The 144,179-nt window shown below is 42.0% G+C and overlaps 1 protein-coding gene across 2 annotated transcripts; it reads left to right on the top strand.

The window, feature by feature from the left end:
- The first annotated feature begins 28,613 nt into the window (after positions 1-28,613).
- On the top strand, positions 28,614-93,540 carry rerg (RAS-like, estrogen-regulated, growth inhibitor). 2 transcript variants are annotated; one of them, XM_059987591.1, is made up of 5 exons: positions 28,614-28,754; positions 29,282-29,446; positions 71,621-71,677; positions 82,775-82,848; positions 91,459-93,540. In XM_059987591.1, the coding sequence occupies exons 2-5, from the start codon at positions 29,386-29,388 to the stop codon at positions 91,864-91,866; spliced, it is 600 nt and encodes a 199-aa protein (XP_059843574.1). In that variant the 5' UTR covers positions 28,614-28,754; positions 29,282-29,385; the 3' UTR covers positions 91,867-93,540. The 2 variants fall into 2 exon arrangements, with proteins under 2 accessions (XP_059843574.1, XP_059843575.1); XM_059987592.1 differs by lacking the exon at positions 28,614-28,754 and adding an exon at positions 28,806-28,913.
- Positions 93,541-144,179: the final 50,639 nt, after the last annotated feature.

The raw sequence follows: 144,179 nt of genomic DNA, 5'->3' as shown, positions 1-144,179 counted from the left end.
CTTGCGTATCACAAACTCAGTGGCCACTTTATTAGGTATCTCCTATTCCTAATAAAGTGGCCAGTGAATACGTTCATGGTCTTCTGCTGCTGGAGCCCGTCCTCTTTAATGTTCTGTGTGTGTGTGTTTTCAGAGATGCTCTTCTGCACACCACTGGTGGTTGAGTTATTGTTGTCTTCCTGTCAGATTGAACCAGTCTGACCATTCTCTTCTGGCCTCTCTCGCTAGCAAGGTATTTTCCCCACAGAACTGTCACTTACTGGATGGTCTTTATTCTTTTTTTTGCAGCATTCTCTGTAAACTCTAGAGCCTGTTGTGTGTGAAAATCCCAGGAGATCTGCAGATTCTCAGATATTCAAACCATCCGATCTGCACCAACAATCATTCCATGGACAAAGTCACTTAAGGTCATATTTCTTCCCCATTCTGATGCTTGGTCTGAACAACAACTGAACCTCTTGACCATGCCTACATCTTTTGTGAATTCAGTTGCTGCCACATGGTTGGCTGATTATTTGCATGAATGAGCTGGTGTACAGATGAACTTAATAAAATGGCCACTGGTACTATATAGAACTATGACATCAATAAGGAGTTTGCATATTCTCCTGATGACCACTTGAGTTTTGATCTAAGTGCTCCTGTTTCCTCCCACAACTCAATGATGTGTGGGTCGGTTGGTTAATTGGCAGTTGTAAGTAGCCCTGATAGCAGAGGTGAGTGGCAGGAGAGTCAGGATAGTGCAGGGGCTGATGTGGATGCAAGAAGGAAAGTAAGATTAGTGCTGGTTGGGTTCTTGATGGTTGTAGTGATGTGCCAAGGGCTGAATGACTCATTGACTCTATGTTATTGCACAACTACGAAGGAATCTTTAAAGATGCACGTACTGGTTAATGTGAAGGCATATGCTTCAAAGCTAATGCCAGATCAATTAAATATAGGTGGAAAGGATCAACATGAGTTCACTGTAGATGTACATAAAGGTCTTTAATCTTATAACAAATTGCGCCATGACAGCGCTTCTCCCTATAGATGCTGCCTGGCCTGCTGTGTTCCACCAGCATTTTGTGTGTGTTGTTGCCCCATGATAAGTCATTCCCAGAGGTTTTCCTGTCAAATTCCTGCAAGAAATAAACCAATGACTATGTAAACAACATAATCTTCTGACTGTTACTGTTAATGATGAAGATTATTTTCACATTTTGGAGTAAGTTCCCAAATGACTACATCACTGTGATGTGAAGACCAAATGAAGTAAGTGAAGTCCAAATAAAATTATTTGTCTGGGGATAAAAGTGGATGCTATTTATTTGGAACCTCTGTATCAGTCAAGAGACCTGAAAACATGGCTGAGTTTAAGATCCTTCTTGGGTATAGTTCAATTTTATTCCATATTGCTGCCAGATTTAATATCAGTGCTTAGAATGTCTGCACCAGTTGCTTAAAAAGGATGAAAAATACAGCTGACATAAGGGTCAACAAAAAGTACCAATTAAGCAAGCTAAGCTTAAGCAATGAATTTTTATGGGTATACCAAGTCATAAGGAGGATATTGAACACAGTGGGAAATGCCACCAGTTACATCACGGATAATAAGCAAGAGAAGCTGACTGCATTTGCATCTTGCATTTCAAATAGAATGAATAGAATATGTGCCGATGGATAAAGAACTACTGGGCATAATTTTTGTGGTGATGGAGTTTCAATGGTTTTTATTGGGAGGATCTTCCACTTTAGACACAAATTCTAGGAGTACACTCAACGATTCCTCTGTAATGCAGACGTGCATGATTTTTTTATCCTAAAACAATTACATGATTGACTATTGGACCATAAGACATATGAGCAGAATTAAGCCATTCTGCTGATTGAGTCTGCTCTGCCATTCGGTCATGGCTGATTTATTATCCCTCTCAACTCCATTGACCTGCCTTCTCCCCATAACCTTTGAAGGCCTTACCAATCAAGAATTTATCAACCTGCACTTTAAATGTGACAAATGTCTTGGCTGCTACAACCATCTGCAGCAATAAATCCCACTGATTCACCACCCTCTGGCTAAAAAAATTCCTCCTCAATTCTGTTCTAAAAGGTCATTCTTGTATTCTGACTCTGTGCCCCGGTCCTAAATTACTCCATTATTGGAAACATCCTCTACACATTCACTTTACCTAAGCCTTTCAATATCGAATAGATTTCATTGAGATCTCCCTTCATTCTTCTAAACTGCAGTGAGTACAGGTCCAGACCCATCAAAAGCCCCTCATATGTTAACCCTTTCATTGCCATGATCATTCTTGTGAACTTCCTCTGGACCTTCTCCAATGCCAGATAAGGGGCCCAAAACTGCTCACAAATTGGTTGAGAGTCACAGACTGGTTGAAATTATTCTTCAAATCAGAAACACATTGTTCTGTCCTTTGCACAGGTTAACTCACAAAGATTCTAACATAGCTAGCAAGAAGACAATTTTAACCTTGCAGTTAGCAAATGGTGACTTTACAGTCACAGCCACCGAAATTGCTGAGACAACACTTAAAAAAAAATCAAGCATCTCTGAGGGTGAACTGATTCAGTGGGGTTTCCCAAATGTGGATTTGTAGCTATCTTTCAATAGAAAATTTAGATTGCCCACCAATGCACAGTGTCTGAAGTGTGGACATAGAGCAGTCATCCCCAATGACTCAAGAAGATAACTCTTAGATTAAGTATACTCAACAGGGATTCTAAATTTGAAGGCTATTGTTAGAAGCTACATATACTCAGCGACATTGACTAAGGTTTAGAAGTTAAAATGTGTATGTGCACTCAGTTTTTTTTACTATGCGTGGAGCTGAAGCAGATAGGCGTGGGGAGAGAACTTCTTTTTCCTCCTGGATTTACTCAGAACTCAGATGCAGAGTATCTAGATTAAAGAAGGGGAGATACTTACTGTCTTGAAACCTAGGCCTGATGAGGTGTCCCCTTGGACCCTATGGTCCAAGCTAGAGTAGAAATTGAGGGATTATGGCAGAGATATTTAAAAAATACTTAGCCGTGGATGAGGTGCCAGAGTACTGGAGCATAGTTAATGTTGTTCCATTGTTTAAGAAAGGCTCTAAGGATAAGCCTGAAAATGAAAGGCCAGTGAGCCTGACGTCAGTCGTGAGTAAATTATTGGAAGGTATTCTAAGATAGGATATTTAAGTATTTGAATAGACAGGGCCTTATTGGGGATGGCAAATGTGGCTTAGTGTGTGCGGGTCAAGTCAAATCAATCTTAGAGTTTTTTGAGTAGATTACCAATAAGATTGATGAAGGGAAGGCAGTGACTGTTGTCTACATGAATGTTAGCAAGGCCTTTGACAAAGTCCCATGTGGGAGGCTGGTCTAGAAAGTTCAGTTGCTTGGCATTCAGGATGATGTAATCAAATGGATTCATCTTTGGCTTAATGGGAGAAGCCAGTGTAAAGGGTTGTCTCTCTCACTAGTGGTGTGCTGCAGGGATCGATACTGGGTTCATTGATGATTATCTATATTAATGATTTAGATGATAATATGGTAAACTGGATCAGCAAATTTGTGGATGACACCAAGATTGGGAGCATAGCAGACAGTGAGGAAGGCTATCAAAGCTTCCAAAGTGATCTGGACCAGCTAGGAAAATAGGCTGAAAAATGGCAGATGGAATTTAATGCAGACAAGTGTAAGGAGTTGCATTTTGGGAGGAAGACTAATACAGTGATTGATAAGGCATTGAGGTATGAGGTAGAACAAAATGACTAGGAATACAGACCCATAGTTCCTTGAAAGTGACATCACAGGTAGATAGGGTCATAAAGAAAGTACACTACCTTCATCAATCAGAGCATTGAGTACCAGAGTTGGGATGTTATGTCGAAGTTGTATAAGACATTGAAGAAATCTAATTTACAGTATTGTGTCCAGTTCTGGTTACCTACATTCAGGAAAGCTTGAAAGAGTAAAGAGAAAATTTACAAGGATGTTGTCGGGACCTGAGTTACAGGGATAGGTTGAATAGGTTAGGACTTTATTTCCTGGAGCACAGGAACATGAGGGGAAATCTTATAGATACATACAAAATTACAAGGGATATAAATTGGGTAAATGTAAGCAGGCTTTTTTCCATTGAGGTTGAGTGAGACTAGAACTGGAGGTCATAGATATAAGCTGAAAGGAGAAATAGTTGAGAGGACACTGATGAGGAGCTTTTTCACTCAGGGGATGGTACAAGTGTGAAATGAGCTTCCAGTAGAACTTGTAGAATCAAGTTCATTGTACTATTTAAGAGAAGTTTGGACAGGTATTGGGTGGCACGGTGGAGATATGTCTGTTCCGAAGGAGGTGTAAGGCACTCCTTCCTTCTGAAAAGCTGCAAGTCACCCTTGGGAAATGTGTAGCATCTGATTAGCCCCTCCAATCAGGGTCACATGAAGCCATGGGAGCAGGAGCTGGATGGTCAAATGAACAGTTGGTTCATATCACAAGTCCTGCTTATGCAACCGCCGATGCCAGGCAGACAGTCTCCAAAGAGTATTGATAATGGCTGGGATCAACCATCTTGTTAAAACACTGCCAAGAAGAAGGCAACGGCAAACCACTTCTGTAGAAAAATTTGGCAAGAGCAATCATGGTCATTACCATGATCGCCCATGTCATACGACACAGTACATAGTGATGATGATGGTGGATAGGTACATGAATTAGAGATGCCTAACCAGCTATGGCCCAGGTGCAGATAGATGGAACAAGGCAGAAAACTAGGCTGGCATGGACTAAGTAGGCCAAAAGGCCTGATTCTGTGATATGGTGCTCCATGACTCTATGACTTAATCCAACATTTCTGATGTCTTCCGCTGCTTTTCTGATCAGATTCAGTTGCAATATCACCATATGTCACAAAATTTGTTAACTTTGTGGCAGCAGTGCAATGCATGATAATATAGAAGAAAAAATGTGAATTACAGTCAATATATGTATATATAATATTTAAATAAGTAGTGCAAAAACAGAAATAAAAGAAATGGTGAGGTAGTGTTCATGGGTTCAATGTCCATTCAGAAATTGGATGGCAAAGGGGAAGAAGCTGTTCCTGAATTGCTGAGTGTGTGCGTACAGGCTTCTGTACCTCCTTCCTGATGATGACAATGAGAAGAGGGCATGTCCTGGGTGATGGGAGTCTTTAATAATGGATGCTGCCTTTCTGAGGCACTACTCCTTGAAGTTATCTTGGATACCACGGAGGCTAGTGCCAATAATGGAGCTGACTAATTTTACATCTTTCTGTAGCTTCTTTTGGTCCTGTGCAGTAGCCCCCACCCCCCATACCGAACAGTGATACAGCCTGTCCCACAGTACATCTGCAGAAGATTTCAAGTGTTTTAGGTGACAAACCAAATCCCTTTAAACTTCTAATGAAATATAGCCACTGCCTTGCCTTTTTTAAACTGCATCCACGTTAGATCCTCAGAGATCTTGACATCCAGGAACTTGGAATTGCTCACTCTCTCCACTTTTGATCCATCTGTGAGGATTGGTTCATGTTTGCTCATCTTACCCTTTGTGAAGTCCAAAATGAGCTCTTTGGTCTTACTAACTAGAGAGCAAAGTTGTTGCTGTGACACCATGAATGCGGCCTTCATTAACTCCTCATCCCCGTGATAGGTCATCTGTTCCACTTGGTGTTGGCTAAAGAATAAATATTGGACAGAACAAGAAAATTTCCCTGTTCTTGTATTGTATGGAAAGTTTACATCAGTCTGAGAGGTTCATCTTACTGAGTCCTTTAAAAGATAGCATCATCAACCTGAAAACATTCTCTCAGTATTCCCTCATTATTGATGCCATGATCAAATCTCTGGAAATGTATTCATAGCTTGGTAACACAGAATTTTTAAAGCTATCCCTGAGCAAATACTGCTGAGGAAATACTGAGGTGAGCTGATGACAGTTATAATGAAAATATTAGGGCTGGAAAACCAGCAGAGCATTCTGTTATGAAGTTCTATTAAAGTCAGTGGTGAAAGATTTCTTTATTCAATTATGAATCAAAGGGGCCACTTAGTTGATTCCATGATATTTTTGACTATAGAGTTACAAGGATCAAGTTAGATAGTCCAGAAATATTTTTAAAAATTGGCAAAAACAATAGGAAGACAAAGTAGTTATGGAAATAAAGAGAAATAAAATGTGAGAAGGAAGGAAAACAATACTGGAGCCATATTTGTTTTGAGTGATACAGAATTGTTGTGTAATTTTCTTAAAATTTCCCCTTGTGTTCTTTGAGCTTAATGCAGAGTCGCTCACTGTTTCATCCCTATAGAGTGTCTATGAGTAATGCTGACATTGTAATGGAGGCATCCTGTCCTTTGTTTCTGACTGTGGCAGAGCCTCTTTATGCTTGAATAGTACTTTACTGTTGTCACTCATTTCAACGTTTAGCTTGTGAGAACATGTAGCCAGGCCCTCCGACACACAGAAAGTACAAGTGTTATTTATAGTTCTTTTCTTGACTGTTGAAAGGTATGCGATTACAGTTCAGGATATAGTTTCTGGCCAGCTTTGTTCTTGGATCTTTGATTGCAACGAGATTATTGTGCCTTTCTGCAATCTCGTCACTGTTTTCTGTTACTTTTTTCTCCTGCTTGGTTTATACGTTCTTTTCAAAGAGACTTTGTGAAACCTGACATCGCTACAGGAAGCAGAGTGTGAACTGAAATTAAATATATACTCAAGGATTAAGTGCCACAATGGCTTGCAAAGCTGTCCAGAAGTCCAACCAAATGTAGCTCTGACCGAACATGGAGAACCATAGCTCTCATCTTAGCATCAGTGCATAGAGGTTTCTGCTTGGGCCTGATGCTAAGCAAGTGGAATATGACTCATAAATGCAAGTGTTTTTACCCAGAGAGAGTTGAACAGCAGTTCTAGTTTTTAATAGCACTCCTACAATAACTGTTAACTCCTTCAAGAGGATCAAACTTGTCCTAGAGAAGATTGGGGTCAACCACTGACATTTTGAACATAATCTCGTAAAGGGTTTTTCAGGTGGGTGGGTGAAGTCATCTAATCCTGATCTGTTGTGCTTTCTTGTAAGGGGTTACTCTCTAAACCCATTCTGTAATAAACTCTTCATTGAAGGTGGACTATTTGGCACAGTCGCTCATAAAAGGAAGTAAACCATTCACTGATGTACTTGCTGGGACCCACTACGATGGGATGAACTATAGATAATTGAATCAAGCCTTCTGTTACACCCTCTCTATTGAAGCAAAGCTTTCATAGTCATTAGTAGGCAGATATTAGGTCTGGGAGTTGTGAATGGTTCAGCTTTGATGGCCCAGATCCCCACAAAATAATATTAGTAGTGAAAAGTTGCCACTGGTAGAGAACAAGCAAGCCTATTCCAATTCATAGACTGTTGCACTGTCTCAGTGCCTTGCCCAGAGACAAAATCAAATGGGATAAACAAAATGAGAGCAAGTAAACAGAAATTTACTTTATGAAAATTTCTCTGAACACCAATTAAACCCACTCTGCACATTCTCTCTAAATTAATAGGAGAGATGAAAAGAACAACTCTTCACACACTTGGCAGAGCCAGCACAGACTTCTTCCACTTTCACTTCAATGGATCCAATTACATAAAAGTGAGCAACAAGCAATCTGCTGAGGAACTCAAGGCTCGAGCAGCTTTGGTGGGAAAAAGGAACCGACAATGTTTCAGGTTCAAATCCTGCATTAGGAATGAGTAGAAGTGAGTTTAGCCTGCGGCCAATCGACTGCACACATTCGTCTCTGGAGGCAAGGCATACACTTAATATTATTTCATTTCACTTATTCAGTTATATATCACATATACATGGAAGCACACGTTGAAATGTATTGCTTGCGCCAATGACCAATACAACACTAGGGTGTGCTGGGGGCAGCCCGCAAATGTAGCCACCCATTCTGGCACCAACATAGCATGCCTGCAATGTTCAGCTGAACAAAACAAGCAACAACAATGTTAAAGGAAAACAACAACATTAAAGCAAGTCCCTTTCCTCCCTAACACCCACCTACCCGCTCGAAGTCTACCTCCAGAGCCCTTGACTCTGGACTTCCAGACTTGTAAATATTGGGCCCAGACTCGTAATTGCAACTCTCCCTCTAAGAAATTAGCTAAGAATATTGGGTCACACTGGAGATTTATAAGTGGATCTGGAACAATGATTTGAACTTCCAGGGAAAGAAAAATTCCCACCACATAGCAAATTATGGGATAGTGTAGCTGTTAGCTCAACACTATTATAGCTCAGGGCATCAGAGTTCAGTTCCGACGTCCTCTATGAGCAAGTTTGTACGATCCTTCTTGTGTGTGTGTGGGTTTCCTCTGGGTATTCCGGTTTCCTCCCGCATTCCGAAGACGTACAAATTAGTAATGTAGGTTAACTGGTCATTGTAAATTGTCCTGTGATGAAGCTAGGGTTAAAAATAGTGGATTGTTGGTGGTGCAGCTCGAGGGACCAGAAGCACCTATTCTGTTCTGTACCGCTAAATGAAAATAAAAACAAATTAAAATCAATTAAATGGAAGTCAGTTCACTCAGGTAAAAACACCTGGTACAAGTGGAAAAAATCCATTGTTATATATACAGAGTTGAAAAAAATTAAATCATAACTTCACATGCAGGTAAACTGTTCCTTAGTGTCATCCAGGATACTGCCTAGGTAGCTTTGCCCGGCCAAAGAAATTGTAAATTTTGAAGCTGCTGAGATTCCTATGCTGTCTTTCTCATTCTAATGACACAGGGCATGTTGAAAAGAAAGCCCTTCTCTGGGTGCTCTAGAGTAGATGATAGTGTGCAGTCTTCTGTAGTCAGTTTAGGACAAGTCTCATTCTGCTTAGATAATATGTTTCATGATTTTGACCTGGGATTCACAAAAGGATGGTGATACATGTTCCAATCGGTGTGACGTGCAAGATATTGGAAATGGTGGGACTTCCATGCATTCCTTTCTCTTTCTTTCTAAATCTTTTTATTAATATTAGTAATATGGACAGAATACAAATGATATATTGATAAAGAAATTACCAACATATAAATTCCATTACATATGAAAAAAACATACATAATAGTTACAATATAAATGAGTTTACCAAAACATAAGCCATAAAATATATGTATGAACATAGTAAGTCTAAATATTTCATAATATATGATATAAAGAAAACAGAAAAAAGAAAGAAAAAAAAACAAAAAAAATATAATGCCAAACTAGCTAATCTAATCTAATAACTAATATAGAAGAAAAAAGAAGCAAAAAAAAAGAGAGAAAAAAAAGGGGGCTGTTTATGATATCTCACAAAAATAAGTATTCATCAATGCCGTCACTTCCGGTCCTCTCAAAATACATAAGCTAAAAGCTGGGAAATCAAATGAACTTGGCACAGGGTCATATTACATCATATGAAAATGTTGAATAAATGGTCCTCATCCCAACTCATACCTTACTCAATTTCCCTGATAATGGTGCAGTTTCAATTAAATGCATTCCTTTCTCAATCCTTCTATGTAGTAGAGGTCTTGGATCTGGGAATCAGCAAACATCCATTCAGTAGTAGAGTAGATGAAATAATTGTCCAGATCAATAAGAAAAATAATACGTATATCAATTGTAACAGACCATTGTAAGCTGTGTGGATTTCCTCTAGGTGCCTTGGTTTCCTTTCACATTCCAAAGATGTTCCAAATTCATGCCTGCTGTAAAGCATCTCTGAAACACTTCTCATCAATTTTTCTGAACTAAGAATCTACTAAAGAAGACAATTGAGCTGTGCTTTTCCTCAGACTTTGAAACAATCATACAGAGATCGAACATCGAATATGTTGGGGTCAGTGCAGGTTGAAGAGCTGGCTGTGTCAATTGATTTGGCTCAGTATTGTACCAGCCACTCACTACCTTCAGCAGAACATTTCAGAAGATGATAGTGTGTAGTACAAAAATCCAGGAGTTACTCATACTTTGCCATGCAAATAACCCCATGTACAGACCCCAGGTTAGCTGAGTTTGAAAGTTGTTGGGAAATATATAGCATTCAGGTACAGCCAGACCAGAGTTATGGGCTATAGCTCCAACAGACTAGTTATGGAGAACAAGCAATTAATTGAAACTGCACCACTATCAGGGAAATTGAGTAAGGTATGAGTTGGGATGAGAATACAATGAAGGTAAGTGGGTTGCAAATTGTCCAATCAGTACATCCACTGTATCTCTATGGTTCAGTCCTGACCTGGACTCTATCCTGTCCTTGAATGTTTTACCTGCTACCCTGCCGATTTTTCCCAGTGCTCTGGTTTTCTCTGATATCCCAAATATGCTCAGCTAATTGCTCATGCTAAATTGCCCCTAGTGGATAGGTGAGTGGTGGAACTGGGGAGTGGGGAAGTAGATGAGAATAAAAAATGGGATTAACGTAGAGTTAGTGAAAATGGGCATTTGAATGGTGGTTCAGTAAGGACCTGTCTCACTGCTCTGTTACTCTACAGCTATCTTCAGGAAGGCTGATGTGGTGACCAGGGTCTGGATATCAATGCATCAGTAACACTGCTGATAAAATAGTGTAGTGGTTAGCCAAATGCTATTACATCTCCAGGTGTTCCAGAGTTCAGAGTTCAATTCCAGCGCCATTCTATAAGGACTCCCCATACATCTTTCCTGAGAATGTGTGGGTCTTTCCTGAGTGCTCTGGTTTTCTCCCACCACGTTCAAAGTGCATTTATTATCAAAGTATGTGTACTATGTAGAACTGTGAGATTTGTCTCCTTACAGGCAGCTGTAAAACAAAGAAACCCAATAGATCCTGTTAAAAAAGACCATCAAACACCCAACGTGCAGAAAAAAACAAATGCTGCAAACAATAAAAGGAAGTCCTCAGTCCCAGAGTCCAAAACCGTACTGGGTAGGTTAATTGGTCATTGCCAATTGTCTTGTGATCAGGTTAGGGTAAATTGGGGTTGTGAGGTTACCAGGGTGGCATAGCACGAAGGACCAGAAGGGCCTACTCTGTGCTGTATCACTAAATAAATAACGTTTTGTTTAAGTTAATAGTAAAAGAGAGGAAGCACATACGAGGGGTGATTGATAATTTTGTGGCCTAAGGTAGAAGGAGATGAGTTATACAGCTCTTGTTACATGTGCGTGCAGTTCAACTCTTTGAGTGATTATGCAGAAAGTTTGAAGTTAATAACTCATCTCCTTCTACCTTAGGCCATGAAATTACCAATCACCCCTTCTGTGGACCACTTTTTGGAGGTCCAAGATGCCGACTTCTACAAGAAGGGATATGTATGCTCCATGACCGCTGGACTGTGTGTAAATGTAGGAGGGGACAATGTTGAAAAATAAATGTGCTAGGTTTTCTAAAGTTGACTCCTTCTACCCTAGGCCACGAACTTATCAATCACCCCTCATAAACCAGCAATTGCATTAATAGATGCAAGAGTAGGAGGTGAGAATAATTTTGAGCAGAGGGGAACTTGGGACTGTGGTAAAACAACATGGTAGGAATGAGAACAAGATATCTTGATAAATGGGTCAATAATGTAAATTAATGAATTGTCAAGGAATACACCTTCCAAATGTAAAGAGAATACTAAAAACATTTTTCAGAAGCCAAGGATTTGTGCTCACACAGGAAGGGCAGTGGTTTGGTTCACTGCTTGATAACTAATGAAACAAATACAGCTTTATGATGACAATGGTGATTGTCTCTGAAAGGTCTGTGGAGACCCCACTGAAGTTGAGAAACAAAATAAGACGTGGGCCGTGCTTTAAACCAGTGAGAGGTGTCCCACAGTGAAGAACATTATGAACTGGTGAGTACAAAGTGTTACTCAGACAGTGAATTAGCATTTTCAGAGAAATAGGAATATTTGCAGTCCCTAAGAGCAAGCTGTTCAGATGAAGAGTCTGTAATGTATTTGGGCAGCACGGTTGACTGGAGCTTCAGGATAACAGTGGTGTCGGTGTACAAGTCCAGAGATTACTTAAAAGTGAATAGCTTGGCAAGCGCTGAGGTCAAGGAAAGTAATATGACTCATGTCTAGCATAGCTGAAGCTGCTGCAGGAGATGGGACTGCTGGAGTTTTGGCAAGAGCCCATTCACAGGCTTACTGAATGGACTGAATGAAGTGCAGATTGTGCTGGATGCTTTAAGAATGATATGTACTGCAATGAGGAGGCAATTTAAAAGCTGCAAGGATGTTGCAAAAGATGTTACGGTGGGCATGAACCATAACACCAGGAGACCATAAGATATAGGGGCAGAATTAGGCCATTTGGCCCATTGAGTCTGCTCTGCCATTCCGTCAAGGCTGGTTTATTATCCCACTCAGCACCATTCTCTTGCCTCTTTCTGTAACTTTTGACTCCCTGAATAATCAAGAACCCACCAACCTCCACTTTAAATATATTCAATTACTTGGATCCACAGCCATCTGTGGCAATGAGTTCCACAGATTCTCCACCCTCTGAGTAAAGAAATTCCTCCTCATCTTTGTTCTAGCTCCTTTGCACTTCTGACTTTGCACTTTCCTTTGCACTTCTCCCCATTCTGAAAAGAGTCTACGCTTCTACCAAAGTGCATGACCATACAACTCCCTATACTATATTCCATCTGACACTTCTTTGCCCATTTTCCCAATCTGTCTATTCTTTCTACAGACTCTCTGCTTCCTCAACACTACCTGCCTCTCCACCTATCTTTGCATTGCCTGCAAATCTAGCCACAAATCCTGTCGATTATATCATCCATATTGTTGACGTATAATATGAGAAGAAGCAGTCCCAATACCACTAATCGCTGGCAGCCAACTAGAACAGGCCTACTTTATTTCCACTCTTTGCCTCCTGCCAGTCATCCAATCTTCTATCCATGCTAGTATTTTTCTTGTAGTACCACAGACTCTTATTTTACCAAGCAGTCTCGTGCAGCATATTGACATCCTCCCCGCCCCCCATGATTATCGTAACATTGCCTTTACTACATTCCTTTTCTATCTCCGATTAAATTAAAATTTATATCCTACTGCTGTTTGGAGGCCGTACAGTATATAACTTCATTCATGGTCTTTTTACCCTGGTAGCTTCTTAACTCTACCCACAAGAAATCTACTTCTTCAGATTCTATGTCACCCCTTTCTAAGGGTGTGATTCCATTTTTTACCAATAGAGCCACCCCACCCTCTCTGCCTACCTGACTGTGCTTTTATACGATGTGTATCCTTGGATGTTAAACTCCAACTATGATCTTCGTTCAGCCACGACTCAGAGATGCCCACAACATCATACCTGCCAATCTCTAAATGCGCTACAAGATCATCTACTTTATGTTGTATACTGTGAGCATTGAAATATAGCACCTTCAAAACTTGTTTTCTTTACCTTTTTTGATTTGTCCCCATTTTACACTTCAATTCATCCCACTGGCTGCAACTTTGCCTGTCCATCCTCACAGTCTCATTATACAAATGCATCAATTTGTATATCACCTGTCCCATCCTTAGCCCTATCGTTGGACTTATTGGTGTCAGCTTAATGCAATGTAACAATGTAACCAGAATGCATCAAGAGACAGTGAAGACAGTGAAGTGCAAAATTTGCAAGCATTGAGGACAATCCAGGTAAAGAAAATAAGAGGAAATGATTTTGTGACTTCAAAACACTGCAGGACAGAAAAAAGGTCAGTAGTCCACAGAATATCAAAAGGTCGGGACCTGAGATATAGTGAGAACAGAGGTACATGGGTGGTCCTAAAATACAATTAAAATAGGTATCCAATCTGATTGTAGCTATCACAGTATTTGGTGTGCTGTGAGGCTGCATCAAGTTAAACATTAATTGTTGATATTTAGGAAATATGCAATATAATAAATATGGAGACAATTATGTTCACATTACAACTATGGTACAGGTTGTGATATCAGATTTAAATGTACCCTACTTGGAGAAGTGATCCATAATGGCTGGAGAGAATACCTTGAAGATCTTAAGTATGGGTCACAGTTTGTAATTGAGAGGACGAAAAGACAGAGTAAATGTACATTTGATTAGATTTCTATGTCTGTAAAAGTGTAGATGATTATATAATTGTCTGTATTAAACAATAATCGGTGGTATAATTTTACAATTATTAATAGTTGATCATTTGTATGATTATATTACCTTTTTAAGAGAAAGACAATAGCATACTGTATATGAGAGTTATTTATCTTTAAAAAACTGGGTGTATCCTGTGGTATGACTTTTACCAGACACTGCTATTGGAAACTGACTGTCTTCGATAAAGGATGTTTTGTTGATGACTCTCCCTCTGTTTTCATCCTTAGAAAGCAGAAAGACTGAATTATCTACAGACACCATACTGAGAAACCTTCTGCTGGAACTCACAATAATCTTCACTTTTGCTTGTACATAGGATTTTAAATCCTATCACATCCTATCACATGTACAGGTGCAACTTTAGCTGTTGGATACAAAATTGTGCCTGGGTAAAAGTTACACCATCAGAGTGAAATGTCCATCCCAAAAAAGAATTATTTTGTCAACAGAGCTACTTTAAAAAATATCTCTCGGTGTGTTAAAGATTACAGGTATATCAATGTTTCATTTTTTTCCCATATCTGATTAGTACTGAAATATATTAACCACATGAAATTCAATTCATTGTGTGAGCGCAGAAGAGATGGGCAGCTCACCAGAAACTTTGGGTACATGGAATTTGGAATAAATGGAAAAGTCTAATTTTATCTTTACAAGAATATTTATGGTTTTACTTGGCTGCTCAATTTTACAAATATAGAGTTGCAGAAGAAAAATTAGGGAGGAATTGAAAAAAAATCAGCACTTTAGACAAGCCAAAGAGCTAACTGAAATGGCAGTCGTTTTGAGATCTGGGTCAGGAGGCAAAACAACAAAACATCGTGCGGAGAGTACAGTCTGATAGTCCTCTAATGGGTGCAATTTTATGCCTGTTCTAGCTTGTTTTGGGCCAAAAATTTAGATACAGATTAAAATTAATTTAATATAGAGACGTGCTAACCTTTAGTGAAGAGGATTTAGTGTATGTAAAGTGCCAGATATGGATTTGTAGTGTGGGGCTTATTCTGATCTTTTTAAGCCTGTGCCCTGATAAAAGGTCAGCGTTCTAATTTTGGTTTATGGATTAGAAAATGTAAGCAATGGCATATTTAAATTATATTTTGGTAAATTCTAAGTTAAATTGAATTATCTTCCTATCCTACATAGTTATATTTTCTTTTTGATTGGGTCAGTAAGAATTGTGGAATTGCAAGGAGACTGTCCTCTGTGGGAGAATACCCTGTGAATTAATGTCCAAGTGACTACTTAATTTTCATTCTTTTCCTTCTGTGTCTCTCATACATACATTAGAAGTAGGAAGATTGGGAATTTATTGTATTGTTTGAGGTTTGTTTCTCTTGTACTTGGTAAGGCAGGTGCTGCCTTACTCCCATCTTTCAGTTACTGTTAGCTCCGCTTTTTCCATTTGCTCTTGAGAAGCACAGTCTCTTAGAAAGGAGTTACTTAAGGTCTTTCTGAACCAAGTGTGAAGGGCTTAGAATGTAAGGGAAATATGATTTTCATACAGGTAAGATAAAATAAACTTCAAGAGGACCAGAACCTTATCGTGGTGAAGGGCATGGAAAGTAAGTGAACTTCGATTTTCATATAGGTAAGATAAAATTAACCCCCGAAAGGACAACAGCCTTGTTGCAATTTGGAGGCTTGCATGCCTCAATGACCTGGAGCTGGCATCAGGGCTTTCCGTTTCCGCTCTTGGTAGGACTACCCATGCCAAGAAGTCAAAGTGCAGAGGTCATATTAAGAATGGATCATTGGTCCTCAAGGTTTGGGGGTACAGCTCAGGGCTAACGACCCTGACTGGTACCTCAAAATTATTATGGAAACAGTGATGAAGAACCCTTCTACATCTGTGTGCAATGGCATTCCTGAGTCACCACCCGGAGCTTGCATGACTGACAGAAGTGAAAACCGAGCTACTGACACGATGAAGGAAGCCCTGAATACCGCCAGAGAAGGAGGACCTACATTGCTGCCTGAAAAGTGAGCAGCGTGTTGGGCAGTAGAGTTAGAAAATAAAAGTAAACTCAAAATTGAATAAGACTGGGATTCAGACATTGATAGAGAAAAAAGGCTAGGAAAAAGTGGAAGTATGTGCAATGTAGCAGAAGTTAAGAGTGATAATCAAAAGAATCAAAGTATCATCCAGTATGGATATAGGACATTCAGCCCAACTTGTGCATGCCTTCCATAACCTCCCATATCAACATCCAGAACCAGGATAAATATTTTGACAGATATTTGTTCTGTCAGTAATGTTGAAATTTATTTTATAGACCTTGCAATTCAGAAACCACTCTGTGGTAAAGATATTTTTATGCTAACCAGTGGGATTTTAGGAATTAGTGATATTCTTTCCATTAAATCTTTTCAACCTCAGTGAACAAATTCCTATTTATGGTGAAATAAAGCAACTAGAATACAGAGCATGAAGTTTTCATATTTAATTACTATTAATGTGGATATTCAATTCCATATAATCATATTATAAATACCTTGTGGTTTTGTTGGTATTGTAGTTGCTGAGTAATTACATTGTCATATATTACACTGCTGAGGCTAGGCAACATGCAGCATACATGATGTAGTTAAATTTAGAGTGACTTTGAATTGTAGTTGCCACTCAAAATACAAATTTTGAGGTAAATTTATTACCAAAGTCTGTCTATGTCACCATATGTAACCCTGAGGTTCATTTCCTTGTTGAAATACACAATAGAACAAAGAAATGCAATATAATAGATGAAAAATTTCACACAGGTTGACAAAAAAAATCAATGTAAAAAAGAAGACAGACTGCAAAATAGCAAAAAGAAACAAATAATAATAATAAATAAATAATATTGAGAACATGAGTTGCAGAGTCCTTGAAAATGAGTCAATAGCTTGTGGGATCAGTCTGGTGTTGAGTGAAGTTATCCATGCTGATTCAGGAGCCTGATGGTTGAAGGGTAATAACTGTTCCTGAACCTGGTGGTGTGGGAATTAAGGCTCCTGAACGTCCTTCCTGAAGACAATGAGAAGAGGACATGGCCTGGATGGTGGGGTTCTTGTTGATGGATGCTCCATTCTTGCAACAGAGCTTCTTGCAGGTGTGCTCAATGGAGGGAAGGGCTTTATCTACTATGGACTGGGCTGCATCCACTACATTTTGTGGGCTTTTCTGTTTTTGGGCAATAGTGTTTTCCTGGTTGGCTGTGTTGCAACCATGATGTAACTCTGGATACTTACTTCGAAATTGTGCTGGATATATATCTTTGCCTATGCGCAAATGAGCGAGAACAGAAGACAAGATATGCTTTAGGAGTAAGTTTCAATGGAACAATGGTACATTCAAAAAAATATTCAACTTTTGTAGCTTTACAATGATTCTACAACAACAATCTTTTCTTAAAATTTTCACTCCACAATGACATTACAAAAAAATATCCATTTGAGGAAGTAGGAATGCTTATAAATGTATAAATTTAATCCATATTATAAATGTCTTTACTTGGATTTTTTCTGCTGCCCAGATTTAGACAGAACTAAATTAATTAATATATCTTAGATAGTTAAATTAAATAATTAGTGCAAAAATAAAAAATAAAAAAGTAATGATGTAGTGTTCATGGCTTCAAGGTCCATTCAGAAACCAGATGGCAGAGAAGAAGCTGTTCCTAAATTGTTGAGTTCATGCCAACAAGCTTCAGTACTTCCTTCCTGATGGCAGCAATGAGAACAAGGCATGACCTGGGTAATGGGGGTCCTTAATGATGGATGCCGCCTTTGGAGGCATCGTTCCTTGAAGATGTCCTGGATACTACAGAGGCTAGTGCTCTTGGTGGAGCTGAACAAAGTTTACAACTCTCTGCAGTTTACTTCAGTCCTGTGCAGTAGCCCCCTCCCACCCAGACCAGATGCTAATGCAGCCAGTTAGAATGCTCCCATGGTACACCTGGAGAAATTTGCAGAATGTATCATAAAACCACTCAGGAAAGAGGGGATCGTCTTCCACTGTGAGATTATGAACATAATTAATTTCATTTACAGACTGAAAGCATTTATCTCTCAATCTAGTCTCACACATTTTCTTACTGTACTCCACAAAGTTATTTTATGAAATGTGATAGACCTTCCTAGGTAAAAACAATAGCATGTGCACAGAAGACACGAAGAACAGCACATTTGTGATGGGATTGAATTTGTGTGAAGAATATAAATAACTAACTTAGGTAGTGAAATCAGTTATGAATTCTTCCACATATCCAATATCATTTAACTCTTTTTCCACTCCAAATGTGATTGTTTGTATATATTTAAAGCATCATCCTCACTCCCTCTGGATAAATAAGTGTTCAAAAGTAAACCTTTTTCCTGTAATTAGAAGATGCATCTTTTTGGTAATTAGTTATTCTAGACCTGAATATGCTGAAGATTAAAAATATACTCACAGTAATCTGCTCTCTGGAATTAATATAGTCTTTGGCTGCATGATCTACTTTACTTTGAAATGCTGTATATCAAGGCTTAAAAGATCAAGGGAACAAATTTTATTTTAAAATTGGACGTATGAAGCAGAGAAATTGAGTGTGTATAAAGCTAAATGATTTCATGGGTCCTCTCTGATAAAAACTCTGAAGTGTTTTTAGCATTGTATTGTGTCTCCTTCACTATTGGAAAGAGCCTCTCAGTTTACTGGTTTGTCGCGCAACCGCATTGAGGTTCTTCTCCTGAATCTAATGAGACGATTAACCCTGGAATTTGTGAGATTGATATGCAAGGTGTCTCCAACTGATTTTTTCAGCTTTTCAGCTTCATTGATATTTATTAAATAACATGGAAAAATTTTGATTTATATTTGGAGAGGAGGAGATTTCACAACAGATAATCTGTGCAGTTTGACTTGATTTGACTATGTGTGGAATTTCATAAATGCATGACTTGCCCTGTGTATGAAATGCACTTCTGAACTTTGGAGGTGTAATTCATTCTGTAATCTTGTCTGCTTTAATATGATAAGACCATAAGATCATAAGACATAGGATCAGAATTAGGCCGTTCAACCTTTGAGTCTGTTCCGTCATTCTGTTATAGCTGACTTATTATCCCTCTCAACCCCTTTCTCCCCGTACCATTAATGCCCTTACTAACCAAGAATCTACCACCCTCCACTTTAAGTATACCCAATGACTTAGCCTCCACAGATATCTGTGACAATGAATTCCACAGATTCACCACATCTTAGTTAATGAAATTCTTCCTCCGGTATGACCAATGGCATAGCTATCCACCTCAGATATAACTATAGGAAAGGAAAAATATTGTCCAACAGTATACCTGACATCCATTTCACAATGACGTCCAGCTGCTCTACAGAACAGCTATTTCCCCTTCTTCCATGCTGAGTATTTATAATTTCTAGGAGTGAGTGAAGGTAGAGAGGTTATATTTTGTAGTCTCATTTTCTGTTCTTGCTATACTCCAACAACACAGCAGCAGGAAGCCAGGAATAGTGGAAGGAATGTCTTCAGATGCAGCAAGTTGGAGAAAAAGGCTCCGTTCACTACCCAGCAACAGCTATCGGGTGCATTTCTTTGCTTCCTCTTAAATTTCCTGGGTTGGTTGTTCACAGCTGAATGATAATTAACGGAATCAATATTTTCCCTCCAGTGGTATTTAGTGGGATTGATTCTTATTCACCAATGGAATTTGGAGGGATTGGATTTTAATCTTGAATGATAGTTCTTGAAATTAACTTTTCTCCTCTAGCAGTATTTGATGTGAATGATTTTTGTCCTTGAGTGGTATGTGGTAAGAATTATACTTATTCTGGCATGGTGCTAGCGGAAGTGGTCTTTAGTCTCATGTTGTATTCACTGAGATTGATGATTCTCCAAGTGGTGTTTGTTATCATTGATGTTTGTCTTCTCGTGGTGTTTGGTGGGATTTCTGCTTAATTCCCAGGGCTTCTTGTATAGGTTGATGTTTTTTCTTGAGACTTACTTGCTGAGATTGCTGTTCATTCCTGAGCGAAATCACAGAGGATTGACATCTACCTCAAGAGCTACAAACTTTGTATTTACTGAGATTGGTGTTTCTTTTTGAAAGGGATTTGGTGGGGTAATGATTACTTTCCAGTGATACTTCATGGGATTGGATTTTGCACTTAAAATGGCATATATATTTAATATCAAGTGGTGATTGTTGAAAGTGGAGTTTGCTTGGATTTAGATGGAATGATGTTCGAAGTAAATTTATTATCAAAGTACAAATATGTCACCAAATACAACGCTGAGATTTATTTTCTTGTGGGCATATTCAATAAATCTACTGAATAATAACCATTACAGAATCAATGAAAGACCGTTGTACTTGGGCGTTCAACCACAGTGCAGAAAGTGTGCAAATACAAAAAGAAAGAAATGGTAATAATAAAGAAATAAGCAATAAATACTGAGGACATGAGATGAAGAATCCTTAAAACTTAACCTATTTCTGGTGGGAACATTTCAATGGTGGGGCAAGTGAAGTAATCCCCTTTGTTTCAGGAGTCTAATGATTGAGGGGTGGTAACTGTTCCAGAATCTGGTGGTGTGAGTCCTCAAACTCCTGTACCTTCATCCTGATGGCAGCAGCAAGAAGATAGCATGTCCTGCATGGTGGGGGTGGGGGGGGGTGGGGGTGGGGAGTGCCCCTAATGATGGATGCTGTGCTGTTTTCATCTGGTAGCATTTCATGTAGATGTGCTCAATGGTGGGGAGGGTTTTACCCATGATGGACTGGGCTGTGTCCACTACATTTTATAGGGCTTTTCATTCAAGAACATTGGTGTTTCCAAACCAGGCTGTTATGCAGCCAGTCACTATACTTCCTACTGAACATCTCCAGAAGTTTGTCAACGTTTTAGATGTCATTCGGAATCTCTGCAAACTCCTAAGGAAGTAGAAATACTGCCATGCTTTCTTTTTAATTGCATTTACTTGCTGGGCTCAGGAGAGGTCCTCTGAAATAATAACACAGAAGAATTTGAAGTTGCTGATCCTCTGCTGACAACCAGCTGGTGGAAATCCGCTTAACTCTTCAGAGTGTTCAGTGCGACTTACTTTCACTCTTGGGCTGTATTGGTGGGAGTGATAATTACTCTTGAGTGGCACTTGTTTAGATCAATATTTGTTGCAAAGTGGTATTTGGTGGAATTAGTATCTTCCCTTCAATGATATGTGGTGGGATATCAGTGATATCCCCCCACCCTCTCAGTGAGTTCTGATGGGATTAATGTTTACCTTCCAGTGGTACTTGATGGAGCATTAAATCTCTTCATACTACCATCCTAGGAATACATCTGATGAACCTCGGATAAGATCAAAACTACACACAATACTCCATGTGTAATATCACCAAGACTCTACATAACTTCAGCATGACATCCTTGTTCTTTAAAAATCTTGTAATTAATTCCAATATACCATTTACCTTCATAATTTGCTGTATCTGCAGTTGTTTTAGCAACCAGTGTACACGTTTCCGTCAATACATCAATGCTTCTTAAACTATTATTATTTAATGCAGTGATGCAGTTCAGTTTTTAATCCATGTTCCACTCTATCAATCCAACTCACTTGAATTGTTGAAATTGCTGTGAAACTTCTTTGCGCCCTCCTCATAACTCACACTTGTACTCAATTTCATATCCTTGACAAACCTAAAAATACTATGCTCAGTTCCCTCATCCAAATCGGTGATGTTGTGAATAGCTGTGGTCTAATCCCCACTGTACCCCAATGGTCACCATCTAAAGACCTATTTATTCATCTTCTCTGTTTCTGTCTCATCCAATATTCAGTCCATGACAGTACATTATCATAAATCTCATGTACTTTAATTTCAAACAATGTTCTCTTTATCAAAGACCTTTTGAAAACCCACGTGTACCAAATCAACTTGTTCTCCTTTATCAGTTCCACCAAATGTACATTCAAACATCTCCAGCAGGTTTGCCAAACACATATTTCATGATCTATGTTGACTATATCTAAACCTGCAGATATTATCTGTGTCCTTTATAATAACCAATTCCCTACAATTCTAAACTGGATCCTCAGGATGTAAGATGTAACATTACAGCATTCTTCACCATAAATTCTCATGTTTCTGACTATAATTTGTATACACCTGTTTTACTAATCTTTTCTGTATATGCTCGGAGAAGCTTTTACAGCTTGTTTTCATGATTTTTATAAGTTCATTCTCATGCTCTGTTTCTGCTTCCTTAATCAGTCCCTTTGTCCTTTGTGCCGAACGGCTCCTAATCTCTTCATTTGTTCCTTTGTCTGCCAGCTTTGTATTCCTTCTCTTTGGATCTCTTACTATCCTTAGATAGTTTATTTCGAGCCATGGATGAGTTGATTTTCTTTTTGTATTTTGGTACCAGAAAAGAAAACGTAACTCAAGTATTTCCTGCATTCACTCTTTAGCCAACGTGTATCCACCTTCCTCTGTTGTAGAGACGATGTCCAGTCTTCATGTCTCTGTAGTTACCTCTGCTTAGTATCGCAGCAAAACAATTGCCATTAACCTGCAAACGCCACGGGGTTGTTATACTTGCATGACGCACCCTCAGCTCCACTGATCATTCCATAGAATCAAACTCCTTATTTTGATCCTTTATTAGCAATTAGCAAACATCAAACTTGAAGTGATATTAATTGGTCAGTAAAGACATGACCTCTGCCGGTCCCAAGCCACAAACTACCACAAAATGAGCAAGAATCCGCAACTTATTCCCTTTGCTTTTGCCACGCCCCCACTAATGTAACTAGTTACCATAATAAGTGCACAACACAGATAGAGAACAGTTACGGCTCCAGTTTCAGGTTGAACTACTTCACTTTTTCTACTTGAAAGATGAATCCTATCATATTACAGTCACTCTTAAGCTCTTGTAGCCAATCATAGCAAGGTTATGAACTAACTGCACTTTGTCACACAATGCCTGTTCTAGGAGAGTTTGTGCCCATGTTGGCTCCTCATGCCCAATTCCAGAAAGGAGACTCTACAAAGTCATGGAGCTATCGAGTAATTTGACACCGAAACAGGCCTTTCAGTCCATTCTATCCATGCCAACTATTAAATACCCACCCACCATTTACCAGCACTTGATCTGTAGTCTGCGATGCCTCAGAAATTCAAATGTTCCTCTAGCTATTTCGTCAGTGTTGTAACAGGACAAGCTTCCAACACATTCTCAGTTACTGCATTCCAGTTTGAGCAGTATAGCCCACAATACTATTATTAACTTGGTTTGTCCTTTCCATATGTAAAGTTGCACATGACTGTTGTCGTACCTCTGATTTCTTTACTGACTATATCCCCTATATTACCATTATACTTGAGAAAATGTTGACTACACCTGCCAAGGTACACCCTCCAGTGTAATTCAGTGGGAGTAATGTTTAAATCCAGTGACATTTGCAAGGATTGCTGGTGATCTGCCAAATGAAATGTGGCAGGATTGATGCTTACCGTAAAGTAGGATCTAAAGGGAGTAACATTTACTCTCCAATAGAATCTGCAGTGAGTGACGATTGTCCTTTCTCTGTAGCGGTCGATGTTTTCACCCTGGAGGTGTTGGATAAGGCTGCACTTCAGCTTTGTACATTGTTTTATCACAATAGCAACACAGATCCAGTCATAACTGCAGCAACATCCAGTTTGATTAGATTTTGTAGCAGAGTTTTATTTTGCTCGGTCATTGAATTAGCTACATCTGAGTGGGTGAGCTAATTGCCATGGTAGCTTAATCTTTCCTTAAAAACCTATTAATCAGATATTAACAGGCCCTAATTGGCAACAGTAGACTTCTGAAAATATGTCACGTTAGTATTTCCTTCCCTCTCTTTTTGATCAAACAGACAACTGGGATTGAAGTAGAAAATTAACAAAATGAACAACTGGCAGCTTCAGCTAATTTATGTCCCAGTTTATATGGCCTTCATTGCTGTTGTCATAAAGGAGCAGTGGAAACTGAAGCTCCAACCACAGATGGAATTGAACATGAAATTATGGTATTGCACAGCAGACAGTAAAAGATTATTGTGTTGAAAAGGTTATGAGCAATCTGTGCTTTGCTGGATGAAAGTGGCTTTAGCTGATCCTAGATGTTCCCTTGTCCCTACAATGTTGGTATTTGGTGAACATTTTCTATTTTATGTTAGACTTTGAACAAGTTACAAAGTGCACCCAGCTTATCATTACAGTTACCTCCACTGCATGTGTGCCTGCTGAAAAATATGAAGATAATGTAAAAAAGGATCTAGTGCTTCCCTGCGTATATAATGAATAAACTTTTCCCGGGTTTCTAGCCAGATACAGGTATTGATTGTAACTGATAGTTCAATAACAAACTCTGCCATCTTCATCAGGGATGATGCCCAGTTCAGTAGTATACATACTTTGGTGGTCAATCCCTTCTGACTGGTTAGTCTTCATCCAGTCAGGTTTCCACTGCTCCACCTTGGTTACAATCAAATTCCAGTTTTTACTGCAATGTTCTACTACCAATTTTTCTGGGTAACCCAAATGGATACACCTCCTGCAATGTCCTGCTTCTGCTGACTTCTCGTCGAAGTTAAAAATTGAAAAGGTAAAAGATAGATAGATTTGCTTTCCTGATGAGTCTATTGAATGCACAGTTAATGAAACCCTTTTGGAATACAGTCACTGTTATCAACGTTCAAAATTCAAAGTAAATGTTATTATCAAAATACATATATATCAGCATATACAATGCTGAGATTCATTTTCCTGTGGGCATACTTAGCAAATCTGTAACAGGATCAATGAAACTAAGGTGTGCAGAAGACAAGAAATTGTGCAAGTGCAAATATAAATAATTAGCAATAAATAATGAGAAAATAAAATAACAAGATAAAGAGTCCTTAAAGTTTGATCGTTGGTTGTGGGAACATCTCAATGGATGGACAAGTGAGTATATTTAACCCCTTTGTTCAAGAGCCTGATTGTTGTAGGGTAGTAACTGTTTTTAAATCTAGTGGTGTGAATCCTGAGGCTCTCGTACCTTCTACCTAATGGCAGCTGTGAGAAAAGAGCATGTCCGAGGTGGCGGGGATCTCTGATGATGGATGCTGTTCTATGACAGTGTTTATGTGGATGTGCTCAATGATTGGGATGGCTTTACCCATGATGCACTGAGCCAAATCCATGACCTTATACAATGGAGTCTCATGGAGTAATACAGCACAGACAGGAGAGGGTCCAGAGGCAGTTAGCAAGAATAATCCTGGATATGAAAGGGTTAACACATGAGGAGCATTTGATGACTCAGAACCTGTACTCACAGGAGTTTAGAATAATGAGGGGGATCTCATTGAAACTTGTTGATTATTGAAAGACCTTGAGAAGTGGACATGGAGAGTCTGTTTCCAATAATTGAAGACCAGCGGGCACCGCCTCAGAATGGAAGGATAACTTTTAGAACAGAGATGAGGAATTTCTGTTGCCAGATGGTGGTAGATCTGAGGAATTCATTGCTGCAGACAGTTATTGAGTTCAAGCGAAGTTTAATAGCTTTTTGAATAGTAAGGACAGCAAAGGTTACAGGGAGAAAGCTGGAGAATGAGATTGAGAGGGATAATAAATCAGCCCTGATGGAATGGTAGAGCAGACTTGATGGGACAAATGGTCCAATTATGCTTTATTGTCTTATGTAACAGGCCCAAAGTGTCCATGCTCACCTAAGTCTTGTCCTATTTACCCAAATTTGGCAAATATCTCTCTAATCCTTTTCTATCCAAACCTGTTGAAATGTCTTATTATACCTGCCTCAACTATTTCCTCTGGCAGCTCATTCCAATTACCTACCACCTTCTGAGTGAAGAAGTTATCCCCCAGGTCCCTTTTAAATCCTTCCCCTCTCACATTAAACCCATGTCTCTAGTTTTTGATTCCTTTCCCTAGGGGAAAAATCTGTGTGTATTCACCCCCTCTATACTGCTCACGATTTTATACTTCTCTATAAAGCTACACCCTTAGTCTCCTATCTACATCTCATGTAAGACTTCCAAGGACTCTACAACACGTGTCCTTAGAATTATATTTTTCATTTTCGCAATGAGAATCTTAGTTTATGATTAGTTCAGTTTTTCATAATTTCTATTGTACTTTACTTTTCTGTAAATGTGTGCAAGAAAATTAATCTCAAGGTATATATGGTGACATATACTACACATACTTTTATAAAACTGTAAGAATGCTTAGACTTTATGTAGGCCTTTACAAAAAGGTAACATCCTGTCAAACTACAAAACGCTGGATTTCTCCAAATTCCTGGTAATTTTTTCCCTTCCTGCTTCTCTCTTCTTCACTTCCCCACTCTGGCCTCTTACCTCTTCTCCTCCTCAGCTTATCACCTCTCCCCAGTGTCCCTCCTCCTTCCCGTTCTCCCATGGTCCACTCTCCTCTCCTATCAAATTCCTTCATCTTCAGTCCTTTGCCTTTTCCACCTATCATCTCCCAGCTTCTTCATCATCCCTCCCACACCCACCTGGTTTCACTTATTACCTTCTAGTTTGTCTTCCTTCCCCTCTCTCCCATCCTTTTATTCTGGTACAGTATCTTCCCCTTTCCTTTCCTGATGAAAGGTTTGACCCGAAACGTCGACTGTTTATTCATTTCTGTAGATGCTGCCTGACCTGCTGAGTCCCTCCAGCATTTTGTGTGTGTGTGTGTGTGTGTGTGTGTGTTGCTCAGGATTTCAAAAGTTTGCAGGCTCTCTTAACATTCTTTCAAATCTTCTTTGCAGCCTTTTCTGCGTAATGACATTCTTTAATAACAGGGTATTCAAAACTGTACACAATACTTCAAGTGCAGCCTCACCGATGTTCTGTACAATTGCAAGGAGATATAGCTGCCATTTTATTGGACAGCAATATCCATAAATAGTGATGAGGTAAAAACATTACTTTGGTGGTACAGGGTGAGGGAATTGTGGTGAACTACATATACCTGTCTGGACACGCCACCTGCTGACTGCTCCTGTGGCTCCTCCCACTGACCCCTGTAAAAGGCGATCAAGGCCTGAGCCCGGCCTCTCAGTCTCCAGGATGTAGTATGGTGGTCACTCACTGCTTGTTCCTTCTTCCAGTCAATAAAAGCCGATATCTCGCCTTACGTCTCAGAGTGAGTTATTGATGATACATCAGGAATCATCCCTCTCATTCTTCAGTGAACGTGTCCAGGGTTCCATGTAATATTTCACCACAGAGGAAGTAGTAACTTGAGCATCGTGACTCTCCCTCGGTCACCTACAGTTGCATCAGATCAAGTGAGTATGTGTTTGATCTGCTACTTGGGCTAAAATCCTCTGACCCAGCAATTCAGTCAAGCACTTAAATCACAGCAGCAATATGATGGCTAATTCAACTGTGGCAGCAGGAAGCTGCTGTCGAAAACAACATGAGTGGGATATAGGGTACACTCCGACTTGCAATCGCTTTGAGCGTGGCTTTTTGCCAAGTGCAAAGGCTTCCTCAAATTATTCCTGTGGTGGTACAGCAGAACCACAAAACCCAGTGTATTGTCAGAACTGTAATATCATAATACATTTGGAATGGTATCGAGAATTTCGAAGCTGTGTACTGGGAGCGGAAGTGGCGGAAGGAGCCTCCCTGCCCAGTTCATGGAAGAGCCCGTGGTGATACAGTACTGGATCCCTAGAACTTACAAAACCAGAGTGGAAGCGAATCCTCCCCGTGCCCAAGAAGAGAAAGCGATAAACCATAAACTCACAGCATCTTCATTGATTTTCGCGCGCAAAACCTGGACGACTTATTTCATTATTTAAATAAACACTTAAAAGATATCGATTTTCTGTCATTAATAAAATTAGGCAGATCCTTATTAAAAAATTCCAGCCAATTCGCTTACATTTATAATCTATAACAGCCAGGCATCTTTTCCCCCCACTGATCCCGTTTGAGGTAGGTGTACTTTAGCCAGAGCTGAGCCGCTGGATTCTTCATTTCTAATAGATTTCGCAGTACTGATAAAGGACACCTCTAGGAACATGGCTCAGAACTGCTGAGAGGTCTTCACGTCTTTGGAATGTGACTTTAACATTCAGACTTCTGACTCAAGAGGTGAGAATGCCAAGGTCGCTATATATCAAAAGAAAAGCCTCCAGCGATAATTGAAAGAAAACAACAGATTTCAGCAATTAAAAGCACAGCTCTGATTTTTGTAAATAGAATATAAGGATAATTGTACTCGTGCGATCGTCAGAATCCCTCCCTATTTTATGTCTTTGGCCATTATCAATCCTGTACACGTTTCTGCACAAATCCAGTCCCCACTTTGCAACCGATCTACAGTGGGCGGTGCTCCTCGGTGTCAATGGCACATCCCACCCCAGCCGGTGGACGCATCTCCTCTAACTGGCTGAAAGGCAGGCAACTGCCCCCCCCCCCACCCCGTTTGCAATCCAAGAGTGCAGCTCATTTTAAATTTTGCAGCTTTAGTCCACACAGGATTGTGTCCCGAACTGGAGTGTTGCAGCGGATCAGACGCGCGGGGGGCTGCAGGAGTTATTACGGACGATAGCGGCAGTGGGTGGGTTTTCTCGTGCTTGCAGGGGCAAAAAAAGTATCCGTAGACGGCGACTCCGCCAGTGAGGCCGGGCTGTGGCTGGATGCAACAGTGGGGTTCGAGTCTCGCAGCAAGTCTATCCCCGTTTCCAAACATGCAGCGTTAAGAACTGCTGGATGCAGAGTTGAGCGGACCCCCCCCCCCCTCCCCTTCCCCCGTCCCTCTCGGTTATACCCTGCCTCGCCTCCGCTTCCCCCGCCGGTTTCAGTGCTCGAAAAAGCTCGCAAATTGCAATCGCTTTGCAGTGCACTGGTTGAATTGAAAAGACCCCCGATTGCAATCTGCCCTTGATACCATTAGTCACCACAGCATTTACAGTGATGGGCATTTTCAAAACATTCCCACTGCTTGAACGTGCCACGCTACTGTGACCAAGTGCGATCAAGCCGGGCGAATTCTGTCAGTTGTTTTGCGGGTTTGTTAGGATTTCTGATGCTGATGCGATGGTCAATTTAAAGTAACTTTTGCCTTTCCCCTCCTCCCACCCGCAGCCTTCCTTCCACACAGAGGGGGTCGTTCTCCACAGGGACTGAGATGGTGAAGTTTGCCTTTGGCTCGAATTGCTTTATTGATTGAATTCACCAGTCGCTGTACCATGGCGAAGAGTGCCGAGGTGAAGTTGGCCGTCTTCGGGAGAGCAGGCGTGGGCAAATCAGGTAACTAAAATCAGCCAGATCTCCGGAGTCCATCTGTAACCAAGACAGTTTGTTTCAAGTTATCGCCCAGTGTCATGCTCTGTCTTGTGGACGCTTATTTGTAAATCACTGTTGCAGGCAAATACGCTGTCACAATGTAAATATGTCAACGGTGGGGCTATTTGTTTTAATATTTTATGTCTGCGGATTTTTGATCATTTCTCCGGGATTTCCTTCCTCGGTAGTTCCCGGCCACGCATGTTTGAGCAGTGTTACTGACAGACTGCTCTCCGCGTTGGCATAACGTGCCGGGTCCGGCTGTGTGAAGTCAGATCAGTGACAACCATCTGTGGGCGAGAGGGATACCAGCGTGTATCCTCACCTCTCCAGGGAATTTGCAGATTTTATTGAATCGCACGCGTATTTATTGTCACTAAACTACTGCCGATTGGAAATCGCGCTGATCTATTCGATATGAGCAAATGAAAAATCTTTTTATAAATTATAAACCGCTGTGTACTTTATAGGTTATGTAACGTTAACGCGCGATCTGAGAGCAAGTGTTGGAAAGTTAAATTCTTACACCAAATGGTTGCTTTCTCCATAGTTTCGACCTGCCACTTTGTCCAATGAAATTTGACAAATGTATACCCACTTTGATTTGGTGCTCCCTATGAGAGAAAAGGTGGACGGTATTTATGAGTTTTTTTTTTGAAGATGTTTATTTTCTTCGGCAGTGAAATTTTCCGTTTCGGTCAGTGCGGTAAGTATTTTAATCTAGGGCCCTTGAGATCAAATCCCATATCCTGGCCCCAATTACACTATGAATTACTTATTTTTGACACATGGGTTGAAAGTTGGAAGTTGGGCGTAACATGCCCATCTTTCTGAGTTCTTCTATTAGGCAGGAAAATGGACTGCAGTAAATAACTCCCCAGTTGACTGGAGGTGTCTAGGTGTCTGTCGGGACTTCCGTACCGACCTTCCCTCACATCTCAGATTCCCACACCGGATCAAAAACCAGGACCGGACTTCAAACTTCAGACAAGGCTGCTATAGTCCTGCTTCCCAGCCCCAGCAGTAGGAATCGAGCATCACCAAGTTTTCAAAGATAGTGGATGGCAGATGAATGCATGAGTAATCAAACCCTTGTGTAAACAAGCTGCAAAGTCAAGGGAATAGAAAATTCTGAAGATGGTGGTCGGCTTAGGTTAAATCAGGTTGTGTGACCTATTTGCGTAAAGATGCAACCTGACACACTGAGTTCCTCCAGCATTTTGAGTGTGTTACTCTGGATTTCCAGCATCTGTAGAGTCTCTTCTCTTTGCAATTCATTTATCATGTAGCGCGTTTGAATTTTACGGCATGTACTGAAATGCTCCCTATAAAAATGCAAACACTTGACAAGTTGGCAGCTGTAGGAAGAATAGCATCATTCACAGATCCCAGCACCACACTGTAGTAGCAGTGACACTGGAATAGTGAAGCACTAAAGACTTCCAGCACTGTGCTTCAGTGAAGATTATATGAATACATGCAAGCAGGAGTTAGTGGTTACTTTGAAGAGCATCTTTAAAGCTTTGGGCACCTACTTCTCTGGGTTTGTGAAAAAAAAATCATTCCCTGCTTATCTGCTTTAAACTGTTGCCTTCTCACCTTCAACCTATGGTCCCTAGTATTTGAAAGGACCACCCTCGGTAAAGGACTCTATCTGCTCTATTTCTGCCTCGCATTATTTAATAAACTTCTCCCTTTAGTCTCCAGAGAAATCAAATCAGGTTTGTCCAACTTCTCCAGGTACCTGGAACCCTCTAATCCAGGTAAGAAGATGACCGGCTGAAAAGTCCCTGACTTGCTGATTTTTATTGGGGGTGAGGGGAAGGAAAGTATGCACCAAGAAAAACACAAAAAAAGCTCATTATAAATTATCCTCACTTTCACTTCATGTCCCCCAATAAGACAAATTAATATCTATCTGATGAAAGCAGTTGTTTCTACACGTCTTGAGAAGTTGGGTGATTATCCTCCAGATTCTTGCTGTGTGTCTGTAGGGTGTAGCCTTGCATTGCACCTTTGTACAGTGTATGGAGGACTGACCACGGTGCTGTCAGACAGACAGAACTAACTTCACTCTCTGCTCCCAGTTATCACTAGTTTTCTCCTGGTACCTTGTTCAAAGACTGCCAAGTGTCATTAAGGGGGTCACCTGGTTTCCACTGGTTGCGGTTTACCAAAAAGCTGTCTGGATTAGAGAGCCTGTGCTATATTCAGCACTACAGCGTGGGGTACGTCCCTCCAGACCTTCAAACCATGTTGCCCGAAGCACCCCCATTATCCCTGAACTCAAAGCAACCTCCCCAGTACGTCTTTGGACCGTGGGAGGAAACCCACGCATTCCATGGGGGGGACGGACGGACAGAGACTTAATGAAGAATGACACTCGAATTGAAGCGGTGAACTCTGGAATGCCCCAAGTTGTAATAGCGTTCCGCTTACCGCTACGATCAGACCATAAGACATAGGAGCAGAATTAGGCCACCCAACCCATCGAGTCCGCTGCACTATTTCATCGCGGCTGATCCCAGACCCCTTTTAACCCCATACACCTGTCCTCTCACCATATCCCTTGATGCCCCGACCAATCAGGAATCTATCACCTTCCGCTTTAAATATACCCACGAACTTGGCTTCAGCAGCAGTCTGTGGCAGAGCATTCCACAGATTCTCCACTCTTTGGCTAATAAAGTTACTCCTTACTTCTGTTCTAAAAGATTGCCCCTCAGTTTTGAGGCTGTGCCCTCTCGTTTTGGATACCCTCGTCAGAAGAAACACCCTTTTCACACCCACCTTATCTAGTCCTTTCAACATTTGGTAGGTTTTAATGAGATCCCCACATATGATTCTAAATTCCAGTGAGTACAGGCCCAAAGCAGCCAAACACTCTTCATATGTTAACCCCTTCATTCCTGGCATCATCCTTGTGAACCTTCTCTGGGCTATCTCTAATAACAATACGTACATCCTTTCTGAGATAAGAGGCCCAGACTGTTGACAATACTCCAAGTGAGGCCTGACTAGTGTCTTATAAAGCCTCAGCATTACTTCTTTGTTTTTATATTCTATTCCCCTTAAAATAAATGCCAACATTGCATTTGCCTTCTTTACCACAGAATTAACTTGTGAATTAACCTTCTGGGAGTCTTGCATGAGGACTCCTAAGTTCCTTTGCACCTATGCTACCCTACCGTGGTGCCTAAAAGGAGAGGTTAGATAAACTGGGGTGTTTTTCTCTGGAGCAGCAGAGGCTGACAGGAGAACTAATAGAAGTTTATAAGTTTATGGGAAGCATAGGTAGAATGGGCAACTGGTATCTTTTTCCCAGAATCAGTATGCCTAATACTTGAGGGCATGCATTTAAGGTCAGAGGGAGTAAGTTTAGAGATGTTTGGACCAAGTTTTTTTTTGATACAGAGAGTGACACATGCCTAGTATGTGGTGTCAGGGATGGTAGTCAAGGCTAATGCAAAACAGGCACTTGAGGATCTTGCATAAACTCATGATTGTGTAAATAATGGAAGAATATGGACATTGTTAGGCAGAAGGGATTACTTTAGTTATGTATTAAATTAGTTTGGCACAACTTTGTGGGCCAAAGGGCCTGCTCATCTGCTGTATTGTTTTATGTAACCAACATTTCTTAAATTAATCTTGTGTTGCTAATAGTGGATAGGTGTGGATATTTAGGAAGATGGTATGGCAGAATTACTTTACTGTGTTCATTAGAAATTATTCCAAATGGTAAATTTCATACCTGAAACTCCACCTGCTCATCTGCATTGAAGATCCGCATAGCCTTTCCCATTGACGGCTTTTTACCACTTGGCTTCAGGGAATGGATATAGAATTCCCACCCTGGGCAGAATGGTTTTTGAAATACCACTTCATAGTAATACACCTCAGCTATCAATGTGATCTAACCCTTTTGCTAGTTAATTTGTACAGGAGTTACGATGACCTTGCTTGCTGCTAGTTTGTGAAGCATTTCAGTCTTTCCACAGAGTGATGGAATCTCAAGAGGAAATACATTGAATAGATCCTTTATAAAGTGAGGCATACTGGGGATTTTTTCAATGATTTTGATTCTAATGCAATTTTAATGGTTTTGAATTGAAACTTTGATGGCACATTGTAACGAGCAAAACACTGATGAGTGTATTGAGGTAGGAAATAGTAACCAATCAATGAAAAACAAAATTAATGTACATCAGATAAGGAAAAAGAATGAAGGCAGTTGGCTCTTTATAACATTATTATATTGTTATGCCCGTGGCCCCCTCCTTTTTGAGAATCGCAAGATCACTATTAAGTCAGTTCAGGAGACCCAGGAAATGAGAGAAAGACATGCAGAATCCACAAAGAGTTTGGAATGTGTCCTGGTCTCCGAAAGGCGGAACCATTGATAACGGCTATTGTTTCTTGGAGACGGAATTGTGTATTGAATACTGTACGATTCATCGAAGCCCCCAGGCAATGAACCGAGGGGAGTTGGTGGAGTGATTGCATCATCCCAACCTGATTGACATCTGAGACCCCGTGAGTGGGGATAAAAGAGGGTCTGTGGGAACAGCCCCTTCAGACGCACCAGAAGAAATGCTAGAACTCCTGTAACAGCGTAATAGCGAAAGCCGGTGGAAAAGCCCACGTGCGTCCTTTTCCATTTGCCTCGGAATTGGTGGGCCTTTACCACGGAAGCACGGCTTTAGCTAACCACAAAGGGGAAATCAGTCCCCAATGACTCTCGAAGGATTGACACCATAAAAGGAATGGGCAAGTTAAACCTCTGTCGTTCTCTCCAACCAAAAAGCTGCAGCTTGAATGAACTTGAGTGACTTTTATATTTCCATCGGACAATACGTTATCCCCTAGACAATGATAGAGCTATTTCTTATTGATTATTATTATACCCGCACTTTTAGATTTAGTATTGACGACGTATATTATCTGTATGTTTGCATTGATATTATTTTTGTGTATTTTTATCAATAAATACTGTTAAAAATAGTACCATTAGACTTCAACAGACCTCTCTATCTTTGCTGGTAAGTGACCCAGTTACAGGGTACGTAACAGTATGCAGTAAGAACTAAAACATAATGATCAGTTGAATAGAATTGTACAGCAGGGGAAAGAAGTTACAGAGACAACAAAGTATTAATAGCCTGCCTCTAACTCACGTGAAAGTGTACCCTCTTGCCTACGCACGGAACTGCATAGGTTTAGTTGCTAAGTATATTCAAGGCATGGATCAGTAGTTCTTTTGGACATTAAAGGACGTTTGATTCACGGTATGGAGGAGTGTGGCCTATGGAAGAGGTTAAGCAGGCTGGTTTGATATTCTGCAGAATTTAGAAGAATGAGCAGTCAATTGTCAACATATTACCTGCAGCACTAGGGATCGCAACACACTAAACCACTGCTGTACTACGAATTCCTACCGTTCCATGCCTAGACTGCGTTTCGGGAAACCTAATCACTTGTCTGTCCTCCTCCTACCTCCATACGGGTAGAGGCTAAAGAGCAAGGCTCCAGGGATTAGGACAACAAAGAGGTAGTTGCTGGAGGCAGAGGAGCGGCTGCAAGATTGCTTTGAGTTGGTGTACCAGGCCTTGTTCGAGGACTCGGCAGAAGATCTGAATAAGTACACTAAGGTTGTCACGGATATTGTAAAAACAATCATTGATGAATGTGCCCCCACAAAAGTATTCAGATCTTTCCTCAACCAAAAGGCTTGGGTGAACCATGATATTTGTATTCTGCTGAGAGCCAGATGAGTGGCACTCAGGTCTGGCGACCAGGTGGAATACAAGAGGTCCAGGTACAATCTCCTGAAGGCCATGTCATGTGCAAAGTGGCATTTCTGGACTCAACTTTAGTCCTGAAAGGATGCTCAACTGTTATAGCAGTGCTTGAATGCTATCACCTCCTACAAAGTTATACCAAGCAACATATTTGATAACAAGGCTTTGCTCCCAGATGAGCTCAATGCCTTTTATGGAGATACCTCCACGAGCTCCAACACCCCCACGATGACCGTGAGGTCTCTGAGGTTGACGTGAGCAGTCTTCAAGAGGGTAAATTCATGGAAAGCATCTGGCCCAAATGGTCAACTGGCTGTAGTGTTCACCAATATCTTTAACCTCTTGCTTTGGCGGTCTGAGGTATCCACTTGATTCAAGCAGGCTTCAATTATCCCAGTCCCTAAGGAGAACTTAGTAACCTGCCTCGATGACTATCACCCAGTAGCATTTGCATCCACTGTGGTGAAGTGTTTAGAGAGGCTGGTGATGAAACATATTAACTCCTGCCTGAGAACTGACTTGGATCCACTCCAATTTGCCTACCATCACAAAAAGTCAACAGCAGATTAGCTCTTTGTTCAACCCTGGAACATTTGGACAGTGTAGTTGCATACATTAGGATGCTCTTCATTGACCACGGCTCAGCATTCAATGCTATCATTCCTTCAAAACTAATCAATAAGCTTCACAAACTTGGCCTCAATACCTCCTTGTATGGATTGGCAACAGCATCTCCTCCACAATCTCCATCAGCACAGGAGCACCACAAAGCTGTGTGCTTAGCCCCCTGCTCTGTTCACTTTATACTTGTGACTGTTAGGCTAAGCACATCTGCAATGCCATACGGTCGGCCCTCCTTATCCGCGAATTCTGCACGTGCGAATTCAACCAACTGCAAATCGCGAAAACCCGGAGGTGCTCTTCCAGCACTTGTTGTTTGAGCATGTACAGACTTTTTGTTCTTGTCATTATTCCCTAAACAATGCAGTATAATAACCATTTTACATGGCATTTACATTGTATTAGGTATTATAAGTAATCTAGAGATGATTTAACGTATACGGGAGGATATGTGTGGATTATTGTGGATCGGGATCGGAAAAAATCGGAAGTTCTCTTACTAATTAAGTCGGAACAGGTACATCTAGTATTATTTAGCGTCAGTTAGTCAAACGTTTTCCTTTAGTGTATATTTTACCTTTCTATGCATATAAAACACTTAAGAATGTATGTTTCAGCGCTGGGCTCGGGAATGGAAATTCTCGGGACTCGGGACAGATGGCTCCCTAGTCCGCTCTCCACCGTGCCGGGTTGATGTGGAGGATCAAAAACCCAAACCCCCAAAACCCAATAATGAAACCACTGTGTTGCTTAGTAATAAATGTAGCTTTCATTGGGGCAGAGCCTTTCTCACTTTATCCTTTTTAAATTGTTCGACATTGATCGACATATCCTAACGCTTTTCCAGTGACCGATGGCGCTTCACCTCTTTTGGATCGATTTATTATTTCCACCTTATTTTCAATCATGTTCATGATTATTTTTGTGAACAGAAACACTGCGGATTCAGATCTCTACCACCAGGTCTTAATGTCCACCGCACTGAGACAGATTAAATAAGGTCTGGGGTTCCGCTGGGTCCTAAGGTCCAGCGTATGGAGACAGGTTGAATAAGGGACTTGAGCATCCGCGAATTTTGGTATCCGCGAGGGGTCCCGGAGCCGATCCCCCGCAGATAAGGAGCGCCGACTGTATTAAAGTTTGCTGATGTTCACTGTAGTTGGCCAAATCAAAGGTGGTGGCGACTCAGCATATAGGAGGGAGACTGAAAATCTAGCTACAATAACAACCTCTCACTCAATGTCAGCAAGACCAAGGAGCTGACTATTGACTTCAGGAGGAGGAAACCTGAGGTCCAGGAGCCAGTCCTTACCGGAGGATCAAAGGTGGAGAGAGTCAGCAACTTTAAATTCCTTGGTGTATCATTTCAGAGGAACTGCTCTAGATCCAGCATGTAAGTGCCATTATGAAGAAAGCATAACAGTGCCTCTTAGAAATTTGCGAAGATTCAGCATGTCATCTAAAACTTTGATGAATTTCTGTAGCTGGTGGTGGAGAGTACCTTAACTGCTTGCTTCATGGCCTGATATGGAAACACCAATGCTCTTGAATGGGAAAGCCTATAAAAAGTAGTGTATATGCCCCAGTCCATATGGGTAAAACCCTTTCTACCGCTGAGCACAGCTCCAAGGAGTGCTGTTGCAGGAAAGCAGCACACATCATCAAGGACCTCCAGCACCCAGGTCATGCTCTCTTCTCGCTGCTGCCATCAGGAAGAAGCTACAGGAACCTCAGGACCCACACCACCAGGTTCAGTAACAGTTATTACCCTGTAAATGTTCCCTTTAAGGTGTGCGCCTGTGTGCACGCACGCTCATCTTTTGTGACTGGTGCACAAAGGAATTTAAACTGCGCACAAAAGGTTGGCATGTTAAGTATATTTCATGATTGTTCACAGTCACATTTCCTTTTATGGTTTCTAATGTAGACAGTGTTGGCAACATGGAGTTTGTGATGATTTGGCTGCATATCATTTTAAAGTGGAATGGTTTAATGAAACAGTAGAAATTGATACACTGAAAGCTCATGAGGTCAGGAATGTACATTTAAGAGAAATAATTAAGTACAATACAGAAACTGGTATTATCTGTGTGTATTGTCATATAATGTATGAAAAATAAGATTTATTGATGTGTGTTATTTTATTTCTTTTAAACAGTGAACAACAAACTGGAATTGGTAGTTTATTATCTTTAGAATAGCTTCAGGTTTGCTTCCACTTTAAATTCAGTTGCATGTGTTGTTGTCAGAGGGCAAAAAATTGCACAGCACAAGATTTTTGCGCACACTGGTCATTACGAATCAGAAGGAACATTGCCCTGAGTCATTAGTTTCTTGAACCAGAGGGGATAACATCACTTGCTCCATCATTGCACTGTTCCTGTGACCCATGGATTCACTTTCAAAGACTCTTCATCTTATATTCTTTTTTTCTTAAATTTATTTGATTGAGTTTTCAAATAGGTTACAGAAAGAAAAAAAATAATCAACCCTTCCCCCTCCCCTTAACCCCTCTCCCCTAACATATCCCTATAGAAAAAAAAAAGAGAAGAAAAAAGAAAGAAAGAAAGAATGCCTGGATATCGGAAGATCCCCACATGCTCCATGGAGTTCATAATAGCTTGAGTATATATAGTTATTTCTTTCCCCAGATAACCAATAATTTTATCTTCGGAGCATCTATATATTTAATCCTATCTTTTGTAAATAAGGGCGCCAAATTTTCAGAAATATTTCATATTTATCTCTTAAATTATAAGTGGAATGCAGCTAAAAATTTCATTCTTCCAACGATCTATACTTAAGTATGAATCCGATTTCCAAGTAACTGTAATAGCCTTTTTGGCTACTGCCAATGCAATTTTTATGAATTCTTTCTGATATTTATTCAGTTTGGAGTTTGGTTTTATCCCTTCAATATCACCTAGTAAAAATAATGTTGGATTATGTGGAAGTTGTGTTCCAATAAAATTCTTAAATTTGTCCAAAAAGGTTGAATTTTAAAACAAGACCAAGTAGAGTGTATAAAAGTACCAATTTCTTGATTACATCGGAAACATTGATCAACTAAATTTGGGTTTAATTTAGTATTTAGTAATTTAATTGAGTATGCCTGCAAGAAAATGAATCTCAGGTTTGCATATGGTTACATATATGTACTTTGAAAATAAACTTAACTTGATCTTTGACCTTCGATCTGACTGAAATTCTGCTGGGATTGAAAAAGTAAGAGGCAGTGATGATGATTTTCTGACTCGGTTCTTGAGAACAAGGCTCAAAACAACTATTGGCCATTCAGATTAAAAGATGTTTCTTCACCCAGAGGGTATTGCATCATTGGATTATTTGCTCAAATAGGCTGTGCAGGCTAACGTGAGTGCAGATTTTAGTAGAATTTTGGGTTAAAGGAATTAAAGGATGAGTATTAGTTTAGAAAAATGGTGCCAAGATACAAGGTCAGCTGTAATGCTACAGAGGGTAGAGCAAGTGCAAGGGCTGAGTGACTTTCTCTTACTAGTTTTTTTATGTAGCTGGCACAGTAATGTAAGACAGCAGAGGTGGCATCCTGCCTTTGTCAGTAGGTTCATTGTTTCAGGTCCCGCTCAATAGATGAGTGCACAATCTCATGCTCTTAGAATGAGTTTCCAAATAATACCAACCATGTCCATCATTGATCTAGTCAATAGTTACTTGTCAATCAGGATCACTAAAATATATTATCTAAAGATTTTTAAGGATTAGCTTTATTTGTCATATGTACATTAAAACCTACAGTGAGCAATCCCATCAAACCCCTTCTCCCACTTATTTCCCTGGTAACACTGGACAACAAAGATTTTGCTTCCTGAATACTTTTGGGTGTACCTTCTGGATTTTGGGCCACTGATTATGAAACCCACCATGAAATTTCCCCATTACGCACCATTTTTGTGAAATCACCTCTATTTGTTATTTCAATTCAATTAAAATGTTGCCCACAATGTAAACTGAGAGGTTGTCTATCTTGTCCAGGCATGTTTAGGCAGGGCTGACACTGTGTGGCAGGACAGGTTTTAGAAAGGCTATAAAAGTATCACGCACACACTGTTCTATGCATTGCGTTTACACGTATATCAGATTGCAATCACGTTGATGCACAAGCTCTGCACCTATATTATGTGTGCTCATTATAATAAAGTAATTATATTTTCAGGAGTATTTGTGACAGCAAAATGTCTTGTCAATGTTACAACAGCCACAATACTTACTGCTATATTTGTGGCGAGCGTATGCTTAAATCTCAAAGATGGACCATGATTTCTCTTATTAAGAAAGCCAGTGAGCTCTACTTACTGGTGACAAGGGCAAAGCCTGGGCTTCTCATATTTTTTGTGTAACTCGCGCTGTTGATCTCGGAGCTTGGCTCAGAGATACTCTGAAGTCAGTCCTGATGATACGGCAAGGGTAGAAGGATCATGTGACAGACTGCTACTTCTGTCTGACCAATATGTCTGACTTCTCCATTAAAAACAGAAAAAACAACAAAACAAAATTGATTAAATTTCCCTTCAGCCATGAGATCTGTACCACATTTCAGTACCAAAGCTACTAGAGATATCGAGTCTAGTGGAGGCAGACTGAGATGCCACGATGCACGAGCCAGGGCTGGAAAACGAAACTGATACTGATACAGATTTTGAACCCTTTATGTTGAGTGAGCCTCATGTGATAACTCAATCTGAGTTAAATGACCTGGTCGGAGACTGGGTTTGTCAAACCACAAAAGCAGGGTTACTGGGTTCAAGTCTACAAGGATGGAATATGCTGTCACCATGCTCAAAAATTTCCGTAGAGGATTTTGATATTTGAGACGGATGTTTCCCAGAATAACTGGTGCTAAGATTAAGGAAGGCATTTTTATTGATCCACAAATCAAACGGGTTATCAAGGACAGGCACTTCGAGGATCTTCCAGTGGGACAGGAGAAAATCACATGGAAGGATGTTACTGAACATTTTCTTGGCAACCAGAGTGCACCAGACTATGTGCAGCTAGTTCACAACGTACGTCAAGCATGATGTATAACATGTCACTAAAGATTCATAGACTACTTCCCTGCAAATCTTGGTGCTGTCAGTGAAAGGCTTCACCAGAACATTGCAGTCATAGAGAAACTGTATCAGGATTACTGAAGTCCATCAGTGCTGGCTGGCTATTGTTGGACGCTTGAGAGAGAAACCTCAAACACTGAAAATCATCAACAAAACATTTTTAGCTTAGTTGAACTATTGCAGTGTCAGCATCATTATGCAATTAAGCACATTCTATTCATTAAAAGTTAATTTCTTGTTTCTCTAAATTCTTACATGATGTAAGTAGTCTGAAACTGTATTTGTGTTCAGCCTCAAGGTCTATCATAACAAAAAAGAAAAAATTCTGTGGAAGCAACTTTTTCAAAAAAAATGCTGCCCTTTTATATTCCTCTGACTCCTCACCCTTAACTGTAGGAGGTAATTTACAACAGTTAATTAATCTACCAACCAGGTAGTCTTTGTGAAGTGGGAAGAAAATGAAATGCCTGTGTCACAAGGGGGCATTGGGAGCGGACCTAAATGCAAAACCCAGACACTGAAGTCGTATGAACAGGACTATGTTTATTAAGAATACTAGGGAAGCCGAAGAGTGAGGACAAAATATCAACCTGGACATGAACGTAGAATAACAAACCAAAAAACCTGGACTAGGACTTGGGACTTGGACTTGACTGAGAACTTGAGACATGACTTGGAACTCGGGTCTAGGCAGGGACTCAGTACCTGGGTCTTGACCTGGAACTCGGGCTAGGCCTGACCGGGACTCAACCTTGGACACAGGGCCGGGACCCTTCTGGGACACAGGACACAGAGGCAACCTATAGTCCATGATACTCAGTAGCTCCGATGATGGTCCAGACTTACCACACTGGCTGAGGTCACGTTCTTCTGGTAGCGAGCTTCCTGGAATGAGTTTTTGAGGCCGAGCTTCTTGGTGTGGGTTTCTAATGGGGACGGTCCAGCAAAGGAATAGCTGGACCCCTGAACTATTTGTGTTGCAATCCTGAAACGAGGATCAGCTGCCTCAATTAAGATGCCCAATGAAACAAAGGAAAAAGGAATAACCGGAATGCGGAATCCACGGACCAAATCGTGACAGCCCAGGAGAGTTCAGTGGATCACACTGAGAATGTGCATATATGACACAGCCATACCTAATGTGGGACAGAACTCTGGTTTCATAACCTCCGAGCAGCAATTTTAATTGTTGACCACTGTGCATGTGGTCAGTGTGGAAGAATTACTATGGCAGTTTGTTCAGGTTGCTTATTAATTTTCCTTAAGTATGAAAAGACATACTTTTCTACCAACTAATTGTCAAAAGTATCCTAAGCAAGAAGCTTCAAAGTATCTACCAACTACTCGCCCATTCCTGCCTAGGTCTCAAGCTGTAATGTTCAGGTAATTAGGAATGAATGATGGGCAAAGGATGACTTGTTGTTCCTGTTAGTTTAATTTCTGTAAAAAAAACACTCCTAAAAGCTTTTCTTTTCCCACAGTTCTCACTGGGGCTGTATATTTTGTTTCTGAACCATGGAAGTATAAAGTTTTATAATCAATACTTGTGATTTGCTGCACTAATCAAAATTAATCCCACTACCCTGTTCTATTCAACATTCATCTGCTTCCCACATTCGCAGAGCATTCTCATAAAATGGCAAATATTTATTTTTGAATCACTGCCTTTGGCGACATGGTCCCAGGCTTTTAACTTTGTTTTGTTGGTTTAAAAAAAATGCTCCCAGCCTCTCTCTAGTTTTTCATAATGCTAAATTAATGTCCCTTCATTGTGGAGTTCCCAGAAGAAACAGTTTCCCTATTTGTTCTCACAAAATGTGCCATAATTTAAAAAGTAATTTGGTGATATAAATCATTCTTGGCTGTGGGCAGCACTCTTGCCTCTCAGTCAGAAGGTGGTGGATTCAAGTCCCACCCCAGAGAACTGAGCACATTATATAGGCCGACTTTAATATTGCTATCATTATTTTGATATGCTGTGTAATATTGCTCCCCTCAGGTGAATGTGAAAGATCTCACACCTCTATCTGAATGGGAGTGAGGGACGTTCTTCGTTGTCTTACTTATCATACATCCTTAAATGAAAATCACCAAAAGTAGTACCTGTACTCACTTAACAGTATTTCATTGCTGTTTCTCACATCTGGCTCTTTACAAATTGGCTGTTGTCTCCCTTGATAACAAAATTGATGACAGAATAATTAGGTGCCCCCAAGATCACGGCTATTTTGATCTTGGTTCAAATTGTCTCCTGGCCTTTGGAACCCCAGTACAAGTCTTTCCACTATCTTTCTTGTCTCTATGCTTTTTGGACTGTTTTCAGATTTATCATTTTTTTGAATCTTTTGGTCTGATATTCTATGTATAAATTATAAATTTTAGTATCACATTCACCTACTCATATTTGCAAACTTCTGAGAATTCTATACTCAATGCCATCTATGGGATCTAAAGTGCTGAGAAGACCAGCATTTATTGCCTACCTCTAATTGTCCTTGAGAAGATGATGGTGGGCTGGCTTCTCGTATTACTGCGGGCCTCCTGTTGTCGGGTAGAGACATCTAGCATTTGGACCCCGTGACGATGAATGACTGACAATATATTTCCAAGCTGGTTTGATTTTCTTTCTGGAGGGGAACATACTGGTGGTGATTTACTGCCCTTGTCTGCCTTGGTGGGTGAGGTTGTGGGTTTGGCAGTTGCTAATTTATTTATTTAGTCACACAGTGTGGTGTAGGTCCTTCCTACTGGATGTACTGGAGGCTGTGGTAGTATAAAGGACTGTACGGAAAGTCCTGGCAATTCTGGGCAACGTTTCTCAGCCTCTACATGGCACCTTGACAGAACAGAGGAGCACTTTTAGTAATAGACTAAGACAACTGTGCTGCTCCAAAGAGCACTATATGAGGTCATTCTTACCCTCGGCCATTAGGTTCTATAATGAGTCAACCTATAGCCAGGGAAGTGATGACCCCCTCCAGTTAGAATGAGGTAATTTATATTTTATTCTGTCTTACTTCTAATATTTATAGCCGTGCACTTATAATGGTACTGTGACACTAATTTCCTTTGGGATCAATAAGTATCCATCTATCTTACAGTCCTTTGAGCCAACAACTCCTGAAGGAACCTGATTAACCCTAACCTAACACGGAACAATTTACAATGACCAGTTAACCTACTGGTGCATTTTGGACTCTGAAAGCAAACCGGAGGACAGGGAGAAAACCCATGTATTCCATGGGGAGAAGATACAGAGACTCCTTACAGAACGGCACCAGAATTGAACTTTGAACTCTGGAACGCCCTGACCTGTAATAGCATTGCGCAAACTGCTACACTGCTGGGCAATGGAGTGTCTGGAACACATATTTCATGATGGTACACACAGTAACCACTGAAGTGTTAATACCTTCAGCATTTTGTGACAGTAGTGAATTATACCAACAGCATTTGTGCACAAACTGCAGTCATGATGATGAAATAATTAACCTTCAATCTGTTTGTATAAGGATTACTTTGATTCAGCTAATGAGGAACTGGTGTTTGCATTGGCCTAGGTGAGTTGGTGGTTTGTTCTGTGTTGGGAATTTCTGTATGCCAGCGCAGTGGGATATAGTATCGTATAGTTTGCCAGGTGGTGTTCAGATGCAAAAAAAAACAGCATAAAATTTCCACATCTACGGTTGAAGGATGGTCAGTATAGAAATCTTCAGAGGCCAGCACCCCTTTTATCAATTTCAGAATCTTCTAGAAGAGTATATGTGTGTGAGTCTGTGTGCTTGTGTAATGAAAAGGGAGAGAACTAATTGAAAAAATATGCAAAAAGCTTGCCAATTGGAAACAGACATGTTAGGAGCCTAATGAAATAGTCTGTCAGGCAGATTTGAACAAATCCTCATACAGTGTTGCCTGTGCCTTGTTTTTTTATGCCCTTTTGGAGTTGCAAGGGTGAGCCTTCCGATTGGAATTCGCATTTTCTGTAGGAAGGGCAATATTTTTGCTACATTCTGACAGAAATGTATTGTTTGCTTTGAGTGGTGCTTTAGAAAGTGCATGCTTTAACCATGTGCTTCAGGGATTTCCTGGAGATTTTGTGTTCAGGACCTTGGCTGGTTTGAAGTCTCGAGGAATCCTGTGTCGGAGTTGCATTCAGAGCTGGAGCAGAAACTCCAAGATCTATCGAGTGTGGGGATGTTACAGGCAGCAATAACTGGCTCACATGTAACCAGTTTGCAGGATAAAACAAGTATGCTTTTAGTTAGTCGTTACTTGATAAACATTCGTGTGTTGGAATAAGTTTCCACTGATTTTATTTCCTAACTTGTTACCAACATGTGAGGTTAATAGGCATGATGTAATGTGAATTGGCTTGGTGACAAGATCTGCTGTCACTCATTCACGCACTTAGGCACAGAACATCAAGTACTTATTGTACTCACTGGATAACGATAAGTCAATGATTAGTGTAGCATGGTCCTTAGGGTCAGGTGGTGGGGTGGAGATACGTCTCTACCAGAGGAGGTGTAAGGCGCTCCTTCCCTTTGCCTTGGGCAAGGTGAGCACCTTCTTATCCCCCGATCAAGGTCACGTGAAGCCATAGGTGCAGATGGTGCATATCACAAGTCCTGGTTATGCAATCACTGACACAAGGCAGATAATCTCTGAAGAGTATCGATAATGGCCGGGGTCACCAGTCTTGTAAAGTCACTGCCCAGGAGAAGGCAATGGCAAACCACCTCTGTAGAAAAATTGCCAAGAACAATCGTGGTCAAGACCATGACCTCTCTCTACCATTGTGTCGCAGTCTTCTGATCCCCTGACAGCTGAGTTTGTCCAACAGTTCCTGATTGTTGAAATAAGTAATTGACCCTGAACATTGCTGGAGTGCTGCTTGCTCTCTTCAATGGCCCATTTGGACTTGGGAATGTTTAATACATCTTAAGCACAAGTGTACATAATTCCAGCAACTGTTGGTCACTCCACTCCCGAACCTGTACCCATACCCACTCTCTGAGATGATCTGGCTGAGGTGGGGTGGGGGGGTCAAGCCTATGCAGAATAGCAGTGGGGATACTTCATTACCCTGGTATATTCCACATCTGATGGTCACTTGTGCTATTGGCTTTGAGTTAACTTCTAGCATTGTCCTTCAAAGTCCCTTTGAGTTCTTGATGCAGGTCTTGTTGACCTTGGATTCCAGAATCCATGTGTGGGGCATTGAGTCGTGTGTTTTCTGGTAGTCAATTCAGTCTGTGCTTAGGTTGGTTTGCCTGGTCTTGGAGTCTCACATGACTGCATTGTCTGTCAGCAGTTGGTACTTGGAGCCTCTGGTTCCATTACTAACCCCCCTCTAAGCAGGGTTCAGGACTTTACACACGTGTTCCTTCAGCTTGGTGGCTATGATGGCCGATAGAAGCTTCCATGTTGTTGCCAGGCAGGTTATAGACCAGCAGTTTGATGCTGCAGCTCCTTTGTGAGGACCCTTCATTATGAGTACTGTCTTTCCTCGAGTTAGTCAGTCAGGGTGGGAGCCTGCTTCAAGCAGCTGGTTCATTTGAGCTCCCAGCATATATGTAATGCTGTTAGTTTCTTCAGCCAACAGGGGTGGATCATGCCAGGACCTGGTAATGTCCAGATCTTCACACTTGCTACTCATTGCTGGACATCTGCTGCTGTGATGTTGACTGGTTCTTCTGCTGGGAGATTGCAGAGGCTTGATCGTATGTCTGTTAGCCATTGATTGGGCCCTGGTGTTCTGCTTCTTTCTACCATATTGCATAGTGCATTTATTCATTAGGCCTCTGCATCTTTAATATACCTCTGCAGTCTGGTAGCCCTCCCTAGCTGTTAACAATTGCTTGGCAGTTTCTAGGGCTTCAGCTATGGGCATGTCTCCATATTTCCTCAGTAGCAGAAATGAGTCTTTGATCTTCCCACCTTTCTGCAGCTCAGTTAGTTAGTCTGCTGACCTCCACCCTTGTGGCTTTCATCTTGGTTTCCAGTCGCCATCTCTGGTGGTGGGGGTTATAACAGCACTCTTCTTTGTATTTCATTTTACAGCCCAGCATTTCTAGGACTGCAGCTGCCAGTGAATATATCAGGTTATAGGTCTCAGTCATGTTGGAGGTTGCAATGGTGAGTAGAGCTTCACTGGCTGCTTCTAGCATGCTGGCTGATGGAATTTCATCACAAAGTCTGGGGAGCCTAGTTTGTTGATTAACAGTCACCAGTTTAGCAATGATCTTCTCTCTGACTGCAGCAGCCAGCACCGCTATTCCCTGTGGTGACGATCGAACTTGCATTTCCCGTGTACAAGGTGATGTTATTACTTTTCCGCCATCTGTGAGTTGTGGAGGTGGGGTTTGAACTCGTGTTTCCCGATCGGCTCGGATCTGCAGCGATGTTGCTGTGGTGCATCGTGATCTTCCCTTTCAAGATGTGAAAGCAATCCTCTGTTGTCAATATTTGATTTCTGGGTAACCAGTTGTTTTTCTGTGAATGTGGACAACGATCTGTGTTGTTGCCAAAGTCCCCACATGATCTTGATGTATCCTCTTTCATGTGGGTTGCTATTAAAGTAGCATTCCATTAATTCCACGTAGTCCAGTCTTGTCCATTTATGGTTTGTTCCAATAGCCAATTTTTAGGCAGATGGTCCTCGTGCAGACCTTGTCAATCCTGATGATGTCCAAGCTGCCATGACTCTAATTGTTCTCGTCACTCTCATCCGGAGATGTCTGTGAGTAGATGTAATGTAAATGTGAGGGGTCCAGCCCAAGACCCCTACCGAGCCGTCACCACAGCGACCTGAACCCCAGACCCCCACACGCAGAACACAGACAGTTCCCTGTGTGTGTGTCTCTTTCTCTCTCCCTCTCTCTCTCTCTCACACACACACACACACACACACACACACACACACACACACACACACACACACACACACACACACACACACACAATATTTTTGCACTGTACTGTATGTTTATAAACCCTTCCTTTTTTCATTGACATTGACCACCCTTTTGGTTGTATTGTTGTATGCTTTCTCAATATCCAGTCACCAGACTTCTGTCCCCTGCTCCTCAAGCAACTGTATGGTTTAAAGCTTTTCCCACCACCCAAATTATTTCATTTAGCAGGACACTGCTCTCAGCCTGATTCAAGTTACATACTTCCACAATCAGTGAAAAACTAAAACAATTCTAAACCAAAACTGAATTTTTGTGAAAATGTAACATTAGATTCATGAATTCTCCACAATGTTTAAAGTACAGATTGAAAGCCCTAGAGCACTAAAGCATGCAAACAGGCCATTTGGCTCATTTAGTCTGTGCCAATCTTTTTTTGCTGCCTGACCCCATCTACCTGCACCTGAACAATGCCCTCTACAACCCTCCCATCCATGTACCTGTTCAAATTTCTCATAAGTATTGCATTTGAACCCGGATCCGCCACTTCCACTGACAGCTCGTTCCACACTCGCAGCACCCTAAGAGTGAAGAAGTTTCCTCTCTAATTCCTCTTAAATATTTCATCACCAATATTTGCTAAATCTATGATTTTCTTTTTAATCTTTACTTAGAGAAGATTTCATTGTGTGGTAAATGGCTTAAGGGATTGTATTTCCATTGCTGAAGCAAGGTATAAAGAGGCTTGTAAGAAGTGGATAGTGTCAGATATTGAGTCATCATAAAGTAGAGAAGGAATTGTGTTCCCTTTTTATAAAGTCAAAGTTGAGTTTATTGTTATATGCATGAGTATGTGTCTGCACAGGTAGAATGTTAAACTTGCAGCAGAATCTCAGGCACGTAGAGCGATTAGCGTGACGTTGTTACAGCTCGAGGCGTCAGAATTCGGAGCTCAATCCCAGCATCCTCCTTAAGGAGCTTGTATGCCCTCCCTGTGGAATGTGTAGGTTTTCTCCGAGTGCTTGGGTTTCCTCCTGCAGTCCTTAGAAGTATAGGTTAGTAGGTTAATTAGTCATTGTAAATTGTCCCGTGATAAGGCTAGGGCTAAATAGGGGTTTGCTAGACGACCCAGCTCGAAAGACCAGAAGGGCCTGTTCCACACAACATCTCTAAAATAAAGAAGTGTCAGATAAGGAGCATTCATAAGAAAAAAATATTTGAACATAAATTATAAGAACACAGAACAATAAAAAAGACAAAGTCCACTTAAGTGCAAAGTAATCAAAGTAGTCATGGAGTTGCTAATGTGTAGTGATTGGAGTTTAACTGGTTGTTCATGAACTGAGTGGTTTAAGGGAAGTAGCTGCTTTGAACCTGGTGGTGTGCGACGCCAGGCTTCTGTATATCCTGCCCAGGAGTAGCCTCAAGAAGATGGCATGGCCTGGATGGTGAGGATCTTTGATGGATGTTACCTTCTTGAGCAAGTGCCTCGTGTAGTTACTACTGATGGTGGGGAGAGATGTACATTTGGTGTATTGGGCCAAGTCTAATACTGTGCTTTCACTCAAATTGCCGTTATCAGACCATGAAACCAGTTAGGATGCTTTCAACTGTACAACTGTAGAAATCAATCAACATCTAAATCAGTACTAATCTATTGGAATTAGCAGGTGCTGCAAAGAATATTCTTGAATTAAAATGTTAGTTGTGCCATTTTTTTGTTCCTTACTTTCCAGGCTATGGACATGTTTCAAGAATCGATAAGAAAAATAAATGATGTTCTGATGGCATTCTCAAGAACCTTTGGATAAACTGGAGCTTGTTAAGCCTCACCTTGGTAATTCTTGGCTTTCCTGCCTTTGAGTCAATTGTTTCAACTACAGACATACTGTAGAGTAATGCTGAGGGAATTCTCTGCCACTGTTGTTACACAAATGGATTGTCTGCTGCACGTTAACAGATTTATGTGTGAGGGACCATTGTTGTGTGCAAATTGTTCATTGTATTTTTACTTTATAAAAGTGACTACATTTATAAAACAGAACATTGCTTAAATGGTGTTGTGTAAGTACGTGCCTTTCTTCAATTAACCTTCCAGAGTTGCTGTGTACAAAGGCAAAGCTTTAATCAAGCTTAACATTTCTTGAAGGCCTAATGAATGAGGTGGACCTGATACTGGGATCGCGCACTCCTTTGAGAAGATGGAAATATGGTGCAAATGAATCTCATTTCAGTAAACAGAAAGTAACAACATGAGGTTGTAAGGCAGCCGCCGTGCACTCTTGCATCGATGCTGGATGCTTGTGGTACAGATAGAAAATAATGTTTTTCTGTAACTTTTATCTCGTTCTCCCAAAGTCATGGTGAAGTTAAAAACCAAAAATGTTTACACAACCTGGATAAAGAGCTGCTTTTTCAGAGCTTTTGCTTCTGAGTGAGATGAGGTTTTGAATGTAAAACCTGCTTATCCATCTTCTCTATAAATCTGTACTTGTCTATACAGGTTTCCCTGCTGTCCAAAGGTAGAGCGTTCCTATGAAACCTTTCGTAAACCGAAATGTCGTAAAATGAAGAAGCAATTACCATTAATTTATATGGGAAAAATTTTTGAGCATTCCCAGACCCAAAAAATAACCTACCAAATCAAACCAAATAACACATAAAACCTAAAATAACACTAACATATAGTAAAAGCAGGAATGATATGATAAATATACACCCTATATAAAGTAGAAATATTGTATGTACGATGTAGTTTCACTTATCAAAATCGGGAAGACAGCGAGACAAAATCAATTTGGAGAAAAAAATCAGCACGTACACGCATGTGCACATACATGCCTACACACATACATGCATGCGCACACAACTGCCCTCACAAGGCTTCACGGTCATGGTAGTCTTTCTCGGGGAAAACACATGTATAAAGCGGGCGTCTTTCTTTCGTAAAAGCGAAAATACTCTTTGGTTAGCGAAAACTGGTACTAATGTAGTTCTTTTGTAACAGCGAGTTGTCGTAAAGCAAACGTTCGAAAAGCAGGGGCCACCTGTAAATATATATTCTCTCTTTCCATCCTATCAGTTCTGCATAATATCTTAAAAATATTAAGTAAATCACCCAATGAGCTCTTAAATGAACCCCTGAGGCCCATTAACATGTTCACAGGCCTGCAAAAGAGTAGCATTTAGAGTGACATTTTCACTCCTGTACTGCAGCTCTGGTAAGTGCTGCTGCACTCCTCCCTCAGGTGTGCTACCTGAAACTGCTCCGTCCCTACATTTGCTCAAGTTTTGAGCATTGTAGTCCTCAAAGCAAATGACCATGAATACTTGTGTAAATGCTTGGATATGTGTGGAAATTAACATATCTCTTTTGTTTGACAAATTACTAAATACATTAACGATTAACAAATGTTAAAAAAATTGTTTTGAAAAAGCGTCTGTGGCATGCATTTTATTGTTCTCCTAATAGGAGGAAAATGTTAACACCTGTTTAACCAATATTATAAATCCATCATATCAGCATCAGGACACACTGAATGATTAAAGTGATATACATATCAATTTCTCTTATGGTAATTTCTTCCCCTTCCCTCCTTCCCTCATTCTGGCTGCCCTCACGTCACCTCTTCTCTTCTCCATATCTGCCTATCATCTCCCTCTGGTGCCCCTCCTCTTTCCCTTTCTCCCATGGTCCGCTCTTCCCTCTTGTCGGAATCCTCCTTCTTCAGCCCTTTACCTTTTCCACCTATTAGTTCCCAGCTTTTCACTTAACCCCCAATCCCCCACCCACTTACCTTCCCCCTCCCCTGCCTTCACCCATAACCTAAAAACACAAAAATACAACTGCAGATGCTGTGGATCAAAGAATACGTACACGACGCTGGAGGAACTCAACAGGTCAGGCAGCATCCGTGAGAAAAGAGTAGCCAACCTTTTGGGCCGAGATGAAGGGTCTTCATTGGCTACTCTTTTCTCATGGATGCTGCCTGACCTGCTGAGTTCTTCCAGCGTCGTGTACATATTCTTCACCCATAACCTTCTAGATTGTACTCCTTTTCCTCCCCCCACCTTATTATTCTGGCTTCTTTCCCCTTTCTTTTTTGTCCCAATGAAGGGTCTCAGCCTGAAACGGCGTCTCTTTGTTCCTTTCCACAGATCCTGTCTGTGTCTGACCTGCTGAGTTCCTCTAGCATTTTGTGTGTCTTACTCTGGATTTCCAACACTTGCATTAGGCCTGTGTCTGTGTTTATAATTTAAGATTTGCAATAACTGAGGGGAGGAATTTATCTTTCACTACCAGTGTGAAGCTAGTACAGAAATTGGTTATGGGTTGGACTTTGCCTCTGTGTTTCGGCTTCCATTAACTTAAGTCTAATGCTTGGCGTGTGAAATGATCTCAGCATAAATTATTTAGCCAGTTAATGGTAGGGGTCCATGGTATGAAAATAGTTGGGTACCTTTGATTTACTGTAATCTTTTCATTAGTATATTGTGAATGTTTGTTTCAAGGGCTATTATTCAGAGGTCTTTGGAAACTGAAGTGTGCCTACATTAAAAATATTGATGTAGATTATCAACAAGCAGACTTCTCCAACGATTAACAATTGGCGGATTGTCACATTATCATGTATTATACTGGTTATTGGCTTCAGTGATCTGAAGCACCACCAGAGCAAAGCAAAAAAAAATCCCAAATTGAATTAAAGGGGAAGTTATTAAAGAGTAAGTTTTTAGATTTGATGGTGAGATTGCTGGAAGTGGAAGTTAACAACAAACAATCAGAAGAACCAAAAAAACAAACATCAAGACTGGCAGACTATGTGGCTGACCCTCCACATTGTGACGTCAGATTGACCAAATACTCTCCCTCTGCAGAGACTCAGTTATATGAAACTTACCTCATAAGAACTTGGCTAAGAGTTACTAATCAACTGCCATTGTTAATCTCATCATTGTGATTAAGAATGAAATAAGAGGGAGAATAAATCTGCCTCTTTAAAATGTTGATCCACATGGTAAGGGTTTATTTGTTCCAGGTCATACAAAAATAATAAGTTCAGTTGCTTGACAATACTATTTTCATAGCAGCACAAATAGTTGGTATCCCCGGAGATCAGCAGTTTCTGAGTTATTCAAATCACCCTGTCTGGCACCATGGTCAAAGTCACTAAAATCTTATTTCTTCCCCATTCTGATGTTTGGTCTGAACAACAACTGAACTTCTTTCTAAATCTTTTTATTAATATTAATAATATGGACAGAATACAGATGATATATTGATAAAGAAATTACCAACATACACATTCCATTACATATGAAAAAAAAACATACATAATAGTTACAATATAAATGAGTTTACCAAGACATAAGCCATAAGATATATGTATGGACATAGTAAATCTAAATATTTCATAATGTATAATATAAAAAAAACAGAAAAAAGAAAAAAAAAACAAAAAAAAATTTATATAATGCAGAACTAACTAATCTAATCTAATAACTATAGCTAATAAGTAATATAAAAGAAAAAAAACAAACAAAAGAGAAGGAAAAAAAAAAGTGGGCTGTTTATAATATCTCACAAAAATAAGTATTCATCAATGCCGTCACTTCCGGTCCTCTCAAAATCCATAAGCTAAAAGCTGAGAAATCAAATGTACTTGGCAAAGGGTCATATTACATCATATGAAAATGTTGAATAAATGGTCTCCATAACTTTTCAAATTTAATAGAAGTCTCAAAAGTACCACTTCTAATTTTTTCTAAATTTAAACATAACATAGTTTGAGAGAACCAATTAAATACAGTGGGAGGATCAATTTCTTTCCAATTCAACAATATAGATCTTCTAGCCATCAAAGTTAGAAATGCAATCATTCGACGGGCTGAAGAAGATAAATGCTGTGAATCTAACATTGGTAAACCAAAAATTGCGGTAATAGGATGAGGTTGTAAATCAATATTCAAAACCGCAGATATAATATCAAAAATATCTTTCCAATATTTCTCCAAAAATGAACACGACCAAAACATGTGAGTTAAAGACGCAATTTCAGAATGACATCTATCACAAATAGGACTTATATGAGAGTAAAAATGAGCTAATTTATCCTTGGACATATGGGCCCTATGTACAACCTTAAATTGTATTAGTGAATGTTTGGCATATAACGATGATGTATTAACTAATTGAAGAATTCTATCCCAATTCTCACTAGAAATACTAAAACTAAGCTCTCTTTCCCAATCCTGTTTAGTCTTATAAAGGGGCTCTGAACGTATCTTCATAATTATATTATAAAGTTTTGAAATAAGCCCTTTTTGAAAAGGGTCTAATTCAAATAAACTCTCCAAAGTATCTGAAGGCACAAAATTTGGAAACGTAGAGAGTACAGAACTTAAAAAATGTCTAATCTGTAAATATCTAAAAAAATGAAATCTCGGCAAGTTATATCTGTTGGATAATTGTTCAAAAGACATGAAACAATTATCTAAAAATAAATCAGAAAATCTTAGTAATCCCTTAGTTTTCCAAGCTGAATAAGCTTGATCTATAATGGAAGGGTGAAAAAAACAATTAGATACAATAGGACTATTTAAAACGAATTGAGTCAACCCAAAAAATCTCCGAAATTGAAACCATATACGCAATGTATGTTTAACTATCGGGTTGTCAATTCGTTTCGGCAATTTAGAAAGAGCAAAAGGGAGAGAAGTCCCTAAAATAGAACCCAAAGCATAAGCTGATACCGATTTAGTTTCTAAACAACTGAACTTCTTGACTTTGTCTGGTTGCATCAAGCTGCTGCCAGATGATTGGCTGGTTAGATATTTGCATTGATGGGCAGGTGTACCCAATGAAGCAGCCAGTGAGTGTATATTTCAGGTTGAGACCCATGGTGACGCACAATACTGGCTTAGAGTGTTCTGGTACCTTCTGCTCATTCTGCTTTTTAGTTTGTGATCTATAATCACCATGCACTTTCACTGACCAAGGAGATAAAATAGGTTATTCAGTCTTGACTTGTTCTTTGATGCAATGTCGTGTATTGAAATTGCAGGGGCGAATCTGTGAATCTTATCTCCGAGAACTCTGCTACCCTGTTACTTTCTTTTTTTTAAAAAAGGGAGAAAACACTTTTAAAAAGTTGAGTGAACTCTACATATGTTCTTAAACACTGACTCAGAAGTTAAGTGGTATTTCTAAACTCAGCTTGGTGAATGTAGGAGAGGAATCCTAACTGTAACCATAACACTGCTCCAGAGAGAAAATAACATTTAATTAAAACACACCACCAGTCTCTTAATCTTAGGTCTTCCTGTGTCTGTCCAGAGTAGAAAATCCAAATGGAAAATGAATGTAGCTCTTTTAAGCATCACTGTGAGGAGCCAGATGTGTTGTCAGTGGGTTTGGGACATTTATAAGTATGTGGTAACATGTTAAGAGATGTGATTTATTTTAAACTAGTATGTTAACTATCTCTTAAAGAGCAATGGAAAACATAATTATTAAAGCTAAATATTTGCTTTGCCTGGGAATAAACTTCCTGTTGTCCTGTTTCCGTGCCAAATCACTGATGCAGCAAGAGGGTGAAACTGGGTCGAATTGATAATCTTCTTTTCTCTGCTGACCACTGAGAGATTTAAGGAATCAATTATTTTTAGAATTTAATGCAACTATCCAATATACTTGAAGCTGATTTTTATAATGGATAAATTTTCGTAAGCCCATTCTGCCTGTTATCCAGCACCTGCTTTTGAAATAGCAACACTGAGCTTTGCAGAGGATTAGTACTCAGAGCTCACCACTGTCTGTAGAAGCCAGGATGAATAGTTCTAGTTACTCCCCAGTTTTACTTTGTGATTTGTGGTTATTTGCATAGTGGAATGTTTTAATAATGCTATGCACTCATTAAAAAAAACTTGCTGAGCAGAGGCATGGGTCAGAAAGAATATGGATGTCCAGAGAAACTTTCAATTGGCAATGAAGGGTTGCTGCATAAATCTTCTTAAGCAGTTTTGCAAGATCAAGGATAAGACAAAAAGACACAGGAGCAGAATCAGTCCATTCAGCCTATTGATCCTGCTCCACCATTTGATTATGACTGATTTTTTTTCCTTCTCAATCTGGTTCTCCTGCTTTCCTTCCATAACCTTTGACACCCTTACTAATCAGGAACTAATGAACCTCCACTTTAAATATACTCAATGACTTGGTTTCCACAGCCATCCACAGATTCACCACTCTCTTGCTAAACAAATTTCTCCTTACCCCTGTTTCTTTAGTATCACACGCAGAATGCTGGAGGAAATTTCTTTGCCAGCCTGCGACCAATCTGCACAGAGTGAAAATATAGTTTCTATATGCTATAATTATTCTTTGCTGATTTTATTTTGTCCCTGCTGTGATGTTATATTATCAGCCATATACTGAGGACATAGTCTTGCACCAATGATGAGGATCATGAAACTGTGATAGTTGGTTACGCCTCTTAACTTGTAGCCATTGTTGATGAATGAACAGTTGGAGCTGAAAGTTGCACATTTTCTTGATTTGGTTTCCTTTTGTTGTTCTTTGGTCATACTAAGCTGAGTTTGTAACCTTATTCCTTTTTTCTGATCCTGCCTTCAACTCGCCTGTTGTACCACTCTGCCCTGCAGCTAATAGTCCTGTTGTTTAATTCACCTTTGGAGAATTCCCCTCTCAAATCAAGTGATATTTCATCGAAAAGCTGCTGTCAACTTTAATCCTTCCTTGTCTACATGACAAATTTGAGAACTGGGACAGCTGAAGGGACTCTTTGCTTTGACTCTACCTGGATTCTAACATGTTTGGATAACATGGGTTATGTTTTGCCTTGGGTTCGTATAAACTCTACCCAGCTTTGTTTCAGATATTTAGAACAGAAATTCTCGTCTTGCTTGATTTAAAACATTCTCTGTTTAGACAGAAGCTCTGCTCCTTGATAGACAGAAACTGAGTAACTAAGCTGCACTGACATCAGTCCTACACAGGAACTGAGGTATTCTAGTCAGGTTGTGGCAGGGTGGAGATCTGTCTAGCGAAGGAGGTGTAAGGCACTCCTTCCTGCCGCTAACCTGCAGGTCACCCCCCGCTCCCCCGATCAGGGTTACATGAAGACATGAGAGCAGGTGGTAGATGGTCATATGAGCAGCTGGTGCATATCACAAGTCCTGGTTATGCAACCGTTAGTGCCAGGTAGACAATCTCTTAAGAGTATTGATAATGGCTGGGGTCACCTGTCTTGTAAAGACACTACCTAGAAGAAGGCAATGCAAACCACTTTGTTAGAAAAATTTGCCAATAACATTTATGGTCATGAGACCATGATCGGCCATGTCATACGACACAGCACGTAATGATGGTGAGTCAAAGAGGAGCAAATACACAGGAAGATAATTTTTCTGGTTGGGCTCAACACATTGATGTAAAAGCAAAGAAGGCACTGCAGTGTTTATACTTTGTTAGGAGTTTGAGGAGATTTGGTATGTCTCTAAAGACTCTTGCAGATTTCTATAGATGTATAATGGAGACCATTTTGACTAGTTGCATTATATCCTGGAATGAAGGCTCCAATGCATAGGATTGCTAAAGGCTGCAATGGGTTCTACTCTCAGCCAGCTCTATCATGGGCACAACCTTCCTACCACTGAAGACATCGTCAAGAGGCATTGTCTCAATAAAGTGGCATCCTTCATTAAGGATCCTCACCATCTTCTTGTTTCTGAATGGTCTATGCTTCCATGAACAGTACCTTATTATTCATTTTTAGTTTGCACTATTTATTTTGTATTTCTTAATGGTTTTATATATTTGCATTGTCCTGCTATTGCAAAACAACAAATTGCATGTCATATGTCATATAAGATGATACTAAACTTGATTCTGATTTTGATACTGAAGTCCAGTAAAGGTTTGGTGGGGGGGTGGTGTTGGTACTCAGGTTTGTAGTACTGTAGTAACTTTATATATTGAAATGTACTACTACCACAAAGAAAAAGAATAATTTCATGACATACGTGAGTGATGATAAACCTGTTTCTGATATAGGTCTCTGTTATGGACTGAGAGTGGGAAGGGGCAGGGAGAGGAGAATCATGGTTGGAAAAAGGGGAAGGGAGAGAGAAAGGAGTGGGAAGCACCAGGGAGATATTCTGTAATGATCGATAAACCGGTTGTTCGGAATCAAATGACCTTGCCTGGTGTCTCAGGGTGTGTCTGCACCTGCATCAATCCCTGTCCCTGGCACACCTGCTCTCTCTTCTTTTCAGCTGTGGAAGACATTAAGGTGGGGTTTGATCTCAGCATATCTCTGTCTCTGCAGTTTCCAACTCATCCATTTCTCTTTATGAAGGGTGGTGTTTAACCCTTTTCTCGATTTTCTGTTTTTATTATCCATTCATGCACATTATTTCACTTAAACTTTTTGATGAAATTATGTAAATCATCACCTTTCTTGTCATCATCACCATCATCATTATGTGCTGTGTCATATGACGTGGGTCCTATGACCATGAATGTTCTTGTCAAATTTTTCTGCAGAATTGGTTTGCCATTGCCTTCTGGGCAGTGTCTTTACAAGACGGATGACCCGAGCCATTATCAATACTCTTCAGAGATTGTCTACATGGCATCAGTGGTCGCATAACCAGGACTTGGGATAAGCAGCAGCTGCTCATACAACCATCCATCACCTGCTGCCACGGCTTCACGTGACCCTTGCCGGTGGTGGGGGGAGGGGTGGCTGAGCAGGTCCCAAGGGTGACCTTCAGGCTAGCGGAGGGAAGGAGCACCTTACACCCCCTTTGGTAGAGGTGTACCTCCACCTCATCACCCTTTCTTCCAAAGCAATGATATCTTCTGAAGTGCTGTTACTAGTGAAGAAGTAATTATATTGGTCTATTTACTCACAGTGAGCATCCACAGACAGAAATGAGCTGGTTAATTGGATCACTTTGCTGATTACAGTTTGAAAAATTAATGTTTGCCAAGATATTGGGAAGGCTCTCCTGGTGGTCTTGGAAGAATGCAGTGGGACCCTGATGGCTGGCTCTGAGTCCATGAGTAACAGAAGATTCAACAGCGTACTTACAGGTGACACCTCTGGTAACACAGTATATGTTGTATTACACAGAAAAGCCAGCATGTGCCTTAGTCACGGATTGGGTCTCGATCAGATTTAGTGGCAGAAGCACTACACCTGAATCGAGCTACTGCCTTCTAGGGATGGTTTGCTCGGGCAAACCTTTTTCATTCGTAAGTAAGCATTGAAAATGCTTTTGGCTGGGTTCCCATTGGAGAGGCTGCAGGTTGTGCGGCCATTTGGGGCTGCCTACGCTGGTGGCAGGATGTTCGAGCCCCAACCATCAGGATAAGCTGGGACCAGTTTCTGCAGAGGACTCATTTATTTATTTATTGCGATACAGAGCAGAACAGCCCCTTCCAGCCCTTCAAGCTGTGCCGCCCAGCAACTCCTAATTTAACCCTAGCCTAATCACGGGACAATTTAGAATGATCAATTAACCTAGCAACTGGTATGTCTTTGGATTGTGGGAGGGAACCGGAGCACTTGGAGGAAACTCAAGTTTTTAAAAAGTGACTATTTTGTTTCCTTATGAAATTTTGCATAGAAGATTAAAGCTGACCAGTGGATAATTATGCATTTAATCTACACATGATTAACTTCTGCTCTGCTATCAACATGCTCTTTCTGTCTTGGAAGTTCCATACCTGGTGCTACCTTTAATTTCCTCAACATGATCAGATGACAACAAAGTAACGAGGCACAAGGTTGTGTAGAAGTAATTCTGAAAGGTGTGAAGAGGCGGAGGACTGTGCCCTATCTCCCCTCATATGAAAGAGACACTTGTAAAGAGCTCAATATTGGTAGCAAAGGAACCTTGTACTGACAGCCTTGTTGGAGTAGCCAAATATAACACAAATTAGCTGCACTTTCCAAAGATAGATGGCCATTGCAACACTTCAAATGTATTCAATTCACAGTCTCATCATTTGAAAATGTTCAGAAAGCATTTTGCCTTACAAATGAGCCTGACTACATCAATGCTTTATAAGCAGAAGTGTGTCTGCTATTTGAATTATCTGAAAGTTGAATGTCTTCTCATCCACATGGAGCAGACATTGATTTTCTTTTCACCTTCTGATGCAAGCTGCTTCAGTGTTAGTTTTCACAACGTAATAAACCTTGTCCCTCTTTCATTCCTTACAGGAGAAAGCAGGCACAAAGAATAAATAAGTTGTTCTGAGGTACAGTCTTCCCCTGTTTGAGGATCCCAAGACTGGAGAAATAGGGAGATAATTCTCAGCAAAGGGATGACATTTCAGTAATGTTCCTGGAGCAATGCATTGGAAACTTTCCTGAGCTTTGGGTTCCAGTGAAATACTTGGCAACGTTACTATCCCTTTGTACAGTATGGTTCTTTCTGATTATTTGTTGGACCGTGGTGGGTTTCCAAAGCCAGGGATTTCCTGGGAAGCAATTGGCAATGGTAGTTGAGGAAGTGGTGGCATATTTAACACTATACTTTACCTACGAATCCTCCAGCCAAGAACGCCTATTTACAGAGCCTGGAGGTCAGTCCCTGGCAATGTGGACACGTGTCAGAAGGAGGAGGAAGAAGAACAAGAAACCCTTTGACTGTGGGCGAGGTCTGGTTGTTGTGATCAAGGTGACTCAGATCTCTGTGGCCCAGCTATCGAGAATGATTTCGTCAGGTAGTAGATTATTGGAACAGTTGGAGGAATGGCTTGCCAAGTCTACAGGGATGTGCTGATTGTCTGATTGGACTGCTGTTGCACTTTAAGTATGGAACCTGTGCCCCACTTGGGCCACTCCAGGATTATCCAAGCAGTGAGGCTGCAGGGAAATGGGCATGTCTTTTTTGTGGGGAAAAAAACAAAGCTCTGAACGTGCTGCGCTTGTATCTGCTGCAGTTTTAAAGAGTGAGATGGGATTGGAATTTATAAGCTCTTTAAGGGTATGAAAACAGCTAGAGGTGGAGAAGATGCTCCCTTTTCAGGGGGAATCCAGGACTACAGGATACTCTTTAAAAATAACAGATTGCTCACCATTGACGATCGTGAAGCAGGATATTTTCTCTCAGTGGGTCACGAGTCTTTGCAACTCCAGTGGAAGCAGTTTTGAATATTTTTTAAGGGAGCCGTAGATAGATTATTGGTGAAATGTTGGTTCTGGTAAGTGGGACTGTAGAGTGGAGATTGCAGTCAGACCTGCTGTGATGGTACTGAAAAGGCAGAGCAGGTGTGAGGGGCCAAATGGTCTACGGCTGCTGCTCGTTCATGTGTTTTATATGTTTGTTGATCCCATTTCAATGTAAAATGTGAGAATACCCAATTGTGTTGATGCCTGTGCACATGAAAATCAAAGGTAGAATCACTGAAGGGGTTAAAGTAATCTGTGAGTGCTTGCAAAGAAAGAAAATAAGACATCCTGTTGGGCTATAATTTCTTCCACATGACAACTGCACCCACCATCCTGACACTGAAAGTTAAACTGAGTCACACTGGCAGAATTTGCAGCTTTTATCAGGATGATCTGTGATCCTTACTTGGTGTTCTTCAATTTCTCCTACCTCAGCGTACTTGTGTATGGAATGATTTGTTTGGAAGGTGCGCAAAACAAAGCTTTAAGCTGTATCTTGGTACATGGGATAATGATAAGCCAATTAACCCTTTCCAAGCACCATGTGCTAGAAGTACATCTTAGTCCCAGCTTCTAGTACCTTGTCAGTGGCATTTCATTTGGGACTTTTAGTTTGTCCTTGTAAATATTTGTCATTTTGCAGTGGTTAAATTGGGAAAGTAAGTCTGAATGTTTAAACTGAAGATCTTGAAGTGGCTGAGGGTAAAAGTCTAAGAGCAGGGGTCCACAGATCCCTTGCTTAATGATATTGGTCCATGGCATTCAAAAGTTTGGGAACCCTTGTTTTACAGGGTGGATTCTCTCTGTCTTTGCATCACTAGGGCATTATGTGGAAGGATGGAACGAAGATTCCTGATCTTTCATAGTGATTGTGACCTTGTAGAGGACAAGCTAAATAGATGCCCTTTGAAAATGAGAGAAAAAATGTTGTATTAAACATGATTTCCTTTAAGAAGTGATAAACAATGGCAACATTCTGCAATGAGATTTGAGGGTGAAACCTTTATTCACAAAGGGCAAAATTTATTTATTGAGATACTGCGCAGAATGGGCCCTTCCAACCCTTTGAGCCATGCTGCCCAGCAATCCCCCATTTAATCCTGGTCTAATTGCAGGACAATTTACAATGAGCAATTAACCTACCTGCTGGTACCTCTTTGGAGTGTGGGAGTGTGGGAGTGTGGGAGGAACCCCATGCATTCGCGGGCAGGATGTACAAACTCCTTACAGACAGCGGTGGGAATTGAACCTTGGTTTCCTGTAGTGTAAAGCGTCGAGCTAACCACTATGCTGCCATGTCTCCTCAAGTTACAAGAGCAGTTGTGCCTTTAACACAGATACTGACCAAATTCCTTATTCCTTATGGTTTAATTCTGTCACAATTAGTTGGCAATCAAAAGTTATCTGGGTCTAGGTGTGTTGGATCCTGGATGAAGCCTCTACCCAACCCATTGGGGCTGGGCTCCAGTATCAGGCCTGATCAGATCCAGTGTATAATAATGCCTGCTACTGTGATGAGATTGATTACTGGACTCCAGAACAGTAGAGGTGCTGCCCATATAGAATTGAGGCCACATATTTGTGGCTTGACTCTTGGAAGCAGAATGTTAAGTGATAAAAAAAATTTGGAGTCTCTTGCAACACCTGCCAAGACTTTGGAAGATTTGGCCTGCAATGGTGGTCCAAGATTGGCTGTAATTTCTGTCCTTCTGGGTCTAGTAGTGTCCCAGATGTTTCCTAAATAGTGTAAATTGGTAGACTGTCTCTGACTGTGCATTGCAACACTTCCTGAGTTCTTAATACAGCAAGAAAAAAACACCAAAAATTAAATTAAAATGTGTGAAATGTATGGTTCTGAAGCAAATATTGCAAACTGTCTACATGGCAACACAAATGACTCTAACTTAAATAAATCAGTGACTCAGCCTCTTTCTGAACCAGATTAAGGAAAATGTGTCTGTGATCAAAGAGTATGAGGAAAATTCGGCAGTGTTCAAGGATGTCTTGTCCAACACACACAAAAAATGCTGGGGGAAGTCAACAAATCAGGCAGCATCTATGGGGGGAAGAAATTGTGGAACTTTCAGGCCGAGACACTTCATCAGGACTGGAAAGGAAGGGGGCAAAAGCCAGAATAAGAATGGGAGGGAAATAAGTGCAAGCTGGCAAGTGATAGATGAGACAAGGTGAGAGAGAAGGTGTGAGTGAAGGGAGGGATAGGTGGAAGAGATAGACTAAAGGAGAAGGCCTATCAGTTCCCTCTGTTTCCCCTCCTCTTTCCCTTTCTTCCATGGTTTATAACCTTCTCCTGTTAGATTCCTTCTTCAGACCTTTACCTCTCCTATGCATCACCTACCAGCTTCTCACTTTATTCCCCCTTCACACCTACACACCTACCCCTCCACCTCATCTCGCCTATCACCTTCCAGCTTGTACTCCTTCCCCTTCCCTCACCATATTCTGGCTTCTTCCCTCTTCCTTTCCAGTCCTGATGAAGGGTCTCGGCCAGAAACATTGACTGTTTATTTCCCTCCATAGATGCTGCCTAACTTGCTGAGTTCCTCCAGCATTTTGCGTGTGTTGCTCAAGATTTCCAGCAATTTCAGAATTCGTTGATAGATACTCCTGTCTCCCACAGGAAGACATGTTGACATATTATTACATTGCCTCTGAATGGGGAATGTTCGTTGTTTGAAGGCAGCAATATTGAAAGGTTTCTGTTTGAGCTGTTGCAAGGTATTTTTTTCTGAATGAAGGTGGTTATATAAAGAGATGGTGACTCATACTTATTGATGATTGTAATGTTCTTCCTTACAGGAGAAAATCTGCAGATGCAGGAAATCTTAAAGCAACACACTCAAAATGCTGAAGGAACTCAGCAGGCCAGACAGCATCAATGGAAAGAAAGAAACAGTCGACATTTTGGGCTGAGACACTTCACCAATCCTGATGAAGGGTTTTGGCCTGAAATAGCAACTGTTTATAGATGCTGTCTGGCCTGCTGAGTTCCTGCAATATTTATCTTTGGTATCTGGCAATAAATAGGTTTTTCACACCTCGGACTTACACCAGTTGTGCTAAGTGCCATTTTTCCCCCTTGTGATGCTTTTGGAATGCCCTGCTCTGTTATGCAAATAGAATCTGATTGTGGTGAACTATGTGCCTGTCTGGACACGCCCCCTGCTGACTGCTCCTGTGGCTCCTCCCACAGACCCCTGTATAAAGGCGATCTGAGGCCTGACGCTCGGCCTCAGTCTCCAGGTCATAGTATGATGGACACTCACTCCTGGTTCCTTCTTCCAGTTAATAAAAGCCGATATCTCGCCTTACGCCTCAGTGTGAGTTATTGATGGTGCATCACTGATATTTTTAAAAATTCCCTGCCATAAACAATCCTCTTCCAATTGTCTTGAAGTAAGCAGCTGCTTTGTGGGTTTAAGAAAACGGGAATTAATTTGCCCTGCCAAAGACAAATGATGGCAAATGATGATCTCACATCTTGGTTATCATGGACGGCAGAGTGTTGGTACAAAGCCAACGTGCTTCCCCACTAATTGCATGAGTGTTAATGTATGTAATTAGTATTCACACTTGTTGTAATGAAGCTAATAAGGGAAGATGAGGTCAATAGAAAATAGCGACAATTGCGTTTTGACAACTAATACAGTTCAGGCACACAACCGGATGTTACCAGGACTGGAGAGCTTGAGTTATAAGGAGACAATGGGGCTTTATTCCCTGGGGCATAAAGGCTGAGGGGGTGACTTTACAGAAGTATATAAAATCATCAGGGGCATTGATAAGGTGAATGGTCACATTCTTTTTCCCAAGGTAAGGGAGTTAAAAACTCACGGACGTAGATTAAAGGTATAACAGGAAAGTATTTAAAGGGAACCTGCGGGGAAAGTTTTTCACACAGAGCGTGCAAGTTGTAGGAAGTGAGTTGTCAATGGATGTGATAGAGGCAAGTGCAATTACAACATCCAAAAAACATTTGGACAGCCACATGAATAGGAAACTTCTAGAGGGATATGGACCAAATGCTGGCAGACTTGATCAGACGGGCGATTGGTTAGCCTGGAAGAATTGGGTTAAACGATGCATTCCACGCTGTGTAAGTCCCGCTGTATAAACAGCTTTGATGAGTGTAATTAGTTTCAATATAGTTGTTATCAGTTATATCGCTTTGCTTATATGTTTCTGTAGTGACTTAGTATGTGTAACCTTCATTCAACACAGTTCTTGGCTACAATCTTGACAATAATGCTGTTATCTCAATTCCAATTACACTTACCTAGTGTTCCTTTTGTCTTCTGCTTCTTTTGGTTTTCTATTGTAAGTTTCTTGGAAGCTTTTCAGATTTGACCCATATAATGCCGATGAAAAAATACAAAGTCTATTGTTGCATTGGGTTTTTGGATGTTTCTTGCACTCTACAACAATGATCAGATTTGATCTCTCTACGTCTCACTAATGAATGTAACAAACCTCTTCTTTGAAGGGCCATTTCCAAGTAGCAAATTGTTGAATTGCTTTATGACATATTTTACACTGGTAACGTATTACCTATGGTTTAGTCAGAGCTTTATCGATTTGCATATAGCCATTATTGTAATGCTTTAGCCAGAATGCACATGTTGTCTCAGGTGCACTTTTCATTATTGCCTTCAAAAGGAATATCAGTGAATGGGGGATAATGCTGTTTAGCTCAGAAAGATTGGTTAGGGGTGCAAAGGAATTTAGGGATGTATAGGGGTACTGGGAGGAGGGGATATTACTTTGAAGTAGACATTTGGTAGAACAGGTAAATGATTCCAGACTATTACAGAAAAATATCATGTCAATGTTAGTAGAGGGTATAAATTCAAATTGGTGGGAGCAAATTTGAAGCCACTGAGTTGAGAAAAATTCTTAAAAAGTGTTACAAGTTAGAAATGATCCATTCATGGACCATCACAAAATATAGGTGCCTTCATAATGATTTTTGGTACTAGATTGGTTAAGGGAGTATATGGAATTCAATGAGTGGATGGCTTTTCTCAAACTTAATGGATTACCTAGCTGTGCTGTAACAGAGTGCTAGAGAGGTCATTGACAGTACTGTTGACATTCATCGTGTTCCTTGTTAGTCATAATGGATCATTACATTTTCTTCCCCTTTGCTATTTGTCCAAGATGCAGATCTAGTTTTCCTTACAGCATTTGCAATAATTATCCAACCTGTTGGCTGTGTCAGGCTGACTTATGAGGTGATATTTCTACACTGAAAACAGGTCATCTGTAGTTCCCATGGCAAACCCAACCGAGTCCTTTGACAGATGAGACCAAATTCACTGGAGTCAGTCTAGCTTTGAACATTGACCTGGATGAACTGAAACAATAAATCTTTCATAAATTAATGGCAAAAACTGATGTCAAACAACATCTGTGGAAAGAGAATGAGGTTAGCATTCCAGAACAAAGACCTTTTATCAAAATAATACATCATTGTTCTTTTTAACCATTCCTTATTTTCAGTAAGTTCTTGTCTAGCGATTATAGTTGATTTAAGAGGCATGTTAGGTGTGCTGTTGAACCAAAGTGGGTGGTGAGTAGAGGGGCAGTAGGTGTATGACAGTAGCTACTTGCTTGAATAGATCTTTTGGGGGAAGTGAGACTCTTGGAGCCCAGTGCAGCACAGACAAAATGCTGGAGGAACTCAGCTGGTCAGGCAGGATCTACGGAAATGAATGAGCAGTCGACGCTTCAGGCAGTGACCCTTCTTCTGGACTGGAAAGGAAAGGGGAAGAGACACTAGAATAAAAAGGTGGGGTGAAGGGAAGGAGGATAGCTAGAAGGTGATAGGTGAAGCCTGGTGGGTAGGCAGCCGAGATCACAGTGGGGGAGCAATGAGAGAGGGTCTCACTGAACTCCGTTTGAAGAAGTGATTTAAACTTCCTCAGAGTAGGCATCCCTCAAGTGTATTAGCATCACTGAGTGCCCTGTCAGGGGAAGGGATTGTTTGGAATCATTCTCAGGACCTCGAGCATTATTAGATTGCGTGGTGGTGGGGAAGTTGGGAATCAGGTAGGTTGGATTGGGACTGACATTTTATTGGATGTAAGTGGTGAGGGTAAGATTGAGTCCAGCATTAGGAGTAGTGTGTGTTGGGACTCAAGACTGTAAGACGTTGGAGGAGAATGAGGCCATTTGCCCCATCTTGTCTGCTTCGCCATTCCATCATGGCTGATTTATTCTCTTTTTTAAAAGTTTTTTTTAAGATTCATAAAGATGCTTTTGGGGACAGAGAGAGGAGCTATGGGTCAGGTTATGGTTTAGAGACTGGGATGTGGGTGAGGGGAATTAGAGGTTAGGCCAGCAGACCAGAAAAGGGCAGTACCCCCCCACCAGGTTCAGCAAGTTGACGTTGGGTTCAGGAGTCAGGAGGAACATGGTCTGTTGAGCCCCTGGATTTGCAAGTCAGTGAGATTAGAGTTTGAGGCCTAGTGTACATTGATAAGCGGGTCCTGGGTCAAAGCAGAGGATCGAAGCCCCAGGGTCAGATAGGAAGTCTGGAAGTTGAGGCCCGCTGGTCAGAGCATGAGTGTTTGCAAGTCTGCTTGGAATGCAGTGTCTGTGAGTCCGGGCCTGCTAGAGGCTGAAGACAGCCCGTCCTAGAGTTGGAGGACTGTGAGTGTTGGTGTGTTAGAGGAAGGAACGGGGCTCGTTGTTGCTTGTTGTGTTCTGTGTTGTTCTGCCGAGCAGCACAGGTGTGCTACGTTGGCGCTGGAACGTGTGGCGACACTTGTGGGCAGCTCTGCCGAGCTGCGCGGGTGTGCTACGTTGGCGCTGGAACGTGTGGCGTCACTTGTGGGCAGCTCTGCCGAGCTGCGCGGGTGTGCTACGTTGGCGCTGGAACGTGTGGCGTCACTTGTGGGCAGCTCTGCCGAGCTGCGCGGGTGTGCTACGTTGGCGCTGGAACGTGTGGCGTCACTTGTGGGCAGCTCTGCCGAGCTGCGCGGGTGTGCTACGTTGGCGCTGGAACGTGTGGCGTCACTTGTGGGCAGCTCTGCCGAGCTGCGCGGGTGTGCTACGTTGGCGCTGGAACGTGTGGCGTCACTTGTGGGCAGCTCTGCCAAGCTGCGCGGGTGTGCTACGTTGGCACTAGAACGTGTGGCGACACTTGTGGGTGGCCCTCAGCACACCTTTGGGTCTGTTGGTTTTTAACACAAATATCTCATTGCACTGCATGTTTCAATGTATGTGTGATGAATAAATCTGAATCTTGAACAAAAAGTTGTAAAGTTTAGAAGAATAAGTAGAGATCTCATTGAAGCATAAAACTGCTGAAGGGCAGTTTGCAGGGAGGATGTTCTTACTGAATGAGGAGTCCAGGTCCAGGAGGCAGTGTCTGAAGATGGATGGACTGTTTAAGACTGAGATGAAGAGAAATTTGGTCACTTGAGTAGTCAACCCGTAGGAATTCTCTGCATGGGGAACCTGTAGAACGTCCACATTTAACTTCATGTGAAGCAGAAGTGATTTGCTTATCTTAATATCCAGAAATCTAAAGAAATGAGGACAGTGCTGTAAAGTGTTGTAGGGGTAAAAGATTAGCAATGATAGGCAGAGAGAATTTAAAGAACTGAATAGCGTACTTTTTCTATTTCTTGTGTTTTTGAGGCATGCCATTCAGAGCCTTCAGATAATGGACAATTCCGTAATTTTGTATCCTGTGCCACTGGTTATAAATTGAAGTAGATGATCCCTGTAACTGTCTCCACATGGTCTGGATGATGTCAGTGTAGGTTTACACATTCTCCCTGAGACCCCATTGGTTTCCATTGGATGCTCAATTTCCTCTGACATCTCAATGTTATGTGGGATCATAGTTTGGCTGTTGTAAATTGACCCTAGTGGTTGGTAGGATCTGAGGGGAGAATAGAATTGGATTTCTGCAAAATTAGGGTATATAGATTCTAGATAATCAATGTGGATGTGACAGTTTTGTAATATATGATTCCATAACTCTAAAACTTGTATTGATCTATATGAGTCATGGGTCTATACTTGGGTGATTCAATTGAGTATCTGAGTCCTTTTTGAAGTAACTCCAATGAACAAAGATTATGAATTGGACAATGACGAAGACTATTAGAATGGTCCTGTATTATAGTAAAGTTAATAAAGAGGTTTCTTTACAGATCAAATAAATCCAACTGCTTTGTCTGAAGATTTGAAACTACATGTGAATTTCATTCTTTATTTTGAATTTCATTTAGTCTGTTTCATGCAAGAATCCCCAAAATTAATTAACAAATGCCTGATCCATGCAACATTTGCATACTAGTTTGTTTGGGGGTTCCTGGCTTGTCAACGCTGTTATAAAGGTCATCCTTCAGTAATAATGATCAGTTGGGCACAGAGAAGTTGGGTACTTGTCTGTATTACTGACAAGTATCTTTATTGGCTCAGTTAGCAAACATCTGAATTTACAAAACTGAATAGCTATATGCACACACACTCGGTTTCCCTCACCCTCTATGAGCAGTTAAAGAAGCGAAGAGGTGACACTCAAGGGAAAGGAGTCAATGCTGGCCAGGGGTTCTTCTTGATCCAATATAGTTCCCACATCTCCAATATGGGGTCATCCACTCCTGTAATGGCTGGTCTCTTCAGAGTTGTCACTGCCTGTGTTCCCAAAGTACTCCATCCTAATTCTTTTCCTTATCAGATCAATCGAGCAAGGAGGCATAGGTTTCAACAACGGCACAATGATGGTGTGTGCTCAGGGTGATGAAAGAATGAGTTTGCACTAGGCAGGCAAAGAGGAATATTTATTTGAGAGATTAGGAGTTTAGATGAGCAGAGGAGTTTGCAGTACATGTCACTTGTGTTGAGATTTAAATTAAATTTTCAATTTACCATAAGGGTAATTCCAGGGAAATTCCAGTCTGAGTTATCATTTTCAAATCAGAGCTCTGTCGGAAAATCAAGAAGCGTGTCAAATGGAAGTTGAAGTTCAGGAGTCATACTTCAAAAGTTGCCACATCATTTCAAATTGCCACAGATTCAGCTGATAGGTTTTTAGTCAAGACTACCAAGCACTACAAGGCAATTGCAAGTAAATAGGTTTGAGGAGCAGATCAACCATGGTGGAACTCTCATGTAGACACGAGAAGGAAATAAAAAATCCTGATGAGCACACTAATGACCACTTTGATGGATTGACAACGTGGACCTAGCCTTGTTTTGCTCGGAGTTTGATGTGTTGCTACGTAACCATGAGAACAATGCCTGTCAGTTGTTGCAGTACATTATCTAATTAGAGGTGAGTGAACGCACTGCTGCTAATTTGTTTTGCACTTTACTCATAAATTGGTGCAACTTAACTGTAGATTGCTTTGTAGCAACTTACTTTGGAAAAACTTAAGTCAGTGAATTACCAAGGAACACTATTTGGAAAAAGAAACCTCAACCTACAGTAAGTTGTAAATGAACAAGGCTGTTGTAATGAGCTTTACAAAAAATTACCTTATTTGACCCACAGGTTCTTTGACCTGGACCTGGGTGATGAACTGCTGTGTTTAACTGTAAATGATGTTCTGCTAATTTTATTGCACTGGAAGAAGCTTGCCTTTTCAAACTACATAACCCAAGAATTATTTTAGAAAGTCATGAATTAAAAGAACTTAATAGGTTTTCTTGTACATTTAGAAGATGGATTTCAGTTTTGTTACTCTGTAAGCGATGTGTACTGCTCTGTCTTAAAAAAAATCGGAAAGACCTATGATCTACCAGAGTTTTTGACAACTGTCTCCGGTTAGTACTTCCTGTATGAGACATTTAGAGTGATTCATTCCTGCTTCCATCCAAGTGATGGCTGATACTTGATGAGTTTAATAAGTTAATGGTCAGATCTGCCACTGAAACTGATTAAAGGAGGAATAAGCTGGTTAGGGGTATGTTTGACAAGTAACGTATCTTGAATAATAAGGAGATAAAGAGTCACATAGTATGGAAACATCAATTGCACGCCAGCCATCAAAAATCTGTATGCACTCATCTTCAATTAATTCTGTTTTTATTCCCCCTCCTCTACATTCCTATCAGTTCTCCCCAGAGTCTATCACTTGCCTGCTCAGTGGAGGAAACTGCCCATTAACATCACCCATGTCTTTGAGGGAAGCAGAGTGCCCAGAGGAAACCCACACATTCAGGGAGAGAGCCTGCAAACTCAACACAGGCAGCACCCAGTGTCAGGATAGAACTCAGCTACCGGCTGCACCACTAGGTTACCCGCTTGGTCTCCAAAGGAAGGGTAATTGATATGTGGAAGTCATCGGCATGAAGCAACACTCCTTCAGTCAGTTAAAAGGCAATTGAATGTAATGCCGCGGGTACTTCGGTTACGTGGTACTTTTCATTCACACTTATCTGGTCACTAAATTAAAGATCGCACGATTTCTTAGTTGTAACACGATCAGCTTTTATGAGTCATTACCTCATTTTCTTTTCTTTACAGCTATTGTGGTCAGGTTTCTAACCAAGCGATTCATCTGGGAATATGATCCAACACTGGGTGAGTGTCATTTATTTACTATTAATGATCCGATCACACCATGAGATTATTGCTTGGTTAAAGTAATTCCAGGAAGACAAAGTGAAAGCATCTTATTTATTATTGTTGAGGGACCATCTCTGTTCTTCATTCTCAGGCCTAGTTCAGGGCTTTGATCTGAAGTGTAAATGATCTCTTCCCCCACCACCATCAGCTGCTTGACCAGCTGAGTCCCTCTCGCAAGTTGGTTTGCTGCTCCAGATTACAATATCTGCCGTATCTCATCTCCATTTGTTAGAGTTGCCCAAAAGACTACAATGGCCTCAGTATTACCGGAGAAGGAAGGCGGTGATTTGGGGATTGAGGTATCAGCAGACCCAAATATGTGGGTATCCCAAAGGATTTACTGAATTGAATTTTTATCTTCTCTATGAAGGTTGGAAGGTCTGAGGCTGGAGATCAGAAAACAGGAACAGGGAGGGGAGGAGGACAGTGAAGTATTGGTAGAATTAAAGATTGATATGGAGGTGGAAGAAGAAAGAATGGCTGAAGAGTGTGGAGACTAGAAAGCTGGAGCAGAGTGAGGCTGATGAGAGCAAGGCATTAGCGAGTTTGGAGGTTGGTGTGAAGGACAGCTTGAGGGTCTGAGGAAATTGCCTCCTTGCCTGTAAGCAGAGCTGGAAAACCATCTATCTTCTCGATCTGACCCTGCTGTCGTTCTCGTTTCACTGCAGCTCCCAGTTTTCCCAAACAACTTGGAAACATGAAAGGCATTAAAAAATGAGGGATGTAGCTTTATTAGCATTACTTAGGCAATGAACACCCCTAGAGAGGAGCTATTGGCCCACCAAGCAAATCACTTGTGTTACTAGTCTTGCTTAGTTAGGATCATTTTGGTGAATTGGATGAAACTCAACAATTACTTTATTTTTAACTCTTGGTTTTGAATCAGAAGAGAAAAAATCCTTTCATTAAATCCAAGCAAGACATACAAAGTGCTGGAGGAGTTCAGCAGGCCAGGCAGCATCTTTGGAAAAGAGTACAGTCGACATTTCAGACAAAGACGTCGACTTTACTCTTTTCCATAGATGCTGCCTGGCCTGGCCTGATCCAGCATTTTGTGTGTGTTGCTTGGATTTCCAGCATCTGCAGATTTTCTCTTGTTTTTTATTAAATCCATTTAAATTTCAGTTTGCCTTGCTGATACATAAATCAATTTTCTGACAGGGTGATTGGTTTTTCAGATGTTTGGTTGTGTTCTGTAGTCGTCTAATTAAGCTATACATAGATGAATCGAGGTTGAATCTTCATTTAATAAACTATGCAACCCATTTATAGATACCATTCTGATTACCGTCATAGATCTAAATTCATGAAGTCTACATACACAGGTTTGAAGCTTTTATTTCCTGTTTAGTTAACCCTCAGATGAAAGGAGCAGTTCTTACATAGAGTAATATACACTCATTGTATAAAGTGCAGTCACCAAAATAATTCTTTCTGCATTGACAAATATGCAAAAGTCTTAGACACCCTGACTATATATATGTGCCCAAGAATTTTGAACAGTACTGTATCTGTATTGATGAAAATTCTACCGAGAGATGGCTCTGTGGGACCAGGAGGTTTGGGATCTCGTTTGGCTTTGCTTGGATTGAATTCACCTGGGCATTTGCAGGCAGTTAAAATCTCATCAGGAATCCAGCTCCCAAATGTGAAGGTTAATTTTAGCTTAATATTCATGTAAAATTTGTACCTCTGAAGTTAACTTAACAATGATGATAGTGAGGGAACTGTGAGGTAGGATGTGGTGTCTATCAGTTAGCTTAATAGGCTACTTTAAATTACCACGGTGTAGTTAAGTGGCTTAAGATTCAAAGGATATTGATAGGGTTGTGCGAGAATAACGCACAGGGAAATTTTAAAAAAGTGGAATAGGATTGGCCAATGGGGTTGCTCTTCTGGGAGCCAGCACGGACCTTTTTGGCTAAATAGCCTCTTCCTGTGTAATGATAAGAAAGAAAGAAAAGGATCCCTAAGCTGGAGATTGGAAGGAGAAAGGACAACAAAGTTTTGCATATTACTTGATAAGGAATTAAACCAGTGTTTTGTGCTTTCAGTAAATGTTGTTTTATTTTGATCATTTAAGACAGTTTTAATAGTTTAAAAATTTCTGTGTTCTGCAGAGATATGGAAGTTCTTGTAGAGACTTCTAAAAACATTGGGCTGTGAAGCTGTACCTCAGCCTTGCTTTCAGTCAAGGGAAATCAGAGCATTTTTGGATCAGGGCTACAGTTAGTTCCCCAGTTGAGGTCTCTGCACATCTTCGGAATTAGGAGGGGCAAGATGATGAGGTTAGGGCACACGTGCCTGGTTAGTATGAGAGAATGGACGATGCAGTGGATGAATGGGGTACTGGCAGCCAAATATTTCAAACCTGATTTAGTTCTGCTTTAATACAAATAACTTTCAATACTTCAGTCTCTACAGGCCACCAATGTAGCTATTTCTGTGGTATATGGGTAGATTTATGCATTTATTTTCCCAGCCCAGAACTTGAGGCACTATGACCTTCTATCACTTAAACTCAATGGACAAGAGCCTTGATGAGGTATGCTGACCTCAGTGCCTCTTAATCTGTTGCATCTCCTGTACCAAGCTTCTTCAGAAGTGTGGATTTACTAAACTTACTGCATGATCCATTGAAATTAGATCAGGGAGGGGGTGCAGATCATCTCAAGAAAGTCTTCAGATTCTGGAAATCCAAAGCAACATGCATAAAATGCTGGAGGAACTCAGCAGGTCGGGCAGCATCTATGGAAACGAATAAACTGTTGGTGTTTTGGGCTGAGGCCCTTCTTCAGGACTCATCTGTTTGGAGTGAAGGCAGACTGATCACGACAATTTTTTTTCTGGATTAATTTACTGCGAGCACAATGAGGACACAGATCCTTCCCTGTAATTAACAGAAAATGATTATGATCCTATGAAAAATTAACATTTCATTTTGTCAGTTATTACATTGGAATCATAGGCCACAGAAGCAGACTGTTCAGCCCACTGAGTCTGCACTGAGCATTGGCAACCCAATTGCCCTAATCCCATTTTATTCCCCTAAAATTACTATTGACCCCCCAAATCCTACTACCCACCTGCACTTTGGGGGTAATTTGTAGCGACCAATTAATTTACCAGCCAGCATATCTTTAAGAAAACCTGGAGGAAATTCACATGGTCACACAGAGAACATTTGAACTCCACACAGTGAGCACCAAAAGTTGGGATTGAACCTGTGTCAGTGGAGCTCTGAGGCAGTGATTCTACCATCTGTGCTGGCCTAAACTGCTCAGCTTTGTACAATTATGTTTGTAGCTTCTACATTACTGCCTTTAAAAAAATGAATCCATGAAGCATGTTTATTTGAAGAAGATATTTGCCCCTTTTGGACCCCATCCTATATTATGATTATTTCCATGATTATCGTGTCATGTCATTTGAATACATTAAACTCAGTGGTTAAATTACTCAATTAGTAATCCAGAAACCTGGGCTAATGGACTGGAGAAATAAGTACAAATTCCATCATATTAGCTGGCAGAATTAAATTCAATTCATTCAATAAATCTGGATTAAATAATTTGTATCAATAATGATCATTATGAATGTGATATACTACATAGAAACATAGAAAACCTACAGCACAATACAGGCCCTTTGGCCCACAAAGTTGTGCCGAACATGTCCCTACCTTATAAATTACTAGGCTTACCCATAGCCCTCTATTTCACTCTCCATGTACCTACCTAAAAGCCTCTTAAAAGACCCTATCTATTGTATCTGCTTCCACCACCATTGCTGGCAGCCCATTCCACACACTCACCACTCTGAGTAAAAAACTTACTCCTGACATCTCCTCTGTACCTACTCCCCAGCACCTTAAACCTGTGTCCTTTTGTGGCAACCTTCTCAGCCCTGGGAAATAATAGGCATCCGTTAGCCTCGTGAGACCATAGATTTGCGCCTTGGAAGGTTTCCAGGGTGCAGGCCTGGGCAGGGTTGTATGGGAGACTGGTAGTTGCCCATACTGCAAGCCTTCCCCTCTCCGCGCCACCGATGTTGTCCAAGGGAAGGGCACTAGGACCCAAGCAGCTTGGTACCAGTATCGTCACAGAGCAATGTGTTGTCAAGTGCCTTGCTCAAGGACAAAACACGCTGCCTCAGATGAGGCTTGAACTAGTGACCTTCAGATCACTAGACCGATGCCTTATCCACTAGGCCACGCGCCAACACAACCCCTGGGGGAAAAAATTGCCCTAGGGAAAAGCCTCTGACTATCCACACAATCAATGCCTCTCATCATCTTGTACACCTCTATCAGGTCTCCTCTCATCCTCCTTTGCTCCAAGGAGAAAAGGCCGAGTTCACTCAACCTATTCTCATAAGGCATGCTCCCCAATCCAGGCAACATCCTTGTAAGTCTCCTCTACACCCTTTCTATGGCTTCCACATCCTTCCTGTAGTGAGGCGACCAGAACTGAGCACAGTACTCCAAGTGGGGTCCTGTATAGCTGCAATATTACCTCTTGCCTCCTAAATTCAATTCCATGATTGATGAAGGCCAATACACCATACGCTTTCTTTCCCATATTGTTGGGAAAATCTTGGGATTTGCTGCCCCTACCTGACTACAGAGCCGCAATGATGTGGGCTTTGAAATAACAGCAAACCTCTGCAAATAAAAAGTATAAAACACAATAAACAGTGCAAATTATCTGGCCTCAACCCCAGTACAAAATATAACAAGGGCACATGCTACAATGTCTTCCTAAATGTCTGGGGGCTTATGTCTAAACTGAATGACTGTATTTAATTGTACTGGAAGTTGTACTTAAAGTAATGGCCTGACTCAGTCATAGTATCTTTCAAGCAACGTCCCAGTCTCCTCGAAACCATCCTTGGATTGACCTGTGTTCCAATGGCACTGTGTGGCACAGTGATTAATTTACTGGCTGGGCAATCCAGTATGGTAGCTGTGAAAGTTAACCTGGAGTTAAAAGGGAAAACCAGTAATGAAGACAACAGAACTATTGGATTTACACTCCATCTGGTTCACAAGTGTCCTTGAGAAATCTGCCATCGTTACTCAGTTTGATGTGTTTGTCTCTTAAATGCCCCTGAAATTGACATCCAGTTGTGGTGCATATAGGAAATAAAGAATGGCCTTACTAGCAACATTCAGAACCTGAATAAGTAGAGACTTCAATATTGATTCAAAACCCCATTCTCATGGGAAAAGTTCCAACCTAAACATGGATGCTTCTCGTTGCGTTTTACCTGATCACTTTGATCGATTGGTGAAGCCGCACTTCTCCACATTGAACAATAGTCAGAAGAAAGTGTTGCCAATTTGGTTGACACAAACAACACATTTCACTGTATGTTTTAATGTAATGAGACAAATAAAGCTGACCTTTATCTTTAACAATATGTGAAAGTCACTGGTATTGCTGATATTTAATATCTGACCCTAATACTTTTCAACCTAAGGAGGCAAACCCATTAAGTGGGTCTGTAGTGTGCATCCCTGTCAGATGTCAGCTGTGATACTGTCTGCTTAATGACCAGAGCAAGTCCCATTTCTAATTAGGTCATTGTTGCTCTGGCAGTGGTGTCCTCATCAGAGAAGCATAGTCTCACCATCAGTAGCTTGGTGGAGAAACTAACCATAAGTGGGATAGAAATCTAGGCAACTGTGTCGACATATTTAGCTCCCACATCACCCAGCTAATGCAAATAACATCTTGGACAAAACGGCTCACTTGATAATCACCTCATCTAAGCAGTCACTCTTGCCATCGCTGAGTTATCATGGCTGCAGAGTTTACAGTCCTTAAGGTGCAGTACAGCCACTAACATGTCTTCTTCTCCCCCCAAATGAATAACTTCTACTACCCAGACCAGTGCAAACTCCGCCGTGGCTGTGGAAGGAGGAGGGTTGGGTATGGGGCTAGCAACCCCATCCTGAAAAAATCCAGTGCTGCAAGAATGCCAACAGAAGCTCTAAAGACCTCATCTTTGCCTAGGAGTCATGTAAGGTTGTGCAGTGAAGCAGAAGTCACAGGGCTAATCAACCTTTGGTCCAGGACAGGGATAGAATCAGAGGCTGTTATTGGCAGCCTATGCCCACCAGGGATGACGGGCTTCAAAAGAAGACCAGCACAGCCAACATCCCCTCTGCATCGTACGTAATGCTGTCTTTGAAAGTGTCTGCCCTTAACTGTTGTTGCTAAGTTAAAATAATGGAACTTTTCACAAGACTTGGGAATCCCTTTGTGGTGGTATTAAAGATACCTCTCTATCACCTCCTCAAGAGCAATGAGACATGCACTGGGGATGATCCATCAAATGAAAAAAAAAACTAATATTATTTATAGAGTAACTTATTAGCAGTTTTACTACCTTCTCAAGACAGTTTATACATAAAATTAAAGCTCTTTGAGTTGGCAGCAAACTTTGTAACCCTCAGTTAACTTCAAGCCAACTAAGGTTGCTATAAATTTAACCCTAACCCTAATCCTAATGCTTTTGTATCATGCACTAATTTTGTAACTCATCTTATCTAGAACAGATGTTTGTGAAAGTGTTCTTGGAGAATCTATGTCCTCCCCATGGATGCACGGAGTACTGTGACCATGTGCAACCATGGACTTGTAGGAATCATTGGGAACTTTGAAACCTTCCAATTATCTCCTTGTTTAAGGTTCTGATTTAGAGTTTAATGTATTTATCGCATGTATCTCAAAACATATGGTGAAATGTGTCATTGAGTTAACAACCGACCCAACCAAAGATGTGATGGTATCATCCTGCAAGTATTGCCACACATTCCAGTAGCAATATAACATGCCCACAAGAGTTGGTAGAATAACACAGAACACTACAAGCAAAACCAACCCTGTTCAAGGAACCCCAGGACAGTCCGCCTTTGGCCTCTAGTAGACTCATGGATCGCAGACGTTGGCCTTTGACTTCCCCAATGGACTTGCAAAATCTTGAAGACCCGGGCTTTAGCAGACTCCTGGATTTCCAATGGATATTCAGGCTTCGATCATTGGTATTGACTCCACAACTTGTTGATGATGATGCATTAGGGTTAAAAGGTTACACATCTGCCTTTTGTGGAGCCCAACTTGATGGGACTTACAGGTTGGTGTGTGGTGAGTGTAGTCAGTACCCTTCAAGCATTGCTGACGATTTACTAAAAGTATGAAGTAACATACTGACTTCCATGCACAATTCTTTGATTGAGATCATACACTGGACTGCTGCCCTGCTGAATTCATAAAGTAGCTGAGCTTTGGATCTAAAGACAAAATTAATAATCCCAGCCATCAGTGTGAAAAGTGGTAGTGTTCCCTGATCATTGCAACTCTGCTATCAGTTTAAACAGCTACAAGGAAAGGTGGGCAACAGAATCAGGTTCAAAATCACCAGCATAGGTCGTGAAATTTGCTGTCTTCATGGCGGCAGGACAGTGCAATATGTAATAATAGAGAAAAGAACCATATTTATTTATATACAATATTAAAGTAAATAAGTAGTGCAAAAATTAAAAACAGCAGTTCATTAAAATTTACATCACTTATTATTATATTGTAATTTGCCCTTTACTGTGCCTGTTGTCTTGTTTATTAATTATTGTACTGTCTTGCACTGTTTTGTGCACTTTATGTAGTCCCATGAAGGTCTGAAGTCTAATGTAGTTTTGTGTTGTTTGATGTAGTATAGTGTAGTTTTGTGTTGCTTCATGTAGCACCATGGTCCTGGAGGAACGTTGTTTCGTTTTTACTGTGTACTATACCAGCAGTTATGGTTGAAATGCCAAATAAAGTGACTTGACTTGATGGGTTCAGTGTCCATTTAGAAATTGGATGGCAGAGGGGAATAAGCTGTTCCTGAACCACTGAGTATGTGTCTTCAGGCTTCTGTACCTCCTTCCTGATGGTAGGAATGAGAACAGGCATGTCTTTGGTGATGGGGGTCTTTAATGATGGATGCCACCTTTTCTGAGGCATCGCTCCTTGAAGATGACCTGGATACTACGGAGGTTAGTGCCCATGATGGAGATGACTGCATTCACACTTTGTCAGATCCTGGCAGTGTGCTGGGATCTATCAATTTCTGCTGTTGCATTGTCTGGATGTACAAGAAGCATTGCAGGTTCTGAAGATGACAAAGCAAAAATGTAATATCTCCACAAATGATCCCTCAATTTCATGAATCATGTTCTTAATAATAAAATAATAGCCCATGTTTTCTATCAGTCAGTTTTCTAGGGCTATTATTATCACACATACTGAGATACAAAGAAAAGCTTTTGTTTGCCTGCGTGATCGTTCCTATGTATTTACATTAAAATGGCACAAAAGGAAAACAGAGTATGGAATATAGAGTTATAATTCCAGAGAAAATGCAGTGCAGGTAGACAAATAAAGAGTACGAATCATAGTGAAGTAGAGGAGCCATCAAGAGTTCGTCATTATGCTACACAAGGTCTGATCAAGGGTTTGATAGAGCAGTATGCAAGCTGACCTGAAACCATCTGGTATTTGTAGTCAAGCTTTGATGGGGCAACTCACCTCCAATTTTGGTGAGAAATAAAGTCGTCTTTATCCTCCCGTCAAATAAAAGTTCTGGGAACCACTGGAGGGTATCTGTAAGGGTGAGGCACTTCTTGTTAAAGGAGCACCCTGCTCTTGCAAGGGAGTACTTGGAGCATCCCAATCAGCTCTGACCATGGAATGGAGAAACATATCATGACCTCCCTCCCCCCGAACTACTTATCTGCCTCACCACCACCTTGGTTGGACCAGCCAGTGTTACACATTCCAAGAATCTGAATGTTACTGAAACTTAAAAGAAGCTTTAAAAAAAAGAAACTTAAATTAGTTTTAAACACTGGAGTCCTCCCACTTGATTCTTCTGTCCTTCACAAATTCCTCTTGTCCCTTTAGTCCAGTGGTTCCCAACTTGGGGTCCACAGACCCATCAGTTATTGCTAGAGGTTCATGGCATAAAAAGTCTGGGAACCCCCTGCCTAGCCCATGTCTCACCCGCTGACTTATCCAGTACCCCTCATACCCGGTGAAAGGAAAGCCTTTCCTCAGTGTAAGTCCCAGTTAGGAGAGCCTAGATGCGACTGATTTTCCAAAATGGCCCCTATCAGTTATATGACACTCATACATTTGAACTGAGATAATGAGAAAAACTTACTAAAACAATTTAAAATGTATTAAAAGGCCTCTATATATTTTTTAACACTTAAAGGGATGTCCGTTTGGAACAGAGATGAGGAGGAATTTCTTTAGCCAGAGGGTGTTGAATCTGTGGAATTTATTGCAACAGACAGCTGTGGAGGCCAGGTCATTGGGTATATTTACAGTGGAGGGTTTTGATTAGTAAGAGTGTCAAAGGTTATGTGAAGAAAACAGTTGAATGGGTTTGAGAGGGATAATAAATTATGGTGGAGTGGTGGAACAGACTTGATGGGCTGAATGGCCTAATTCTGCTCTTATGCCTTATGTTCTTTTAAATAACGTGACCCCCTACCCCACCTTAAACTATCTGACATGAGTCTATCAGAGAACTTAAAGGTAATTGTTTGAAAATGATATAAATTTTAGACCAATAACGTTAATGAAAAATGTTTTGATGAGTCAATTGCCCACTGTGAATTGCTTCTTGGGTAAAAGGATGTTGGTTTTGAAGGAGTGTGGGGAGAAGAGGCAGGGCAAATTAGTGTGGGAATGGGCATTGCTGAATGAGTCAGTAGTCTCACTGTGTCATGGAGTGATGCATTATGGAAACAGGTTCTTCCATCTAACCAGTGAATATCTATTTATACTAATTGTATGCAATCCTGTTTTATTCTCCCCTGCTGTCACTGACCTACACACTAGGGGCAGTATCCAGTAGTCAATTAACCTACCAGCCCGCAATTTGGGACTCGATAAATTCTTTCTTGGTAAGGAAATATGGAAATGTGGAAAACATTTACCCAAAGCTCTCACAGCATCCAAACCTCAATGTGAAGCCACCCTATGCTGCCTCCTAACCTGGCATGGGATTCTTCAGGAAGTCTGGAATATAAGTGGAGGCATTGACTGCAAATTTCCCAATTGATGTGCATGGTGAACTGCAGACATGCAGATTGGACATGCTGTCAGATATGGGCCGAGGTGGGGCTCGGGATAACATTGGGAACATCGGGATTTCAACTGCCGTTTCTCCACAAGTTCCAGGGCAACATTTTTTTTCTTACTTTTAAATCAAAATGAGCTAAAGTCATAATAAAAATTATTTATAAGAATAAAGAATAAGAATGCCTTTTTGTTTTTACATTCATAGACAATGTGTTAAATAATGTTCTGTTACATCGTGTTCTAGTAGAACTCTTGGAGCTGTACAGTACTGTAGCAATTGAGGGGCCTCCTCATCCAACCCGGCTCCTCCATGTCCAGTAGTGGAAGAACCCTATACTGTGGTCCTTCTCCACTGAGTCCTTGTGCTGGCTGCACCTAGCTTTATTACATCCTTCAGCACATTCTCCAGTTGGCAGCATTCCTCTGTGGACATCTCGATATGCTGGCAGACCAACAAATTTCACGCAGACCAAAGGGCGTCTTTCACTGACAGATGCTCTTTGGTTAACTGCTTGAGCAAGTGCCCATGAGCAGAACAAACTGCTTGGAGAGTTACACATAGTAGCAGGATTTCAATTTGCAGAGCTGCCACATTTTAATGAGTGTGTCAGCACTGTTTCAGTAGAAGCGGTTTGAATTTGGAGAGAAACCGTGCAAGTTTACCCAATCCTTCTAAATTAAAAATTAAAAGTTTTGCACAATTTGACCCCAACTTTATAAGCAATAGTTTTGAAATTACCTGTTTGGAAGACTCTTCAAATATCTCAACAGATTGGATTAAAAGTTTGTTTCTGAGTGATTTTTTTGGGAAATGACAGCTGTCTGCATTTGAAATCAATTTCTATGCATTATTGTCAAACTGAAGCTGGGTGTCTCCCAGCACTAATCGATTTTTTTATTGTATTCAAATTTCCAGAGTCAACCTATCGCCACCAAGCAACCATTGATGATGAAGCAGTATCCATGGAAATCTTAGATACTGCTGGGCAGGTGAGTTGATGCAATGCCCGGGCTCCAAGATAATCTTTAATCAATTGTTCTGGTTAATTGGGACACATTGGGTCCAGTACATTTTGGCCCAATTAAGCAGCTGCTCCAATTAGTTGAAATTGGCTAATTTTTATGGAAATAGTTAGAAAGGATAAAAATTATAAACTGCCATCTAACTGAGTAACAAATTATGTATTTAAGTGAAATACAAAATAAGTTAGAACACTACTAAATGCTACTACAATACTATAAAACTGTATAGTTCCTAATAGTTATTGATGGAGGAATTCATTCAGTGTATGCTGACGTGTTCTTTTGATTAACTGTACATGAGCATAATCAGTGCAGACACCTAGTGCAGATAACGGATTGCCTTTAAAAGGTGCTTTTAAGGATTGCATCCTCCAAATCTTCATTTTAGTTGGAACATTCAAGATGGCTCTTAATAACTTCAAATTACTTGTAGGTCCAAACTTGTTGAAGTAGTGAAGTTGTTTCATTTTCACTCCTGGCCATTTCTGACATTTCCAAAAATGAACTTTTGAAACTACAGTGAGCAAAACTGAATTGTCTTACTTTTTAGTGACAAAAATCACTGTTTTTGAACACAAACACGCAAGTGACGCTATTTCAAAACTGTTCACTTTAAGCACAGTGCAGTGTCTACCAGCCATATGACCTGCATGCGACTGACGCTAGTTAGAAGATGTTTGACAGCAGTCTTCTGTCCCAGTTAAGTGGTATAGTGCCAAAATAACTGAAGAGAAATCCGGCTATTTTCTTGATTTGATTTCTTTCTTTAAGAGTTGCACCAAATAACCAGCTGCCCCAATTAATGAGAATCCACTGTGTTTACCATCTTGATGACTTTGTCTTGTCCTTTATCCTTTCCGCATGCATGCTTGAAAATGTACCAGAAAAAGGTATGGGAGATACAAAGCTTTTTGTAATGTTCTGTTAGTTATTTGTTTTAAAATTGGCACATATTCTTAATTCTGTGCTGAACTGAGCCTCACACACACACCGTCTTAGAGGTATTAAAAATGAAATGGAGGCAAAGAGATTTAGAGAGATAATTTCAGAGTCTAGAGTGCCGAAGGATGAAGATTGCCGCTGGTAGGAAAGAAGAGGGGGAGGAACTGAATTGAAGTGTTTACATGGAGGAAGCTAGAGATAAGTTTAGGATGAATAAGAAGGGATCTTAACACTAGGTTGAGAACTGGTGGACCAGGGAACGTAGTTTTAATGAGTACAAGTTGATTGGGATTGCGAGTTAAGAGAAGCCCCAAACAGAGTTGAAATGAGTTCAAGACAATGTAATGTGAAGTGAGGGTCTGACCAGAGGAACCCTGAAATCGAGACATTGTAGATGCTGCATTTGGAAGAAAATAAAACCCAAAATGTTGGAGGAATTCATTGGGTCAGGCAGCATCTGTAGAGGGAAATGGACAGCTGACATTTCAGGACGAGGCCCTTCATCTGGACTGAACGTAGTAGGGTGATAGTATAAAGCTGACAAATAATGGGTGATAGCAGTTGAGGGGTGAATCCGGATGAAGAGACAAGATAGGCAGGTGGAAGAGGGAAGAATGGAAATAGTGACAGAGGCTGGAAGAAGATCATTGATGTTTTTGAAGCATGGCTGAGAGTTTCTGGATTGCCTGGACTGAGATATAGATTTTAATATTGATTTTCGTTTTTGTTTTGTAAAGACACTTGAGCTCAGGAGAATTATCAGAGGCCTTGTGGATACTATTGTAATGCATTATTAACAATTACATGCTGAGAATCTGTGCACTCTTATATAATAAGCTAATTCCTCTTTTTCCTTTCATCCCATGATTATTAACGTTCAGTAGTAATCTGCCTGGAAAGTGAGAATATTCCTATAAAGAATGGGATCGCTATCAGCCTGTATCAAGTGCACATTATTTATTTACTGTCCATACTGACACCAAGCCAGACGTGTGATGAACAATGAAGCATTTTGTGTTTAGTAACCTCAAGACAAATTCAGTTAACATATTGATCTTCCATTATGAGACAGTAAACTACCTGCTTTAACATTTAAGAATGTATCAGAAGTAGTGTGGTATATTGGCAGTGGGCTCACCGGGTTCAGGAATGAACATTTAAAAGCTGGGAAGTTCAGAAATGTAAAGCTGGATTTATGCTTAGATATTTTCTCTCCCCCCTCCCCACTTCCTCACCTTTTTAATCTGGCAAATCCCCCTTCCTTTGCAGTACTGAAGAAGGGTCTCGGCCCAAAACGTCAACTGTTTATTCATTTCCATAGATGCTGCCTGACCTGCTGATTTCCTCCAGCAATCTTTGTGTGTTGCTTTGGATTTCCAGCATTTGCAGACTTCCTCGTGTTTATGATTTTCTCTTTGATGCTATTGAATAACTATTGTGATTTCCCATGTATGTTTTTGGATGTAAGTAATAACCGGTGTCATAATTGGGCACTGCAACCTCGACACTATGATATCTTGGCAGCATTTCCTGTACAAAGTGTTGCCAGGTTTTAATTACTGTCCACACCATGTTTTGGTGAGTAACTTTGCTTTTCCTTCTTTTGGAAGTAAATGATAGGTCCTGTTATTGAAGTAACAATTCTAAAGAGCTCATTTTCAGTTCTTATGTTTGTCTCCTGGGAACTGGCTTGATGAAATTGGGAGCCTGATTATACTGATTTGGTTAGGAATTTAATTACAGCTCTGTGTAATGCTGTATACAAGTCTGTAAACTTGTTTTCCAGTTCCAGTTAAACTGCAGTCCTTCGGCATTCAAGAACAAGGAGAACTTTTACATTGGTTTCAACGCACACACACAAAAATAATGTTAATTTCAAATAACCATCCAAATATTTTGCCTGTGAAGATACAAGCTTACACCAGTGTTTGCTCTGAGGTGTATGCGAGTGCACACTCATCTTTTGCTCCTAGTGCACAAATGAATTTAAACTGTGTTCAAAAGGTTGTCACCCTCTACCTCACTGTATGCTATATTTCACGATTGCACACAGTCACATTTCCTTTTCTGGTTTCTGATGCAGACCTTGTTGACAATGTGGAGTTTGCGATGATTTGTCTGCAGATTTTAGAGCTGCATTATTTATACTATTTTTGTTGAAGAAGTGATTCAGTGTGTGCATGTTGTTGTCACTGGGCAAAAAATTGCACAATGCAAGAGTTTTGCTTACATGGTCATTACAAATTAGAGGGAACATTGGCTTACCCTACAAGAATTGATCCATGGTACCATAGAACATAGAATAATAGGGAACAGAAACATGTCCTTTAGCCCACAATGTTGTGATAAGCTAATTAAATGTCTAATGTACTAATCCCTTCTCCCTATTCTACCCATGGTACCATGGATATATGTAAGCCTATATCCTTGCATTTGCTACACTTTCATGTGCCTCTCAAATACCTCTATCATATTTGCCTCCTCTACCACCCCTGGGAACACATTCCAGGCAACCACCACTCTCTTGGACTGCACATCTCCTTTGAACTTTTCCTTTTTCACCATAGATACACGCCCTCCAGCATCAGATGTTTCAGCCTTGGGGAAAAGATACCTGCTGTCTTCTCTCTGTGCCTCTCTTAATCATATAAACTCTTACCAGATCTCTCCTGGGTTTCCACTGAGCGGAGGCTGTGCCTTCTCCTGTCAGCAAAGGACTGTGGTGGCCTGAGTTTTAAGCCAACATCACTTGCTACTACCAGCTTGCACTGTAAAGAGCATACTGCTTGTCATTCCATAGAACCATAGAACATTACAGCACAGAAACAGGCCTTTTGGCCCTTCTTGGCTATGCCAAACAGTTTTTCTGCCTAGTCCCACTGACCCGCACCTGGCCCATATCCCTCCATACACCTCTCATTCATGTACCTGCCCAAGTTTTTCTTAAATGTTAAAAGTGAGCCCGCATTTACAACTTCATCTGGCAGCTCATTCCACACTCCCACCACTCTCTGTGTGAAGAAGGCCCCCCCCCAATGTTCCCTTTAAACTTTTCCCCCTTCACCCTAAACTCTGTCCTCTGTTTTTTTTTCTCCCCTAGCCTTGGTGGAAAAAGCCTGCTTGCATTCACTCTATCTATACCCGTCATAATTTTATATACCTCTATCAAGTCTCCCCTCATTCTTCTCTGCTCCAGGGAATAAAGTCCTAACATATTCAACCTTTCTCTGTAACTCAGTTTCTCAAGTCCCGGCAACATCCTTGTAAACCTTTTCTGCACTCTCTCAACCTTATTAATATCCTTCCTGTAATTCGGTGACCAAAACTGTACACAGTACTCGAAATTCGGCTTCACCAATGCCTTATACAACCTCACCATAACATTCCAACTCTTATACTCAATACTTTGATTTATAAAGGCCAATGTACCAAAAGCTCTCTTTACAACCCTATCTACCTGTGATGCCACTTTTAGGGGATTTTGTATCTGTGTTCCTAGATCCCTGACCTTATATTTGTCATGACACAGGAGTAAGCCATTTGACCCTACAGGCCCATGCCAACTTCTGGGGAGCAAAGCCATCAATCTCACTGCTTCTCTCTATCCACAGAAATCAGTGTTTCTGAATGTTTGGCTGCCTGCTGGTGAAAAGTCCATTTCCTCAGCAGTCTTCCCATAGAGCTTTGAGCCTCTCTTCTCTGTGTAACACTGTGAAGTGTAACATGAACGTTTAACATAAAGCTGCTGCTTGCTGAAATCCCAGCGCAGCTCTCAAAATCAGGTTTGGCTCAGCTATCTTGAAGAACAAATGCAGGCTACACTCGTGCTTTCCGAATGAAATGAAATACTCTCAACCTTGTTATCTTTAGAGCCGGCTGACATCCTTATATTCCTATACATACAGAGACTTCCAGTTTGGAGAGTATTCAAGTTCTGTCTTATTACAACAGAAATATCGTTTTAATAGCGATTGTTAAAAAAGCACAAACAAGGAACTAGACTGTGCAAGGAACATACTTTATCGTTCAGACATGCCTCTCACACCACAGGATTTCATCCAGTTTAACTGCCTACCTAAGCCCAGTGTGATCTACCTAATAGTTTTTTGCCTCGGTTTTGAGAAATTTCTCTTAGCTCCCCAGGCCCCTTTTATTTGCTTTCCTGAGAAGGGCACTGCAGTTTTCTTTTAGTTTAAGGGGAGATGAGTAATTGTAGCTGCTGGTTTGTTTTTATCTCTTTCTTTTGAAGTTGATTTGTATTCTCTGTGCTCAGTAGGGGATGGCACCACGAGGAAAGACAGAAGAATGAAAGCTTTGCCTTAGTACAACATGCTTCACATTTTTTATGATGCCCCAATGCACTTTGCAGCCTGCTTGTGTTTGAAGTGTAGCCACTGTGCACAGGGAAGTCAAACGAGCAATGAGATGATGACTAGATTATCTAGTTTTAAGCATCATTGAAGGATGCACATTGGCCAAGGTGCTGGAAAAAGAATTTTGTTGCTCATATGTAAGTAATTCTAAGCGGCTGCTCTGTGGGACCAGCAAAACTGCCCATTTGGCTTTGAATTCTACTCCTCTTCAAATCTTAGTTATAAAGGTTATACAGTCTAAAAAGGAGCAACCTAATTGTTACTTATTTACTGCCCATTACGCCACTGGCATTTAGGGCAGCAATGAAGGTCCTCCATCTCTGGCGGTGTTCATGGCTTTCTTCATCATGTCAGTAGCTTCCTCTTGGTTTTCTCTACTGTCAGTCACTCAAATCCTGAATAGACACTCAGGAATACTGTCGCACTCAGATGTAGAAGGATTCTTTGTTGCTGCTTCCATAACAATTTTGTTGCTAGCCCTGAGCTGAATCCTTGAACCTGGAAGACCCGTGAACTGCTCTTTGCCTGGCCTCTACTCTTTGACCTGTCTGGTATGGGTGACCCAACCGAGGGTCAAAGTATAAAACCCTGACTCTGGCCAACATAGCTCTCCAGGTCATTGAGGCACGCAAGCCTCCAAACCCAATGACAAGATTGTGGTCCTCTTGGAGAAACTTAACTGTTGCTGTGTCTAAATTCTAGGTTATCCCTCTTCAGACGACCATAGCATTTCAAGAAGGTATCTCCTTGGCATTTACGGAGAGGTAACAAATGCTGTGCTTGCAGCCCATAATTGTTAATATTCCCGTCTCTATAATATAGGTTTGTTTTTGTGCTGAGAATGTTCAGCAGGATGGGTAACATGTTTGGCATTGTTCATCACTTTCTACGTGAACTGTGCTTCAAGCCTCTCTTTGATTGGATGTGGAAGGAGCATAATCTGAAAATTAGAACTGCATCATTTATAAAATATGGATTTGGCGGTCTCAAAAATACTTTGGATTCTGTGCTGTTTAAATTTCTAAGGCTGGAATTACCAAATTTTTGTCAGGTGATTTAGTATCAAAGACTGTAGAGGAAAGGTGAATTGAATTATAATTTAATATTCTCAAGGAGTTGAAAGCCCTACCTGTTCCATAGTTGTCATCAGTGCTCTTAGCTAACTGCATTTGGTATGAAAGCTTCTTATTCCCCCTTTCCCATAACATGATTGGAAAAGTATTCTCGTGGTGTACGGGAATTAGAATTAGAAATGCAATCTAATGTATTTCCTAAGACACTAATGGGCCAGTAATTCAAAAGTCTTTGAGAAAGTTTCTGCCTGCAAGTATTTATTAATACATTTGTTGTAGTCGAAAAGCTTTTTGTTTAATTGGAGATGGACATAGCGATGCATACCATATAGGATACCTTACCAAAGCGATTTCCGTTTCAATTTATGAGTCAGCATTTTACCAGTCTTGCTCGCTAATGCCCTCCCCATCATTTGGCAGTGGTTTGCAGGTTTTAATGAATAATATGATTGGGTTTTTGTTTTCTCTGAATGTGTATCACCCATGGAAAATTTCTTTAGCGTGTCGCACCAGTCAGTCAGCCATTCTTGTCTGGCGCAGGGTGTCAGGATTGGTCTCGTTTCGGATTAACTGGGTCACAAGGGTCTTGACTTGACCCTTGTTTTTTTTTTTACGAGGCCGAGTGGCTAGCTCGATGCTCAACCCGGCACAGATGGAAAAACGTGCTCAGGGGTGGCCCGACTTGGATTTGAACTTGGAAGCCTTCGATCCGGAGTCCGGCGCTGATGCCATTGCGCCACCAGCCGGCCTCCCATAGAAATAAGAGCTAATAAATCAATGGTGAAGCTATATATAGAAACTTGGCTTACAATTCAGATTCTGCTTGGAGTAATACATTCTCCAGAGATCCTGTAATGGCTCTTCACCATTCATCTGCTCACGTTTCTGTTGTTTGGACTAGCGACTGAAATTTCTCTTTGGCTTAGCAGAGGTTCCTGCTTCAAAAATGGGACAGCATCAAAATATTTTCAACTGATCTGTTTTGATAGGTTTGTGGTCAGGAACTTCTTCTACATTATGCCTTTTGCTCCTGTAAGAGTTTAGTGAACAATGAACGTTTAAATGCTGTCAACCTCAAATGTCCTCTCAGCTCGTGTCTCTTTCATTGTTGCTTCTTGGCCATTGGGTTTAAACGGAAGTCATATTTCGGTCAATGTAGGTCAACCCTGCTCAAGTGATTTTTTTACCAGGCAGTTGCAAACCTATATTGAACCGAGTCTATGATAAATTCTTACTGGAAAATTACCCCTTTTTACCCTTTTCCAAAGTGATTACAGCATCACATTAATACAAGATTACCATACTTCACAATACATGCTATTTATAATTTCAAGTATTAACATGGTCATTCGAACCCCTGTGAAAATTCTCCTTCAGGCTTGATTGACTAGCTAATGCACTTTCTGGAAGGAAGTTCCAGAGATACATTACAATAAAATTCCATAAATCCTGCAGGCACAGGTCTTGGGTGGCACTGGTAGGCAGATTATAAGGACTATTGGATATCATTCAATAATTAATGCCCCATAGTACGCAGTAGCATAATCATTCCAATAAACCCATTTAGGTCAAAGGGACCATAAGAAACATTAGAGTTGTAGGAGCTATGTATCAGTAATCTATCTGCTTTGTACTCCGTGTTATGGGGTTTATTATGGTAATTAGTCACATGAGTGGGGGTGTGGTAGAATCAAAGGGAATAAGTTACGTATTCTTGCTTATTTTGTGGCAGTTTGTGGCTTGGGACCGACGGAGGTCATACCTTTGCTGACCGCAATATCACTTATTGCTAATAAAGGATCGAACAAAGGATTCAACTCTTGGGAACAATCATTTTATTGGAGCTGAGGCTGCATCATGCAAGTATAACAACTCTATGGTGGTCCCAGGCTAGCAGCAATTGTTTTGATTCTGGATTAGGTTTGCTGCTCAATAGCCCTACTCAGGTTCATAGGACAGGGGAACAGGTTCCCAGTGAACCAACTGCTGAACTATCCAGATCTCTGAATAATCAGATAACATTTTGCTTTGATTATCAGCAGGAATTGGTCACCAATTCTTAAACCAAGTGATGTGTCTCTGGAGTAGAATTTGATTATTAGATGATAGCTTTGTTTTATTTCTATATCTGAAGACGGTAATAATCTCTGTCTCCCAACATGAAAAGTATGTGACATATTATTTTTCAGGAAGATGCCATTCAGAGGGAAAGTCACATGCGCTGGGCAGAGGGCTTTGTCTTGGTTTACGACATCACGGATCGAATCAGTTTTGAAGAAGTGATTTCATTAAAAAATTTTCTGGATGAAATCAAGAAGCCCAAAAATGTGACACTGATTCTCGTGGGCAACAAAGCTGACCTGGACCATTCCAGACAGGTCACCACAGAAGAAGGGGAGAAGATGGCGACGGAAATGGCCTGTGCTTTCTATGAGTGCTCAGCTTGCACCGGGGAAGGTAACATCAATGAAGCCTTCTATGAACTGTGCAGGGAAGTAAGACGCCGCAAGATGATCCAAGGCAAGACGAGGCGGAGAAGCTCCACAACCCATGTCAAGCAGGCCATCAACAAAATGCTGACCAAGATTAGTAGCTAAGCTAGTGCTGGAAAGAAACCTGTTTAAATACGGAAGAATACTTAGAATCATATCATATAAAATAGGAAATAAGCAGTTAAGGGTGTTAGCTTTCCAAGTAGCTTATATTCTGTCAAATAGGCAAAGCCAAGCATTCATCTGACAGAAAAAAATTGATGTTCTATAATATTATATACCACATTGAATTGTGTGTGTCTGGCTAATAACCCTTACTGTATACAGGTTTACTAATAAAGATGAAATGGGATGAAGTGAGGGGGAAAGAAATTACTTAAGGTTTTTATATCTCACTATGGGTGTTCTCATTTTGGGTTTGACTAAGGTTTCCAGTTCCATTAGAATTAAAAGTTTAAGCAATGTAACGCACAGAATAGTGGTCTGCAAATAGCAACCACTCTTAATCAACAATCAAGATCTTGTCTTTTATTACAGTAGCTCAGCTGGTTATGTTAATGGCAAGTCTACAGATCAGGTTGGCCTCGAGTCCATTCCCAATGTCCTGAACTGAGAGTAGTTGGTAGCAACCTCTGGGATAGGGGAGTGAGAATATTTCTTTGGTCCTCATTCCCGGTTACTCAGTAGCAACCCTTGCTAGGTGTGTGAATGTTTTCTCGATTTGATGACAGGTTTGCATCCGCTTGCACTGCTTTCAATTCATCTCCCCACCCACGATAGTCAAGTTGACCACTTAGCTCCTCATCACTTTTATTAAAGGTGGGCAAAACGAAAGGGCCAACTCCTCCCAAGGAATTGGTGCCTCATCTTCTAGCCAGGACCTCACAGGGCAGGGAGAGAACTGGGAAAAAGAAAAGTCTTCATTGTACATTGATGTAATGCCTGTTAATAAATGAACAGAGGAAAGACTTTTAAATTGTAAATATATGTGAGCTGTTTTCAAATCTTCAAATAACATTGGATCTCTTTATTGAGAACAATGTTAGTTAATGGGATCCTGCAGTACCGCTGTCTGTTTATGATAGATGCTGCTGATTAGGCAATTCGTGCTTTGCTTGGAAAAGTTTTCAGACCTTTTAAACGGAATCAGTGGTTATTAATAGTAAGTCCATGCTTGATTATCTCATGTTGGTTGTTTACACAGCACTTTGTACAATCAATATAGGTATGGTGTTTTTCATTAGTTGATGTTGTGGTCTGTCGAGCTTTCAATGATATTCATTAGATAATTTAATCAGTTATTAATGTAGCAAGCAACTTCAAAACACGTAGAAGGATTTTATGTTCTGTGTAAAATTTTCAGTTTTATTTTCCCATGAGATGTTAATTTATTTGTTATTTCAAAAGTTAAATATTCCAAATAATTTCAGTAAAGGAAGTCCAGATGAATTAAATAAAGTAGAAAGATAATATTATGGTGAACTCTAACAGATTAGAAAATTAATACATCACAAATTAGCAGCCACTGTGTTAAATGGAAAAGTATGTAAAACGTTATTGAACTGATTTACCTCTGCGTGGTTAAAATTTGTCCTCATGTACAATGGACTGACTTCTCCGGAACATTCCAAGTTTTAAATACTGAACAAATGTACAAAAGATGCCTCCTCATATATTTACTGCCAGATTATTGTTGTAACTTGCTTTGTCATGTAAAATAAATCTTGAAATATTTGCTATTCTTCCAAATGTTTAATAAACTGCAAAAGCGTACACATATTTCAGTGTACCGATATGTCCCGACTTGACTGGTATGATGGATCTGATAGAAGAGGTGGGCACTATATTCTGTAGGTTGGTTGTACAATGCTGTCTGAGGGTAATTATACATGGTATTCACATTCCTATCTATGACATATCTTAGCAACACTGTTAAGATTGCAAATGAGAGTAAAAACTTTATTTTAATCCAGCTCAAGATGCTAGTGCACATATACCTTCAGAAAACACAAAACCCATTTCTGTCCATGGTGCACTGATAACGACATCAAAAAACCACCAATCTGATCGCTTGATCAGAACCAAATCTTTGTGAAGCAGTTGTAATTTGAGAAAGTTGTTTTGTTGTTCCTCTCGGTGCCTTGTGCTGCGTTGGACAGCAACCTTGCCTTTTCTTTAGTATTTTTCTCTTTTTTTTAACGAGGTCGAGTTGCTTGCTCGATGCTCAATCCAGCATGGATGGAAAGCGTGCAAGGAGCCAGCCGGATTCGAATCCAAGACACACTTGCCTGGAAGTATGGTGTGGATCCTACTACCCCCCCCCCCCCCCCTGCCGCTGGCTAAACTTCTTCCTTCATTTGGTTATAATCAACCAGGGTCATTGTAAGCGTCATTAAAGTGGAATACTTTGGTGCAGTTTATACCTATTTACTTTGCATAAAAGGAAAGTTCACTTTTAATAAAGTTCAATGATGTTGAAGTATCAACAGTGGTGCACCTGGTAGAGCCGTTGTTGCAGTTATATAAGTCATTGGTGATGTCGCAATTGGAGTACTATGTACAGTTTCAAATCACTCTATTGTAGGAAAGACGTTTTGAAGCCAGAGAGGGTGCAGAAGGGATTTATACAGATGCTCCCTGGACTACAGGACCAGTTATAGAAAGGAGTTGGCAACGCAGGAACTTTTGTAGAGCGGGAGAATGAGGGGTGACTTCACAGAAATTTACAAAAGCATGAGGGGTTTGAATTACGGAATGGACAGTCCCAAGCCCAGCTGCGAAAGGAGGAGGATAGGGATGAGGCTAGCAACCTCATCCTGTAAAAATCCAGAGCAATAGAAATGCCAACAGAAACATCAAAGACCTTATCCCTAGGAGAGGAAGGATCCTTGAAGATGGGCTAAACCTGGGGACAACTTGAAAGACCAGCCCAGGATAGAGGATTCTGCAAGCTGTTGTCATCAGCCTGTGTCTCAGTAGGGACAATGGGCTTAACCATAAGAAGCAGGGATAAGGTGGATGGTCATGGTTGGGAAGTCCAAAACAAGAGGGTGCAGATACCAGATACGATGGAAGAGGTTCAAAGGAGATCTAAGAGGTAACTTCTTCAGACAAACAGCGGTTAGTACCCAGAATGAGCTGCCAGAGGAAGTGATGGAGATGGGTACAATTACAACATTTAAGAGACATTTGGATAGGTACATGGAAGGGAGGGGCTTAAAAGATTATGAGCCAAACATGGGCAACTGGAACTAACTGGAGGAATGCTGTGGTCAGCATGGAATATTTGAGGCCTGTGTCTTTGTTATATTACTGTGTGGACGAGGTTCCCAACAACATCCTCCAGCTCTGCTTTAAGTGGTCATGGGCCAGGCAGTAGGTCTGTGCATTTTTTCCAAGATGATACCTCCAAAAAGCACCATCACTTATGGCATGCCCTGTTCTCTTTGCCACCATCAGGAAGGAAGTACTGGAGCCTGAAGGCACACACTTAATCATTCAGGAACAACCTTTCCTCCTCTGCTATCTGATTTCCGAATGAACATTGAACCCATGAGCACTATTTCACTACTTTATTCACAAACAAGAGAAGACCTGCAGATGCTGGAAATCCACGCCACACATATAAAATGCTGGAGGAATTCAGCAGGTTAGGCAGCATCTGTGGAAAAAGAGTACAGTCAACATTTTGAACCAAGGCCTTTCAGCAAGGAGTCTTGGACTGAAACGTCGACTGTACTTTTTCCCATAGATAATGCTGCCTGGCCAGCATTTTGTGTGTGTCACTATTTTTATTTTTTGTGCTACTTATTTAATTTAACTATTATGTATACATATATACGTATGTATATACTTTTTGTATTTTGCACTTTTTTCTCTATTATTAATGTATTGCATTTTACTGCTGCCACAAAGGCAACGAATCTCATATGTGCCAGTGATATTAAACGTGTTCTGAACCATTAGTGAGAATTACACAGTAATGTGGAGTGCATTGTATGAGAAAGTGATGAAGCTAGTTCATTAATGCCAATGCTCAGAAGGAAATTGAAAATGCACACAAAGGAAAAACAGCAATAGGGCTAAGGGGGCATCTCATGTAAAGAACTGACAGAAAATCATGAACTGAATCACAAGCTGTAACTTTCTGTGATTGAGGTGTGAAGATCTAACAAAATGGATATTGGCATGGGACAAGCTCTCCACATGATGTGAACTTCTGGTGAACTGACTAATGTAAGAGGTTAGCATTCAGCTATTTCCTTTGGTACTTTGGGTACAAATCCAGCTGCAGACAATCAGATGAAATATGCCTTTGCTGTGGTGTATGCCATTTGTAAGGCTTCTTTATTTCAGATACATTTGGTTTTCATTTCTTTGTGTATTTAGTAGCGTTGAGCATATGGATTGGCCAAGAATTGGCAAGGAGCTGAATGACCATCTCCTGTTATGTTAAGATGTGAGATCTATGCATAAGGCAGCTCCAATGATCACAATATAATTCAATCCAATTTGTGGTTTGCTCCGACCACCCACATGTGGCACAAGGGCACTGCAGGTAGTGCTGCTGCCTCAGGGTTCCTGTGACCCAGATTCATTCCTCAGGTCCTGGGTCAGGAGTGACTTTCCCCTCACAGCTCCAGTTCCATGAGACTTTTGGTCACTATAGGTGCCCGAGAGACCAGGTGGGTGACAGCAGAATCAGGGAGGAATTGGTGTAAATATTGGACGAATAACATGTTAGGGTAGAATTGGTGTAAAAACGGGTGCTTGATGAACATGGATTGGGAATTGTTTTATCTCCTATGACTCTAAATCTTAATAGGTTACAGGTACATGGGAAAAATAAGATTGCTGTAGGAGCAGGCATAGATGTGATGGGCTGAATGGTCTCCCCATCATAAGGAAATAATTCCAGTTTTAATTGAGGGGGGTTATGGGATTGTGGGTGGGGTGGGGTGGTGGTTCTTGAATGACCCAACCCAATCTCAGGAGTGAAGTCATTTGAGAAGATGTTCTTGCCATTTTGACCATTATTCCTTATGAGTCATGAGGATCAAGACAATGAGCAATGTGGCTCAAATGTGCCTGGGGCATCTCTGTCCCAGCTATCCTCTCCACATGTACCTAAAAGAGACACATCTCCCTTCCCCTGCTTCCCTCCTGGGGACTGCTCACCTTGACTTCTGATTGCTTCCATGGCCATATTTTTGGAGCAATCCCATTAACAAACAAATCAAAATGCACCAGGAAATCAGAAAAAAACAAAAAACATTCAGCAGGTAATGAGGAAACAGGTCGGAACCTCTTCATCAGAACATGGCCATAAACCCAGTTCCTAGAAGACTTCTCTGGTGTCGCAGTTTGGGAGACACAGCAGCTTTGAAAGATCTTGTCATAAAGTTGAGAGTCCCTGCTATATTGACCTCTACAGAGAGACCAATTGGACACAAGAGTGTTGGCAATGGATATTCCATGTCATACACTGTCAGACAGCAGAATTGTCTAACCTGTGAGAATATGTTCTTCATCAGCAAGTTGCATCGTGAACGTCTGTAGATTCTGTGCAGTGGACTCTTTGTTAATGGATTTCGTTCCCCCAAAGTTCCTTGACACACCCAGTGCATGTCCATACATAGCCAGAATAATGTTTCCAGTAGTGGAGAGCTGCCAGCAGTGTCACCATGGGACTTTCGTGGACTGAATGCCTTACAGACTAAATTCTGGACAAAAACATTCTCTGCTGGTGGTAGTCTATTCTATTTATGTTTGAGTAGCCTGCAGTCAGTTCTGAAGTTGTCCATCAATTCTCCTGTGATCCGTGAAGTAACCTCTTGAAAATGAAGGTCAACCTGATGTAGGACTTATACCTTGAATGTGAGGGCACTAGGGAGACACAATGGAACAGAGAAACTTGGAGTACAAGTGCATTGTTATTGAAAGCAACATCACAAGTAGATGGGTTGGTCAAGCCCTCTTCTTATTACCGTCATCAGGGAGGAGGAACAGGAGTTTGAGATTGCACACTCATTGTTTTTGGAACTACCTCCTCCCCTCCGCCATCAGATTACTGAGTAATCCATGAATAACATCTCACTATTTTGCTCTCTTTTGGTAGTACTTATTTACTTTTTATGTAATTGCAACATAATAATTTTTTTATGTCTTGCAATGTGCTGCTGCTGCAAAACAACAAATTTCACAATATATGTCAGTGATAATTAACTTGATTCTAAAAAAATGTGTGCAGCTTGCTGGTGTTTATTAGTCAGGGCATTGAGTATTGGAGCTGGGACATTATGTTTCAGTTGTATAAGTTGTGAACATTGTCCAAGAGAGGCTGAAATGGAGTACTGTGTATAGTTTTGATCACTCTGTTATAGAAAAGAAGACTAAAGTGGAAAAAGTGCAGAAAAAATCTACAAAGATGTTGCCAGGATCTCAGTTATAGGCAGAGGTTGATCAAGATAGGCTTGAATTCCTTGGAGTGCAGGAGAAAGAGGGATGACCTTATGAAAATATATAAAATAATGAGAAGCATTGATAAAGTGGAGAGTAACAGCCTTTTCCTCAGAGTAGTGAAGTCCTAAACTAGGGGGAATAGATTTAGGCTGAGGGGAAAGATGTAAATGGGACCCAAGGGGCAACTTTTTCATGCAGAGGGAAGTGACTATATGGAACAAATTACCAAAAGAATTGGTTGAGGCAGGTATGATCATTTAAGAAACATTGGATAGATACAGAAAGGAGCAGAGCTTTTAGAGGGATATGGGATGACCATGGGAAATTGGAGGCAATATATCATTAGAATGGACTTGTTAGGTGTATCCACACTGTATTGCTTTATGACTGTCTATGATTCCAGGTTATGAATAAACAAGCAAATTAGAGCAATGTGTTCTTAGTCCTGCCAAGTCTGTTCCAGAGTGGTCATGACATGGACTTTACAGCCCCAATTTAGGTTGGCAATGTTGGAAATAAGAATTATGTGAATAAAGTTTCACAATCCAATATCTAAGCTTGTTTTCTCAGCATTGAAAATAACCCATTTCATGATCTAATAACACAAATTTTTAAGTAAGTAAGAAAATATTTTATTGATAAATAAACACTTCTCGAGCTTTCTGCGTGGTACAGGTTTTGATTTCAACCAATGTTAAAATCGGGGATGATGCCTAGGCATGTCTACTCTGGTGGTATATAGTATATACCCCCATTGTCCCTTTTGATTGGCTAGTCCTCATCCAATCAAGTTTCCGCTGCCCCAGCTTGTTTACAATCAAATTCCAGTTCTTACTTAGAGCGAGACCTTCATCTTTGTTAAAATTATTTTCCTTTAGTTTTATTTCAATGGCTTTCTTCACCAGGCAGTCCCAAAACCCATTGGCAGGGTACAGTGGATTGGTGCCGTCAAAGTCAATCCTGCTACCACTGATTTCTCCAGACAACCCAAATAGATACACCTCCTATGCTCCTTGATGTGGGCTTCCACTGTGATCCCCATCTGGCCGATATACTTTGCTCTACATTCACAAGGAATACTGTAAATGCCAGAGGCAAGGAATTTTAACAAAGATGAAGATCTCTTTCTAAGTAAGAACTGAAATTCAGTTGTTAACAAAGTGGGACAGTGGAAACTTGATTGGATAAGGACTAACCAATCAGGAGGGACAGACAATGGGGTTATATATATCTCCGGGCAATCAATACCTGTACCTGGCTGGAAGCCCAAGAAGAGTTTAATTGTCATATAAACCGGGAAAACACCAGATCCTTTTTAAAAAATGTTATTGATGTTAATGAAAATGCTGACTAGCATCTGCAGAATCTTTTGTGCTTATGATTAGCCAATCTTTTCTGTGTTTCCACAAAAGGTATAAATAATTAGCAATTTATTGGTCAGTTCTATAAATAATCCACTGTCTTTGTCTTTGGAGATCTCTTGATAATCAGGTAGCCTTTTGCTGTCCATTTGAGCTTTGAACATAGGAATATTCAAAGTATATTTCTAAAGCAGAAAGCCATGAGGGTAAGAATTTTTCAGGCTTCGTTGTTTGGAAAAAAAATACATTTTCAGGAATTCTCTTTAACAGCCAGTGCAACACTTTTAAGAAAAAAATATAACACGGGATGGACAGAATTTGTCAAGCTGGGTAGAAAACAAGCTCCCACAAGCATTAAGAGAACTGGACACTGTAAAGGACTTCGCTGTATGTTTTTTGAATAGAAGGAAGATTTCCAGTGATAGGGAGGGGTGAAACAAAGGCTGGTCAGTGATAAGTGGAACCAGATGTGTGGGAGGGATCTGCCTATGGGCAGGTGACACTGTGTGGGGGAGGGAGAATTGGGAATATTGAGAAAGAGGCTGGGGCTGATATGTGTTACCAGATAAGAGGACAGGGGAACCAAATGGTGGATGAGTAGTAGACAGGAAAGGGGAAATCAAGGGAAAGGAAACCCATGTAAGCACACATGTGACTGATAGGCAGATAGAACTAGGTGCAAAGAGAAGTTTTGGCAATAGGTTGGGGGGAAATAGTTTGTGGACAAATAGAGGTGCAAGTGGGAATGGACTAAAACTAGGGGACATAGCCTCAAGATTTGGGGGAGTAGCTTTAGGATGGAGATGAGGAGAAATTGCTTTTCCCAGAGAGTGGTGAATCTGGAATTCTCTGCCCAATGAAGCAGTGGAGGCTACCTCAGTAAATATATTTAAGACAAGGCTGGATAGATTTTTGCATCGTCAGGGAATTAAAGGCTATGGGGAAAAGGCAGGTAGGTGGAGATGAGTCCATGGCCAGATCAGCCATGAACTTATTGAATGGCAGAGCAGGCTTGATGGGTCAGATGGCCTACTCCTGCTCCTATTTCTTATCTTCTTATGTAAAGGGGGTATGGATTACCTGAAATTAGAAAACCAGAATCAAATTTATTATCAACAACTACCACTACCCAATTAAGTTCTCCCAATGACGTGAGCCTCAATATAGCCTCTAACAACCAAGTCCAGCTCCTGGCCTTCAGGTGTGGCTTAGCTACTAAGCCTGGTGGAACCATTTCTACTGACAGGAGAAGGGGCAAAGACAGGATACAGACACCTTAAAAACTGTGGCTTCGGGCTGATGGTGCTCGTCAGTGTGTTTGGCAGCTCATGTAGGAGAAGGGAAACTCTGATCTCAAACCTCCACTGCCTTGCAGCTATACCCTCTCATGGGGAAGGCTTTAGGAGTAAACCCCGAGGGAAAAATCCAGAGCTGGAGCCCCTAAGGCCGTCCTACCTTGATTTGAATTCTGACTGACAACTCCTGCTTGAGCCAATCTGTATCAGTCTCCACTGTTCCTTTGCGTCGTATTCGTGGGGTGGGGGACTTGCTATGTGGGCAACAGCTTGCTCTCCATATTGTACTGCCCCAACTTGGACGCAATATCCATAGTCAGCCCTGACCGATAGAGGCCTCAGACATAGTAACAAAGTAAAAATTCCAAAAATAAATGCAGAAGTATATTTCATGATCATACACAATCATGTTTCCTTTTCCAGTTTCTGACACAGACATTGTTCACAATGTGGCGTTTGAGATGATTTGTCCGCAGATCTTAGAACCGGCTTTTTTATACTGTTTTTATTGAAGAAATTATTGAATTAATAATTCAATGTGCACAGGTTGTCACTGGGCAAAAAAATTGCACAGCACAAGATTTTTGTGCCACTGGTCATTACAAATTAGAGGGAACATGTCACGGTCCTGATCGTTTATTCCCTAGTTTCCTCTAACTTCCTTTGATTGTGGCACAGTTCCGACTGCTAATTTCCTTTGATGACGGCACACCTGGTTTCCATCAGGACCTGCCGTATAAGAAACCCGTGTTACAAACCCTAGTTGCCAGATCGTTGGTCTTTCTCCTATGTGATAACTAACATTTCCCGACTGCTTAGAACCGTTTGTTCTAAGTTTAGCTCCGGTTTCAAGGTTTACCTATGAGATTCCGTCTCTCTGAGTCAAGACTCCACGCCAAGTCTCTGTGTCAAGGCCCTGTGTCAAGGCTGCATATCAGAGCTCCATGTCAAGATCTCTCCTGTTTGCTGTTTGGCGCTTATGCCTGTGTGCCTGTGTCCTGCATTTGGGTTCATCTCATTTGCCACATTCCATTGCAACAGAACGATCTGGCCACAATGGACCCAGCAGACATGAATACCTGCAACAAGCCCTCGCCAGCCAGGGCTTCCTATTGGTCTGCATGATCAATTTCTCTGGTATGTCGTAGAGAACCTCTGTTCCCTGTCTGCTAACGTAAAGAAGATCAGTGACCAGGTGGACCGAGTATCCGCTCATCTTACCCGATCGATCCTCTCCTGGAACTCTGTCAAGCCTGTCCAGACAGTCTGTAGTGGCAACCCCCCACGTGTCAGCAACACTCCGCCAAGAGAGCCGCACATACCGGAACCTGAACACTACGCTGGGGATTTAGGAAGTGCCAGGCCTTCCTTCAGCAATGCTCCTTGGTATTCGATCAGCAGTCATCCACGTACTCCACAGACTGCTTATATCATGGGGTTGTTGTGGGGAAATGCTGGGCTGGGATAATCAGCCGGAAATCTGCTCTTCATTCCCCACCTTTATCACAGAAATGAGAAAGGTCTTTGATCACCACGTCCATGGTAAAGATGCCGCCAAGCGTCTACTCACTCTCCATCAGGGCTCACGCAGTGTTGCTGAACATTCCGTGGAGTTCCGGACATCAGCAGCCGACTCGGGTTGGAATGATGAGGCACTCCAAGGGGTATTTTGTCATGGCCTCAGTGACATGGTGAAAGGTAAGTTGGCGGCAAGGGATGACACTGACAGCCTGGATTTATTGATCTCCCTAACCACCAGGTTGGACAATTGTCTTCGAGTACGCCATGGGGAGAGAACTGGTCGTCCACCACCTTTGGCCACTCCATGGCACTCATTTCCGCCTCCCACCAGCACAAGCTTCTCTTCTCCTCCCGCTCCTAGAATAGCCCCAGCCCAGAACAGAACATTCCCTTCTGATCCCCGAACCCAAATGTAGATCCAAGCTATTTTAAGTTACAACCAACAGTCCCTGCCTCTGTCCGCTGTAGTGGACTCTGGCGCCGAGGGAACCCTGTTGGATGAAAGCATAGCTTCCCGGGCCGGAATTCCTCAGGAGCAGTTGAGTACCCCTCTGAAAGCCCGGGCACTAGATGGTAGACTTCTGGCCCAAGTCACACACTGCACACCACCCCTGTCTCTTATTCTCTCTGGGAACTATCGGGAACAGGTACAATTTAACCTAATTTCCTCTCCTCAAGCTCCTATAGTTCTTGGGTACCCCTAGTTAAGCCACCATAATCGCCACATTAACTGGTCCACCGGGAAGAGAGTCAGCTGGAGTCCGTTCTGTCACTCCACTCGCCTACAGTCGGCCCTTTCCCCTGTTAAAATCACTGCAACCTCATCTGCCTCTGAAACCCTTGACTTATCCAAAGTTCCAGCAGAATATCATGACCTAGGACAGGGGTCAGCAACCCACGGCTCCAGAGCTGCAGGCGCCTCTTTCATCTCTGTGCTGCGGCTCCCCGTGGTTTGTTAGTTTTTGAAATGTAATTCGAAATTTGAAGATTATGGTGATCTTGTACAATCTAAATAAAACGTTGTGGCGACCCCATTTCCTGGCACATCCGAACCGGCTCACAATTAGCCACCGTTCCGGCTAAGGGAGATAGCCTACGGGGGTTTGTGAGTACGTGTCTTTTGGAGCATCCGCGCCCACGGGGACGGGTTGAGGGAGGCTTTAAAGCAAGGCTGTTTAGTTCGAATAAAGTTATCTTTGACTGCAGTGTCGTTATTTTAGCGCTGCGTGTAGCACACTGCTACAACGTGTTTTTTATTGCTATTAATATACATCACCACTGCCAATGCCTGACACCCGCCAGTGTGCGATTTCTTTAAATTTTTCGATCCAAGGTAGGCTACCTACGGAGTAACCTTCAACCCAACGTCTTTTTTTCGGAGTTCAAAATGTTTTTGTTGCATGCAGAAATGTAATTTCATTTTCTCTGCAGGAGTTCATCAATTTCATAAATGCAACACATTTTAGTTTGTTTATACATAGCATAAAGGCAAAAAAAACCTTTGTATGCAGTGTTATTTCATTTTAAATGTCAAACGGGTTTTGTGGCTCCCAGTGTTTTCTTTTCTGTGGGAAATGGGTCCATCTGGCTCTTTCAGTGGTAAAGGTTGCCGACCCCTGGTCTACCTAGGACAAGTGTTTACACAACGGGCACTTTCCCTGCCTCCACACCGACCTTACAATTGTGCTATTGACCTTCTTCCCAGAGCCCCCCTACCCACCAATCGGCTTTATAACCTGTCCCGACCAGAAAGGGGAGCAATGGAGGCTTACCTAAATGAACCTGTCACGATGGGCATTATCCGACCCTCATCCTCCCCTGCTGGCGCAGGTTTCTTCTTTGAGGGGAAGAAAGACGGTTCACTGTGCCCCTGCGTTGATTACCGAGGCCTTAATAGCATAACCATAAAGAACAAGTATCCACTACCCCTTCTCAACTCTGCTTTTGAACCACTTCATGGAGCCACCATCTTCTCCAAGTTGGACCTACGAAGTGCCTACCATCTGGTCTGAATAAAGGAGGGAGGTGAGTGGAAAACAGCATTTAACACCCATCTTGATCACTTCGAATACCTGGTCATGACATTCGGCCTCACCAATGCCCCCGCCATCTTTCAAGCCCTGATAAACGATGTCCTTAGAGACTTTATTAACCGTTTTGTGTTTGTTAATTTGGGTAACATCTTAATCTTCTCCAGCAGTCTTCAGGAACACACCCACCATGTCTGTTAGGTTCTATAGAGGCTTTGGGAGAACAAACTATTCGTTAAAGCTGAGAAGTGTGAGTTTCATGTCCCCTCAGTCAGCTTCTTAGGGTACATCATTGAGAGCGGGTGAGTGAGAGCAGATCCTGAAAAGATCCGGGCAGTGGCAGAGTGGCCAAAACCCATGACATGCAAGCAACTCCAGTGATTTCTGGGGTTTTCTAACTTCTCTCGCCATTTCATCAGAGATTACTCGACTCACCTTACCTACGACTCCTTTTCATTGGGACCACGAAGCTGACTCAGCGTTCTTGGAGCTGAAGAGGTGTTTCACCTCTGCTCTCATCCTGGTCTAACCAGATCCCTCTTGTTAATTCATTGTGGAGGTCGACGCCTCTGACTCTGGGGTGGGAGTGGTCCTCTTCCAACGTTCAGGCCCTGACCAAAAACTTCATCCCTGTTCCTTCTTTTCTTGCCGGCTGTCTCCCGCCGAGTGAAATGACGATGTAGGGAACCAGGAGATACTGGCCAACAAACTGGCTTTGGGGGAATGGAGGCACTGTCTGGAGGGAGTGAAACATCTGTTTATCATCTGGACTGATCACAAGAACCCCGCATACATTCCAACCGCCAAACGCCTGAATTCCCGACAAGCCCGTTGGGCATTATTTTTTGGCTGGCTCAGGTTCACCCTCACCTATCGTCCGGGGTCCAAGAACAGAAAACCCGATGCTCTCTGCCTTCAATACGTATCCAAGGAGGACCTTCCCAACCCCGAGACCAGCCTTCCACCATCCTGTGTAGTGGCTGCCCTCACCTGGGAGATCGAGGCCATAGTCAAAGAGGCTCAACGGACTCAGCCAGACCCAGGCAACAGACCCTCCAATCGCTTCTTTGTGCCTGACTCAGTTCGATCTCATGCTCTCCAGAGGGGGCACACTTCTCGTTTCGCTTGCCATCCCAGAATTGATCGGACTCTGAAGAGACATTTCTGGTGGCCCTCCATGGACGCTGACACCCATTCCTGTGTCTCTGTCTGTTCTGTGTGCGCCCATAGAAAAGCCTCCCATCGACCACCTGTTGGATTGCTTTGTCCCCTACCTGTCCCTAGCCGCCCTTGGTCACACATCACGCTGGACGTTGTAACGAGACCACCCCCTTCACATGGGAACACTGCTGTACACACCATGGTGGACCGCTTCTCCAAAGCCGTGCACTTCGTAGCCCTTCCCAAACTCCCTACAGCCCATGAAACAGCCGACCTTCTCATCCATCACGTCTTCCGCCTTCATGGGATTCCCTCTGACATTGTTTATGACCGGGGCCCCCAATTCGTCTCTCAAGTCTGGAAGTCTTTTTCTCAAGCCCTTTGGAGCCTCAGTAAATCTGTCGTCCGGCTTTCATCCGCAGACGAACGGTCAAACAGAATGAACAAACCAAGACTTGGAAGCAGCACTGCTCTGCATAACCACCAACAACCCGTCTGCCTGGAACACCCATCTCGCTTGGGTAGAGTATGCCCACAACTCCCTGGTCAGCACCGCCATGGGAACGTCTCCCTTCAAATGCTCCCTCAGTTCCCAACCCCCTCTGTTCTCCACTCATGAAGATGACATTGCTGTGACTTCAGTCCAGGCCCATCTCTGCCGGTGCCGCAATATCTGGAAAGACAGACACACGGCCCTGCTCTGCTCAGCCGACTGCAACTGGAGGATTGCCAATCACCATCGGATTCCTGCACCTGATTATCTGTCTGGTCAGAAGGTTTGGCTCTCCTCTAAAGACATTCCCGTCAAGAATGAACCCCAGAAACTCGCCCTTCGCTACCTGGGACCATTCGAGATTGAGAGTACAATCAACCCTTCGGTGGTCAGACTCAAACTGCCGGGATCCATGCACATTCATCTAGCGTTCCACATTTCCCAACTGAAACCAGTATCTATCCACCCTTTGTGCCCTCCTGCCGAATGCCCTCCACCTGCCCGGATCATTGACGACCACCCAGTATACACCGTCCGGCGAATACTGGATGTGCACCGCTGAGGCAGTGGCCTCCAGTACCTGGTCGATTGGGAGGGATTCGGCCCAGAGGAACACTCCTGCGTTCCCCGTTCCTTCATCCTGGACCCTTCCCTCATTCGTGATTTCCATCGGGACAATCCAGGCAAGCCTGGTGGTTCACCTGGAGGCTCCTGTTGGCGGGGGGTGGGGGGTGCTGTCATAGTCCTGATCGTTTAATCCCTAGTTTACTTCGATTGTGCCATGGTTCCAACTGTTAATTTCTCCATTGCTCCAGTTTAGCTCCAGTTTCAAGGTTTACCAATGAGACTCCATCTCTCTGAGTCAAGGCTCCGTGTCAAGTCTCTGAGTGAAGGCCCCATGTCAAGGCTCCATATAAAGGCTCTGGGTCAAGATCCCTCCTGTTTGCCATTCGGAGTTTACGCCCGTGTAAGCATCCCAACTCAATCTCCATACCTATGTCCTGCACTTGGGTTCACCTCCATTGCAACAGAACACTGGCTAGCAGTAGAGAAGGTCAAGTACTGAAGGTTGATGTGGGCATGCGAAAGGGCAGGTGAACTGACATACAACCAGAAGTCTTAAGAGGCCATTAGAGAGTGCAGGTGCTCCACAAAATGGTTGCCTTGTCTACACTGATGTAGAAGAGGCCAGACTGAGAGCTCTGAAAGCAGTAGACCATATTGCAAGAGGTGTACAAGAATATTTGCCTCTCTTGGAATGGTTGTTTAGGTTTCTGGATGGTGGTGAGGGACGAGGTGAAGAGGCAAGTATCTCCCACAGGAGAAGTGCCAAGGAATGGGGAGAGGTGGAGCAGAAGGGATGAGTGGACCAGGGAATCATGGGGAGAGTGGCCCCTGCACAAGGCTCTGAGAAGCACACAAATGAGGGAGGGTGATGGGGGAAAATGTGGTGGGATCTAATTGGAATTATGAGGGATGCAGTGGTTACTGTGGTGAAAGGTGAGGACAAGGGGAGTTAGGTTGAGAGCAGACATGTCGGGGATGGAGGAAATACACGCGAGAGCTCCATCATCCACAATAGAAGGCAGGCCAATTTCTGGAAGAAGGAGAGCATTTAGGAAGTCCTCATCTTGAGAACAGGGGTGACACAAATGGAGAAAATGAGAAAATGGGATGGTGTACCTGCAGGAGTCATTGTGAGTGGAGCTGTAGTTGAGGTAGTTGTGTAAGTCAGTAGGTTTTTGAGTGATATTGGTGGTTAGCTTGTCACCTGAGATACAGATTTCCACAAAAGGCAGAAAAGTGTCAGAAACAGTCCAGCTGAATTTGAGGGCAGAATGGAAGGTGGTGGCAAAGGTGATAAAATTGACAAGTTCCATGTGGCCATTTGGCTCTATGTCATTCCATTTTCCCTCCCCTATCTCATGCAAACAGTGTTCGATTTAGGATTTATCGGCCAACGAAATAAATTCTGCAAGGAGTGGCTCTTCACAAACGTTTAGACCCATAAAATTTAGGCAAAGCAAACCAGTCAGAGGAAACATGAGGAAAATACAATTGAGTAGTGCAACATATGAACTGTACAGCGTGCGGCCCGAAGAATGGAATGTTTTCATGGATGGGAAATCTGCATTTACACTCAGTGGATAAGGAGTGGACTAATTTGTGGAGTGAACAGGGTTGATAGAATTTTTCAGACTTACTAAAGGGAGAAGCTGCTGTGCCTCCAGATTCTTCATAAATAGCACTTAAAGAACTACTAGATAATAATTAGACATGCTGTGTGACATTTTGCTCCTCTGTGTGAAGGCACGTTAAGAAAGCAGGGCTTGTCAGGAAGACCACCCCTCCTGAATGCAAGTGACAGTTCGTGCTCAGACTGTTTGATCAGCTTTCCAGCACGTTTACTCATTTATGAAAGTCGCCTGCAGTACAATTGTCCCTTTAGGGAACTCAATCAAGTATAACGTGTATGTAGGATTTTGAAGGAAGTAGTAGAGGAGAGACAGGTAAGATGTACAGCTAATGGAAATTTAGAGGATTAGAGAACAAAGATCTTGTGTAGTGTAATGACATTGTATAATTTATGCTTTTTGTGTGAATGTTGTGTCTCTGATGCTATGTGGAAACTATGTTACTCTAAGTAAATTTTATATTGCACCTGTGCAAACATGTACTTGTGCACATGACATTAAACTCAACTTTGCCTTGGCTTTGACTTTGATTCACAAGGTGTGACAGGAAGCATCAGGGCATATGGCCCGACAGCAAATAAAGGTAAGTGGGCAGAATCTCTGGCCTGAGAGCTAGGACGTTTGAGAGGGATGATAAATAAGCCATGATGGAATGGCGGAGCAGGCTCAGTAGGCCAAATGGCCTAATTCTGCTCCCAAGTCTTATGGGTGTATAAGGTAGGAGAGCTTTCCCTCACATCCTGCTTAATATTCATCCTGAAAAGATTTCTTGCAAAGCAACTTCTCTTCTGATGAGCTTGATTTCTTAGGTTCAAAGATGAAAATTATTGAAGGAAACCACCAGTGCCTTACTTCACTGCATTTCAGCCCATTTACAAAATAGTCCACACCTTTATTCCTTCTGCCAGTGCATGATCATGCACTTCCCTACATTATATTCCATCTGTAACTTCTTTGCCCTTCTCCAAATCTGTCTAAGTCCTTCAGTGGACCACCCTGCTTCCTCAGCACTACCTGCCCTTCCATCTATCCTTGTATCATCCACAAACTTTGCTACAAAACCATCAATTCCTTCATCCAAATAATTGACATACAATGTGAAAAGAAATGGTCCCAACACCAATTCCTGCGGCACACCACTAGTCACCGACAGCCAACCAGAAAAGGTCCCCTTTATTCCCACACTTTGCCTCCTGGCAGTTGGCCAACCTTCTATCCATGCTAGTACCTTCCCCATAATCCATGGGTTCTTATTTTGTTAAGCAGCTTTGTGTGCAGCACCTTGTCAAAGGCCTTCTGAAAATCTAAATCTTGGCATGGAAACTCTTGCAACATACACAAAGTGCTGGAGAAACTCAGTAGGTCAGGCCTCATCTATGGAAAAGAAGTACAGTTGACTTTTTGGGCCAAGACCCTTTGGCAGATCTGGAGAAAAAAAGGTGAGGAGTAGATTTAAAAGATGGGGATGGGGGAGAGAAACACAAGGGGCTAGGTGAAACTGGAAGGGGAGGGATGAGGTAAAGAGCTGGGAAGTTATTTGGCGAAAGAGACACAGGGCTGGAGAAGTGGGGGGGGGGGGGTCCAATAGGAAGGAACAGAAGGCCATGGAAGAAAGAAAAGGGGGGAAGAGCACCAGAGGAAGGTGCTGAGCAGGCAAGGAGAAAAGGTGAGAGTGAGAAAAGGGGTGGGAGGCCATTACCAAAAGTTAGAGAAATCGATGTTCATGCAATCAGGTTGGATGGCTACCCAGACAGAATATAAGGAGTTGTTCCTGCTGAAGGGTCTTGGCCCCAGACGTCAATCATGCTCTTTTCCATAGACACTGTCTGGCCTGTTGAGTCCCTCCAGCATTTTGTGTGTGTGGCGTACATTTACAAGATGCATTTGTTGTTCCTTTTCACGCCTTGTGGTGTGTCAGGCTGCAACCTTGCTGTTTTTATCTATTTTTAACAAGATCAAGTTGCTAGCTCGATGGTCAACCCAGCACAGATGGTCCCCACACAAAGCATGCAAGGAGCTGGCTGGATCTGAACCCGGGACCACTCACATCGAAGTCCGGTGTGGCTGCCACTACACCACTGGCCAACAATTTTCATACAGAGCTTCTATAATGCTTTGTTATTGACACAAACAGAGACAGATTTATATGGATAATGGTTAAAGAATAGCACAGTTTAGCCCCTCTAATGCTCCTATAAATCTCACTTGTTTTGAACCTGAAGCATATTAGTTTATACAAAGCCAAACTAACAGCAATTTATTTTTATATCTTTACACACTGTATGAAGATTACTAAGGTGTAATTATTTCATTGCTTTCTCTTGAGCCTTGCTGTGTGCAAATTGCTTGCTGAGATTTCCTGTTCTATAACGAACTTCAAAAGGCTGTCAAGCTTTGAGAGATCTTGAGGAAAGGCATGATATAATAGGGAACTCTATCACACTGCCATGTGTTTTCTTGAAAGCATTGCTGCTGCTTTGAAACTGGGTTCTGTTTCCTTTCCTAAGGCTAACAATTCAGTCCTGCTACTTTCCTTCATACTGCCATGGCAAAGGCAAAATAAACCCCTCTCCTGATTGAAGTGCCAATTCCTTTTCCATGACTCTGCTCTATTCTAATGATATATCCTAAGTTACACTGGGACACCTCACCAGTGATATAATCTGGGGCTATCAGGAGTGTTGGGCCTTTCAGCGACAGACACGCTCACCCAGGTGTGTCCCAGCAGTACTGGCCTACAGGTCGTACCTCTTGATCTAGCACCATCTGGAGGTTCGCTAAGCATCCTGTGTGATGGTCCTGATGGGTTTTTTCTTTGCAGCCCCTGTAATGCCAAGGAGAGAGTAGATTCTGCACAGTGAGCAGACAGCAAAACCTCTACACCCCACCTCTATAGGCCCTAATAACAGTTGCCCATGGAATCTCCAAGGCTGAAATCCCTATTACTGTGGGCAATACTATTTTCCTGTGCACTCTTGTCTGAAGCCATGGGTAACTCTGTTGGCTCTGCATTTTCTAGCCTCTCTACCTCTCCCCCTCTTGATGCCAATACTATCCATGTATTCTTTCCTATAGGTAAAGAGTTGGCTTTATTTAACTTAAAAATCTAAAGCAATGAGTAGTTTAATACTTAACACTTCACTGTGGGGACAGAAGTGCTTTTGTTTCCTGCTGGAGGTCATTTCAAAAAAGAGTTCAAACTTCCATCTCAAGTTTAATCATGCCAAGACATGCACCAAATGGCACTTTGCCACATTACAGGATATTTACGCACTGAATGTTGAGATTGTATTTACAGTTTTATTAGAATACTTTGATCACATGGCAGTGTTGTAACTCCTTCCAGCCTTCTATTATTCATGTAGCTCATTTATGAATTGTTGAGAATTTTCCTTGGCTCCAAGCCAATGCTGCAACCTTCTTTGAATGCAATTCAGGTTACAGGCAGCCTCTACCTCGATTCAGATGGCCATGCTGTGTTTCCATTCAAGTGCTGGAAATAGTGGGTTTGGTTTTGGCTTGGGCACCAGTTTGAAGAAGCTTTTAGTTGTCAAGGGAAACTAAATCGAGTAGATTCAGCATTTGAGTTTTTTGTTGGTGCAATGCCAAAAGTACTTCTGATTGGTAGACTGGGACTCAGAGATAGATCTGGGTCTGGATATATGAACAGAAGATACCCCTGACATTTCTATTTTCCCTTCATTCCTGAAAACATCTGATGCAAATTGAACACTACTCCCACAACAAAAATCATATTAACATTGTGGCATTGTGAAATGGGAGAAATTCATATCTCCTTATTTCCAACAACGTTGTAATGTTTTCTATGCCATAATATAAATGTGTATAATGTAGGTAGTGTCTCGGCGTGATATGTGCTTAGTGGGGAAGCAGGGAGGAAACTATTTTCACTAGAGATGGAGATGGGTTAGAGGCAATGTTTAGTAAAAGCTATTTTAGAGCACATAGGAATCTACTCTGGACTAATAATGTTTTATTCACATGTAAATAGGGTCGCCCACTTAGACACTATCAAACCCAGCAACTTTCCACTGGGGGTTTGTGTATATAGTACAGTGCAGTCCCTTTGGCCCATGATGCTGTGCTGACCTTTTAATCTCCTCCAAGCTTTGCTCCCACATAGTCCTTCATCTATGTACCTGTCTAAGAGTCTCTTAAATTGCAGTAATGTATCCACCTCCACCAGACGTTCCAAGCACCTACCAGTCTTGTGTACAATCCCTACCCCTGACATCCCCCCTATAATTTCCTTCAATTATCTTAAAATTATGCCCTTTTTTATTAGTCTAGTAAAAAGGTGCTGCTTCTCCACTCTATTTTTGTCCCTTTTCATTTTGTACAGCTCTATCAAGCTACTTCGAATCCTCTTTTGCTCCAAAGAGAAAAGCCCTAGCTTGTCCAACCTTGCCAGTTCAAGTTCAAATTTAATTGTCATTCACCATATAGGAATCTTCATGAATACAACCAAACAAGACAGCATAAGACAAGATCCATAATCCAGGCAACATAAAACTCCCTTGCACCCTCTTTAAAGCTTCCACATCCTTCCAATAATGTGGTGTCCAGAAATGAACACAATACTCCAAGTGTGGTCTGACCAGAGTTTTATAGAGGTGCCGCTCTTGAGCTCAGTCCCCCAACCAATGAAGGCCAATATACCACACACTTCCTTAACCACTCCGTCAACTTGTGTGACAACTTTGAGCGACCTGTGGATATGGAGGTTTCTCTGTTTCTCCATGCTGCTAAGTATCCTGCCATTCACCTTGTAGACTGCCTTCAAATTGGACCTTCCAAAGTGTATCACTGCTAAATCCCTCCTGCATTTTGTGTGTGTCACTTCATACCTTTTAGGATTGAACTTCTCGGTCCAGCGCTGCATCCCATCAATGTCCCATTGTAACCCATGACAATTTTCCACACCATCCACAACACCACCAGCTTTTGTGTCATCTGCAAACTTACTAACCCAACCTTCCATTTCCTCATCCAAGTCATTTATAAATATCATAAAGAGCAAGAGTTCCAGAACAAATCCCCGCAGGACACCACAGTCGCCGACCTCCAGGCAGAAAATGCATCATCTACAACCACCCTTTGCCTTCCATGGGCAAGACAATTCTGAATCAATACAGCAAAGTTTCATGGGATCCCAAGTGTTCTGACTTTCTGAATGAACCTAGCAAGGGGAACATCTTGTCTTACTAAATTCCATGTACATTATATCCACTGCTCTACTTACTTCCATCAATTTGTTCTGTCACTTCTTCAAAGAATTCAGTCAGGCTTGTGAGCTATGACTTTTGCCTCTCCAAATGGTTTTGTAAACCTCTCTCCGGATCTCTTTACAAGCTTGGCTCGTTAGCTAACTCTGCTTCCAGCCACATGATTCAGCGGCGAAAAGGTCACCGTTCATAAACAATGTACATCTTGGGATTCAACCAAACAGGAATGTTGTGAATTCCAATTAAAGGAACCTCGATTTGAGCAAATGCTGTGTAAATATGCCCCATACACAGTTATCAATTGCCAAAAAAATAGCAGATTGTAAACTGTATAAAATTATAAAGTATGTTTGCCAATTTCAGTTTTATCAAATGGTTAATAGGAAAATGTAAAGGAAAAAAGGTCCATTACAGTTAAGCCAGTCTAAATGTGCACATAAATGTTGGAGCTCATTTCTGTAGAGGTTGTGTATATCGCTTTACTCACGATACTTATTCTCATCACCAAACACAGGTAAAACTTCCTTTCTTGGACTCCTTTGTCTCATGAAGCACTCTTTGCATTCAATTCTTCCTTTGGATTGGATCCTCCAGGTGTCCTCGCCGATCCTCTCCTCTCCTCTCCCCTCCCCGATCCTCTCCTTTCCACATCTCCCACCAAAAGACCACAAACCCGACTGCTATCCATCAGTAATCTCTCTCCACCCAGCTCTCTATAGAACCTTCTCTCCATCCCACCATCCTGATTGGCCAACACAACATTTCTAAGTTAGTCAATGTGGTTCCTTGTCTCTAGCTGAAACCAAAACACTCTTGCTAGCAGGACACACTGCTTTTAAAGAAATTGTTAAAATAAAATACCTCACACAGCATAGCAGTAGAAATCTTAACCAGGGCACTACTCTTGTAAATTCTGTCTCTAAAAATCCTCTCCAATAGTTTCCTCACCACTAATTTAAGACTAACTGGTTTATAATTCCCAGGATGGTCTCTATGCCCTTTCTAGAACAAAGGAATAATATTTGCCACCCTTCAATCTTCCGGTACTATTTCTGCTACAAAGTCCTATCTTGGCACCTCACTGTGGTATAGGAGTGACACTGGCCGAACATCAGCGAAGTACTCTGGCAGGTCTAACCTAGCCCTGAAGGTGATGTTCCATCGGTATACTACTAGACTGGATCTAGTAGTAGGATCGTGGCTAGCTAAATCAAGCAGGTAAGCATGCCTTTGCTACTTTGCAGGTTCTGCCTCTTCAGGCAAAGGCTGCACCCAACGAGGATGCCGGCACCAGAGCGTCCGATGGTGCCTGTGGCAGATGAATCCAAAAGGGTCAATGGTACAGCCACCTTGGTGGCATGTGGACGAACCGGAGTGCTGGTCAATGGATGGCATCACTAGACTAGTTAGTTGTCACTGCAGGGCTGCTTCCTCATCCGCTAAGTCTGTTACACTCCTGTGTACCACTTCGCATCAGATTTGGAAGCCCAGAGAGACTGTATGGTGGCGGCACGACACCGTCTGTCTCATTACTGTGCAAGGCGTGTTGGAGTAGAGTTTCTGATGCAACCGATGTGGGGTAAAGTGCCGATCCAGTGCTGGTCTTGTGGCCCATAAATGTGCCTGCAGAGACTAAACTCTCAGCAAAGTCAACATCGAAATCGATGGACAGCCGAAGAAGAAGAACTATTTCTGTGGCTAATGAGGACACAAAGGTGCAGCAATCTCTTCCTGCACTTCCCATAGTAACCTGCTATACTGATCTAGAAGAAGATGGCATCAGTGAACAATGCGACCAGGGTCGATGTCCTCCAGACAGTTCACAAAGCTACTTCTTTCACTTCTTTTAAGTGTTCTTTTTACTTTCAAATATGGCTCTGCTACTGTTGGAGCCTATGCTACACTTCAGTGGTGTGTTTTCAGGCTGATTGAGTGATCTGGTGCTTTGCAGTCTCCGAGGATATTTGGAGAGGTTTTAAGCGAAGCATTCAGCCTGGAGGCCAAGGAGCCTGGAGATGAGGTGCGAGCCTATGATTGACCCCATTTCTCGCTGATCTTGCCAATTAAGATGTCGAGGAAGATTGAAATCATTGAGGTGAGAGCAGAATTCGACTGGGTGTTTAGTGCCTCTCACTCGCCGTTGCCAGAGGAAGGTGTCTGCGTGTGATGGTCTCTTTCTTCCTCTCGCTCGCTGCTCCGGGAACGAGGCCTCTGCATTCAAATGGTCTCTCTCTCCCTCTTGTTTGATGCTGCTGGACAAGGTTTGATCAACACGGCTTGTGATTGGATTCTGTAGTTCACATTATGACATGATCTCCTTTTTTTGTTACTACCTTCAACGACGCAGCCAGCAGACAATGATCAACATGATGCTGAATTAAACTGAACTGATATGCCTGGACTCTTTTGATTTTGTGTATTATATTCTGCTTTTTTTGTTTTGCTCATTTCTTTGCCATTTGTACAATTTGTTTTTTCTTACACGTGGGGGGGGGGGGGGGTGCGGTTGTTGGTACTTTTCTTTGAACAGGCTCCAAGGTTTTCTTTGTTTCGTGGCTGCCTATGGGAAAGTGAATCTCAGGGTTGTATAAGGCATACACACAAACTTTGATAATAAATGTTCTTTGAATCTTTCATCAACTGGCTGGAGTGTTCACTGATATCTTTAACCTCTCCCTTTGGCAGCCTGTGGTACTCACCTGCTTCAAGCAGTGTCAAAGGATATGGTAAAACAACACACAAAATGCTGGTGGAACACAGCAGGCCAGGCAGCATCTATAGGAAGAAGCACTGTCGACGTTTCGGGCCGAGACGCTTCGTCAGGACTAACTAAAAGGAGAGATACTAAGAGATTTGAAAGTAGTGGGGGGAGGGGGAAATGCCATATGATAGGAGAAGACTGGAGGGGGTGCGATGAAGCTAAGAGCTGGAAAGGTGATAGGCGAAAGTGATACAGACCTGGAGAAGGGAAAGGATCATGGGATGGGAGGCCTCCCGAGAAAGAAAGGGGGAGGGGGGAGCACCAACTGGAGATGGAGAACAGGCAGAGTGATGGGCAGAGAGAGAGACAAAAAACAAACAACTAAGTATGACAGGGATGGGGTAAGAAAGGGAGGAGGGGCATTAACGGCAGTTAGAGAAGTCAATGTTCATGCCATCAGGTTGGAGGCTACCCAGCTGGTATATAAGGTGTTGTTCCTCCAACCTGAGTGTGGCTTCATCTTGACAGTAGAGGAGGCCATGGATAGACATATCAGAATGGGAATGGGATGTGGAATTAAAATGTGTGGCCACTGGGAGATCCTGCTTTCTCTGGTGGACCGAGCATAGGTTTTCAGTGAAACGGTTTCCCAGTCTGCGTCGGGTCTCACCAGTATATTTAAGGCCACATCGGGAGCACCGGACACAGTATACCACACCAGCCGACTCACAGGTGAAGTGTCGCCTCATCTGGAGGGACTGTCTGGGGCCCTGAATGGTGGTGAGGGAGGAAGTGTAAGGGCACGTGTAGTACTTGTTCCGCTTACAAGGATAAGTGCCAGGAGGGAGATTGGTGGGAAGGGATGGGGGGACGAGTGGACAAGGAAGTCGTGTAGGGAGTGATCCCTGCAGAAAGCAGAAAGGTGGGGGGGAGGGAAAGATGTGCTTGGTAGTGGGATCCCATTGGAGGTAGTGGAAGTTATGGAGAATTATATGTTGGACCCGGAGGCTGGTGGGCTGGTAGGTGAGGACAAGGGGAACCCTATCCCGAGTGGGGTGGCAGGCGGATGGGGTGAGGGCAGATGTGCGGGAAATGGGAGAGATGCGTTTAAGAGCAGAGTTGATGGTGGACGAAGGGAAGCCCCTTTGTTTAAAAAAGGAAGACATCTCCTTTGTCCTGGAATGTAAAGCCTCATCCTGAGAACAGATGCGGCGGAGCTGGAGGATTTGTGAGAAGGGGATAGCATTTTTGCAAGAGACAGGGTGGGAAGAGGAATAGTCCAGGTAGCTGTGAGATTCTGTAGGCTTATAGAAGATATCAGTAGATAAGCCGTCTCCAGAGATGGAGACAGAAAGATCAAGAAAGGGGAGAGAGGTGTTGGAAATGGACCAGGTAAATTTGAGGGCAGAGTGAAAGTTAGAGGCAAAGTTAATGAAGTCAACGAGCTCAGCATGCATGCAGGAGGTAGCGCCAATGTAGTCGTCGATGTAGCGAAGGAAAAGAGGAGGATGGATACCCGTATAGAGTTGGAACATGGACTGTTCCACAAAGCCAACAAAAAGGCAGGCATAACTGGGACCCATGCGGGTGCCCATGGCTACACCCTTGTTTTGGAGGAAGTGGGAGGTGCCAAAGGAGAAATTATTGACAGTAAGAACTAATTCCGCTAGACCAGGGGTCGGCAACCTTTAACACTGAAAGAGCCATTTGGACCCGTTTCCCACAGAAAAGAAAACACTGGGAGCCACAAAACCCGTTTGACATTTAAAATGAAATAACACTGCATACAACGTTTTTTTTGCCTTTATGCTGTGTATAAACAAACTATAATGTGTTGCATTTATGAAATCGATGAACTCCTGCAGAGAAAACGAAATTACATTTCTGCATGCAACAAAAACATTTTGAACTCCAAAAAAAAGACGTTGGGTTGAAGGTTACTTTTAAGTAAAATACTCAATGTCTATTTGAGTCCTTCTTGTATTTATGAAAAACGCCGAACTTAAATTGTCCGCCAGCAGCAAACCAAAAATAATGTCAGCCAGCTGTCAACCTGAAAAATAAAAGGACTATTTCACTGAACAATGAAAAAATACAAATATACGTAAAATAATAGGCAATTAAAATATTTATCATATTTAGTTAATGGGATTTCTGCTCCTGGACCTCAGCGCACAGCGTCTGCACATCAGGGCTGTATGTCGTCACCTTCATCTTTACACAGGATCGCAAGCTGTCATCTGTGAGGCGTGCGTGATGTTTGTCTTTAATAAAGTTCATGTTGGAGAACACCTGCTCACATACATATGTGGATCCAAAGATCGACAGGACTCCAAGCGCATACTTTTTAATGTTTACATAAACGTCGGGGATAGCATTCCATGTTTCGAACACAAGTTTGTCCGGATAGAGGAGGTTTTCAACATCACTCCATTTGTGATTCTGAGCAAGAACGGCCTTCTGACGGGCAACATCTTCAAGGTCTGCTGTCAAGCATCTAAATTTGGACACCCATATGTTTTTGTCGGCTATGTCGGCCAGTTCCATCTCAAGATCAGGTTGACTCACACCTGCCAATGCAGTCGTATTCAGTAGGGATGGATCGATGCTTAGGGGAGTGACTGGAAAGGATAATGTGTTTTTTTCCTATCTGAACTCTCAGAAGCATTTCCCAAATGATGTTTGCATTGCGATGATTGCAGGATGTAAATACTCCGAATTTATCATGTCGTGAGCTTGTTTGAACTCTCTCAAATTGGGGAAGTGAGTCAATGTGCCTTTCTGTAAATCTCTGGCAAGCACTGTCCACTTGCGCTCGAATGCCAAAACATCCTCCAACATGTGCAGGGCTGTGCGTCCTTTCCCCTGAAGAGCTGTGTTCACCGTGTTCAGGTGCGCTGTCATGTCTACCATGAAGTGTAGCTTTTCCAGCCACTCTGGCGGTTCTAGCTCAGGAAAGGTGAGCCCTTTGCTGCCCAGGAAAGTTTTCACTTCTTCCAGACACGCAACAAAGCATTTGAGCACCTCCCCTCTGGACAGCCACTGGACTTTGTTGTGCAGCAGGAGATCAGAATATGCGCTTTCCAGCTCGTCCAGTAACAAACGGAATTGACGGTGATTTAAACCTTTTGCCATTATTTTAATGACAATCTGAATGACAACATCCATTACTTCTGTGCATTCCGGAGGAAATGTTTGAGCGCCCAGTGCCTCTTGGTGCAAGATGCAGTGAAAAGTCAGCAGCTTTCTCTCCGGCGACTTCTGCAGTAAAGCCACAAATCCCTTGTGCGCTCCTGTCATACTTGGTGCCCCATCAGTAGCTACTGACACCAGGTGGGTGGTCTTTATTCCTTTGGCTCTTAAACAATTCAAGGCAGCCTCACAGATGTCCTCCCCCCATGTTTGGCCTTTTAGAGGTATCAACTCAATCATTTCTTCCTGTGGCCTGGCAGAGTTCACATACCGGCAGAACAGCGCTATTTGTTCAATATCACCTTTGTCTTTAGACTCGTCACAGGCAATCGAGTAGGCCACAGCTGAATTGATGTCTTTAATTTGCTGTCTTGTGATGTCTTCTGCCATTTTTATGGTTCTGTCTTTGACAGTCTTTGCAAAGAGGGGCATATCCCTGATTTTCTGCACAATTTCACTCTTGTTTTTAAAGTCCGTGAATAGATGTTCTGAAATCTTAATGAAAGATTCTTTTATATATTCACCATCTGTAAACTGCTTCCCGTGCCTGACTATTTCCTGAGTGGCAACAAAATTAGCATATGTAGTTGATTTTCCAGACTTCATCCACTTCTTGAAATGATTTTTGCTCAGATCAACCTTCCGCATTAGTTCCGAAACGGCTTTTTTCTCTCATCTCCATCCGGATATTTTTGGGCAAAGGCTGCGACTTTTGACTTTTTGTTGTTTGCTAGTTTCTCATTGCATATTAAGCATACCGGTAATCCAGTCTCGTCAGCAGTGAAAGCAAATGAATCTGCCCACGTGTCATTAAATGTTCTGTTTTCTTCAGTCACTTTTCTTTTTTTAGAATTCTCCATAGTTAGTCTACCTTGGATCGAAAAATTAAAGACATCACGCACTGGCGGGAGTCAGGCATTGGCAGTGGTGACGTATATTAATAGCAACAAAAAACACGTTTTATTTAGATTGTACAAGATTAAATTTAGAATTACATTTCAAAAACTAACAAACTAACATAAAATACATTTTAATTAAATACTCTTCATTTATCTTCCAAAGCCACAGGGAGCCGCAGCACAGAGATAAAAGAGCCGCATGTGGCTCCGGAGCCGTGGGTTGCCGACCCCTGCGCTAGATGGAGGAGAGTGGTGGTAGAGGGGAATTGGTTAGATCTGGAATCCAAAAAGAAGCGGAGAACTTTGAGACCATCCTGGTGGGGGATGGAGGTATATAGGGACTGGACATCCATGGTGAAAATAAGGCGGTGAGGGCCAGGGAACTTAAAACCATTGAAAAAATACAAAGCGTGAGAAGTGTCACGAACATAGGTGGGAAGAGATTGAACAAGGGGGAATAAGACAGTGTCAAGGTATGCAGAAATGAGTTCGGTGGGGCAGGAACAAGCTGAGACAATAGGTCTACCTGGACAGGCAGGTTTGTGGATCTTGGGTAGGAGGTAGAAACGGGAAGTGCGAGGTGTGGGAAACTATGAGGTTGGTGGCAGTGGATGGGAGATCCCCAGAGCTGATAAGGTTGGTGATGGTATAGGAGACAATGGCCTGGTGCTCTTTAGTGGGGCCATGATCAAGAGGTAAATAAGAGGAGGCATGATCAAGGGGTAAATAAGAGGAGCATGATCAAGGATATGGTAATCTGTCTCAACGACTAGCATCCAGTAGCACTTGCATTCACTGTGATGAAGTGCTTTCAGAGGTTGGTGATGAAACACATCAACTCTTGCCTGAGAAGCAACTTCGATGCGCTCCAATTTGCCTAGCATCACAACAGGTGTATAGCAGATGCCATTTCATTGGCTCTTCACTCAACCCTGGAACATCTGGACAGTGAAGATCATACATCAAGACACTCTTCATTGACGACAACCCGACATTCAATACTACCACCTCCTCAAAACTAATCAATAAGCTTCAAGACCTAGCACTCAATACATCCTTGCTTACAGAGCCCAGTCAATTAGATTGACAACAACACCTCCTCCACAATGCTGTGTGCTTGGCCCCCTGCTCCACTGGCTTTATATTTATGACTGTGCGGCTAAGAACAGCTGTAAGATCATGTTTAAGTTTGCTGATGACACCAAAGTCATTAACTGAAACAAAGGTGGTGACGAATCAGCATATAGGATGAAGACTGAAAACCTGACTGAGTGGTGCCACAACAGCAACCTGTCTCTCAATGTCAGCAAGACAAAGGAGATGATGATTGACTCCAGGAGGAGGAAGCCAAAGGTCCATGAGCCGGTCCTCATCAGGCAGTCAGAGATGGAGAGGATCAGCAATTCCTCAGTGTTACCATTTCAGGGGATCTGTCCTTGATCCTGCATGCAAGTAAAGCACAACAGCGCCTGTGCCTGACCTCAACACATCACAGTTCCACTTCCTGACCTTGGACAGTGACCGGCCCATTTCCTGCACATGATCCTGTAAAGCTGTTGCAGACTGCCTGCCGATGAACAGTCCTGGCGTTAGTGTCGAGGTTGCTGCTATCACTGCGGGGAAGCGGGTCGAATGCCCAAGGCTGCAGCTGCTGGGAGAACTGCTTGGATTGTTCAGTGTTGGGAGGACTTTGACGGATGCCCACGACTCCCATTCCTACTTATGCTGGTGTCACGCTGATCTCTTGGGGTGAGGTGTGAATGCCTCTGGGGCAGCTGCTAATGTCCTAGACTGCCTGTTGCCTCAGGAGTTGAGCCAGCCCATGCCCACAACTGCACTGGATGCTTCTGCTCTTGTATTTGGCCAGATCCTACTGCAGACTTTGGTTTTGCGAGTGAGGATAGGGGAACATATGGAGGACATTTGTTTCCATATCATCGATTCTCCTCGCATACTGCCGATCCTCGGGCATCCTCGCCTGTCCAAGCCTAACCCTTCAGTGGAGTGGAAGGAAGGGAGAAGGTCAAGCCGTTGCAAGAGGGAATGTTTTCAGTTTGGTGTTTCGAGCCCCAGCCTCTCCTGAGACCAGTGGTCAACGAGGAGGCCAATGTTTGCTTGGGGTAATCTGAAGACTATGGGAAACCTAGTCCTTCCTCCACGGGCAGACAAGTTGGCTCCAGTCAATGGAACCATGTGTCCCAATCCTGTCTCGTTGGGGGTGCAGTGGAACTGGAGAGAATGGGTCGCTTGTTCAGGAGCAAACCAAGAAGCCTGCCAAAAAGGTGCCCAAGACCCCTACCAGGCAAGCCTAAGGGAACCAGTTGCAATGTCCCATCTAAGGGAAAAGCTGCAAAATGTAAACCCTTGGAGCTTCATCCCAGGAGGACAAGAACTATTTATGGTGCCTTGTTGCTGTTGTCTGAAGATATAGATGAGGATAGAATTTTGTTTCGACTCAAGACTGTAGTGAACCTATGGAAGAGATGTAGGGTCTGCTGAACCAACCCCACTACCTAAGGAGCCTCAGGAGTCGTCCTCGGAGGGAGGCCTCAGGAATAGATGCAACACCCAAGCTGCTGAAATCCCTTCCATCTACAAGGATTTGGAAGAAGTGTTCAGCAAGGGACAGGCCTTGACTCTTCCATCACATTGACCCTACAACTATGCTATAGATCTACTGCCTGGTACTTGTCCTGCACAGGGTTGATTATACGCGCTCTCAGACCTTCTCAGAAAAACATCATGATGGAGTACATAGAGGTGGTTCTTGCCATGGGATTCATTCGGCCCTGCACCTCACCAGCTGGCACAGGCTCCTTCCTCGTACAGGAAAAGGACAGTAGCTATGCATTGATTATAGAGGGATGAATTGCACAAAGGCCGAGAATCAGGAACCCCTCCCACTCATTCACACTGCCTTGGATATTCTCCAAGGAACAAGAGTATTCTCAAAGCTAGACTTGTGTAACGTGTCCAATCTAGTCCGCATCAAGGATGGTGATGAGTGGAAGGCTGCATTCAACACGCTGACAGGGCACCATGTGTACCTGGTGATACCCTTTGGCTTGCTGATGCACCTACAGTTTTCTAGGCCTTTATAAATGATGCTTTCCAGGATGCTCTCTGTAAGTATGCCTTTGTGTACTTGGATGACATATTAATTTTTTCAGTCCATAGAGGAGCACTTTGCTCACATCAGAGATACCTTGAAAAAGCTTTTAAATCATAGATTTATGTCAAGCTAGAGAAATCCAAATTTTACATAACCACAGTTTCATTTTTGGGTTTATCATCTCCAATAGCAATCTCAAGATGGACCCTACTATGACCCAGTCAGTCAAAGGTTAGCCACAACCATTCAATGTGAAACACGTCCAATGATTCCTGGGATTTGTCAACTTTTACAGAAAGGTCATTAGGATCTTCAGCTCAGTGGCAGCTCTAATAGCAACACTAAGAGATCTCGGGCTCTTTTGTTTGGACTACCAAAGCGGAGGCTGATTTTGCAGAACTCAAACAGTGGTTCACGACAGCTCCCATTTTGGCTTCCCTTAACCTGGACCTTCCCTTCATCATGGAGGTGGATGCATCGGACTTCATTGGATTGAAGTCCGATTGTGGGTGCATTGCTGTCTCAATGGACATCTTCGGACAATAAATTGCACTCTTCTGCATGTGGCTATCCTTCTATTGTATGGATAGACCACAAAAGGCTGGCGTATGTTCAGGAGGCTGAAAGGAATTTCAGGCAGGCTGGGCAGTCACTTTTCTTTAACCACTTTACTTTTGTTCTGAACTATTAATTGGGGTCAAAGAATCAAAAACTGGATGCCTTGCCTCATTAGTTTGACAATCTGAAAGAGTGGAGCAGCCTAGCACTATTTTACCCCAAGTTAAGGTGATAGTGCCCATTTGTTGGGGAATCAATACTCTTGCTCTCCAGGCCTAGGAGTAAAGGGAGATTCCCAAGAAAGGTCATCCAGGTCATCTGTTGGTCCCAAGTTCTGTTAGGTCTAAGGTACTTCATTGGAGACAAGCATCAAGGATGATTGCTTACCCAATCGGACCCTTGAGTTGATTAAGAGACGATGCTGGTGGCCTGGAATGGCTAAAGAGATCTAACAATATGTGTAGGCCTGCGAGCTGTGATCTCAGAACAAGGAGCTCTGCACTCAACCTCAAGGGCTCCTTCACTCTCTACCTGTTCCGGACAGACTGTGGATGCACGTCTCCATGAACTTTGTCACAGGTCTTCCATTTTCCAAAGGGAAGACCATCATAATGGTAATTGCAGATCATATTTTAAAAGCCTGCAAGTTCATTGCATTGGACAAACTACTGCCAGTGGCGATGATGGCAAAAAGTTAGATGACTGGTGGGACCATTTGATGTAGACAGTTTGCATCACTTTACAGCAACACAGCACCTTACAGCATTCTGCACATGGGATGTCCCTCCTCAAATGTCAATTTAGGTATTCCCCGCCACTCTTCCTTGAGCAGGAGACTGAGGATGGTGTCCTGTGGCCAAAGATCTCATCCGATGCTGCAAGCAGAAATGGACTAGGACAAGGAAGATCTTGTTGGCCTCGATGCTGAAGCTGAAATGAAGGCTTACTGCAAGAGAGGACAGGCACCAACTTCGCAGCCCAGGCAACAGGTCTACTCAGGATTTGCCCCTCTGGTTGGAGCCTAGGAAATTGGCACCCAAGTTCATTGGACACTTCAAGGTTCTCAAGAAAGTAAACCCAGAGGCTTACACCTTGCAGCTCCCCAAGACCTGTAAGATCAACCCTACTTTCTACGTTTCCAAATTAAAACCTGTAAGCACCAGTCCTTTAGGCCCTGGGACTCGGGTTGGTTGGCATTTACAAGATTCCCTGTGAATGCGGAGCAGTATATGCCGGCCAGACAGGACGCACTGTGGAAAGACGCATCTAGGAGCTCAGGAGGTGTATCCGTGAGGGTTACCCAGAGAAATCGGTGGTAAAAGAACACTGAGTTTGCAGTGGCTATAGGATTGACTTTGATGGCACAAAGCTACTCTGCTACGCTAATGGCTTTTGGGACTGCCTGGTAAAGGGAGCCATTCAACTAAAACTAGAGGAAAAGGATTTTGACAAAGGCAAAGGTCTCGGTCTAAGTAAGAACTGGAATTCGAATATAAACAAATTGGGAGAGCAGAAACCTGATCGGTTGAGGACTAACCAATCAGGAGAGATGGACTACAGGAGTTTAAACACCACTAGACTAGACATGCGGAGGTATCATCCCTGATGAAGATGGCAGAGTTTGTCATTGAAACATTGGCTATAATTGACACCTGTACCTGGTGTGAAGCCTGAGAAGAGTTTATTCGATCTGAACTGAGGTTCAGTGCTCAGTCATCAGTTCTAATTTCGATTCTCATCCAGGGCATATTTTTTAACCCTGTCAGTCCTGTATTGCGTCTCAATTCTAGTCTCAGATACCCAGCACTTGAATCCTAAACATCCTTGCCGAGGTCTCTCACCACAGTATCCACGTGGAGCGCTGTCCCAGAAAACCAGCATCCATTGTCAAGGATCCTCGTCATCCAGGCCATGCTCTCTTCTTGCAGCTGTCTTCAGGACAGAGGTATAGGACCACACCATCAGGTTCAGGAACAGGTACTACCCCTCAACCATCTGGCTCTTGAACCAGAGGGGATAACTTCACTCATTTTCACTTGCCCCATCGCAGAACTGTTCCCACAACTTATGTATGGACTCTCTTTCAAGGACTCTTTACCTTGTATTCTCAATATTTATTGCTTACTTATTAATTATTATTATTATAATAATTTATTTTTCTTCAAATCAAGCTGGTAAAACCTGGGGTATGGGCATAGTCAAGCACATCTCGTAAATGCTAGAAACCTTTGGTCTATTCTCATTGTGTTTAGTATTGTGGGTTTCTGAAGATTTACATAGATATTGCTGTGTAGGCCTAATTGTTTAATGCTATTGTGTAGTGCCTTTGTGATGATGCCTTTTGTAGATATTACAATCAGGACAATGTATACCTTGTTCATGTTACAGTGTCTTTCAATTTAGCATATTTCTGGTGTTCTTCACATATTGATTTCTGTAAGTTATGTGTGTTTGGAATGGCTATATCCATTAAGTATGTGGTTCTGGCTTCTTTATCCTGCATTAATATATTCCGATGGTTATTACCTGATGTAATAGCAGATCGGTCATAATATAATTGGTGGGATTCTGACTGTAGAACTGAATCAGGCTTGTACTTATAATAAGGTATGATGTCTTTTATGAGTTTGTATTTTAAAGCAAGATTTTGGTGAATGATATGTGCCACTTGATTGTGCCTGTGTATGTAATCAGATTGAGTTAAACTGCTACAGGATCCTGTAATGTGTTGGATTATTTCTGTTTTTTTCTTGGCATTTTCTACATTTATCATCTTGATTTTATCAGTCTTTTATTGCGCAATTTTGGAAATTTTTTTGTGTTAACCACCTGGACCCATATTGCCACAAAGAGCACTTCTGTTTCTGGGAAGAAACAGAATTGTTATTATTATTATTTTTGTTATTATTATTTTATTTGTACTTGCAGCATCTGTAATCTTTTTCACATTGCTTATTTGTCCATCTTGTTGGGTACAGTCTTTCATTGACTCTATTTTGTTTCTTTGTATTTACTATAAGTGTCTGCAGGAAAATGAATCTCAGGGTTGTATATGGTGACATATATGGAATTTGATAATAAATTAAGTTCGAATTTTGAACTTTGGAGATACCCCCATCTGCCACAAGTTTCCTCTTTTATTCCTGATCAGTCTTACCCACACACAAATCATTTGTTCTTCACATATGTATAGAATGCCTTGGGGTTTTCCATAATCTTAGTTGACAAGGCCTTCTCATGTTCCCTTCTACCTTTCCTAAGCCCCTTCTTAATCTCCTTCCTGCCTACTTCATAACTCTCCAAACCCCTGTCTAATCCTTGCTTCTTCATCCTAAAGTATGCTTCTATCTTTCTCTTGACTAGATGTTCCATGTCTCTCTTCAACCATGGTTCCTTCACTCTACCATCCTTTGGGATATTCCTACCCAGAACTCCATGCAAGTGCACCCTAAATCGCCTCCATTTTTCTGTTGTGTATTTCCTGAATACATAAGATCATAAGACCATGAGATATAGGAACAGAATTAGGCCAGTTGTCCTGTCGAGTCTGCTCTGCCATTCATTCATGGCTGATTTATTAGCCCTTTCAACCCCATTCTCTATTCTTTCCTCATAACCTTTGACACCATGACTAATCAAGAACCTATCAACCTCCGCTTTAAATGTACCCAATGACTTCAGCTGTCTGTGGCAAAAATTTCTACAATAATCTTGTAAAATTCTGTTCCCAATTTACTGCCTAGTAGCATCGTAATTTTCCAATCCCACTTAAATACCTTCCAACACTAACAAAAAGCTGGTGGAATGCAGCAGGCCAGGCAGCATCCGTAGGAAGAAGTACAGTCAACGTTTTGGGACATTTCCCTTCGTCAAGATTAACTGAAAGAAGAGATAGTAAGAGAATTGAAAGTGGGAGGGGGAGGGGAGATCTAAAGTGATAGGAGAAGACAGGAGTGGGTGGGAAGATGCTAAGAGCTGGGAAGTTGATTGGCAAAAGGGATACACAGCTGGAGAAGGGGGAGTATCATAGAACGGAAGGTCTTGGAAGAAAGAAAGGGGGAGGGGAGCACCAGTGGAAGATGGAGAACAGGCAAGGAGTTATTGTGAGAGGGAAAGAGAATGAAAAAAATTTGAAAGATAGCGGGTAAGAGGTTGGGTAGCCTCCAACCTGATGGCATGAACATTGATTTCTCTAACTTCTGTTAATGCCCCTCCTCCCCTTCCTACCTCAACCCTAATTTTATATTTAATTTTTTTCTCTCTCTCTGTCCCTCTCACAATAACTCCTTGCCTGTTCTCCATCCTCCTCTGGTGCTCCTCTCCATCTTTTCGTTCTTCCAAGACCTTCCGTCCTATGATACTCCGCCCTTCTCCAGCCTTGTATCCCTTTTGCCAATAAACTTCCCAGTTCTTAGCTTCATCCCTCCCCCTCCTGTCTTCTCCTATCATTTCAGGTCTCCCCGTCCCCCTTCCACTTTCAAATCACTTACTATCTCTTCTTTCAGTTAATCCTGACGAAGGGTCTCGGCCCGAAACGTCAACTGTACTTCTTCCTATAGATGCTGCCTGACCTGCTGTGTTCCACCAGCATCTTGTGTGTGTTGCTTGAATCTCTAGTATCTGCAGATTTTCTCATGTTTAAATACTTCCCCACATCATCTGCTCCTATTCCTATTCAAAGCTATGGTAAAGCTCTGGGAGTTGTGGTCACTGTCTCCAAAATGCTCATCCAGAGAGAGATCTGTCACCTAACTAGGTTCATGGCCTAGTACTAAATCCAGTATGGCATTCTTCCAGTCGGCATATCTACATATTGCATCAGGAGTCTTTCCTAAACACACCTAACAAATACAGCCTCATCTAAACCTGTTGTTCTAAGAAAGTGCAATCAGTATTAGGGAAATGAAAGTCACTTATGACAGCAATCCTGTTACTTTTGCACCTTTCCAAAATCTGCCTGCTGATCTGCTCCTCAATGTCCCTGTTGCTGTTATGATGTCTATAGAATATTCCCAGCAGAGTGAATACTCCTTTCCTCTTTCTGACTTCCACCCTAACTGACTCTCCTTAAGTTGTCCTACCTTTCTGCAACTGTGACGCTATCCCTGAGTAGCATTGCCACTGTACCACTTCTCTTACATCCCATCCTATGCCTTTTTAAACATCTCAAATTCCTGAACATCAGCAGCAAGTCTTGCCCTTCCAATGGCTACATATTAGTTCCATGGTCTATGTTCATCACCCTTGTCCCTCATATTTCTCATATTAAGGTAGACACATTTCAATCTATCCAACTGATTGTGTTTATGGACTTTTTACTGCTTATCCTCCCTCAAGGTCTTTCTACACGTTGCATCTACTTCCACACCAACTGCTCCACCCTCCGCCCTGTCACCCTGGTTCCCATCCCCCTGACAAATTGAACTAATCCTTTCTGCAATATCCCTCATTCCCTGTATATTCATCTAAAAGTCTCCTGGACACCATAACCTTACCTGTTTCCACTACCACACCTGAAAGCATATTCCATAAACTTAACTCTTTCTGTGTAAAATATCTTGCCCCACACATCCCTTTAAATTTTCTGACCTTGAAGCTATTCTCTGTGGTGCTTGATAATCCTATTGAAAGATTTTCAGTGTATATTCTATACCTGCCTTTCATATTTTTATAAACTAACTGGTCTGCCCCAAGCTTCTGACACACCAGGGAAAACAATCCAAGTTTGTCCAACCTCTCCTATAGCTCATACCCTTTATTCCAAGCAGCACTCTAGTAAATCTCTCCAAAGCCTCCTTCCGCAATGGGGTGACAAGAACTGCACGCAACGGTTCAAGTGCAGCCTAATCAAAGTTTCACCTTACTGCAACATGATGGAAGAATATTTTGCACAAAGGAAGGTGGGCTGTGTTTGTTGGAGTCTGGACACCTTAATTCCAGAGTGAATCAATAGGAACTGTACTTACTAGAGTTTAGAAGTATGGGGCAGTGGGGTGGGGGGGGGGTGGGTGGGTGATTTCATTGAAACCAATCAAATATTGAAAGGCCTAGATAGAGTTTCGGTAGGTGGAGCCTGGGAAGGCAGTCCATCTAAGAGGGAAAACTCTGATTTCAAACCTCTGCTGCCTTGCAGCCTTGCCTTGCCTTGCTACTCATGGGACAGGCTTCGGGAGTAAAACCTGAGGACAAATCCGGAGCTGGAGTCCCTAAGGCAGTCCATCGTTGCCTTCAACTTCACTCTGGCAACTCCTGCGATGACACTGGTGCCAAGCTGTATCAACCCTTGCCCTTCCCTTGGACAACATGGTGAGGGGAGACTTGCTGCATGGGCAACTACTGGTCTTCCATACAAACCTTGCCCAGGCCTGTGCCCTGGAAACCATTCCAGGCGCAGATCCATGGTCTTGCGAGACTAACGGATGCCACCATATTGATAGAGTGGGCATGGAGAGGATATTTCAAATATTGGGGGGAGTCTAAGAATAGAAGGATGTCCATTTCGATTGGAGATGAGCAGAAATTTCTTTAACCAAAGTCAGAGTATGATGAATTTGGAGAAGTAGTTGTCAGAGACGGTTTTGGAGCCAAGCCATTAGGTATATTAAAAAGTGGTGATTGGTAGATTATTTTCCATTTTGATAGGGTCCAACAAGAGAGTGTACGATTTGGGTACAGATTGTCCTGAAGCATAAAACTAATTCAGGTATGTTGCTGGAACCTGCAACCGCCCCTACAACAGGAAAACTTTTAAGTCGAAATGTTACCGTGAACAGGCAACGATATAATGAAGGTAATTTTATGGTTTTAACACTCAAAAATTGACCAAGTCTGTTGTCAAGAGACAAATGGACTTTAAAATATAGGTTTAAAACCAGTTGCAAAATGAAAGGGGGGATTGCTCAGCTAGACACAGACTCGATTGACTGACATTAGGAATAAAGTGGCTGACACTGGGTGCAAGTCATGGGAGAAGATGTGCTTGACTGCTTCACTCTGCTTCTTCTGCATTGTTTATTTTATATTTTAATTTATAGCCATTTTTATGACTTGTACTGTACTTTTGTCCTAAAACAAATTCCACAATGTATCTGTGATAATATGCTTAATTTTGATTCAATTATTTATTGAGAAATAATGCCGAATAGGTCCTTCCAGCCTTTTGAGCTGCACTGCCCTGTAATTCCCCGATGAGCAATTAACCTACCAATCGGTAGTCTTTGGACTATGGGAGGAAAGCAGAGCACTTGGAGGAAGCTCACACAGCCATGGGGAGAATCTACGAACTCCTTACAGGAGCAGCGGGAATTGAACCCAGCTTGCTGGTACTGTAAAGCATTGTGCTAACCACCTCGCTACCCTGCCACGATTTTATTATTTATTCATTATAATTATATAACAAACTTGATTTTGATTCTGATTGTGAAATTGCAGGGTGGTCCAGGGTGATATCAGGAGATTTTATCCTGTCCTCATAGCAGAAAACGACAATATGAGTTTAGTTGGCTGTTTCAGTGATGGAATGCAACCAGAAACAAAATCAAACAGGTCACAGAAAAGGATTTCAAAGCTAATAGCACAATTATCAATCTTGGAGAGGAATGAAAGGTTAGGATTCTGTGCTTATAAAAGGTGCCAAATTTAGGACATTCTATAATGGGGATTATAGGGAGAGGAACAGTATCTGAATTAGGGTTGACTAATAATGTCATCTGAATTTAGGGACCACACTCGAGTTCATCTGCAATGGGAGGCTTTAAAGAAGAAACAGAAAAGGACATTGAATTAACAGCAGGGACTGAGATTTAGAAAGTTTTTTTTGCATGATCGTTAGTAACATTTTTGGAATGATACAACAGAAGGATTGAAGTATTCAGATGAATCCTCTGCACTATTACTCTAAAGCAAACCTTCTAAATCTAATAATGTACACACAGTATGTAGTAGCTCAGAATAATGAACAGTATCCTAATCACCGTTAGCATAGATGCTAGTGTTTCAGCAATAAGAACACAACCAGGAAACAAACATTAGTGGCCATCCTTAACGTACTTCAAGAAAATCAGCATCTGCTTTCCTTTAAACACCAAAGTATCTGTAATCATCTGTCACCATCTTTTATTCATTATTTAAGTCTCTAGGCAATTTAATTGCCTCAGTTCGGAGGAGACTGGAGAAGGATATGAGGATTAATACAGTTTCCTTTTCTACTTACATTGCTCACTGCTTTGGTCTCATTACTTACGTCACTTTTGTTTTCTTTTGCGTCTCAACTTATTCCAAGATTGCATGGATTGGTCAATTAAGTTGTTTCTTATTCCCTTTAGAATTAGGGGGTTGAAGGAAAATATAATCGCCTCAACCAATTGGGGATAGATAATTTATGAATTTGTTATTTAGGCGATATGTTGTCAGATAGCTAACTTTGGTGTGTTCAGTACAGAAAACAGTGGTCAATTCCAAAGAAGACTTCCCTCTATCTGATTCAATTTTCCCTTCACAAACTTTCAAACCTTTTTATAGGGCTAAAGGTATCCAGGTTTCTTGTTGGATGTCTAAACTAATATCAATTTAAGCTTACTTTTCACTGAACTGAAGGTGGCCTCCAGGAGAATGTGCCATCATAATCTATACAGGGGAGAAAGACACCAGCCTGGTTTAGATTTGGCCAAAAGATCATTCCAAGCAGCTTGTTCACTCTTTGATTTGGTCAGTTAAGTTGACTTTGAGCGCAATAAATTATTTTTGCTAATCCCCAGTGACTTCAAGGCTTTAAGTGAGGTCAGGCAATGTGAAAAGCTTGTGTGTCCTTGCCATGTAAGGAATTCATCAGGAAGCTGGATTCAGTGTGCCACCAAAATTACCTTGGTGGGAAAAATTAATGGACGCAAGACAATTGGCTGGATGGGAAGGGTAAGTTTGTGTTCTAATGTGCACTCGCTTTACACTTACGTCTTTGAGGCTAAGCACAGCTCCAATGCCATGACACCACTGCCATTGACCAAATCAAAGGTAGTGACAAATCAGTATATAGGAGGGAGATTGAAAATCTGGCTGAGTGGTTTCCAAACAACAACCTCTCATTCAATGTCAGTAGAAACAAGGAGCTGATTATTGACTTCAGGAGGAGGAAACCAGAGGTCCATGAGCCGGGGGATCACATGTGAAGTGTGTTATCAACTTTAAATTCCTCTGTGCTATCATTTCAGAGGACCTTTCCTGGGCCCCGCATGCAAGTGAGATTACGAAGAAAGCATGGCAGCACCTCTATTTCCTTAGGCGTTTCTAAGACTCAGCATGACATCTAAAATTTTGACAGAATTCTGTAGATGTATGGTGGAGCGTATATTAACTGGTTGCATCAGGGTCTGGAATGAAAACACCAATAGCCTTGAGTGGAAAATCCTACAAAATGTAGTGGATACAGCCCAGTCTATCATGAGTAATGTCCTCCCTATCATTGAACACATCTACACAGAGCTCTGTCACAGGAAAGCATCATCCATCATCAAGAACCTTCACCACCCAGTCCGGCCTCTTCTCGCTGCTGCCAACTGAAAAGTGGTACAGGAGCCTCTGGACTCACACCACCAGGATCGGAAACAGTCATTACCCTCAGCCGTCAGGCTCTTGGACCATTGGGAATAACTACACTCAACTTCGCGTGCCCCATCACTGAACTGTTTCCACAATCTACGGACTCACTTTAAAGGACTCTTCATCTCATTTTCTCAATATATACATAGTGAACATCAGATGGAGAGTCCTTTAAAGTGAGCTCGTATCCATTTATTTATTCATTTATTTATTTATTTATTCATTCATTCATTCATTCATTCAAACTCCAGGTGCAGATCCATGGTCTCTCAAGACCAACGGATGCCACCACATGTCACAACATGTATTTTTCTGCAGGCATACTTAGCAAATCTATAGAACAGTAACTGTAAACTTTAGGAACTGTTAACTGTAAACAAACTGTGCAAATGCAGATATAAATAAATAGCAATAAATAACTAGCGTGAAATAATAATATAACAGAGTCCTTAAATGAGAGTGGCTATCCCCTTTTGTTTAAGAGCCTGATGGTTGAGGGGTAGTAACTGTTCTTGAACCTGGTGGAGTGAATCCTGAGGCACCTGTACCTTCTATCTGATGGCAGCAGTGAGAAAAGAGCATGGCCTGGGTGGTGAGGATCTTTGATGACTGATGTTGCCTTTCTATGGCAATGTTTCATGTAGATATGCTCAATGGTCGGGAGGATTTTACCTGTGTTGTACTGGGCCGAATCCACTACCTTTTGTAGGATTTTCTGCTCTAAGGCATTGGTGTTCCCGTGCCAGGATGTAATGCAGCCAGTCAGCACATTTTCCACCATATGTCAATAGAAATTTACCCAAGTTTTCGATGACATGTTGAACCTCTGCAGACTCCTGATGAAGTAGAGTCTCTGTTGTGTTTTATTTGCGATACTATTTATATGATGGGTCCAGGACAGGTCCTTTGAGATAGAGAAAGCTAGAAATTTAAAGTTACTGATCTCCACCTCTGATGCTCTGATGATTACTGATTCATGGACCTCTGGTTTCCCTCTCCTGAAGTCTCCAATCAGTTACTTGTTCTTCTTGACATTGAGTGAGAGGTTATTGTTATTAAACCACTCAGCCAAGTTTTCAATCTCCCTCCTGCATGCTGATTTATCACAACAGTGGTGTCATCAGCAAACTTGTATATGGTGTTGGAGCTGTACTTTGTCACACAGACATAGGTGTAAAGGGAGTAGAGCAGGGGGCTAAGTACACATCCCTGTGGTTCTCATCAGCTGATGGAGATTGTGGAGGAGCTGCTTTTGTCAATCTGAATGGACTGGGGTCTATAAGTGAGAACATCCACGATCCAATTGTACAAAGGGGTATTGAGGCCCAGGTCTTGCGGTGTACTGATTAGTTTTGAGGGGATGATGCTGTTAAATGCTGAGCTGTAATAAATAAAGAGCATTCTGATTGTGGTGAACTACATATACCTGTCTGGACATGCCCCCCCTGCTGACTATTCCTGTGGCTCCTCCCACAGACCCTGGTATAAAGGCGATTGGGGACACCGCCCCAGCCTCAGTCTCCAGGATGCAGTGTGGTGGTCAATTCCCGCTTGTTCTTTCTTCCAGCCAATAAAAGCCTATATCTCGCCTCACGTCTCCAAGAGTTATTGATGGTGCATCACTGATGTATGCATCTTTGCTGTGCAGATGTTCCAGGCTCATGCAAAGAGCCAACGAGATAGCATCTGCTGTAGTCCTGTTGCTTCCGTATGCGAATTGGAGCAGATCCAAGAAACCACTCAGACAGGAGCTGATATGCTCCAACACAAGCCTCCCAAAACATTTCATCACTGTGGATCACTGTGGGCGATAGCCATTTAGACAGATTACCACACTCTTCTTGGGTACTGGTACGATCAAAACCTTATTGAAGCAGGTGGTACCATACACTGCTCGAGGGAAAGGTTGAAGATATCCGGGAATACACCAGCAGCTGGTTGGCACTGGTCCTTCAGTACTCAGTCAGCTACTCTGACAAGACTGGATGCTTTCCTTCGACTCATTCTCTTGAAGGCATCCCGCACGTCATCTTCAGCTACTGAGACCAAAGGACCATTAGGCGGCATGGGTCTGCGCGATATTTCCTTCCTGTTCTGGTTGTCAAAGCGAGCATGGAAGGCATTGAGCTCATCTGGAAGCGAGGCTCCGCTGTCCTCTATGTTGCAAGATTTAAGAGGTTATGGCATTCAAACCCTGCCACAGCTGTTGAGTATTCCTCGTTGACTCCAGCCTAGTCTGGAATCTCCACTTTGCCCAAGAGATGGCTTTCCAGATATCGTATCTACACCTCTTTAACCACCTGGTTTAAGTCACGTGGTGATCAGCAAGTGGTGAAGGGGATAGGATTGTGAGATCTGGATGAGCCTAGCTCCATGGTGTTGAATCTACGAAGGGGAATTAAAGGAGGAAAAAGATAATTACTCTTGCCCACTCTTACCCAGAATATGTGGATACCAGATTGGCCTCAATAGTCACCTGAAGATCCACCAATAGGGTTTGAGTGATCACACTATCTACAGATGTGTGTGACCTTCCAAAAGCCAATAGCTTTTAAGTATTGAGATGTAATGGGCATAGGATTGGATAAGGAAAAGCTCTTCACCCCATTCCATATACAATGAAGGTCCAAGTTGTTATGTTTGTGGTACTGGGAAACTGTGTGGCCAAGAATAGCACACATGAAAGATGGGGAGGTGAGGAATAAATGTGCTGCTGTTTATTTTACTTGTAAGTCATCTACCCAGAATGCCCTTTCACATTATGTTCAATACATAACACATAGGGATACTTGACAGCAACCTGCATGGGTCAAAATATACATGAATATATAACAAATCCTTTCACCATTATTTTACAGGTTTCTCCCCCCTTCGAATACACATACCAGCTTCTGAAGTATTATCATTCAATTGTACCTATTGTGTATATACCCATATATGTTAACTATTAGCAATGTAATCCCAATAATTATGTATCAATATCTGTTATTTTTAGTATGTTGATATCAATAAAAAGATTGAAAAAGATAAGTATTATCAATCAATGAGGTTATCATTGGATTCAACCAACAACAAAAAACATTTTTTTCTAATCTAAGGAAAGAGTGTGGACTGCCTCTATTCCCATAAGTAACCCAGGGGATTATTCGGCTCCATGTGCTGAGGATTAGTCACTAAGCTAAAGATTCAATCTGTCTGTTCTTGTGAGGGTACTGATGGCCTAAGGATTACGCCAAAGTCATTTTATCTCTTGGTGGTGTATGTGTAGACCTTGGCCTGGATATTGCATTGTCAATAGGGGCACCTCAGGAAGCACAAGTGATTGGGGAGCACTGGCTTTGTCATTTGATCTCAATGGAGTTCTGCAGTCATTGTTTCAGAATCCTGTCTCATTTCTAAAACTGGAACTGGATTGGTCAGTTTGTGTTGGTTTTCAGTAGCCTCAGAAGTGTGCAGCAGCTGATCAACATGCCATCTCCAGATATTGTGGTCACTAGTTTCCAATGTCTACGACACAGGACCAGTTTGTGACACCAACATCACAGGTATCCACTGTAGTCCAGAGACGTAGTTCTGGGCAAGTGCTTTCTCTTGTTGTGAAACTTCTGTACTTCTGTTTGGCACGTCTCTCTGCTTGGGTTTTCTGTTAATTTAGCACAATCTATTTTGTGTTTGGGGGTGTAAGTGAGTCAAGTCAGATGCAAAGTGTCCTCATCATCAGTGCAGTGGCTGGAGCCATTTTGGTGGTGGCATGAGGTGTGTTGCTGTAGTCAGCAACAAAGTATTAAGATCACTAGCTGAAGGATTCACTTCCCACTGAAATCTTGAGGGTTTGTTCCATTTCTTGTATGAATCATTCAGAAAAGCCATTTGTGGGTGGATAATAAGGTGTTGACTCGATATACTGAATACCGTTTGCTTCCAATAATGTGTTGAACTCTTCAAACAGGACTTGTGGGCCATTGTCACTTACAAGCTATTGAGGAAACCCAAAATGGCTAAGATGGAACTTATCTCCTTAATGCAGTTTTCAGCTGTAGTGCTCTTCATGATGGCAACCTTGGGCCATTTGCTGTGTGTGTCAACTACAATGGAATTTCTTAACTCCAATAACAACTTGCGAGTGCTTCACACTCAATCTGGGCATAGCGGCTTTGTGCCTTGCTTAATATCCTTGATGCAAAAGTGATTGGACACTCATCACATGACGGCATGACGTATGAGATAATTGCCCCTCACCAAAGGATGATGCATTGCAGGCCAACTGCATGGGCAATGATGGGTTAAATTCAGATTGTGACAGAGCTGTTTTGGTATTTTGAAAGCCTCTTCACAGCAATCTGTCCACTGCCTGTGTGTTAATTTATTTAAAAGCTCACAAAGTGGTTTCAGCATGCTGGCTACGTTAGGAACAAGCTTTGCATAGTATGCTAGTAGTCCTAAGAAATTATCTTAATTGACTTACATTCTGTGGTGATGGAGCCTCCATGATTGCCTTCACCTTTGATGGTGCCTTGGGCCCTGAGTTGTCGATCATGTGGCCCAAGTATTCAGTCGAAGGTTGGAAACTCTTAGACTTGTCCTTTTGGATCCTTAGCCCATATTGCTTGAGTTTTTGTAGTCTAGCATCCAGGTTTCATAGGTGGTGACGCTCATTTTTCCCAGTAATTAGTAGGTCATCCAAATACGTTTGCAGACATGTCAACCCGAACAGGATCTGGACCATTGCTCACTGCAAATGTGCTGGAGCCGAGGTGATGCCAAAGGGAAGTCTTCAGAACCTGAACATTCCTTTGGGAGGGACTATGGTCAGCAGTTCCTGTGACTCTGGCTCCACATGCATCTAAAACAAACACTTGACACAGGTCAGTCTTGTTAAATGTCTACCCTCTGGCTAATCCTGAAAAAAGTCCATCAATGAGGGGAAGAGGATATTGTTCAGCCATAAGAACCAGGTTAATGGTCACTTTGAAGTTTCTCAAAGCCTTAAAGACCAGTCCTTTTTTTAGGACAGATATCCCTGAAGTTACCCACTTACTTCACACACTGGTCCCAATTCTTTACTCAGAACCAGTCTTTTGAATTCAGCCTCTACCTTTTGTTTGAGGGTGTATGGAACAGATCTTGCTCTCAAGCATTCGAGTGTTGTGTCAGTGATTCCTTTCATACCTCTGGTAGACCAGTGCCAATCAAGTGCTCTTCACACCAATTGAACTTGAGCTGGTCCAACCACAAGGATAACTACCTTCAGTAGAAGTTTCTTTCTGTTTCTTTTCTAAGATGAGGATCCCAAAGCTATTCAATATACTCAAAGTGAGGCCTCAGCATCAGTTCCTTGCTCTTGTTTCTAAACCTCTTCAAATGAATGCTAACATTGCATTTGGCTTCTTCATCACCATCTCTAGCTGCAAATTAACCTTTAGGGTGTTCTGCACAAGAACTCTTAAGTCCCTTTCTAGCTCAGATTTTTGGATTTCTCCCAATTTAGAAAATAGCCTACACATTTATTTCTTCTACCAAGGTGCATGACCAAGCATTTTCGAACATTGTATTTCACTTGCCACTTTTTTTTTTCTTTTTCTCATAGTCTAAGTCTTTCTGCAACCTACCTGTTTCCTCAACACTACCTGCTCCTCCACCAATCTTCATATCATCTGCAAACTTGACAACAAAGCCATCTATTCCATCATCTAAATCATTGAAATACAGCATAAAAAGTAACGGTTCCAACACTGACCCCTGTGGAACACCACTAGTCACTGGCAGCCGACCAGAAGAGGATACTAATATTCTCATTCGTTGCCTCCTACAAATCAGCCAGTGCTCTAACTATTCCTGTAATACCATGGGCTCTCAAATTGGTAAGCAGATTCATGTGTGACATCTTGTTAAAGGCCTTTTGAAAGTCCAAATATACAACATCCACTGCATCCCCTTTATCCACCCTACTTGTAATCTCCTCAAAGAATTTCAGCAGGTTTGTCAGGCAAGACTTTTCCCTTAAGGAAACCATGCTGACTTTGTCCTGTCTTGTTCTGTGTCAGCAAGTCTCCGTCACCTCATCCTTAACAATTGACTCCAACATCTTCCCAACCACTGAGGTCAAGCTAACTGATCTATAGTTTCCTTTCTGCTGCCTTCCTCCTTTCTTAAAGAGTGGAATGACATTTGCAGTTTTCCAGTTTTTTGGCACATGGCAGAAGTCAATTATTTTTGAAAGATCATTACTAATGCCTCCATAATCTCTACCGCTACCTCTTTCAGAACCCTAGTGTACAGTTCAGCTGGCTCAGATGACTTATGTACCCTTAGGTCTTTATGGTTTTTTAAGCATCTTCTCCCTTGTAATAGTAACAGCACTCACTTCTCTTCCCTTATACCCTTCAATATCTGGCATACTGCTAGTGTCTTCTACAGTGAAGACTGATGCAAAATACTCATTAAGTTCAAGACGTACAAAAAAGCTGGATGAAAACAGGTCAGGCAGTATCCGTTGAAAGAAGCAGTCAAAACCCTTCGTCAGGACTAAAGAAGGAGGGGAGGGGGCAGGGGCCATATAAAGAAGGTGGGGAGAGGGTGGAAAACCAATCAGAGGAAAGATCAAGGGGTGGGGGAGGGGAAGCAGGGAGGGGATAGGCAGGAGAGGTGAAGAAGGAATCTAAGGGGAAAGCACTATGGGTAGTAGAAGAAGGCAGAGTCATGAGAGGTGATAGGCAACTAGAAGAGGAGACAGAGTAGAGGTGGGATGGGGAAGGGAGAGGGAGGGAATTACCAGAAGTTGGAGAATTCGATGTTCATACCAAGGGGCTGGAGACTACCCAGACGGTATATGAGATGTTGTTCCTCCAACCGAAGTTTGGCATCATCATGGCAGTAAAGGAGGCCATGTATGGACATATCCGAATGGGAATGAGAGGGAGAGTTGAAGTGAGTGGCAACCGGGAGATCCTGTCTGTTGTGGCAGACAGAGCGTAGGTGCTTGACGAAGCGGTCCCCCAATCTGTGTCGGGTCTCGCCGGTGTAGAGGAGGCCGCACCGGGAGCACTGGATGCAATAGATTACCCCAACAGACTCACAAGTGAAGTGTTACCTCACCTAGAAGGTCTGTTTGGGGCCCTGAATGGTGGTAAGAGAGGAGGTGTAGGGACAGGTGTAGCACTTACGCTTGCAGGAATAAGTGCCAGGTGGGAGATCTGTGGGGAGGGACGTGTGGACCAGGCAATCGCGGAGGGAACGATCCCTGCGAAAAGCAGAGAGGGGTAGAGAGGGAAAGGTGTCCTTAGTGGTGGGGTTCTGTTGAAGGTGGCGGAAGTTGCAGAGGATAATATGCTGGATCTGGAGGCTGGTGGGGTGATAGGTGAGGACAAGGGGGACACGGTCCCTGTTGTGGTGATGGGACGATGGGGTGAGGGCTGAAGTGCGGGAAATGGAGGAGATACGGGTGAGGGCATCATTACCACTCATTAAGTTCATCTGCCATCTCCTTGTCCCCATTATTATTTCTTTGTCTTCATTTTCTAGTGGTCCTCTATGCACGCTCATCTCTCTTTTATTTTTTTATATATTTGAAAAAGCTTTTACTATCCACTTTGATATTGTTTTTAGCTTGCTTTTATATTTCACCTTTTCCTTCCTGATGATTTTTTTAGTTGCTCTCTGTAAGTTTTTAAAAGCTTTCCAATCCTCTGTCTTCCCACTAACTTTTGCTTTTTTGTATGCCCTCTCTCTTGCTTTTACATTAGCTTTGACTACTCTTGTCAATCACTTTCTTGCCACTCGAGTATTTTGATTTTGGAATACATCTATCCTGCACCTTCCTCATTTTCCCAGAAACCCACACCATTGCTGCTCTGCTGACATCCCTGCCAGCATTTCCTTCCAATTTACTTTGGCCAACTCCTGTCTTGTACCACTGTAATTTCCTTTACTCCACTGAAATACTGCTATGTCACATTTTACTTCCTCCCTATCAAATTTCAAGTTGAACTTAATCATATTGTGATCACTGCCTCCTAAGTGTTCTTTTACGTTAAGCTCCCTAATTGCCTCCAGTTCATTACACAACACCCAATCCAGTACAGCTGATCCTGAGTAGGCTCAATGACAAACTGCTCTAAAAAGCCATCTCACAGGCATTCAACAAACTCACTCTCTTGAGCTCCATTACCAACCTAGTTTTCCCAATCGACCTGCATGCTGAAATCCTCCATGGCTATCATAACATTGCCTTTTTGACACACCTTTTCTATTTCCTGTGGTAATCTGTGGTCCAGATCCCAGCTACTGTTGGGAGGCCTGTATATAATTGTCATCAGGGCCCTTTTACCCTTGTGGTTTCTTAACTCAACCCATCCTATGTTACATCTTTCTACTGATTTGATGCCATTCTTTACCAGTAGAGCTACACCCCCCTCACGTACCTTCCTATCCCTCTGATATAATGTGTAACCTTGGCCATTCAGCTCCCAACTACAACCATTCTTCAGCCATGATTCAGTGATGTCCAGGACATCATACTTGACAATCTGTAATAGTGTGACAAGATCATCCACCTTATTTCTGATACTCTGTGCATTGAGATATAACACATTGAGTACTCTATTTGCTACCTTTTTTGATTCTGCATCCCTAATGCACTGTTACACACGCTGTGGGCTGCAATTTTGTCCTGTCATCTGCACACCCTTCCTGACAGTCTGGCTACACACTATCTTTGATTTTTTACTATCCATCCTATCTTGAATCCCTTCACTCCAGTTCCCATTCCCCTGCCAAGTTATTTTAAACCCTCCCCAACAGCTTTAACAAATCTGTCCGCGTGAGTATTGGCTCGTCTCGGGTTCTGGTGCAACCCGTCGCTTTTGAACACATCATACCTCCCCCGGAAGAGATTGCAATGATCCAAGCACCTGCAGCCCGACCCCCTGCACCAGCTTCTCAGCCACACATTTATCTGCCAAAGCATCCTGATTCTACCCTCACTGACATGTGGCACAGGCAGCGATCCAGAAATGACCACCCTGGAGATCCTGCTTCTCAGATTTCTACCTACCTCTCTAAATTCTCTTTTCAGGACCTCTTTAGTTTTCCTTCCTATGTCATTGCTACCAATATCTACCGAGACATCAGACCACTCTGCCTCCCTCTCCAAAATGCTGTAGATGCGATCCAAGATGTCCCTGACCCTGGCATCTGGGACCCTGGTGTCCTGTTAACATTGACAGAACTTCCTGTCTGCTCCATTGGCAATTGGGTCTCCTATCACTACCACCCTCCTCTTCTCTCTCTTCCCCTTCTGCACCATGGACCCAGGCTCAGAGCCAGTAACCTAGTCTTCATGGCATTCCCCTGGGAGGTCATCCCCCACAACAGCATCCAAAACAGTATACTTATTATTGAGAGGAATGGCCACAGGGGCGCTCTGTGCTAACTGCCTGTTCACATTTTCATTTCTCCTGACAGTCCCCCAGCTACTCGCCTCCTGCAACTTAGTGACAACTACTTCCCTGTAACTCTGAACTTTGAAACATGGGAGGAAACCAGAGCATTTGAAGGGAATCGCTGGCCTCTGCTGTAAAACTCCACGCAGACAGCAGTGGAAAACAGCTGTGAGATCAGCAGCAATGACATCTGCAACTCCCCCTCCCAATACCACCTCTGTTCTTCGCAATAGTTGTGACTTTCCAATGTTGCTTCCATAAGACCAAAAGACAAAGGAGCACCATTAGGCCATTCAGTTGACTGAGTCTGCACCACCATTCAATCTCAACTAATTTATGATCCCTCTCATCCCCACTCTCCTGCCTTCTCCCTGTAACCTTCAATACCTTGACTAATCAAAACCAAGCAACCTCTGCTTTAAATCTACCCAAATGACTTAGATGGCTATGGAAGACATAGTCATGGCAATAAATTCCACAGATTCACTATTCTCCTCATCTGTTCTAAATAGATGTCCCTCTATTCTGAGGCTGTGCCCTCTGGTCCTCCACTCCCTCACTATAAGAAACATCCTCTCCACATTCACTTTATCTAGGCCTTTCAATATTAGATAGGTTTCAATGAGATTTCCCCTCATTTTTCTAAAATCCAGCAAACTGAGGCCCAGAGCCATCAAGTGCTCCTTACACATTAACTCCTTACACATTACTAATTCATTGCCAGAATCATTCTAGTGGCCTCCTCTGGGCCATCTCCAATGTCAGCACATTTTTCCTTAAATAAAAGTCCCAAAGCTGCTCACAAAGCTCCCAGTGCAGTCTGACCCATGTCTTATAAAGCCACAGAATTCCACCCTTGCTTTTATATAGTCATCTCAAAATGAACGCTATTTGTCTTCCTATACAAATTAACCTGCTTGAAAACTCCCAAGCCCCTTTGCACCTCTGATTTTTGAATTTTGCTTCCCTACACTATATTCCAGCCGCCATTTCTTTGGCATTCTTCCAATCTGTCTGAGTCGTCCTGCAGACTCCCTGCTTCCCCAACGTGACCTGCCCCTTCACCTATCTTTGTATTGATTGCAAGCTCGGTCAAAAAGCCATCAATTTCAATGACATATAAAATGAAAAGAAGCAGTCCCTGCAGAGCACAGCTAG

The sequence above is a fragment of the Hypanus sabinus genome, chromosome 13, assembly GCF_030144855.1.
Source record: "Hypanus sabinus isolate sHypSab1 chromosome 13, sHypSab1.hap1, whole genome shotgun sequence".
Lineage (NCBI taxonomy): Eukaryota > Metazoa > Chordata > Chondrichthyes > Myliobatiformes > Dasyatidae > Hypanus > Hypanus sabinus.
The sequence above is the reverse complement of the archived record's forward strand: the minus strand, read 5'-3'. Positions and strand labels throughout refer to the sequence as shown.

Coding starts and splice junctions, on each gene's coding strand:
- rerg (XM_059987591.1), top strand. CDS start 29,386: ATGGCGAAGAGTGCCGAGGTGAAGTTGGCCGTCTTCGGGAGAGCAGGC. Junction 71,678..82,774: donor GGAATATGATCCAACACTGG/GTGAGTGTCATT, acceptor TCAAATTTCCAG/AGTCAACCTATCGCCACCAA. Junction 82,849..91,458: donor TCTTAGATACTGCTGGGCAG/GTGAGTTGATGC, acceptor ATTATTTTTCAG/GAAGATGCCATTCAGAGGGA.